Source organism: Staurois parvus, unplaced genomic scaffold, assembly GCF_062004578.1.
Source record: "Staurois parvus isolate SC_StPar_1 unplaced genomic scaffold, SC_StPar_1.0 ptg002501l, whole genome shotgun sequence".
Lineage (NCBI taxonomy): Eukaryota > Metazoa > Chordata > Amphibia > Anura > Ranidae > Staurois > Staurois parvus.
Window position 1 is genome coordinate 1 of NW_028320297.1, and position 102,310 is coordinate 102,310.

General features: G+C 51.8%; 1 protein-coding gene across 2 annotated transcripts; it reads right to left on the bottom strand.

Moving 5' to 3' along the window:
• Positions 1–24,111: 24,111 nt before the first annotated feature.
• LOC149430717 (serine/threonine-protein kinase LMTK1-like) lies at positions 24,112–96,100 on the bottom strand. Of its 2 annotated transcripts, none has more exons than XM_089666062.1 (11): positions 95,981–96,100; positions 89,457–89,575; positions 86,513–86,600; positions 84,663–84,796; positions 75,803–75,887; positions 69,074–69,195; positions 50,160–50,309; positions 42,611–45,470; positions 37,444–37,549; positions 35,452–35,691; positions 24,112–24,479 (listed from the first exon to the last, which is right to left on the bottom strand). In XM_089666062.1, exons 1-11 carry the CDS (start codon positions 96,092–96,094, stop codon positions 24,451–24,453), a joined length of 4,047 nt encoding a protein of 1,348 aa, XP_089522188.1. In that variant the 5' UTR covers positions 96,095–96,100; the 3' UTR covers positions 24,112–24,450. The 2 variants fall into 2 exon arrangements, with proteins under 2 accessions (XP_089522188.1, XP_089522187.1); XM_089666061.1 differs by having other exon boundaries at positions 24,112–24,482.
• Between the last annotated feature and the right edge of the window lie 6,210 nt (positions 96,101–102,310).

A 102,310-nucleotide genomic window follows, 5' to 3' on the forward strand; every position in this document is an offset into this window, starting at 1 on the left:
AACCAGATTCGGAAGGGTTGCCCCCAGCGAGCGGACCTTGTTGCGTGTTCACTCACATGTACTCCAGCATGCTAGATCGCATCCAATCAATGAGCGATCGATCTGCAACCCACAATATATGGATTTCTGAGTCTTCTGGTTTCCTACAATAACTGCCCCTGTGGGAGGATTTCTGAGGTTGCACTGTTGGGGATTTTGTGGTCGAACACATTACAGATGTTCCATCTAGAGCTTCCCCATAGTGATTCTGATTGGTTGATGGTCCTTATGGAAGTCCTGCTGATAGCTGAAGGTCATCTTTCTGCTGAACTAGACTTGTAATCTGAAAGTGGCTGCCATGGGGAACATGCCAAGTCCAGGTAGGTCCGTCCATGGAGCTTCCACCCACCTCACTGGAAGTACATGTGATATAGATCGACCCCATCCTCCCTCCACACTAGGAAGGGCCGCTGCAAAAATATTGTTCTAACCTGTTCAGGTAATCCCTGGAATGCTGCAACTTCTTCTGTGCGTTTATCGCAGGCCGTCCTTTTATACTCTCCTCCATATTTCGCTGCAGACCCAACCTTCCCCCCAGAATGACAGAGGTGGTGGATGGACCAAACCATAGAACTCCTCCGGGGGGTGCTACAACCATCACGTTTATGACCTGGTGTATATGTTTTGAAATGTTGCCTTCTGCACCCCCCCAGTCTTATGGTTTTGTCCCTTTTCCTGTCGCTGACACTTTTATGGTTTGTCCCTTTTCCTGTCGCTGACACTTTTATGGTTTGTCCCCTTTTCCTGTCGCTGACACTTTTGTGGTTTTGTCCCCTTTTCCTGTCGCTGACACTTTTATGGTTTTGTCCCCTTTTCCTGTCGCCGACACTTTTATGGTTTTGTCCCCTTTTCCTGTCGCCGTCACTTTTATGGTTTGTCCCCTTTCCTGTCGCCGTCACTTTTATGGTTTGTCCCTTTTCCTGTCGCTGACACTTTTGTGGTTTTGTCCCTTTCCTGTCGCTGACACTTTTGTGGTTTTGTCCCTTTTCCTGTCGCTGACACTTTGTGGTTTTGTCCCTTTTCCTGTCGCTGGCACTTTATGGTTTTGTCCCCTTTTCCTGTCGCCGTCACTTTTATGGTTTGTCCCCTTTTCCCGTCGCCGTCACTTTTATGGTTTGTCCCCTTTTCCTGTCGCTGTCACTTTTATGGTTTGTCCCCTTTTCCTGTCGCTGTCACTTTTATGGTTTGTCCCCTTTTCCTGTTGCCGTCACTTTTATGGTTTGTCCCCTTTTCCTGTCACCGTCACTTTTATGGTTTGTCCCCTTTTCCCTGTCGCCGTCACTTTTATGGTTTGTCCCCTTTTCCTGTCGCCGTCACTTTATGGTTTGTCTGCTTTTCCTGTTGCCGTCACTTTTATGGTTTGTCCCCTTTTCCTGTCGCCGTCACTTTTATGGTTTGTCCCCTTTTCCTGTCGCCGTCACTTTTATGGTTTGTCTGCTTTTCCCATCGCTGTCACTTTTATGGTTTGTCTCTTTTCCTGTCCGCCGTCACTTTTATGGTTTGTCCCCCTTTCCCATCATCGTCACTTTTATGGTTTGTCCCCCTTTCCCATCGCTGTCACTTTTATGGTTTTGTCCCCCTTTTCCTGTCGCTGACACTTTTGTGGTTTTGTCCCCTTTTCCTGTCGCTGACACTTTTGTGGTTTTGTCCCCTTTTCCTGTCGCTGACACTTTTATGGTTTTGTCCCCCTTTCCCATCATCGTCACTTTTATGGTTTTGTCCCCCTTTCCCATCATCGTCACTTTTATGGTTTGTCCCTTTCCTGTCGCCGTCACTTTATGGTTTGTCCCCTTTTCCTGTCGCTGTCACTTTTTATGGTTTGTCCCCCTTTCCCATCGCTGACACTTTTATGGTTTGTCCCCTTTCCCGTCGCTGACACTTTTGTGGTTTTGTCCCCTTTTCCTGTCGCTGTCACTTTTATGGTTTGTCCCCTTTCCCATCGCTGTCACTTTTATGGTTTGTCCCCCTTTCCCATCATTGTCACTTTTATGGTTTGTCCCCTTTTCCCGTCGCTGACACTTTTGTGGTTTTGTCCCCTTTTCCTGTCGCTGACACTTTTGTGGTTTTGTCCCCTTTTCCCATCGCTGTCACTTTTATGGTTTGTCCCCCTTTCCCATCGCTGTCACTTTTATGGTTTGTCCCCTTTTCCTGTCGCCGTCACTTTTATGGTTTGTCCCTTTCCTGTCGCTGTCACTTTATGGTTTGTCCCCCTTTCCATCGCTGACACTTTTATGGTTTTGTCCCCCTTTCCCATCATTGTCACTTTTATGGTTTGTCCCCCTTTCCCATCGCTGACACTTTTGTGGTTTGTCCCCTTTTCCCATCGCTGTCACTTTTATGGTTTGTCCCCCTTTCTATCGCTGACACTTTTATGGTTTGTCCCCCTTTCCTATCGCTGTCACTTTTATGGTTTGTCCCCCTTTCCTATCGCCGTCACTTTTATGGTTTGTCCCTTTTCCCGCGCTGTCACTTTTATGGTTTGTCCCCTTTCCTTTCGCCGTCACTTTTATGGTTGTGTCCCCCTTTCCTGTCACTTTTATGGTTGTGTCCCCCTTTCCTGTCACTTTTATGGTTTTGTCCCTTTTCCTTTCGCTGTCACTTTTATGGTTGTGTCCCCCTTTCCTGTCACTTTTATGGTTTGTCCCCTTTTCCCGTCGCTGTCACTTTTATGGTTTGTCCCCTTTTCCTGTCGCCGTCACTTTTATGGTTTGTCCCCTTTTCCTTTCGCCGTCACTTTTATGGTTTGTCCCCTTTTCCTGTCGCTGACACTTTTATGGTTTGTCCCCCTTTTCCTATCGCTGTCACTTTTATGGTTTGTCCCCCTTTCCTATCGCTGTCACTTTTATGGTTTGTCCCCTTTTCCCGTCGCTGTCACTTTTATGGTTTGTCCCCTTTTCCTTTCGCCGTCACTTTTATGGTTGTGTCCCCCTTTCCTGTCACTTTTATGGTTTGTCCCCTTTTCCCGTCGCTGTCACTTTTATGGTTTTGTCCCCTTTTCCCATCGCCGTCACTTTTATGGTTTGTCCCCTTTTCCTGTCGCTGTCACTTTTATGGTTGTGTCCCCCTTTCCTGTCACTTTTATGGTTTGTCCCCTTTTCCCATCGCTGTCACTTTTATGGTTTGTCCCCTTTTCCCGTCGCTGTCACTTTTATGGTTTTGTCCCCTTTTCCCATCGCCGTCACTTTTATGGTTTGTCCCCTTTTCCTGTCGCTGTCACTTTTATGGTTGTGTCCCCCTTTCCTGTCACTTTTATGGTTTGTCCCCTTTTCCCATCGCTGTCACTTTTATGGTTTGTCCCCTTTTCCCATCGCCGTCACTTTTATGGTTTGTCTGCTTTTCCTGTCGCCGTCACTTTTATGGTTTGTCCCCTTTTCCTGTCGCTGTCACTTTTATGGTTGTGTCCCCCTTTCCTGTCACTTTTATGGTTTGTCCCCTTTTCCCATCGCTGTCACTTTTATGGTTTTGTCCCCTTTTCCTGTCGCCGTCACTTTTATGGTTTGTCCCCCTTTCCTATCGCCGTCACTTTTATGGTTTGTCCCCCTTTCCTGTCGCTGTCACTTTTATGGTTTTGTCCCCTTTTCCTTTCGCCGTCACTTTTATGGTTTGTCCCCTTTTCCCGTCGCTGTCACTTTTATGGTTGTGTCCCCCTTTCCTGTCACTTTTATGGTTTGTCCCCTTTTCCCGTCGCTGTCACTTTTATGGTTTGTCCCCTTTTCCTGTCGCCGTCACTTTTATGGTTTGTCCCCTTTTCCTTTCGCCGTCACTTTTATGGTTTGTCCCCTTTTCCTGTCGCTGACACTTTTATGGTTTGTCCCCTTTTCCCGTCGCTGTCACTTTTATGGTTTGTCCCCCTTTTCCCATCGCTGTCACTTTTATGGTTTGTCCCCTTTTCCTGTCGCCGTCACTTTTGTGGTTGTGTCCCCCTTTCCTGTCACTTTTGTGGTTTGTCCCCCTTTCCTGTCACTTTTATGGTTGTGTCCCCCTTTCCTGTCACTTTTATGGTTGTGTCCCCCTTTCCTGTCACTTTTATGGTTTGTTCCCCTTTCCCATCGCTGTCACTTTTATGGTTTGTCCCCCTTTCCTGTCACTTTTGTGGTTTGTTCCCCTTTCCCATCGCTGTCACTTTTATGGTTTGTCCCCCTTTCCTGTCACTTTTGTGGTTTGTTCCCCTTTCCCATCGCTGTCACTTTTATGGTTTGTCCCCTTTTCCTTTCGCCGTCACTTTTATGGTTGTGTCCCCCTTTCCTGTCACTTTTATGGTTGTGTCCCCCTTTCCTGTCACTTTTGTGGTTTGTCCCCCTTTCCCATCGCTGTCACTTTTGTTGGACTGCTCGGTCTCCATGACAGACTAATTATAAAGGAATTTGAAGCAAAATGTAGAAGATGGTATGACCCAAATCACGTATACTGTGCTCTGCCCTGCCCAGCCCTCCGTGTGCACCAAATGAGCCGGAGGTCCCAGTACTTGCCCCACCCCCACGAGCATAGCTAGATCACGGGGCAAATAACCAATCTGACCAACTCGGTATTGTAGGACGGCTGGAGAAACGATTACCTTCAGAATTTGCAGCCGAAACATGTTGAGTAATTGTGATCAGTGACACCGGATTCATGTTCTCTGACACCTTTACCAGGACACGGGTATGTATCCAAAGGACTGATGTTAATGAATATTGTTGCCGTGCCTCTAAGCTACGTTTTCTGGCCTCTTTTTCTTTGGTTAAACTACATTAGTTGTGTTAGGACGTGGCACTTGGGAGCCCATTTTACCCCCCCCCCTCCGCCAGTCGTCACTCTATTATGGAAGGAAATAAATCTGTCTTGAGCACCGCCAGTGGCCAGCATAGCGGTCCTTGTCCCCGTGTTCCCATACCCGGCACTTTTCTCTGTTCCGTGGCTTTAGAGCCTCTGTGGCGGTAAGAACGGAATGTATTTGATATGATAGAAGTCGCATCACACCAAGCTGGAGCACCCTTCTTGTGGCTGGTGGAGTGATGGTTGAGTGATGGGGGGGTGATGGTTGAGTGATGGGGGGGTGATGGTTGAGTGATGGGGTGATGGTTGAGTGATGGCGGGGTGATGGTTGAGTGATGGGGGGGTGATGGTTGAGTGATGGGGGGGTGATGGTTGAGTGATGGTTGAGTGATGGGGTGATGGTTGAGTGATGGGGTGATGGTTGAGTGATGGCGGGGTGATGGTTGAGTGATGGAGGGGTGATGGTTGAGTGATGGAGGGGTGATGGTTGAGTGACCTGGTGATGGTTGGGTGATGGTGGGGTGATGGTTGAGTGATCTGGTGATGGTTGAGTGATGGGGTGAGGGCGGGGTGATGGTTGAGTGATGGGGTGATGGTTGAGTGATGGTGGGGTGATGGGATGATGGTTGAGTGATGGGGTGATGGCGGGGTGATGGTTGAGTGATGGCGGGGTGATGGTTGAGTGATGGGGTGATGGCGGGGTGATGGTTGAGTGATGGGGTGATAGTTGAGTGATGGCGGGGTGATGGTTGAGTGATGGCGGGGTGATGGTTGAGTGATGGGGTGATGGCGGGGTGATGGTTGAGTGATGGCGGGGTGATGGTTGAGTGATGGGGTGATGGTTGAGTGATGGGGTGATGGTTGAGTGATGGGGTGATGGTTGAGTGATGGCGGGGTGATGGTTGAGTGATGGGGTGATGGTTGAGTGATGGCTTGATGGTTGAGTGATGGCAGGGTGATGGTTGAGTGATGTGATGGTTAAGTGATGGCGGGGTGATCGTTGAGTGATCTGGTGATGGTTGAGTGATGGCGGGGTGATGGTTGAGTGATGGCGGGGTGATGGTTGAGTGATGGGGTGATGGCGGGGTGATGGTTGAGTGATGGCGGGGTGATGGTTGAGTGATGGCGGGGTGATGGTTGAGTGATGGCTTGATGGTTGAGTGATGGCGGGGTGATGGGGTGATGGCGGGGTGATGGTTGAGTGATGGCGGGGTGATGGTTGAGTGATGGCTTGATGGTTGAGTGATGGCGGGGTGATGGTTGAGTGATGTGATGGTTAAGTGATGGCGGGGTGATGGTTGAGTGATGGCGGGGTAATGGTTGAGTGATCTGGTGATGGTTGAGTGATGGGGTGAGGGCAGGGTGATGGGGTGATGGTTGAGTGATGGCGGGGTGATGGTTGAGTGATGGGATGATGGTTGAGTGATGGGATGATGGTTGAGTGATGGAGTGATGGCGGGGTGATGGTTGAGTGATAGGGTGATGGTTGAGTGATAGGGTGATGGTTGAGTGATGGAGTGATGGCGGGGTTGATGGTTGAGTGATGTCGGGGTGATGGTTGAGTGATGTGATGGTTAAGTGATGGCGGGGTGATGGTTGAGTGATGGCGGGGTGATGGTTGAGTGATGGCGGGGTGATGGTTGAGTGATGGCGGGGTGATGATTGAGTGATGGCGGGGTGATGGTTGAGTGATGGCGGGGTGATGGTTGAGTGATGGGGTGATGTCGGGGTTGATAGTTTAGTGATGGCGGGGTGATGGTTGAGTGATGTGATGGTTGAGTGATGGCGGGGTGATGGTTGAGTGATGTGGTGATGGCGGGGTGATGGTTGAGTGATGGCGGGGTGATGGTTGAGTGATGGCGGGGTGATGGTTGAGTGATGTGGTGATGGCGGGGTGATGGTTGAGTGATGGCGGGGTGATGGTTGAGTGATGTGGTGATGGTTAAGTGATGGCGGGGTGATGGTTGAGTGATGGCGGGGTGATGGTTGAGTGATGTGGTGATGGCGGGGTGATGGTTGAGTGATGTGGTGATGGCGGGGTGATGGTTGAGTGATGGCGGGGTGATGGTTGAGTGATGTGGTGATGGCGGGGTGATGGTTGAGTGATGGCGGGGTGATGGTTGAGTGATGTGGTGATGGTTGAGTGATGGCGGGGTGATGGTTGAGTGATGTGGTGATGGTTGAGTGATGGCGTGGTGATGGTTGAGTGATGGTTGAGTGATGTGGTGATGGTTGAGTGATGGCGGGGTGATGGTTGAGTGATGTGGTGATGGCGGGGTGATGGTTGAGTGATGGCGGGGTGATGGTTGAGCGATGGCGGGGTGATGGTTGAGTGATGTGGTGATGGTTGAGTGATGGCGGGGTGATGGTTGAGTGATCTGGTGATGGTTGAGTGATGGCGGGGTGATGGTTGAGTGATGTGGTGATGGTTGAGTGATGGCGGGGTGATGGTTGTGTGATGGCGGGGTGATGGTTGAGTGATCTGGTGATGGTTGAGTGATGGCGGGGTGATGGTTGAGTGATGGCGGGGTGATGGTTGAGTGATCTGGTGATGGTTGGGTGATGGTGGGGTGATGGTTGAGTGATCTGGTGATGGTGGGGTGATGGTTGAGTGATGGCTTGATGGTTGAGTGATGTGATGGTTAAGTGATGGCGGGGTGATGGTTGAGTGATCTGGTGATGGTTGAGTGATGGCGGGGTGATGGTTGAGTGATGGCGGGGTGATGGTTGAGTGATCTGGTGATGGTTGGGTGATGGTGGGGTGATGGTTGAGTGATCTGGTGATGGTGGGGTGATGGTTGAGTGATGGCGGGGTGATGGTTGAGTGATGGCGGGGTGATGGTTGTGTGATGGGGAGATCCCACTGTTGGGGCTCTAGGGCTGCTAGCAGGGACCACAGCCTGCTGGACTCCAGCTACACGTGAAATGTCACTTTTTGGGTCAGCTGGCCCTTTGGGATGACAAGTTTTTATTGTTTTTATACAATATTGTTGGTAAAAGTACAACTTGCCTCTTATTTCCCCAACAGGAACCCCTTTCTGGAAATCCGATTGAGGCCAACGGTGACAGATGACCGATCGGCTCCCCACATGAACTGACGCTGACTACCCTCCGCAGGAGCCTCCAATCCTTGCCTCTGTGCCCTTGTACGCCGGCGAACGAAGCCGGGAGAGCTGAGAGATGAGTGAACTTTCCCCGTCTCTTCTCCCCACAGCTTATGCAGGCGCTATACAGCCTGTGAATCCACTTGTTTAGCTCTGCGCAGGCAGCTGGGATGGGTTTGAAGAGTGACAACCCAATCTCCTCTTTATGAATTGTATCTACAGATGATCTTCTTGTACCTTCATGCCTTCACATATCAGTTCATCCAATCGATTAGTTTCCTCAGAAATGTCGATCTCTTATTAAGGAACGTAGTGTAGAAATCCCTACAACCAATCAGCAAGTCTTCCCACGGTTACCCTACTGAATGCAGATTGGCTGCTTTTGCGCACCTCATTGTTCCTCGCTGTGTGGGCTTTGTGGCTGGAAGAGCTGTGAAGAGCAGCCAATCATTTCTCTGCCCCGCCCTGGAGGGGAAAAACTGGTTCCTAAACCCACACACAATCTAAAAGGCTTTTATTGATTTCCCCAGCTTGCTTCTGCCCCTCCCCCGGGTACAAATGCTGGAATATTCCAAGATCTGTTGATGGGGTTTTATTATGTATTTTACCTTCAGCTGCTGCCATTTTTATTTTTTGGGTTTTTTTTGCTGGAAAATTGTAAAATCTGCCTGCTGAGAACATAAAATGGCATCATTGGCTTAGTTGTGGCCATCGTGCATTCTGGGCTGGCCAATCCTTCATCGGTAATGGATGACATCACTAATGATGTCACGTGGCCACGCCCTCCAAGTGGATGTACTAGACAGGAGGAACCCCCCTAGTCTGGCAGAACAGGTCCTCCTCCAATCTTCACACTTTTTAATTTATAAGAGAAAATGTTTATTTTCTGATAAATGTGTAAATAAATCTATTTAATGCAAATATTGGCGTGGGGGAGGAATGGGAAGAGCGATCGCATCATGACCCGAGGCGGCTACACATTGCAGCATATTCTGAATGTCTGGTTTTGGGTAAAACCGTTGACCCCTCCCCCTCTTTTCTAGGGGCCGGCCCCTGCGGAATAATAAGGGGGTTGCTTAGTCTCTCATCTTTTGTTGAAGTTTTTTTCATAAATAGAATTGATATTTATCTGGAGGTGTCTGTAGGAAGAGCCGCTATTGGCGCCTGTAGGGGCCCGCCCCTGCCCCGCCTTCCTGGAGCGTATTGGGAGGAGGAATCGAAGACTCTGGACACCTCGGGCTCCATACTTCATCTTCCTTCAGACACTTTTTTTTTTATTAAACAAAAACCCGTTCCGCCAAATGTAATAACCTTGTGAAAGCCGGAGCAGAAACTTTTGTTCAGAAATGATTGCGGGCGGCTCTGGCGTCTTTGAGCGCACGGAGCAGATTGGAGCGAGAACGCGACTTGTGGCTGTATTAAGTATTCGGCGGCCATTCATGATTGGCATGTCGTACGTATCTGCAGATATTGGTTCAGTCCGGACCCAGAACCGCCGGGGAAGTCCTCTGGACGATGTTCACCCGGGTCCAGCAGGGGGGTTACAGCCAAAGTCCATTCAGATCTTCCTTTTATTCAATGGGGGGAGGATTAGAGCCTCATTTCTGCCTGTGGCCCTATTGGTCAGATGTCCCCTCACTTCCTGTCCTGGTGACCACTTGTATCCTATGTGCCCGGAAACTTACCAAGAGTCAAACTTTGGCTCTAGGGCTCTTGCACATGGCGCAAAATACACTTCTTGTTGTGGCCCCCTGGAGCCTCCGCTGTTGTGGCCCCGTGGAGCCTCCGCTGTGTATTTTTGCCCATTGACATTAGTGGTGCACCGAAATGAAAATTCTGGTGCCGAAACCGATACTGAAAATTCTGAATGCATGTGGCCGAAAACCAAAATGTATGTGGGGGGGGGAGCTCACATTTTTATTTTTGTTTTCTACTTTCATGCATATTTTTTTTTTAAACTTCTGATTTTTTTTGCTATCACATAGGCTGCCTCATTGGCTGTCACTTTAAGTCAGCGCCGGTTTTTAAATGCAGTTGCCGGCTTTTTTTTCTCTTCACTATAGCTTACAGAATTAGCTGTCACTTTCCATGGAGCTAAAGGAAACATTGTTTCTTTTAGCGGGGGGGGGGGGGACCTATAGTGACAGCCAATGAGGGAGCCTCTCTGTATGCACTACTCCTCTCCTGCCTTTCTCTGCCCCCTCCCCCCCCCCCCCCCATCTACAGTACACACAGTCCCCTCGGCTAAACCATTCCTATTGCTATTGGCCGATGGGGGTATTTTCGGCCGATGTGTTTTGGTGGCCCCCCCTAACTGACATACATTGTAGAAAAGGCCGGGCCGTGGTCACCGCCAGCGCTCACATTTGCACCCAAGTAGAAGGTAATTCAGAAACTGACCTGCACCCCCCCCCCCCCCCCAAATCATGGTAAGTCTGGGGGTGACATCATCGCTCCGGCTCTGCAGACGTCGTTGGTGATCTCTCCTCTACTCTGAAGCCGGCCGCTGGGGAGATCATGTGACCGGAGCGACTTCAGAAGAGGTAAGTACTTTCCTTGTACAAGGGGAATAGAATTGGGCCTGTGATGGGGGTGGAATTCCCTGTGAATGGATGAGCAGCACATTTCCGGCTTTGTTCTGGGAACTGGATGGGAAGATCCTGTACTGCAGCCGGCAGCCGGGGCCGTATACTGTGCGCAGCCGGGGCCGTGTACCGTGCGCAGCCGGGGCCGTGTACCGTGCGCAGCCGGGGCCGTGTACCGTGCGCAGCCGGGGCCGTGTACCGTGCGCAGCCGGGGCCGTGTACCGTGCGCAGCCGGGGCCGTGTACCGTGCGCAGCCGGGGCCGTGTACCGTGCGCAGCCGGGGCCGTGTACCGTGCGCACCCGGGGCCGCTTACCGTGCGCACCCGGGGCCGTGTACCGTGCGCACCCGGGGCCGTGTACCGTGCGCACCCGGGGCCGCTTACCGTGCGCACCTGGGGCCGTGTACCGTGCGCACCCGGGGCCGCTTACTGTGCGCACCCGGGGCCGTATACAGTACAGACAGCCCCGACTGGACAAATGATTTCTTTTACTATTCAATGCTGCCAAAGTGCTGCTCCACCCTAGCCAATCAGAGGAAGCCTTGTATTCAGTCATAAAACACAAAGCTTCCTGTGAATGGATGAGTAGCTCTCTGACCAAATCTACTTTGAGATCTGGAGCCGGGGCCGTATACTATGCAGAGCCGGGGGCCGTTTGGGTCAGCGTGGTCCAAATAACCGATTTAAAGTGAAATGGACCCGGGGTAAGGCTTTAAAGGCCAAGTCCACCTTTACAGAAATAATAATCGCACGTTTCTTACCTGCAAAGTTCGTTGTATTTATTTTATATGTAAGGTGAACTTGGTGTTTAAGGCCTACCTACCTGCCCATGCTCCTCCCCTCCACCGCTGCAGTGTCCACGCTCCTCCCCTCCACCGCTGCAGTGTCCACGCTCCTCCCCTCCACCGCTGCAGTGTCCACACTCCTCCCCTCCACCGCTGCAGGGTCCATGTTCCTCCCCCGTTGCAGTGTCCACGCTCCTCCCCTCCACCGCTGCAGGGTCCACGCTCCTCCCCCACTGCAGTGTCCATGCTCTTCCCCTCCCCTGCTGCAGGGTCCATGCTCCTCCCCCACTGCAGGGTCCATGCTCCTCCCCCGCTGCAGTGTCCACGCTCCTCCCCTCCATTACTGCAGTGTCCACGCTCCTCCCCTCCCCCACTGTAGGGTCCATGCTCCTCCCCTCCCCCACTGTAGGGTCCACGCTCCTCCCCCGCTGCAGTGTCCACGCTCCTCCCCTCCCCCACTGCAGGGTCCACGCTCCCCTCTATTGCTGGCATTTCCACCTTTTCCCAGTTGCCTTCTGGGCTTGTAGTCTCTGGCCATCTCCATTGTCCGGGAGGACGTGTCTCCTACACATGCACAGGGGAGGTACTTGGACCCGGAGCAGAATGGTGCCGATATTCTGTGAGGTGCATGCGTGGCTCACTGCACTGTTACAGGAAGAACAATGGATGGCGGGCGGGGGAAGAATCATGTGACCATAAAGACACGCAGTCCCTTCTGTCATACAAAGTCCCCCTCTCAGAAGTTTAATTCCTCTTTGCTGGTTTGCCGTCCCTTCCTGTCCCAGAGACCTCGAGGTGTGTTTAGACAAATAGTTGCAGAGCTGCTCGTCCTCTAGGACTGTGTTCATTCATTCTGTGCAAATGGAGCCAAAATCTAATCTTGTTTGGCTATTTCTCCTCCAGGTTGAATGTTCTTCCCTCATACAGCGCAGAGTGCATCAGGAAAATACCACATTATGGCCACTAGATGGAGCTGACAGAGTAAATACTCATGCAGTATATGTCTTAGGATCCTCAGCTCCATCTAGTGGCCATAATGTGGTATTTTCCTGATGCACTCTATTCTGTCTTGAGGAATAACATTTGACTTAAAGAGAGAATGGCCTTATATCTTCTTTCCCCCATGTGTACGGGACAGACTGCTCTGATTTATTTATTTTTTAATATATAAACCTCCAACAATTACGCCGGATACAAATGTCACAAGGACAGGAAATCAGGGAAGTCTCCTGTATGGGGGATGCAGTGTTTAAGGGATCCAACACAATCTCACAATACTAACAATGTGTCCCTGCTGGAGAGAAGGAAGATCGACCCAAAATGGACACCGACCGCAATACAAATGACAGAGCCTCTTCACACGTCATCGCGTTATACAGAATGAAAAGGTTTGGCCTTGGCTTGGCTGTAGGGAACCCCTTTGCTGTATCCCTCTCCCAGCTCTGTCAGGGGGGATAGAACTCCTACCCAGATCTTCCTGAATGTGGCTGCTGGTCTCCTCTGGCCCCCAGAATCCACGCAGGAGCCTCTGGCCCCCAGAATCCATGCAGGAGCCTCTGGCCATGTTGTCGCCATTTATATTCTGATACATTTTCTGTAGAATGTTAGGATTGTTCTGCTGCTTCCAGGTGTCAGCTGTAACTGCCAAATATCTAAACCTGCACACTGCTTGTCTGTAAACTGAAAGCTGTCGGAGCGCCAGATAGGCCCCAACGGGGGGCGGCAGCTCCACCGCTTTCCTGGATTGAATCGGTGAATATTTTATGTATATTGTAAATTATAAATAAATTATCTTAATGTATCAGAAGGTTGTTTGTTTATTTATCACCACAAGAATAAGTATTTCTGGACTTCACTTCCAGGTCTGAAGGCCGGCTCTGGGTAGGTAGTAAATCTCCCTCTGCTGAGATTTCCTGGTGGTAGGTTTTGTCCCTACTCCGCCCCCGTAGGGGCACATTGGAGGTCATCACGCTAACATAGAGCTTTGTATTGGCTGAGGCCGCTGGGGAAAACTAGAATTCCTGGAGATCTCGGCATCGGGCGTCCGAAGAGGTGGAGGAAAATTCCTGGAGATCTCAGCATCGGGCGTCTGAAGAGCTGGAGGAGACTTCCTGGAGATCTCGGCATCGGGTGTCTGAAGAGCTGGAGGAGACTTCCTGGAGATCTCGGCATCGGGTGTCTGAAGAGCTGGAGGAGACTGCCTGGAGATCTCGGCATCGGGTGTCTGAAGAGCTGGAGGAGACTTCCTGGAGATCTCGGCATCGGACGTCCACCAAGCTGGAGGAGACTTCCTGGAGATCTCTGCATCAGGTGTCTGAAGAGCTGGAGGAAAATTCCTGGAGATCTCGGCATCGGGCAACTGAAGAGGTGGAGGAGACTTCCTGGAGATCTCGGCATCGGGCGTCCGAAGAGCTGGAGGAGACTTCCTGGAGATCTTGGCATCGGGCGTCCGAAGAGCTGGAGGAGACTTCCTGGAGATCTCGGCATCGGGCGTCCGAAGAGCTGGAGGAGACTTCCTGGAGATCTCGGCATCGGACGTCCACCAAGCTGGAGGAGACTTCCTGGAGATCTCTGCATCAGGTGTCTGAAGAGCTAGAGGAGACTTCCTGGAGATCTCGGCATCGGGCAACCGAAGAGCTGGAGGAGACTTCCTGGAGATCTCGGCATCGGGCAACCGAAGAGCTGGAGGAGACTTCCTAGAGATCTCGGCATCGGGCGTCCGAAGAGCTGGAGGAGACCCAACAGCTAGTGGAGGTCAGTGTAGTAGTAGTAGTAGCAGCAGCTAGTGGAGGTCAGTGTCTTAGCGGCAGCTTGCGGAGGTTAGCGTCATAGCGGCAGCCGGTGGAGGTCAGTGTAGTAGCTGCAGCAGCAGCTAGTGGAGGTCAGCGTTGTAGCGGCAGCTGGCGGAGGTCAGTGTAGTAGCAGCAGCTGGTGGAGGTCAGCGTCGTAGCGGCAGCTGGTGGAGGTCAGCGTCGTAGCGGCAGCTAGTGGAGGTCAGCGTCGTAGCGGCAGCTGGCAGAGGTCAGCGTCGTCGTAGTAGTAGTAGCAGCAGCAGCTAGTGGAGGTTAGTGTCGTAGTAGCAGCTGGCGGAGATCAGTGTAGTATTAGTAGCAGCAGCAGCTGGCGGAGGTCAGTGTAGTAGTAGTAGCAGCAGCTGGCGGAGGTCAGTGTAGTAGTAGTAGCAGCAGCAGCAGCTGGCGGAGGTCAGTGTAGTAGTAGTAGTAGTAGTAGCAGCAGCTGGCGGAGGTCAGTGTAGTAGTAGTAGTAGTAGCAGCAGCAGCAGCAGCAGCAGCTGGCGGAGGTCAGTGTAGTAGTAGTAGCAGCAGCTGGCGGAGGTCAGTGTAGTAGTAGTAGTAGCAGCAGCAGCAGCAGCTGGCGGAGGTCAGTGTAGTAGTAGTAGTAGTAGTAGTAGTAGCAGCAGCTGGCGGAGGTCAGTGTAGTAGTAGTAGTAGTAGTAGTAGCAGCAGCAGCAGGCGGAGGTCAGTGTAGTAGTAGTAGTAGTAGCAGCAGTAGCAGCAGCAACTACTGTGATTTCCAGCTCCCTGGGTCATTGGCCAGGTATGGGATATACAGAGGGATATCGGACTGTGCGAGTGAACGGTACAAATCTGGAAATTAAATTTCTGCACCTCCGTCACCTGTGGGTGAGATTCTCCCTCTTTTAGATGTTGGGTTTGCTCTTCCAATGATGATCATTATTACTGACAGTTGTCACCGAAACAGGAACTTTCTTTCTAGGAAGGACCCCTGTCCTGGTGACAACGGTCTTCTGTCCCCAGAAAGGGAAATCTTGATGGTCAGAAGAACACTTGACATCTCAAGCTGCATCTTTCTAGTGGTCAGTGCCCTCCTGGATGGAGAAAACGAGGAGGACAACTTTGCCAATGATCTATTACTAGTGCCCTTCACTTGGATCTCATACGGTTCTGTGGTCCACTTGGATCTCATACGGTTCTGTGGTCCACGTGTCTGACACCGGTACAGAAAGTAGGGGAAGCGGTTTTCATGGGGACAACATGGCAAAGACCACAATAAAGTGTGAGGTTTCCTTCCTACTACAGTCGGGAATTTTGGACTCCATTGAGGAACACGTCATGTAGTGCCACGTTGTGCTGCTGCCTGCTGGAGGATTGAACTCTCCCAAATAAAAGCATTTGTAGGCCAGCCCAGGAGAATGGCTTCTTTACCCAGCACGGTGGAGTGGGCCTGTGTCCCTCAAGAGAATTCAAGAAAGCTGGACAGTCTGAACCCACTAAGGGGTGGAACTATAACAAAATCCCATTGGTTCCTCTCTTGCTTGCCATGTTTGTTGTGCTTTTTCCTCCCCAATCTCTGGTAGAATAGGCAGCAAACAAGGGACACATGGGGGATGGTGGTGGCCCAAAAGTTCTTATAAGGTAAGACCAACTGCTCCCATCTGCCTGCTTGAGGGTCAAGAAATGGCTCTAGCTCAGGACATTCACCTGCCAAGGTAAGGAGACTCACCTGGTCAAAACCTTAAATTGACTGAAACCACAACCTGCACCGGGTGTAAGGACTCCTAAATCCAGCAGAGAACCCAAACTTCGATCCCAGGAAGGCTGCAGTCTGAAGCGGTAGGTGCATAAAAACACCTCAATCAGGAGCACAACTTCCGGGAGAAGAACATTAGGACCCAACTATAAACTGGTGAGGTGGGCTACAACCCTGATATAAGTGACACACTCCAGTCATGTAGAAGCCCAGAGAGGAACCTGCTGAGAATGTATCTTACCTAAACTTGAGTTCAAGCGTCACGGGGCTAAGCCAGGATCTGAGAAAGGAGACTTCTGAGGACAGCAAAGCATGTAAGCCTGAGCGAACATAGAACAGGAAACCGTTCCAGAAAGACCTTCACAACTCTAAAGATTGGCCAAGGAAGAAAGGTCTCTGTGGACAGGTTCCACCAAGTCCTTAACACATTCCTGGTTGCAGATGGAGGATACCTGCAGGAGGAGATTAGTTTGTTCCATCTGCAGTCAGCCCAGGGAGGCATGGGGACATGTTGACTGCCTCTCTTGTTCGGCTGGTTACAACAAGCGGTGCAAAAGACAGTCAACATGTTTCAGGGCCGGGAGAAACGGCACAAACGTAAATGGGCTCAAAACGTCTCCTGCCAGCAGAGAATGCTATAACCAAGTCGGTGTTGGAGTTCACAGCAGACGTGGCACCTTTGTTGGTCCTGCTTGTTGGAACCCCGAGACCAATAAAGACTTTGGATGCCTAAGGATTTGTCATTTGGCCTTCTCATAACCTATTATACTTGGATTTCTCCACTTGGATGAATGTCCTCTCGGGGGAGGGGGGGGGGTCCTGTCTTTGTGGTGAGCTACCTGTGAAAATGTGCGCCCAGCACCCTCTACCAATAAGAAGGTCATTGTGGCCCTCAGAGATGAGGTGAACAATGTATAGCGAGTGATGCAAGGACTAGCAATGATATGGAATAAATAATAATGTTCATAAACAAATAGAAAAGTCTTTTTGGAAGTCTCCGCCCAAAGATTGGCGCAAATTAGCGGCAAAGCCAACTCTGTATGCAAGAACAAAAGGAAAGAAACCTGAGGCGCCATCTAAGTGCAGTCATTATATCCATGGTGAACGGTAAAGGATAGAAAACACTCACAAGAGTAATACAAGAGAAAAGCTCATCTGTGTGTGAGAGGGATGAACGTTCCTCACCGTCCTGCAGGCACCACGGGTGGTCTGGAGGATGTATGCTGGGCTGATGTGTGAATCCACAATGGAGGTCCGTCCTGTAGAGTAATGGTGCTGTGAAGCTGATCCAGCGGCATCTGTATTGGCCAATTGAAGGAGCTCAGAGCACATAGCCTGCTTGTCCCATGTTTGTGCCTCCTGATCGGACTGACCCTCCGCCTGTCCCGGTGACGTCACTTTCACCGGTGCGCTCCAAGCTGGTGGTAGGTCTCTTCCTGTACGGACGCGGCTGGATCAGCTTCACAGCACCATTACTCTACAGGACGGACCTCCATTGTGGCTTCACACATCTCCATCAGCCCAGCATACATCCCCCAGGCCACCCGTGGTGCCTGCAGGACGTTGAGGAACGTTCATCCCTCTCACTCACAGATGAGCTTTTTTTTTTTATTACTCTTTTGAGTGTTTTTTATCCTGTGGGAGGGGCCCGGCAAGCTCCACCCATTACAGGCTGCCTGCAGTGGACGGAGACCAGACCAGTCCCCCTGTACAAGGAGAGAGAGCAGACCTGTAGGAGGGACTCGGCAGGCTCCACCCACCACCCAAGACCATTCCCCTGCACAAGGAGAGAGAGCAGACCAGTGGGAGGGGCTCAGCAGGCTCCACCCACCACCCAAGACCAGTTCCCTGTGCAATGAGAGAGAGCAGACCTGTGGGAGGGGCTCGGCAGGCTCCACCCACCACCCAAGACCATTCCCCTGCACAAGGAGAGAGAGCAGACCAGTGGGAGGGGCTCAGCAGGCTCCACCCACCACCCAAGACCAGTTCCCTGTGCAATGAGAGAGAGCAGACCTGTGACAGGGGCCCAGCAGGTTCCACCCACCACCCAAGACCAGCCCCCTGCACAAGGAAAGAGAGCAGACCTGTGGGAGGGGCTCGGCAGGCTCCACCCACCACCCAAGACCATTCCCCTGCACAAGGAGAGAGAGCAGACCTGTAGGAGGGACTCGGCAGGCTCCACCCACCACCTAAGACCATTCCCCTGCACAAGGAGAGAGAGCAGACCAGTGGGAGGGGCTCAGCAGGCTCCACCCACCACCCAAGACCAGTTCCCTGTGCAATGAGAGAGCAGACCTGTGGGAGGGGCTCGGCAGGCTCCACCCACCACCCAAGACCAGTCCCCTGCACAAGGAAAGAGGGCAGCAGTGAGCGGTCTCCCCTGGATGATGGCCCAGCTCTGACAGAAATACGGGAAGAGATTCCAGAAGACCCCGGCCGATGGATTTAGAGAACGTTCGGCCCGGAGTTCAGCTTTAAAGTCGGTTTTCTTCCCATTATTTTACAACTTGGACAGGGATGAGGAAGAAGCATGGAGCTATAAAAGCCTGCCTGCTGCCAGAGGGTCCAACCCTTCCCTGCTCCGCCACTTCCTCTGACTTCCTGTTGTGTCTCTTCCACAGGAAGTGGGGGGAAATCTCCCCAGCGGGGACACAGCCACCCATAAGAACCCGACGGGGGTTCAAACCTCCCCCCACTCAAAAAATGGCCCCAAACTAAAACACGGTTTTCGATGCCCCTCCTCCCCCCATGACCTCAATAGCCCACATTTGTACCAAACAACTTGCACCAATCATATGGCGGTTATCATAAAAAATAAACCATTTATACGCCGGCCCTCAGAATGCCCGCGGGGACAGGACACGGCTATGTACATACACGGGGCCCTCTGCGGGGACAGGACACGGCTACGTACACACACGGGGCCCTCTGCGGGGACAGGACACGGCTACGTACACACACGGGGCCCTCTGCGGGGACAGGACATGGCTATGTACATACAAGGGGCCCTCCGCGGGGACAGGACACGGCTACGTACATACACGGGGCCCTCTGCTGGGACAGGACACGGCTATGTACATACACTGGGCCCTCTGCGGGGACAGGACATGGCTATGTACATACACGGGGCCCTCAGAGTGCCCGTGGGGACAGGACACGGCTATGTACATACACGGGGCCCTCAGAACCCCCGCGGGGACAGGACACGGCTATGTACATACACGGGGCCCTCTGCGGGGACAGGACACGGCTACGTACATACACGGGGCCCTCTGCGGGGACAGGACACGGCTATGTACATACACGGGGCCCTCTGCGGGGACAGGACACGGCTACGTACATACACGGGGCCCTCTGCTGGGACAGGACATGGCTATGTACATACACGGGGCCCTCTGCGGGGACAGGACATGGCTATGTACATACACGGGGCCCTCAGAACGCCCGCGGGGACAGGACACAGCTACGTACATACACGGGGCCCTCCGCTGGGACAGGACACGGCTATGTACATACACAGGGCCCTCTGCGGGGACAGGACATGGCTACTTACATACACGGGGCCCTCAGAACACCCGTGGGGACAGGACACGGCTATGTACATACACGGGGCCCTCAGAGTGCCCGCGGGGACAGGACACGGCTATGTACATACACGGGGCCCTCTGCGGGGACAGGACACGGCTACGTACATACACGGGGCCCTCCGCGGGGACAGGACACGGCTGTGTACATACACGGGGCCCTCTGCGGGGACAGGACACGGCTACGTACATACACGGGGCCCTCCGCGGGGACAGGACACGGCTGTGTACATACACGGGGCCCTCTGCGGGGACAGGACACGGCTGTGTACATACACGGGGCCCTCTGCGGGGACAGGACACGGCTGTGTACATACACGGGGCCCTCTGCTGGGACAGGACACGGCTACGTACATACACGGGGCCCTCCGCGGGGACAGGACACGGCTGTGTACATACACGGGGCCCTCTGCGGGGACAGGACACGGCTACGTACATACACGGGGCCCTCTGCGGGGACAGGACACGGCTACGTACATACACGGGGCCCTCCGCGGGGACAGGACACGGCTGTGTACATACACGGGGTCCTCTGCGGGGACAGGACACGGCTACGTACATACACGGGGCCCTCCGCGGGGACAGGACACGGCTGTGTACATACACGGGGCCCTCCGCGGGGACAGGACACGGCTGTGTACATACACGGGGCCCTCTGCGGGGACAGGACACGGCTATGTACATACACGGGGCCCTCTGCGGGGACAGGACATGGCTATGTACATACACGGGGCCCTCAGAGTGCCCGCGGGGACAGGACACGGCTATGTACATACACGGGGCCCTCTGCTGGGACAGGACACGGCTATGTACATACACGGGGCCCTCTGCGGGGACAGGACACGGCTGTGTACATACACGGGGCCCTCGGCAGTGACCCACCACCAGCTCACACTTGGTAAAGAGTTCATTTATCGATACAAAATATAAATATTTCTCATCCACCTCTATAGACTCTGATAGACACGGCTAGCAATACATCAGCAGGTAATATGGAGAGTAACAATGTCCTCCGAACGTTCGATGATCCAAGATCGGCTCTGCACCAGGCCTGTGTGTATACATCCAGCCCTGTAGAGGGCGACGGCGCTGATGGTTGTCCACAGGTCATGTGACGTCCCATTGTGTCTGCCAACCCCCGAGGGACTTCCTCCGAGGGCAAAGTGGCAGGAGATTGTCCCCAGTCCCACAAATCCGCGTATGGCAGGAGGGTGGTCCGAGGCAAGCGCCATCTACGCCACGGATGCTGGAGGAATCTGTCCATGATGAACGGCCAGGCGGGGGTCACCTCAAATCTTAAGCGCGGGGGGGGGCTGGGCCCTTCAGTGTACAGGAGAGGTGCATCCAGGTCGAGCAGAAGCGGCAGACGGCCCCGAGACGATTAACAGGAGCGGTTTGTCTTCAGTGTAAAAACAAAGAAAGGTTTCGCCAGTGCATCGGTTAAGACCCGCCCCCTCGGAGCTATTTAAAGTGTACCTGTCATGAGTGCAAGCACTGTGTGCCTCCAACTGCCAAGTACATGTGCACAGGTATGAACCCTCGCTCCGCCGCAGGTCTAGGCTAGGGGGAGAGGGGCGTCTTTTCTTTGCTTGCCCTTAACCAATAGGACAAAGGGGTGGGCGTGGGATGGTCCTGGGTTGGGTGTGGGATGGCCCTGGGGTGGGCGTGGGATCACCTTGGGGTGGGCGTGGAATGACCTTGGGGTGGGCGTGGGATGGTCCTGGGTTGGGTGTGGGATGGCCCCGAGTTTGGTGTTCGATGGCCCTGGGGTGGGCGTGGGATGGTCCTGGGTTGGGTGTGGGATGGTCCTGGGTTGGGTGTGGGATGGCCCTGGGGTGGGCGTGGGATCACCTTGGGGTGGGCGTGGAATGACCTTGGGGTGGGCGGGGAATGACCTTGGGGTGGGCGTGGGATGGTCCTGGGTTGGGTGTGGGATGGCCCTGGGGTGGGCGTGGGATCACCTTGGGGTGGGCGTGGGATGGTCCTGGGTTGGGTGTGGGATGGCCCTGGGGTGGGCGTGGGATGGTCCTGGGTTGGGTGTGGGATGGCCTTGGGGTGGGCGTGGAATGGCCCTGGGGTGGGCGTGGGATGGCCTTGGGGTAGGATGGTCCTGGGGTGGGCGTGGGATGACCCTGGGATGGGCGTGGGGTGGGCGTGGGATGACCCTAGGGTGGGTGTGGGATGGCCCTGTGGTGGGCATGGGATGGCATTGGGGTGGGCGTGGGATGACCTTGGGGTGGACGTGGGATGACCCTGGGGTGGGCGTGGGATGGCATTGGGGTGGGCGTGGGATGACCTTGGGGTGGGCGTGGGCTGATATGAGGGGTTTGAGGCCCAAGGCAAGGAAGATAGGTAAAAACCCCACAAATATTCTTTGGCTCTCAGCTCATTTCTACTGGCTGAAGAGGGCTTTGTGAGGGCGGAGCCGTTTTTTGGGAGAGAAAAAAGAAAAAGCTTTGATCAGCCCCATATATATAAATATATATATCTGATACTGAACAGCTTTCTATAGCAGCATCTCCCCTCCCCCGCTCCATCAGTCCGTGTTCAGTGTATGGACTTCACACAGCTCACCAATAGAAGTTACCGAGCTGAGAATTCGGGATCATCATGCCCCTCCTCCCCTGCGGGGAACATTGGGGGCTGTGCCAGGCCAGAACTACTACACAGCTCTGCATCAGCTACAGGGTGGGGGGTCCAGGCCTCACACAGCCCTTGGCCTCCCATCACATGTGGGGGGGTCCAGGCCTCATACAGCCCTTGGCCTCCCATCACATGTGGGGGGTCCAGGCCTCATACAGCCCTTGGCCTCCCATCACATGTGGGGGGGTCCAGGCCTCATACAGCCCTTGGCCTCCCATCACATGTGGGGGGTCCAGGCCTCATACAGCCCTTGGCCTCCTATCACATGTGGGGGGTCCAGGCCTCATACAGCCCTTGGCCTCCCATCACATGTGAGGGGTCCAGCACAGCCCTTGACATACCACTCATTCCTTAAAAAAAAAAGGATGATGGGGGGGAGGTAACAGAGTGCCCAGACATGAAATGTGAGGGATTCCCCGGGGCCACAGTGCGGCTCTGCTGACAGGTACACTTTACTGCCTCTCTAGGAGTAATGCCTTTATAAATGGATATATATATATATAGAGCTATATACAGAGAACACGCATACAGATGTGTCTACATACACACGCACATAGGATGTTCCCACATGCATATTGGACTGCCCCCCGTCAACATACATGCATAGGACCGCCCCCCACCAACATACACACATAGGACCGCCCCCCGCCAACATACACACATAGGACCGCCCCCCACCAACATACACACATAGGACCGACAACATACACACATAGGACCGCCCCCACACCAACATACACACATAGGACCACCCCCCGCCAACATACACGCATAGGACCGCCCCCCACCAACATACGCACATAGGACCGCCCCCCCACCAACATGCGCACATAGGACCGCCCCCCAACCAACATACACACATAGGACCGACAACATACACACATAGGACCGCCCCCACACCAACATACACACATAGGACCACCCCCCGCCAACATACATGCATAGGACCGCCCCCCACCAACATACACACATAGGACCGACAACATACACACATAGGACCGCCCCCACACCAACATACACACATAGGACCGCCCCCCGCCAACATACACGCATAGGACCGCCCCCCACCAACATACGCACATAGGACCGCCCCCCCACCAACATGCGCACATAGGACCGCCCCCCCACCAACATACACACATAGGACCGTCCCCACCAACATACACACATAGGACCGCCCCCACACCAACATACACGCATAGGACCACCCCCCGCCAACATACGCGCATAGGACCGCCCCCCGCCAACATACGCACATAGGACCGCCCCCACACCAACATACGCACATAGGACCGCCCCCCACCAACATGCGCACATAGGACCGCCCCCCCACCAACATGCGTACATAGGACCGCCCCCCCACCAACATGCGCACATAGGACCGCCCCCCCACCAACATGCGCACATAGGACCGCCCCCCGCCAACATACGCACATAGGACCGCCCCCCGCCAACACACGCACATAGGACCGCCCCCCGCCAACACACGCACATAGGACCGCCAACACACGCACATAGGACCGCCCCCCCCACCAACATACGCACATAGGACCGCCCCCACACCAACATATGCACATAGGACCGCCCCCCCACCAACATGTGCACATAGGACCGCCCCCCGCCAACATTTGCACATAGGATCGCCCTCCACCAACACACGCACATAGGATCATCCCCCGCCAACACACGCACATAGGATCATCCCCCGCCAACACACGCACATAGGACCATCCCCCGCCAACACACGCACATAGGACCGCCCCCACCAACACACGCACATAGGACCGTCCCCCGCCAACATACGCACATAGGACATACGCACATAAGACCGCCCCCACCAACACACGCACATAGGACCATCCCCCGCCAACACACGCACATGGGACCGCCCCCACCAACACACGCACATGGGACCGTCCCCCGCCAACACACGCACATAGGACATCCCCCGCCAACACACGCACATAGGACATCCCCCGCCAACACACGCACATAGGACCGCCCCCATCAACATACGCACATAGGACCGCCCCCGCCAACATACGCACATAGGACCGCCCCCGCCAACACACGCACATAGGACCGCCCCCGCCAACACACGCACATAGGACCGCCCCCGCCAACACACGCACATAGGACCGCCCCCGCCAACACACGCACATAGGACCGCCCCCGCCAACACACGCACATAGGAGAACACTCAAACCTGTAGACACGCCAGGTCAAGTCCAAAAATGTCTCAAGTGCAAATCACAAAAGAAAAGAGCCCCCGGGATCGGAGGGGGTCAGTCCTGCCCGGTGCACACGCTTCGCGGTCGGCGCTCATATCAGGAGGGTGTCCGGGCCGCAGCAGAGAAGTAACAGTACAAAGGTTCTCCATGACCTCCAAATCTGCAGCTTCCATCCTCCAGTCCTGAGAAATCCCCCAAATCCTTCCAGAACCTTCAGATCTTCTCTGTGGGCTGCGAGTCGTCTGCTGGAGAAAAACAAAACACGTCAATCAATCAGCCAATCAATGTAATCAATTCACACAACCCCACCCCACCCTGTCCGTCAGATCAGTGGCATCATCCACTCCCTGAGGGGCCGCAGACCCTGCAACGTTCCTCATCAGAGGGGCGCAGACCCTGCAATGTTCCCCATCAGAGGGGCGCAGACCCTGCAATGTTCCCCATCAGAGTGGAGGAGGACCCTGCAACATTCCCCATCAGAGGGGACGCAGACCCTGCAATGTTCCCCATCAGAGGGGACGCAGACCCTGCAACGTTCCCCATCAGAGGGGCGCAGACCCTGCAACGTTCCCCATCAGAGTGGAGGAGGACCCTGCAACATTCCCCATCAGAGGGGACGCAGACCTTGCAATGTTCCCCATCAGAGGGGACGCAGACCCTGCAACGTTCCCCATCAGAGGGGACGCAGACCCTGCAACGTTCCCCATCAGAGTGGAGGCGGACCCTGCAATGTTCCCCATCAGAGGGGACGCAGACCCTGCGACCTTCCCCATCAGAGTGGAGGCGGACCCTGCAACCTTCCCCATCAGAGTGGAGGCGGACCCTGCAATGTTCCCCATCAGAGGGGATGCAGACCCTGCAATGTTCCCCATCAGAGGGGATGCAGACCCTGCAACGTTCCCCATCAGAGTGGAGGCGGACCTTGCAACGTTCCCCATCAGAGCGGAGGCGGACCCTGCAATGTTCCCCATCAGAGGGGACGCAGACCCTGCAATGTTCCCCATCAGAGGGGATGCAGACCCTGCAACGTTCCCCATCAGAGTGGAGGCGGACCCTGCAACGTTCCCCATCAGAGCGGAGGCGGACCCTGCAACGTTCCCCATCAGAGGGGACGCAGACCTTGCAATGTTCCCCATCAGAGGGGACGCAGACCCTGCAATGTTCCCCATCAGAGGGGACGCAGACCTTGCAATGTTCCCCATCAGAGGGGACGCGGACCTTGCAATGTTCCCCACCAGAGTGGAGGCGGACCCTGCAATGTTCCCCATCAGAGGGGACGCAGACCCTGCAATGTTCCCCATCAGAGCGGAGACGGACCCTGCAATGTTCCCCATCAGAGGGGACGCAGACCCTGCAATGTTCCCCATCAGAGTGGAGGCAGACCCTGCAATGTTCCCCATCAGAGCGGAGGCGGACCCTGCAATGTTCCCCATCAGAGTGGAGGCGGATCCTGCAATGTTCCCCATCAGAGGGGACGCAGACCCTGCAATGTTCCCCATCAGAGTGGAGGCAGACCCTGCAATGTTCCCCATCAGAGCGGAGGCGGACCCTGCAATGTTCCCCATCAGAGTGGAGGCGGATCCTGCAATGTTCCCCATCAGAGGGGACACAGACCTTGCAATGTTCCCCATCAGAACCCCGAGAGTGCCCCGGGTGATTATAATGAACTGGCTCCTCCCATTCAGAATCGCACAGCGCAGGACACGGGGAGACAAACAGATATTTCTTCAGAGCAACAAAAGATAGGAAACTGCTAAACGTTTGTTCTAATCCCTGCGATGTGCATTGATCACCCCGGGGGGAGGGACTTTCCTCCACTTCAGGTTTTCATGCCATCACACACTGTACTGGAGACCCGCTCTGTGGCTGTACAGACGGCTGCGTTCTGCTGGGTTTGTAGTGGCACCTCGCTGGACATTCACTTTCCACAATAATTCGGAACATTGGCCCCAAGTGATTTGTTCACACTGCCACGGGGCCCGCACATTTCTCTGCACTGTAACCCCTGCCCCTCCTGGGGATTCCCCCTCCTGAGGATTCTCCCTCACATGACCTAGAAACTATGGGGGAGGGGGAAGGACAACTTCCACATCTGATTGCATAGGCGATCGCAGCATAAGTGGGAGTGGGAACCTGTCAAATTTTGGAAAACCCCCCTCCCCCCCCTCCAGGTGCCACCCCCCCCCCTCCAGGTGCCAATCCTTAACGTGGAGCGGAGGAGCAATCCTTAGAGCAGAACTTCCCCTTTTGGGCGGAGCTCCCCCTTAATACCAATGTCTCCTCTAATGAGTAAATAAACAATGTATCTTCTTCCCTGCAGAGAAGATGAAGCTCGGGGGCGGGTTCTGATTGGCGATCACATGACTGCGGAGCTGCTCCTCCTGACTCTCCATTGTTCATCAGGAGTGGTCGGCCAATGGAATTCTCTCGGAGCAAATGTGGCGTGTATGCAGGATGACTGTATGTGTTTCATCCCCACCAATGGGGAACCAGCACGGCTCTGGGAGGTGGAAGGAGTACCTGGGGGAAATGCTGCCAAGTCCAGTGAGACCATGCAAACTCCATGCACATGGATTCCATGGAACCGAGGACCCCGGTTCTGCAAGGTGGAAGTGCTGCCCACTAATCCACTGGGTGCTGTAAAGTGGAAGTGCTGCCCACTAATCCACCGGGTGCTGCAAGGTGGAACTGCTGCCCCCTAAGCCACCAGGTGCTGCAAGGTGGAAGTGCTGCCCACTAATCCACTGGGTGCTGCAAAGTGGAAGTGCTGCCCACTAAGCCACCGGGTGCTGCAAAGTGGAACTGCTGCCCCCTAAGCCCCTGGGTGCTGCAAGGTGGAAGTGCTGCCCACTAATCCACCGAGTGCTGCAAGGTGGAACTGCTGCCCACTAAGCCACCAGGTGCTGCAAGGTGGAACTGCTGCCCACTAAGCCACCAGGTGCTGCAAGGTGGAACTGCTGCCCACTAAGCCACCGGGTGCTGCAAGGTGGAACTGCTGCCCACTAAGCCACCAGGAACTGAAAAGTACTGAGTGCCAGAAACAATGTCATCCCCTTTTGTTACATTTCTTGGATACACAGAATATAACTGGATATAACATTTATAGGGAAAGGTGATCCAGGGAATATCCGATTATTGATCCCGGGAATATCCGATTATTGATCCCGGGAATATCCGATTATTGATCCCGGGAATATCCGATTATTGATCCCGGGAATATCCGATTATTGATCCAGGGAAGATCCGATTATTGATCCCGGGAATATCCGATTATTGGTCCCGGGAATATCCGATTATTGATCCAGGGAATATCCGATTATTGATCCAGGGAAGATCCGATTATTGATCCAGGGAAGATCCGATTATTGGTCCCGGGAATATCCGATTATTGATCCAGGGAAGATCCGATTATTGATCCAGGGAATATCCGATTATTGGTCCCGGGAATATCCGATTATTGATCCAGGGAATATCCGATTATTGATCCAGGGAAGATCCGATTATTGATCCAGGGAATATCCGATTATTGATCCCGGGAATATCCGATTATTGATCCCAGGAATATCCGATTATTGATCCCTGGAATATCCGATTATTGATCCGGGGAATATCCGTTTATTGATCCTGGGAATATCCAATTATTGATCCGGGGAATATCCGTTTATTGATCCCGGGAATATCCAATTATTGATCCCGGGAATATCCGATTATTGATCCCGGGAATATCCGATTATTGATCCCGGGAATATCCGATTATTGATCCCGGGAATATCCGATTATTGATCCCGGGAATATCCGATTATTGATCCAGGGAAGATCCGATTATTGATCCCGGGAATATCCGATTATTGGTCCCGGGAATATCCGATTATTGATCCAGGGAATATCCGATTATTGATCCAGGGAAGATCCGATTATTGATCCAGGGAAGATCCGATTATTGGTCCCGGGAATATCCGATTATTGATCCAGGGAAGATCCGATTATTGATCCAGGGAATATCCGATTATTGGTCCCGGGAATATCCGATTATTGATCCAGGGAATATCCGATTATTGATCCAGGGAAGATCCGATTATTGATCCAGGGAATATCCGATTATTGATCCCGGGAATATCCGATTATTGATCCCAGGAATATCCGATTATTGATCCCTGGAATATCCGATTATTGATCCGGGGAATATCCGTTTATTGATCCTGGGAATATCCAATTATTGATCCGGGGAATATCCGTTTATTGATCCCGGGAATATCCAATTATTGATCCCGGGAATATTCGATTATTGATCCCGGGAATATCCGATTATTGGTCCAGGGAATATCCGATTATTGGTCCAGGGAATATCTGATTATTGATCCCAGGAATATCCGATTGCCTCTCGGGGGATCAGGAAGGAATTGTTTTTCCTGCAGGAGCAGATTGGATCGTGCTTTGCTGGGATTTTTTGCCTTCCTCTGGATCATCTGTGGGTGTCGGATTATAAGTTTTTTTTTTTAATGGTTGAACTGGATGGACGTTTGTCTTTTTTCAGACAGACTAACTATGTAACTGTGGAACTATGGATATCTCACACTGATGAGCTCCTGCAGCCCCTTTGCAGCCACTTCCTGTCTACATGCACACAACGAAGGCTGCCTGGCATTTCTCTGGGTGCCGATTTATTGAGTGCCAGTGCTTTAGTCTTCACTGGATGCCCCTGTGACAGGGTGACAACACAGGGGCACAATCGGCAGACCAGGACAGATTTGTAACCATGTAACAGGAAGTGCCTGGACAAGGGGGGGTTATGGCGGGATCTCCGGGGGGTTAATGATTGAAATGTACTTTTGAGAAGACCTGGAGATATGAAAGTTCCTGGATTTGTTTGGGAAGTGTGGCTGCCGTCATACTTGTGACAGAATGATAATCCAATTCAGGCATTATAGAAGAAAGGCAGAGTTTGCAGCGGCTCCTCCGCGGCACTAGGGGGCCCCATTCTGATGAATCCAGGCCGGCTCCAATGCTGCAGATAACAATAATAAGGCCGCCATGCCATGAAATGTGTCTTTTCCAGTTTCACACGATATGAATGTTTGTAGGGCCCCCATGTGATGCGTCGGCGAGGAGCCGCTCCCCCTCCCGCAGTGATGCAGTCGCTCCGCGTGAGCTGCTGGCGAGTCTGTTTTCTGCAAACGTAAAAACCACAAAACGCAGCCGCGCCCAGTCTGAGTCTCCTCTCACTTCCTCACAGCAAACAAACAGATTCTGACCGACTTCAGCCGCAGGACTCGCCGATCATTCCTTCTCTGACATGGAGGGTGAGAGGGAACACAGGCGAGTCTTAAAGGGTGACTCCACCTAAAACTGTCCTTTCAACTGGAAATCAGAATACAGTCAGGTCCATAAATATTGGGACATCTACACAATTCTAACATTTTTGGCTCTATACACCACAATGGATCTGAAATGAAACGAACAAGATGTGCTTTAACTGCAGACTGTCATCTTTAATTTGAGGGTATTTACATCCAAATCAGGTGAACGGTGTAGGAATTACAACAGTTTGCATATGTGCCTTCCACTTGTTAATGGACCAAAAGTAATGGGACAATTGGCTTCTCAGCTGTTCCATGGCCAGGTGTGTGTTATTCCCTCATTATCCCAATTACAATGAGCAGATAAAAGGTCCAGAGTTCATGTCAAGTGTGCTATTTGCATTTGGAATCTGTTGCTGTCAACTCTCAAGATGAGACCCAAAGAGCTGTCACTATCAGTGAAGCCATCATTAGGCTGAAAAAACAAAACAAACCCATCAGAGAGATAGCAAAAACATTAGGCGTGGCCAAAACAACTGTTTGGAACATTCTTAAAAAGAAGGAACGCACCGGTGAGCTCAGCAACACCAAAAGACCCGGAAGACCACGGAAAACAACTGTGGTGGATGAGCGAAGAATTCTTTCCCTGGTGAAGAAAACACCCTTCACAACAGTTGGCCGGATCAAGAACACCCTCCAGGAGGTAGGTGTATGTGTGTCAAAGTCACCAATCAAGAGAAGACTTCACCAGAGTGAATACAGAGGGTTCACCACAAGATGGAAACCATTGGTGAGCCTCAAACACAGGAAGGCCAGATTAGAGTTTGCCAAACGACATGTAAAAAAGCCTTCACAGTTCTGGAACAACATCCTATGGACAGATGAGACCGACATCAACTTGTACCAGAGTGATGGGAAGAGAAGAGGATGGAGAAGGAACTGCTCATGGTCCTCAGCATACCACCTCATCTGTGATCATGGTGGTGGTAGTGTCATGGCGTGGGCATGTATGGCTGCCAATGGAACTGCTTCTCCTGTATTTATTGATGATGTGACGGCTGACAGAAGCAGCCGGATGAATTGTGAAGTGTTTCGGGAATATTATCGGCTCATATTCAGCCAAATGCTTCACAACTCATTGGACGCTTCACAGTGCAGATGGACAATGACCCAAAGCAGACTGCAAAAGACACCAAAGAAGTGGAATGTTCTGCAATGGCCAATCACCTGACCTGAATCCGATGGAGCATTTCACTTGCTGAAGACAAAACTGAAGGGAAAATGCCCCAAGAACAAGCAGGAACTGAAGACAGTTGCAGTAGAGGCCTGGCAGAGCATCACCAGGGATGACACCCAGCGTCTGCTGATGTCTATGCGTTCCACACTTCAGGCTGTAATTGACTGCAAAGGATTTGAAACCAAGTATTAAAAAGTGAAAGTTTGATTTATGATTGTTACTCTGTCCCATTACTTTTGGTCCCTTAACAAGTGGGAGGCACATAGGCAAACTGTTGTCATTCCTACACCGTTCACCTGATTTGGATGTAAATACCCTCAAATTAAAGCTGACAGTCTGCAGCTAAAGCACATCTTGTTCCTTTCATTTCAAATCCATTGTGGTGTATAGAGCCAAAAATGTTAGAATTGTGTCGACGTCCCAATATTTATGGACCTGACTGTATATCGCAGCTTACCGATCATTAGATGCAGCGGCTGCATTCCTTTTCTTTTCCCCTCTGTTTTCACCTGGTGATCCGGCCAGTAACACACCTCCTGTATTAGAGCGCCCCCACTCTGGAGGAAGGAGCACAGGGGGGCACCTTTGGACAGCAGCATTATCAGTCTTGAGGGGAGGGGAGTGTTAGATGGACTAGCAGATTTAGATATACTAACACATTGAAGCCAAAAGAAAGAAAACCTAAAAAGGAAAAGGAATGCCTAAGAATTGGTAAGCTGCAATATAGAAATGTTTGATTTTAGGTTTAATGCGTTCATCAAAGATAAAAGATGCCCCCGTCTGTACCCCAACGAGTGCGGACCATCTCTATACACTATACGGCCTAAAGTACATGGACCCCCCCAATGATGGAGCTCAGGGGTCCCCAGTGACGGGTCCTGGTAATCCTCCATCATACAAAGACATTGGAGACAATTGTGCTCCTCCAGCCTTGTGGTAACAGTGTGGTGAAGACCCTTTTCTGTCCCCCATGACTGTCCCCTGTGTACAAAGCCAGCTCCATAAAGACATGGATGACCAGTTTGGTGTGGAGGAACTCCAGTGTCCTGTACAGAGCCCTGACCTCAACCCTACTGAACACGTAACCTAGAAAGTTCTCAGAGATACACTCCACAAACAAGTGGAAATCCCTCGTAGAAGAGTGGAGGAATCGGGAATTCTGACCTCAACCTACTACACACCTTTGGGATGAGTTAGAACACCGATGGTGAGCCAGGTCTTCTCATCCAACATCATTACCTGACCTCATAAATGCTCTGCTGAATGACAGGGGTTCTAGCCTTCCTGCACTTACAGCCTCATGGCAACATAGTTACATAGTTAGTCTGGCTGAAAGAAGACAAACATCCATCCAGTCTTGGAAAGGTTCTTTTCATGTCCAACAGGACTGTGATCAAAGCCAGCTCCATAGAAACATGGATGACCAGTTTGGTGTGGAGGAACTCCAGTGTCCTGTACAGAACCCTGACCTCATCCTACTGAACACGTGATCTATAAAATTCTCTTAGATACACTCCACAAACAAATGGAAATCCCTCGTAGAAGAGTGGAGGAATCAAGAATTGTGACCTCAACCTACTACACACCTTTGGGATGAATTGGAATTCTGATGGTGAGCCAGGTCTTCTCATCCAACATCAGTACCTGACCTCATAAATGCTCTTTTGAATGACGGGTTCTAGCCTTCCTGCACTTACAGCCTCATGGCAACAGTCTTGGAAAGGTTCTTTTCAGTTCCAGCATGAGTGTGATCAAAGCCAGCTCCATAAAGACATGGATGACCAGTTTGGTGTGGAGGAACTCAAGTGTCCTGTACAGAGCCCCGACCTCAACCCTACTGAACACGTGACCTTGAAAATTCTCATAGATACACTCCACAATCTTGTGGAAATCCCTCGTAGAAGAGTGGAGGAATCGGGAATTCTGACCTCAACCTACTACAAACCTTTGGGATGAATTGGAATTCTGATGGTGAGGCAGGTCTTCTCATCCAACATCAGTACCTGACCTCACAAGTGGACACAAAGTCCCACAGACACCCTCCAAAATCTTGTGGAGAGTTTTTCCAGAAGGGTGGAGGAGGGTATAACCCCAAAGGAAGTCCAACCCCATATTAATGGCCATGGTTTTGCAATGGGACGTCCAACAAGCTCATACAGGTCTGATGGGTGTTGGAACTCCAGTGTCCTTCACTGACCTTGACCCTACTGAACACCTTTGAGATGGATTAAAGTCCCAATGGTGAGCCAAACCTTCTCATCCTATATGACATCCTTCAAAGCCTTCCCAAAGGAGTGAAGGCTGATATAGCCGTAAAAGGGGGCAACTCCGTATTATTGCCCAAGGGTTTTATAACTGGATGTTCAACATATTCATAGAGATGTGACGGTCAGGTATCCACAACTGCTGAGCTATGCAGTGTAGAGCAGCCTCTCCGACACCCTCAGCTCTCTCATGGTCCATCATTCTCCACCATGGTCAGGCAGAGAACATCTTGACATGTCAAGTCCGCATGCCGGCAATGATGGAAACCAGGAGAGCCGTTATGGAGTCATTACAACTGCCTCCTGTCTACACAACAGCAGCATGGAGTCCCAGGGCCCACCCAACCCACATCTAGAATGAATGGGCCCCTACACCCAGATCCACCGATGTCTCTAATATCATACCCTCCTGCTAACAAGAAAAATACACAATGACTTAGAAAGGGGATCCTCTAGCAGGCACAATAGGTGTTCCTAAACTTCTATACCAGAGGTCTCCAAACTTTCAAAACAAAGGGCCAGTTGTTTTTTAGGGGGGCCGGACTGTGGCCAGTGAGAGTGGAAATTTTCCTGGTATCAGTTGGAGTAAACATCACATTTGGTATTATGTGGAGGAACAGTGCCCCATCATTGGTGTCAGTGGGAAGAATAGTGCCCCATCGTTGGTGTCAGTGGGAGGAATAGTGCCCCATCATTGGTGTCAGTGGGAAGAATAGTGCCCCATCATTGGTGTCAGTGGGAGGAATAGTGCCCCATCGTTGGTGTCAGTGGGAAGAATAGTGCCCCATCGTTGGTGTCAGTGGGAAGAATAGTGCCCCATCATTGGTGTCAGTGGGAGGAATAGTGCCCCATCATTGGTGTCAGTGGGGGGAATAGTGCCCCATCATTGGTATCAGTGTGAGGAATAGTGCCCCATCATTGGTGTCAGTGGGAGGAATAGCGCCCCATCATTGGTGTCAGTGGGAGGAATAGCAACCCATCATTGGTGTCAGTGGGAGGAATAGCGCCCCATCATTGGTGTCAGTGGGAGGAATAGCAACCCATCATTGGTGTCAGTGGGAGGAATAGCAACCCATCATTGGTGTCAGTGGGAGGAATAGCAACCCATCATTGGTGTCAGTGAGAGGAATAGTGCCCCATCATTGGTGTCAGTGGGAGGAATAGCAACCCATCATTGGTGTCAGTGGGAGGAATAGCAACCCATCATTGGTGTCAGTGGGGGGAATAGTGCCCCATCGTTGGTGTCAGTGGGAGGAATGGTGCTCCACCATTGGTGTCAGTGGGAGGAATAGTGCCCCATCATTGGTGTCAGTGGGAGGAATAGTGTCTCATCATTGGTATCAGTGGGAGGAATAGTGCCCCATCATTGGTGTCAGTGGGAGGAATAGTGTCCCATCATTGGTATCAGTGTGAGGAATAGTGTCCCATCATTGGTGTCAGTGGGAGGAATAGTGCCCCATCATTGGTGTCAGTGGGAGGAATAGTGTCCCATCATTGGTGTCAGTGGGAAGAATAGTGCCCCATCGTTGGTATCAGTGGGAGGAATAGTGCCCCATCGTTGGTATCAGTGGGAGGAATAGTGTCCCATCATTGGTGTCAGTGGGAAGAATAGTGCCCCATCATTGATGTCAGTGGTAGGAATAGTGTCCATCATTGGTGTCAGTGGGAGGAATAGTGCCCCATCATTGGTGTCAGTGGGAGGAATAGTGCCCCATCATTGGTGTCAGTGGGAGGAATAGTGTCCATCATTGGTGTCAGTGGGAGGAATAGTGCCCCATCATTGGTGTCAGTGGGAGGAATAGTGCCCCATCATTGGTGTCAGTGGGGGGAATAGTGCCCCATCATTGGTGTCAGTGGGAGGAATAGCGCCCCATCATTGGTGTCAGTGAGAGGAATAGCGCCCCATCATTGGTATCAGTGGGAGGAATAGCGCCCCATCATTGGTGTCAGTGGGAGGAATAGCGCCCCATCATTGGTGTCAGTGGGAGGAATAGCGCCCCATCATTGGTGTCAGTGAGAGGAATAGTGCCTCATCATTGGTATCAGTGGGAGGAATAGCAACCCATCATTGGTGTCAGTGGGAGGAATAGTGCCCCATCATTGGTGTCAGTGGGAGGAATAGTGCCCCATCATTGGTGTCAGTGGGAGGAATAGTGCCCCATCGTTGGTGTCAGTGGGAGGAATGGTGCCCCATCATTGGTGTCAGTGGGAGGAATGGTGTCCCATCGTTGGTGTCAGTGGGGGATTAGTGCCCCATCATTGGTGTCAGTGGGGAGAACACTTCCTCGTATCATTGGGGGGAATATTGCCCCAAGGGCCGGATAAAGGCAGCCAAAGAGCGGCACCCAGCCCACAGGTCACAGTTTGGAGACCCCCGTTCTATAAGAACCCCAGAACATGTAGAGTTGTCTCTCACCTTCCAGCGGTCCCGCGGCATTGTCCGCCACCTGCGTTATGGAGAACCGGGACACGGCAGTTGGAGACACGCTGAACCTGGAGAGTTGAACGGGCAGCGCCGGCTTCTGGACGGGCAGCGGTACGGGCTCCGGGGTACTGGTGGTCACTTCCGTGTTCAGCATCGCTGGTGAGAGTGAGGTGACGAAGGAGCTTTTCACAGGTTTCACAGGCATCTCGCCGTCCCATTCAAAGCTGCCATCTGTCAAGAAGGAAAAATGTCGTGAGCTGGAGATCACAGAACAGGCGAAGATTCGTCCGCGGGTGTCACATGACGAAGAACGATCGACCAGAACCCCTCATCTAGTACTCACATTGTGGTCAGACTAGGCAAGGATGAAGGTGCCGGGCGGATGAAGACTGCAGGCGTACCTCCCCTCCTCCACACCAGGCAGAGACAGCACAGTGTAGGCTTCCACTGTGCAGGATCCACCATGAAGTGCAGAGCTAGTGCTAGGCTTTCATCACTCACATTGTGTTCATATAGGTAAGGATGAGGGTGCCGGGCGGATGAAACCTGCAGGAGCGCCTCCACCCCTCCTTACCGGGCAGAGACAGCACAGCGTAGGCTTCCACTGTGTGGATCCGCCATGAAGTGCAGAACTAGTGCTAGGCTTTCCAATCTCCGCACTTCGTTCATTACTAACATTGTGTTCATATAGGCAAGGATGAGGGTGCCGGGCGGATGAAGACTGCAGGAGCCCCTCCACCCCTCCTTACCGGGCAGAGACAGCACAGCGTAGGCTTCCACTGTGTGGATCCGCCATGAAGTGCAGAACTAGTGCTAGGCTTTCCAATCTCCGCACTTCGTTCATTACTAACATTGTGTTCATATAGGCAAGGATGAGGGTGCCGGGCGGATGAAGACTGCAGGCGTACCTCCCCTCCTCTTCACCGGGCAGAGACAGCACAGTGTAGGCTTCCACTGTGCGGATCCGCCATGAAGTGCAGAGCTAGTGCTAGGCTTTCATCACTCACATTGTGTTCATATAGGTAAGGATGAGGGCGACAGGCATCAGGTGGAAAGTTTTGCAGATCCTTTATTTCTATCTTCAAAGGGAATGAAGAGTGACTTTCTATAGATCACCCCAGCAGATGTATTATATAAATATGAAATATTACACATCAAGATTTCCTGTTTTGCGGCCAGCATGCGGCAAGTGTGAGTCTGGCAATCCAAGGTTTAAGAGAGCCATGTTACTGCCGTGAAGATCAGATTACACACACGGCTGAATACCTTGGAAGGGACCAGGTGGGGGGAGTGCAGACTTGTACTATGCTGGACCTGCCACAGATGCAGAACTAGTGCTAGGCTTTCTAGGCCAGCATGCACCCCACACACTGAAGGGGGAAGAATCCTCCATCAAGTGTTTATTTATACAGCCTATACCATGGACTGAGCCGTGGACTGAGCCGCGGACTGAGCCGTGGACTGACCCGTGGACTGACCCGTGGACTGAGCCGTGGACTGAGCCGTGGACTAGACCCCCCACACACACATATCACTGTCTAGAAGAGTTTAACCGTCCAGGAAAAAATATTGACATTTAAAGCTGAACTCCAGGCAGATATGAAGACACATTGACACGGCTCTATCATCATTTATAGAATGTTCTATGAAGGGGGGCAGCATAAGGAGTCAATTAGTTGTGCTGCAGTGCTCGTGTGATAACACTGAGCATGCTGATAGGAGGAGAGAGCGGAGTGACAGGGATGAGCTCACCAGCTTCTCCTTTCACTGTCCAGTCATAGGCTGGGGGAGGGACAAGACCTGTAAGTGCTACTGCCTGCAGCACAGGAAAAGCAGGTCTCCTCCCTAGTTAGATGGGGCTGTACTGTGTGACAGAGCTGTGTAAATCTCAGGACTGGATGGACATGAATATGCGTTTTTGTCTGGGTATGTAGCGGTTTGCCTGGAGTTCAGGTTAAATGGCCGGCATTGCCCATGCTTTACCTAAGAGGTGGTTGGAGGACTCCTTATAGGTTATCTGCTGGACCTCCTGCAGCACAGATGGCAGTTCTGGGAACTCCTGATCTGCCACATCCAGTGTTGGACTTTCCTAAAACCCACAAAAAGACAAGTCTGAAAACATAATACATTGAAAGAGATATCACCACTTAAAGGGACTTTCCACCCCCTGCACTGCTGGTCCAAACCTGAATGATCGGGGCCACCCCCTGCACTGCTGGTCCAAACCTGAATGATCGGGGCCACCCCCTGCACTGCTGGTCCAAACCTGAATGACCGGGGCCACCCCCTGCACTGCTGGTCCAAACCTGAATGATCGGGGCCACCCCCTGCACTGATGGTCCAAACCTGAATGATCGGGGCCACCCCCTGCACTGCTGGTCCAAACCTGAATGACCGGGGCCACCCCCTGCACTGCTGGTCCAAACCTGAATGATCGGGGCCACCCCCTGCACTGCTGGTCCAAACCTGAATGATCGGGGCCACCCCCTGCACTGCTGGTCCAAACCTGAATGATCGGGGCCACCCCCTGCACTGCTGGTCCAAACCTGAATGACCGGGGCCACCCCCTGCACTGATGGTCCAAACCTGAATGATCGGGGCCACCCCCTGCACTGCTGGTCCAAACCTGAATGATCGGGGCCACCCCCTGCACTGCTGGTCCAAACCTGAATGACCGGGGCCACCCCACACTATGGCCCACCAGTCAGCTCCTTTGTGGGGCCTGGAGATAATCATCTGCACCACCCATTAGGCCGAGCTCCTGCACTGCAGGTTCAGAGGTTCCTTCATACAGCTGCAGAGCAGCTCACCCCCCGGGGGGTCCAAAAAGGGACACGAGACAACAGTGGAAGATTTTCCTGAACCCCTTGCTGAACGTAGAAAACCCCTTTCATGTTGACCTCATCACCGCATCCATTTTGGATCAGAGTAATACGGTTCTGGAGGTTCTGGATACTGGGACAAGAAATCCTAAACTTCTGTAAGGAAATGCAACCACCATGAAGCGTTGAAAGCTCAATACTTAGAAAAAAGATGCATGAGCTGCTTTGTGACGTAATGACGTCATTGTGCAAATTATGACGTAATGACGTCATTGTGCAAATTGTGACGTAATGACGTCATTGTGCAAATGGGGCCATTGTATATAAAGACTGTGGTTCCTTCTTTGTGGTGTCACACGGTGGTTGTGATTTACTGCTCTTTCCCACAGTTCTATGATGTGACCCCCTCACTAAAAACAATGCCCTCCCCGTGTGGCTGATCTCTTATCTCACCATTAGTTAAGGGGGGCAGACTGAATGCAAACGGAATGTTGCTGCCTCTAGTGGCCAATAAATAAATCTACACGTAATTAGAGGCTAATAGATTTAGCCACATAAACAAATTACTTAAAGTGGTTGTAAACCCTCCATATCTCCAGTGCAGGGGCCGGCCTCAGGTGATACACGGAGATGAAACAAATCCTCCTACATAAGTTGTACCTGTTTATCTGCCACTCTCTTATCACTACATCCATTCAAAGTCCAGAATTTATACAGCTTGTCTGAGCTGTCAGAAAAAAGGGGGTGGGGAGCTGAAGTTAGACTCTACAGAGTTTAGTGAAGAAGGCTCTGAGAGCTGATTGGAGGGAAGAGAAAAACCCCCCTCCACACAGCTCGCAGAAACAGAACTGGGGCTGTCAATCACAGGCTGTGTGCTGGAACTCCCTTCCTTGTCACCATTTATCTCTTGGTGTCAGAAGTGACTCATGCTGATAACAGAGGAAGGAAGCAGCAGACAAAAATGACACTCAGTGCTCTGGACTGAGACAAGTACACACTACAGAGGGATGTGCTTTGTTCATATTTCATGTCTGAGGGTTACACCCACTTTAAGGGTAAGTCTTATTAAGGGCCCCCCCATATCGGTTCATCCATATTCATCACAAATGACAGAAAAGTGAATTTTAGATGGCTCCCTGTTGACTCATTACACACCACCCGGTATTATATCACCTCAGCCAAGAGAACGGGAAAAACCCTAAAATTCTGGTCTGTGAGGTCCGGCGGGGTCTCGATTTATGGAATAAAGACCTCGCTAGTCTGCTGCAGCCTCACAGCGGAATGTACTCAGTTCATTCTATTTCATGCAGAATCGGCATCACAAGGGAAGGTCTATACATCTCTCACCAATCAAAGAGCCAATATAATGAATGGACCCGTGCCAGGCGGGACCCAGGACAGAAGGCGGGACCCAGGACAGAAGGCGGGACCCAGGACAGAAGGCGGGACCCAGGACAGAAGGCGGGACCCAGGACAGAAGGCGGGACCCAGGACAGAAGGCGGGACCCATGCCAGGCAGGACCGTGCCAGGAGGAACCGTTCCAGGCGGGACCCAGGACAGAAGGCGGGACCCATGCCAGGCAGGACCGTGCCAGGAGGAACCGTTCCAGGCGGGACCCATGCCAGGCAGGACCGTGCCAGGAGGAACCGTTCCAGGCGGGACCCAGGACAGAAGGCGGGACCCATGCCAGGCAAGACCGTGCCAGGAGGAACCGTGCCAGGCGGCACCCAGGACAGAAGGCGGGACCCAGGACAAAAGGCGGGACCCATGCCAGGCGGGACCGTGCCAGGAGGAACCGTTCCAGGCGGGACCCAGGACAGAAGGCGGGACCCATGCCAGGAGGAACCGTGCCAGGAGGAACCGTGCCAGGAGGACCCGTGCCAGGCGACACCCAGGACAGAATTCAGGACCCGTGCCAGGAGGGACCCTGGATAGAAGGCGGGACCCGTGCCAAGCGGCACCCAGGACAGAATTTGGGACCCATGCCAGGCAGGACCGTGCCAGGAGGACCCGTGCCAGGCGGGACCCAGGACAGAATTCAGGACCCGTGCCAAGCGGCACCCAGGACAGAATTCAGGACCCGTGCCAAGCGGCACCCAGGACAGGTCACAATCGCCTGTTCTTGGGACAAAGTCTTTTGTTCACCGAGATGAACCTGCAGGTTTGCGGGTAATGACCCCACCGGGCTTCATAGACATCAGGCTGCAGGGCTGGGCCGGGCTCTACCCCAACGGACTGCCTATGGATGGGAATTGAGGCCTCTGGTCACATTGTAGCGCTTTCACTTTTGTTCTCCTGGGAGATATATTTGGAAAATGGCCGAACATTTGTTACTTATTGTTTCTTATTTCATCTTTGGATCTCATGGAAGGTTTGTACATCCGGATTTTGATAAAATATTGGAAAAGAAGCCAGACTACAGGCGAGCACCTATGGGGGAGGTCTAGACTTGTTGGGTAGCAGGGAAATGGGGACACCCAACTGGGCTAACCTGGACACAAAGCATAACAATGGATGGAGGGGGAAGGGCGAGACCCCCTGTCAGTGCTGGATGGAGGGGAAGGGTGAGACCCCCTGTCAGTGCTGGATGGAGGGGGAGACCCCCTGTCAGTGTTGGATGGAGGGGGAGGGGTGAGACCCCCTGTCAGTGTTGGATGGAGGGGGAGGGGTGAGACCCCCTGTCGATGTTGGATGGAGGGGGAGGGGTGAGACCTCCTGTCAGTGTTGGATGGAGGGGGAGGGGTGAGACCCCCTATCAGTGTTGGATGGAGGGGGAGAGATGAGACCCCCTGTCAGTGTTGGATGGAGGGGTGAGACCCCCTGTCAGTGTTGGATGGAGGGGGAGGATGAGACCCCCTGTCAGTGCTGGATGGAGGGGGAGGGGGAGACCCCCTGTCAGTGTTGGATGGAGGGGGAGGGGTGAGACCCCCTGTCAGTGTTGGATGGAGGGGGAGGGGTGAGACCCCCTGTCGGTGTTGGATGGAGGGGGAGGGGTGAGACCTCCTGTCAGTGTTGGATGGAGGGGGAGGATGAGACCCCCTATCAGTGTTGGATGGAGGGGGAGAGATGAGACCCCCTGTCAGTGTTGGATGGAGGGGTGAGACCCCCTGTCAGTGTTGGATGGAGGGGTGAGACCCCCTGTCAGTGTTGGATGGAGGGGGGAGACCCCCTGTCAGTGTTGGATGGAGGGGGAGGATGAGACCCCCTGTCAGTGTTGGATGGAGGGGGAGGGGTGAGACCCCGTCAGTGTTGGATGGAGTTGGGAGGGATGAGACCCCCTGTCAGTGTTGGATGGAGTTGGGAGGGACGAGACCCCCTGTCAGTGTTGGATGGAGGGGGAGGAGTGAGACCCCCTGTCAGTGTTGGATGGAGGGGGAGGGGTGAGACCCCCTGTCGGTGTTGGATGGAGGGGGAGGGGTGAGACCCCCTGTCAGTGTTGGATGGAGGGGGAGGATGAGACCCCCTATCAGTGTTGGATGGAGGGGGAGAGATGAGACCCCCTGTCAGTGTTGGATGGAGGGGTGAGACCCCCTGTCAGTGTTGGATGGAGGGGGAGGATGAGACCCCCTGTCAGTGTTGGATGGAGGGGGAGGGGTGAGACCCCATCAGTGTTGGATGGAGTGGAGAGGGATGAGACCCCCTGTCAGTGTTGGATGGAGTTGGGAGGGACGAGACCCCCTGTCAGTGTTGGATGGAGGGGGAGACCCCCTGTCAGTGTTGGATGGAGTTGGGAGGGACGAGACCCCCTGTCAGTGTTGGATGGAGTTGGGAGGGATGAGACCCCCTGTCAGTGTTGGATGGAGTTGGGAGGGACGAGACCCCCTGTCAGTGTTGGATGGAGGGGGAGACCCCCTGTCAGTGTTGGATGGAGTTGGGAGGGACGAGACCCCCTGTCAGTGTTGGATGGAGTTGGGAGGGACGAGACCCCCTGTCAGTGTTGGATGGAGTTGGGAGGGATGAGACCCCCTGTCAGCTTTTTATTGCTGTCTGTGTCCCCGTTAGGGCGATTCCCCCTCTCTATTTGTCCTCATCAACATTATCATTGAAAGTTAAAAGAAAATCCCAAATTTTGGATTGTCCCCAATAAAGTAATAGATGGGAAAACTAGGGGGCACTATTTCTGGTGACTTGGGGGTCCCCATGAAATTCCCAGGGATTTCCTCTCACTTCCTGTTAGGTTATGGGACAGGATGTGAAGGGAAATCTCCACCATGAGACACAGATGGTGAAACAATAATGTGACGGGTTATAATCCTCCCTTCCTCTATTCAATCATTGTCTAAAGGAAGCCCCTCACAAGGTAGGTGGCACTTCCACACCAACATACCTGATCAAATAAATAGACAGTAACATCATCGTAGAAAGATACGGCCTTCTTCTTCCTATCACAGTCCTCTGAGGCAGTCTGGGGCAAGAAGTTAGGCGTCTTTAGAAGACTTCGCAAGTGACCAGCGCTGGCGTTATCAGTGATCACAATGGGGACAGTGGAATGTTCCTCTTCGCTCTCTTCACTGTGCTCCTGGATGTTGTAGCAGCGGAGTTCCTCGTCAGATTCATCGCTGTCCTCACTTTCTTCATCCTCTTCATCATCATCTGTGGAATCGCCCACTCTGCCCTCCTTTCGGATAAGAGGAGGTGAGAGGCATTTGGGCAGGTGGCATGCTCCCATTGATTCCCTGTTGGAAGTCGGTTTCTCTTCTGGCTGAAGTCCAGTGGTCAAAGTGATGCTTCCCGCTGAGCCCTGCTTTACAGTGCATGCTTTGGTGAGACAAAGCTGGACAGGGGACAGGGTGAAGGTTCTGTGCGAGGCGGACTTTATGGTGGAACTGGTGTTGGGTTGCTTATCAAGAGAAGAGTCTTTAGAACATTCTAAGCCCAAGCCTTCATCTACTGACTCTTCTCTTATGATGAGAGGGAGCTGAAGCAGTGAGTCTTCTGATGGAGGACATGAAGGCAGGGGTGAAGGAGGTTTAGCAGTCTCTACAGTGGCTGTGCATTGTCCTTGGTCATCATTTAAGCTCTCAGTGCTTTCTACCAAGTTAGGTGCTGAGGGTTCCAAGTTTAGATCTACACAGTGAGAAGTCTTTGTGGCTCCTTCCTGTTCCCTTTCGTCACCTCGGTCTCCTTCCTCCTCTTCCTCTCGATTGAAAGAGTCATAGTCTGAGAAATATGCAGAGTCTCTGTAGGGGTTCTTGGCATCCAGACCTTGTAAGTCACTGCTGACCGAGCGGGACATTGGCATATCTCCAGGTTCCAGGCTCTGTTCTTGGGGTTGACTCAGCTGGTAATAACCCTCAGTCTCCCTGCTCTCTTGTGGTTCTTTTAACACAAACTCTGGAGACTCATAATTTTCTGTGTCATAACCACTGTCCAGTGCTTTATGCTGTGCAGAAGGTGCATAGGTTCCAAGGCTGAAGGCATCGCAAGAGCTAGCGGTCGATGGCATGTCCAGGGAGTCTAATGAATCTGGGGTCCCTACCTGTTTCTGTAGGGATCTGAAAGGTGGGGCTGTGTCTCCTCTCTCACTAGACAGGTCTGTGAAGACCCCTGAAGTCAGCTCCATGGTGTCTTCATCATCACTGTCACTGGGAGTTTGGTAAAAGTCTTTGGAATACACTTTCTCGGGGCTGTCTTTGCTGAGAGAGAGATTACAGTGTTCATCTGATAGGCTTTGTAGGGAAGCCCCCTGAGATCCAGCTATAGATATGTCCTCCTCTGTTATGTGAAGGTCGTGTGTGGGTTCCGAGTGTGTAGGAGGTTCAGAATGTACTATAAAACAAACACCGAGAGGATCCATTTCTTGTTCAGGGGTTACTTCTTCACTGTCTGGGGATGCTAGAGGATGGATGATTTCATTTGGCTGCAAAGTTGAGGATTTAACATCAGATGCTTCTGACACTGGAGAAGAGAACTGGAGGTGTGAGTTGCCGGAAACCGTTTCCACCGTGACCGAAGGCTCAAGCGTTGCAAACTCCTCAGCATCGTAAAACTGATCCTCTACTGTTGTTGAAGAGGTGACATTATCCCCCTCCCCAGACTCTGCAATCTGCCATGATTCAGGGCCATATGGTTCAGCCTCACCATCCTGCGAGTCCTCCGAGCGTGGATTTAACCAAATGCCAGGCTGCTCTTGTGGTTCACTAGAGACATTATTGTTTGAGGAGATGTTGGATGCCCAGTGTGGAGAGAATGCAACAGGACAAGAGGTCTTTGATAGCAGATCCACCTCTACATCCTCACCTTCACATTTCACTGCAGCCAGATCGATAGGGTCTCTAGAGGTGTTACTACAGTCCTCATTTTTAGGTGTAGCCATCGTTTCTGCTTCATCTGGGCCATGATGGTTTTGGCCAAGCTGATTAAAAGATGGAGAGGATCCAAGGGGGTCCTCAAATACACTTGAGTCGTTACTGTCCTCTTTTGAACAGTCAAGCGTGTTCTCTTTTGCCTCGCCTCCATAGGAGGGGCTAGAGCATTGGTTTTTGGCCTGGTTGACTGGGCTATCATCCCTGGCAGAACAGACAACTTCCAGCAGAGCCTCCATGGACAGGCTTATGGAAGGACTATCTCCACATGGTTGGTCCTCTGTCGAAAGTTCTTGCTTTTGTTTTACACTGTGCTCTTCATGCTGTGGGCTGTAGTCCTGCTCGACGTTGCTCCCCAAAGGCTCTTCAATACGAATATAGTAGTCTCCTGCCACTGAAGGGCTACGAGCACTCAGAACAGGTACCAGCTCGAGCGGGCGGGAGTTTGGGTTGCATTCCTTGTCATCGTAGCCAGATGGTGACACGCCAAGACTGAGTCTGTCACTGGCACTGGTTGTATAGTACATATCTTGGTAAGGCTGGCACCCGGGGCTCAGTGGATATTGCTCATGTCGCCCACGTTCCCATTTGTATTCAAAGTTAAGCCCTTGGCTGGTCTGAGTCACTGTTAGCACATCATCTCCATCTGAGTGGAACCCATCCGAAGAAAAGTGCTCTAGTAGAGGGTAAGAAGACAGCTCAGGCTCATGGTGAGGCCCACCATCTGTTCCACCATTGGGTTTCATAGAGTTCCAACGCTTCTCAAACTCTTCCTCCAGCTCGCCAGATCCCTTCACACTCAGGTAGGAAAGAAGTAGATGGACCTCTTCCACTGTTGGTCTCTGCTCAGGCTGCAGCCAGCAAAACTGCATCACCTCGTACCTAAGAGAAAACACAAAAAACATGAGCATGACATTGATCAGGAATTTAATGAAGCATTTTTTTCCCTGTTGTACCCAAAAGTAAACCTGTACAAAAGTTTAAAGGTCAGAATCCTTTTCTGGGCACCTCTATGAGTTTCACTTTGTTATAGGGACCCAACAATCGAGATGGTTAATGACTGTGTTCCACCAACTACCATCTCCCTGTCACATGAGAGTGAATTTATTAGTTACCAAGGAAGTCCCAATGGACAGGACAGTTGATAGGGTTTAGCCATGAAGTCAAGCCCCATGAACAAAGTGAAATGAAATCAGAGAGTGGCACAGAAGAAGCTTTTTCGGCAAATAAAAGCAATAGGAGACATCTTGTGGTACCTGCACATTGACAAGACTTTTATTTAAAGACTTTGAATATGGAGTGCGGGTTCAATCAAAGCGTTGGTAATGCTAGTGAAATGTTGCCTTCAGGGCTAGATAGGCTGGGTGGGTACAATAATGAGCAGGGTCTCCTCCTACATAATCCTAATCCTATAATGGTCCTCCTTTTACTGTGGCTTCCAGCAGCAAAGTAACAGACTGCTAACCCCGCCCTGCAGACGGTGGGGCAATATCCTCTACGCTGAACAGCAAAGCACCACTACGGATTGGCCAATATTCGGAATACTTGGCCATTGATGGCTACTCACATAAATTTTGCACAATTTTTAAATCCGCAGCTTTCAGTAAAATCATTCCCATCAATCCAGCCAATTCCTGTTATAAGGTGACAAGTGCCTCCCAACTGTACTGTCGCCCTGTCTTACGGGCTGCCAATGGGGGCTACAAGTGGTCTTTTCAACACATAATAGACAGACAAGGACCACGGTTGTACCCATCAGAAAACCAGCCTCAAGAAGTGCCATGTAGACTTTGCTGGAGTCCATGTAGACAAAGTGGCCGCAAAAAGGACACAGGAGATTAGCATGGCTGACATGTCAGAACCAATGAAAAAAGATGTTCAATAAAAATGGCAACTGTTTAAGCAAAGTAAATGTCATTTAGGTTCCCATCGACCAGTTTATATAGACAATATGACCCGAGTCTGGATAGCATAGTATATGGCGGATCACCAGAGGCTAGGCAAGGTACTACTGACTTTTGGAAAAGGGGTTGTTCAGTTTATGACAAAACGGCCAATTAGAGCTGAATACTGTACATGAGACCATGCTAATTGGACAGCCAGGGACAAGCAATATACTCTACGCTGGCTCATCAGGGTCTGTGCGTTGTACTTTATATCCAAGTGGGGCTACAATGTCTCTGTGGGAAACTGAACCGACTAATGGTTTCTTAAGTCGTCAATCAACCTCCACGCTGAGATGTGTCATGGCCATTAGAATGATCCTGTCTGTGCTGAAGACCACGCTGGACTGCCTGGATCCATCACTGGTCATGGGTGGGCCATTGTGTGGCTAAGTGGAGAGATGTCCCTCCAGTAGGTTGTACCCAATGATGAATACTGACGATCAGCCCTCTTAGGACTTGGATTTCTGCCTTTCTGGTACTACCTTAAGGTCGTCTCCACATGTAGAACGAGCGGCCCAGTATCCAAAAGAATGCAAGTTTGAAGGTATATTAAGAGGCGTTTATTGAGAGTAGCGACAAGTACATCAAGTCAATGCGTTTCGGGACAACGGACTCTCCCTTCTTCAGGGCTGTTGCTGAACGTTATTAATTGGGAATGATTGTCATGCCGATTATATATTTGTGAGATTCCAGACAAAGGACTGACAATGTGACACCTGAGGTTGCAGGGACAGCTATGAGTGGAACTTCCCAAATGTATAACTGGCGTGAGATATCAATAACGTGCAGCACCAGCCCTGAAGAAGGGAAAGCCTTCTCTCTTGAACCGCGTCGGCTTGATGTACTTGTCACTACTCTCAGTAAATGCCTTCCAATCTACCATCAAACTTGTGGACATCGGGCGCTCCTTCTTTCCAATTATTCCATGGCCATTAGAATGGGACTCCTCTCCTCCTGGACCATTATGGAGAGGGCGGCAGAAGACATGTCAATGGTCCATTGGGGGCAGAAGGCCCAGATTGTCTCAGGGAGCAGAAAGAGATCAAAGAACTCCATCTCTGTCACCATTGGATTCCCCCTCAGCTGTTGGGTGGCCAAGCCCAGAAATCCCCATCCCATTTGGGTGGACCGATCCTTTGGGAGATCTCTGAACATTTGGAGTACATCTGTTATTTATCAGAATCGGAGACTCCGCATCATTCTTGGACGTGGATCTGGAAGAACGTTGACTGAGGTCTGCCAGTTTCTATAGTGCCTAATAGGATAGGTCCGTCCTCTAGTGACACATCCATGCCTACCGCATGCTGCTAATTTCCCTGGTGACTACAAGTTTCCATGATGATATGCTCACTGCGTGTTCGTGTTTTCCCTGTTGGGTGCATACCGTGTTTCTCAGCCTTTGAAACTGACCTTACCATCCCAGAAGAACACTTTCCTGTACACCATGTTCATACATATCATCTAATGATGTCATAGTAGTCTAATGGCCTCTCTATAATGCAATGGTGGGATTTCCCTGAGGCAGATCTGCTCCCCTCCCCCAGTGTTGGTGTCACTCACACAGATAGGTCTCCCCCATTATGCAACCTACAACTTAGAGATTCCACTGGGTGAGGGTGACACCATCATTTGGCTAACTACGGCAGTTGGGTAGAGCTGGGAATTCTGTAGGGGTGACATCATCAATGGATTCCCCAAAGACGCCAGCAACAATGCAATACTGGGGAAGTATGTACACACCCTTTAATAGGGTCTGTACGCCAGGGGCGGGAAGGATCGGGGTCAAGTGATGACTGTGATTGGCTGTCACAGTGGTCACATGATCAGAAGCCGGTCCCAGTGGCTAATGATAGTCAGTGGGGACTGAGACCTGTCTATGACAGCTCAGTTTCTGTTCCAGGCGCATGCAGTGGGCGCTCTCAGCACAGAAACATCAGCCGCCCAGTGCCGCGTATATGTGATATGTGGCCACTAAAGCCCATCCACGTATGAGTTATGAGGGCGGAAAAAGGTTAAATACTGTTGGGCACATGCACAGAAATCCCATAGGCCCGTGGCCCCCAGTGATTACGTAAAGGTTCCCGGGCCCCATCAGTTCAGCAGCAGGGGCCAGGGACACAGAGGGGACTTTTTACTCATTTTCAGGTGCTAATGGAATAATTCCCCGTCTTCGGCTCCAGACAATGAAAAGAAAGCTCAGCCTCTTCTATGTAAATCTGATGGGGCGGGCTGTACGGGGGGACCCGCCAAGCATACTGTACGGGGGGACCCGCCAGGCATACTGTATGGGGGACCCCGCCAGGCATACTGTATGGGGGACCCCGCCAGGCATACTGTATGGGGGACCCCGCCAGGCATACTGTACGGGGGGACCCGCCAGGCATACTGTATGGGGGACCCCGCCAGGCAAACTGTACGGAGGGACCCGCCAGGCATACTGTATGGGGGACCCCGCCAGGCAAACTGTACGGGGGGACCCCGCCAGGCATACTGTATGGGGGACCCCGCCAGGCATACTGTATGGGGGACCCCGCCAGGCAAACTGTACGGGGGGACCCGCCAGGCATACTGTATGGGGGACCCCGCCAGGCAAACTGTACGGGGGGACCCCACCAGGCATACTGTATGGGGGACCCCACCAGGCAAACTGTACGGGGGGACCCCGCCAGGCATACTGTATGGGGGACCCCACCAGGCAAACTGTACGGGGGGACCCGCCAAGCATACGGTATGGAGGGGATTCCACCAGGCATATGGTATGTGGGGAACCGACCAGGAATACTGTATGGGGGGACCCTGCCAAGCATATTGTATAGGATGGGACCCCACCAGGCACACTGTAGGGGGGATCCTGCCAGGCATACGGTCTGGGGGGACCCGGCCAAGCACAATGTATGGAGGGACCCAGCCAGGCATTCTGTATGGGGGACCCAGCCAGGCATTCTGTATGGGGGACCCCGCCAGGCATACTGTATGGGGGACCCCGCCAGGCAAACTGTACGGAGGGACCCGCCAGGCATACTGTATGGGGGACCCCGCCAGGCAAACTGTACGGGGGGACCCCGCCAGGCATGCTGTATGGGGGACCCCGCCAGGCATACTGTATGGGGGACCCCGCCAGGCAAACTGTACGGGGGGACCCGCCAGGCATACTGTATGGGGGACCCCGCCAGGCAAACTGTACGGGGGGACCCCACCAGGCATACTGTATGGGGGACCCCACCAGGCAAACTGTACGGGGGGACCCCGCCAGGCATACTGTATGGGGGACCCCACCAGGCAAACTGTACGGGGGGACCCGCCAAGCATACGGTATGGAGGGGATTCCACCAGGCATATGGTATGTGGGGAACCGACCAGGAATACTGTATGGGGGGACCCTGCCAAGCATATTGTATAGGATGGGACCCCACCAGGCACACTGTAGGGGGGATCCTGCCAGGCATACGGTCTGGGGGGACCCGGCCAAGCACAATGTATGGAGGGACCCAGCCAGGCATTCTGTATGGGGGACCCAGCCAGGCATTCTGTATGGGGGACCCCGCCAGGCATACTGTATGGGGGACCCCACCAGGCATACTGTATGGGGGACCCCACAATTTCACCATCATTGTGCGTCTCTTACCAGCGATCCGACTGCAGTTGCTTGAGCTGTGGCTTCGGTAGTTTGAGTTGCTGTTCCTTGATGACATAGCTGAGGACCTGGCGGTCGGAATACGTGTCGTAGGGCTGGCGGCCCAACTCGAAGAGCTCCCACAGTGCCACTCCCAGGGACCTTTATGGAGGAAACAAGACACGGAGTCAGCGGCTGAAGGGGGAGATGACGGGTTAAGGGGTCCGACAAACAACAGAACATCGATAAAGTGCTATTTGGAATTGCGAGTCACACGATATATGGAGGTTTTTAGTAATACATTTGCCTTCCTTGGCTACCGTTCATCAATATAAAGACTTTACTACATACAACCTGTATGCCTTGTTTTAGCCCCATTGACATCATCACTGGGCCTCTGTGCTTCTCTATGCAATGTGGACAGATCCTGGCTGGTGGGAGGTCCCACTCCTACCTGCATCAGAAGTCTCCCTTCACTTACTACATTAGAGGTTTCACTCCTGAGGTGCCTGATTCAGCAACGGAAAAGAAACCTCTCAAGCAATCATGTAACTTCTATAGTTGGGAAGATACTGGAGAGTTTAATAAAAGACCACAGAGAGGAGTTCTTGCTGGAAACAAATATTGTAAACAACAGAACGTAGTGTACTTGGACAGAGGGGTGGCGGTGGACGTGGTATACTTGGACAGAGGGGTGGACGTGGTATACTTGGACAGAGGGGTGGCGCTGGACGTGGTATACTTGGACAGAGGGGTGGCGGGGGACGTGGTATACTTGGACAGAGGGGTGGACGTGGTATACTTGGACAGAGGGGTGGCGCTGGACGTGGTATACTTGGACAGAGGGGTGGCGGGGGACATGGTATACTTGGACAGAGGGGTGGACGTGGTATACTTGGACAGAGGGGTGGCGGGGGACGTGGTATACTTGGGCAGAGGGGTGGATGTGGTATACTTGGACAGAGGGGGTTGGTGGACGTGGTAAACTTGGACAGAGGGGTGGCGGTGGATGTGGTATACTCGGACGGAGAGGTTGCGGTGGACGTGGCATACTTGGACAGAGGGGTGTCTGTGGACGTGGTATACTTGGACAGAGGGGTGGTGGAGGACGTGGTATACTTGGACAGAGGGGTGGCGGTGGACGTGGTATACTTGGACAGAGGGGTGGCGGTGGACGTGGTATACTTGGACAGAGGGGTGGTGGAGGACGTGGTATACTTGGACAGAGGGGTGGCGGTGGACGTGGTATACTTGGACAGAGGGGTGACACAGTTCCCCACACATGGCTAATGTGTAAGGTGAAGTCGATGGGCTGGAAAAATCTGAATGTAAATGGAGAGAAAACTGGCTAAAAGATGGTATTCAGAGAGTAGTGGTTAATGATTCATACTCTGAATGGTCTGGGGGTGTCAGTGGTGTACCCCAAGGTTCAGTGTTATTAGTGGGGGACCCCAGGGTTCAGTGTTATTAGTGGGGTACCCCAAGGTTCAGTGTTGGGACCCGTACTCTGTAATCTAAATATACAATATGGGGTCGGGGATCTCAGTCTTTGCAGATGACACCAAGCTGTGCCGTGGTTACTCAGTTCCATAATTAGTCTGACTGAAAAAAAGACAAAAGTCTATTCAGTTAAACCATAAAAAAACATAAAAGTTATAATCCGACACCCACAGATGATCCAGAGGAAGGTAAAAAAAAAATCCCAGCAAAGCACGATCCGATCTCCTCCTGCAGGGAAAACATTCCTTCCTGATCCCCCGAGAGGCAATCGGATATTCCCTGGATCACCTTTCCCTATAAATGTTCTATCCGGTTATATTCTGTGTATCCAAGAAAGGATCCAGGACTTATCTACAGCAACCCCCCCTTATGTATTATACATGGAGATCATATCCCCCCTTATGTATTATACATGGAGATCATATCCCCCCTTATGTATTATACATGGAGATCATATCCCCCCCTTATGTGTTATACATGGAGATCATATCCCCCCCTTATGTATTATACATGGAGATCATATCCCACCTTATGTATTATACATGGAGATCATGTCCCCCCCTTATGTATTATACATGGAGATCATATCCCCCCCTTATGTATTATACATGGAGATCATATCCCCCCCTTATGTATTATACATGGAGATCATGTCCCCCCTTATGTATTATACATGGAGATCATATCCCCCCCTTATGTATTATACATGGAGATCATATCACCCCTTATGTATTATACATGGAGATCATATCCCCCCTTATGTATTATGCATGGAGATCATATCCTCCCTTATGTATTATACATGGAGATCATATCCCCCCTTATGTATTATACATGGAGATCATATCCCCCCCTTATGTATTATACATGGAGATCATATCCCCCCCTTATGTATTATACATGGAGATCATATCCCCCCTTATGTATTATACATGGAGATCATATCCCCCCTTATGTGTTATACATGGAGATCATATACCCCCTTATGTGTTATACATGGAGATCATATCCCCCCTTATGTAATATACATGGAGATCATATCCCCCCTTATGTATTATACATGGAGATCATGTCCCCCCCTTATGTATTATACATGGAGATCATATCCCCCCCTTATGTATTATACATGGAGATCATATCCCCCCTTTATGTATTATACATGGAGATCATATCCCCCCCTTATGTATTATACATGGAGATCATATCCCCCCCTTATGTATTATACATGGAGATCATATCCCCCCCTTATGTATTATACATGGAGATCATATCCCCCCTTATGTATTATACATGGAGATCATATCCCCCCTTATGTATTATACATGGAGATCATATCCCCCCTTATGTATTATGCATGGAGATCATATCCCCCCTTATGTATTATGCATGGAGATCATATCCCCCCCTTATGTATTATGCATGGAGATCATATCCCCCCTTATGTATTATGCATGGAGATCATATCCCCCCCTTATGTATTATGCATGGAGATCATATCCCCCCTTATGTATTATACATGGAGATCATATCCCCCCTTATGTATTATACATGGAGATCATATCCCCCCTTATGTATTATACATGGAGATCATATCTCCCCTTTATGTATTATACATGGAGATCATAGCCCCCCTTATGTATTATACATGGAGATCATATCCCCCCTTATGTATTATACATGGAGATCATATCCCACCTTATGTATTATACATGGAGATCATATCCCCCCCTTATGTATTATGCATGGAGATCATATCCCCCCTTATGTATTATACATGGAGATCATATCCCCCCCTTATGTATTATACATGGAGATCATATCTCCCCTTATGTATTATACATGGAGATCATATCCCCCTTATGTATTATACATGGAGATCATATCCCCTCTTATGTATTATACATGGAGATCATATCCCCCCCCCCTTATGTATTATACATGGAGATCATATCCCCCTCTTATGTATTATACATGGAGATCATATCCCCCCCCTTATGTATTATACATGGAGATCATATCCCCCCCCCTTATGTATTAGACATGGAGATCATATCCCCCCCTCATGTATTATACATGCAGATCATATCCCCCCCTTATGTATTATACATGGAGATCATATCCCCCCTTATGTATTATACATGGAGATCATATCCCCCCTTATGTATTATACAAGGAGATCATATCCCCCCCTTATGTATTATACATGGTGATCATATCCCCCCTTATGTATTATACATGGAGATCATATCCCCCCTTATGTATTATACATGGAGATCATATCCCCCCTTATGTATTATACATGGAGATCATATCCCCCCTTATGTATTATACATGGTGATCATATCACCCCCTTATGTATTATACATGGAGATCATATCCCCCCTTATGTATTATACATGGTGATCATATCCCCCCTTATGTATTATACATGGAGATCATATCCCCCCTTATGTATTATACATGGAGATCATATCCCCCTTATGTATTATACATGGAGATCATATCCCCCCCTTATGTATTATACATGGAGATCATATCCCCCCTTATGTATTATACATGGTGATCATATCCCCCCCTTACGTATTATACATGGAGATCATATCCCCCCCTTACGTATTATACATGGAGATCATATCCCCCCTTACGTATTGTACATGGAGATCATATCCCCCCTTACGTATTATACATGGAGATCATATCCCCCCTTATGTATTATACATGGAGATCATATCCCCCCCTTATGTATTATACATGGAGATCATACCCCCCCTTATGTATTATACATGGGGATCATATCCCCCCCTTATGTATTATACATGGAGATCATATCCCCCTTATGTATTATACATGGAGATCATATCCCCCCTTATGTATTATACATGGAGATCATATCCCCTTTATGTATTATACATGGTGATCATATCCCCCCCCCCCTTATGTATTATACATGGAGATCATATCCCCCCTTATGTATTATACATGGTGATCATATCCCCCCCCTTATGTATTATACATGGAGATCATATCCCCCCTTATGTATTATACATGGAGATCATATCCCCCTTATGTATTATACATGGAGATCATATCCCCCCTTATGTATTATACATGGAGATCATATCCCCCTTATGTATTGTACATGGAGATCATATCCCCCCTTATGTATTATACATGGAGATCATATCCCCCCCTTATGTATTATACATGGAGATCATACCCGCCCCCTTATGTATTATACATGGTGATCATATCCCCCCTTATGTATTATACATGGAGATCATACCCGCCCCCCTTATGTATTATACATGGAGATCATATCCCCCCTTATGTATTGTACATGGAGATCATATCCCCCCTTATGTATTGTACATGGAGATCATATCCCCCCTTATGTATTGTACATGGAGATCATATCCCCCCTTATGTATTATACATGGAGATCATATCCCCCCTTATGTATTATACATGGAGATCATATCCCCCCTTATGTATTATACATGGAGATCATACCCGCCCCCTTATGTATTATACATGGAGATCATATCCCCCCCTTATGTATTATACATGGAGATCATACCCGCCCCCTTATGTATTATACATGGTGATCATATCCCCCCTTATGTATTATACATGGAGATCATACCCGCCCCCCTTATGTATTATACATGGAGATCATATCCCCCCTTATGTATTGTACATGGAGATCATATCCCCCCTTATGTATTGTACATGGAGATCATATCCCCCTTATGTATTGTACATGGAGATCATATCCCCCCTTATGTATTATACATGGAGATCATATCCCCCCTTATGTATTATACATGGAGATCATATCCCCCCTTATGTATTATACATGGAGATCATATCCCCCCTTATGTATTATACATGGAGATCATATCCCCCCTTATGTATTATACATGGAGATCATATCCCCCCCTTATGTATTATACATGGAGATCATATCCCCCCTTATGTATTATACATGGAGATCACATCCCCCCTTATGTATTATACATGGAGATCACATCCCCCCTTATGTATTATACATGGAGATCACATCCCCCCTTATGTATTATACATGGTGATCATATCCCCCCTTATGTATTATACATGGAGATCATTTCCCCCCTTATGTATTATACATGGTGATCATATCCCCCCTTATGTATTATACATGGTGATCATATCCCCCCTTATGTATTATACATGGAGATCATATCCCCCCCTTATGTATTATACATGGAGATCATATCCCCCCTTATGTATTATACATGGAGATCACATCCCCCCTTATGTATTATACATGGAGATCACATCCCCCCTTATGTATTATACATGGAGATCACATCCCCCCTTATGTATTATACATGGTGATCATATCCCCCCTTATGTATTATACATGGAGATCATTTCCCCCCTTATGTATTATACATGGTGATCATATCCCCCCTTATGTATTATACACGGAGATCATATCCCCCCTTATGTATTATACACGGAGATCATATCCCCCTTATGTATTATACATGGTGATCATATCCCCCTTATGTATTATACATGGAGATCATATCCCCCCTTATGTATTATACATCGAGATCATATCCCCCCCTTATGTATTATACATGGAGATCATATCCCCCCCTTATGTATTATACATGAAGATCATATCCCCCTCTATGTATTATACATGGAGATCATATCCCCCCTTATGTATTATACATGGAGATCATATCCCCCCCTTATGTATTATACATGGAGATCATACCCGCCCCCTTATGTATTATACATGGTGATCATATCCCCCCTTATGTATTATACATGGAGATCATACCCGCCCCCCTTATGTATTATACATGGAGATCATATCCCCCCTTATGTATTGTACATGGAGATCATATCCCCCCTTATGTATTGTACATGGAGATCATATCCCCCCTTATGTATTATACATGGAGATCATATCCCCCCTTATGTATTATACATGGAGATCATATCCCCCCTTATGTATTATACATGGAGATCATATCCCCCCTTATGTATTATACATGGAGATCATATCCCCCCTTATGTATTATACATGGAGATCATATCCCCCCCTTATGTATTATACATGGAGATCATATCCCCCCTTATGTATTATACATGGAGATCATATCCCCCCTTATGTATTATACATGGAGATCATACCCCCCCTTATGTATTATACATGGAGATCACATCCCCCCTTATGTATTATACATGGAGATCATATCCCCCCCTTATGTATTATACATGGAGAACATATCCCCCCCTTATGTATTATACATGGAGATCATATCCCCCCTTATGTATTATACATGGAGATCACATCCCCCCTTATGTATTATACATGGAGATCACATCCCCCCTTATGTATTATACATGGAGATCACATCCCCCCTTATGTATTATACATGGAGATCATATCCCCCCTTATGTATTATACATGGTGATCATATCCCCCCTTATGTATTATACATGGAGATCATATCCCCCCTTATGTATTATACATGGAGATCATATCCCCCCTTATGTATTATACATGGAGATCATATCCCCCCTTATGTATTATACATGGAGATCATATCCCCCCTTATGTATTATACATGGTGATCATATCCCCCCCTTATGTATTATACATGGAGATCATTTCCCCCTTATGTATTATACATGGTGATCATATCCCCCCTTATGTATTATACATGGAGATCATATCCCCCCTTATGTATTATACACGGAGATCATATCCCCCCTTATGTATTATACACGGAGATCATATCCCCCTTATGTATTATACATGGTGATCATATCCCCCTTATGTATTGTACATGGAGATCATATCCCCCCTTATGTATTATACATGGAGATCATATCCCCCCCTTATGTATTATACATGGAGATCATATCCCCCCCTTATGTATTATACATGGAGATCATATCCCCCCCTTATGTATTATACATGGAGATCATATCCCCCCCTTATGTATTATACATGGAGATCATATTCCCCCCCTTATGTATTATACATGGAGATCATATCCCCCCCCTAATGTATTATACATGGAGATCATATCCCCCCCCCTTATGTATTAATGGTTGCACTGGATAGACTTTTGACTCTTTTTTCAGCCAGACTAACTTTGTAACTATTCATGTGCAGCAAGGGAAGGGAGACCACTGATGCAGTGGGATCTGGTGATCTATCTCAACTGCATCTAGTTTCACCCCTTCATTGGATGTCCCCCCCCCCCCCTGTTGCATTGAAAATTACTGATTGGTGGCCGGTACAATGCACGCAGATGACCCAAGGACCAGAACAAGACCAATGCTTCTAGTCCCATGGCCCCCCCAGCACGGCCCCCCCTGGCCCCCCCCAGCCCGGCACACTGAGCTCCTTTGTCTGGACTCTCCGTCTCCTATAGAACTTGTAATTACCAGAAGACACTGCCGGTGCCAGGATCCGCACCCAGCGCCCGCTCCACGTGCCACTCCCACAACACAACGCCGTCCATTGTCCCCCTCCACCCAACCGATACGGAGTGCAGGAGACAGGAACTGGACAACAGAGCGTATACCCACAGAGGACACTCCTCTCCACTCCATATATAGACCAGAAAGAGGGTGTGACAGTGATCGGTATGTACAGGAGAGGAGTGTGGGGGGTGTGACAGTGATCGGTATGTACAGGAGAGGAGTGTGGGAGGTGTGACAGTGATCGGTATGTACAGGAGAGGAGTGTGGAGGTATGACAGTGATCAGTTTGTACAGGAGAGGAGTGTGGAGGTATGACAGTGATCGGTATGTACAGGAGAGGAGTGTGGAGGTATGACAGTGATCGGTATGTACAGGAGAGGAGTGTGGGGGGTATGACAGTGATCGGTATGTACAGGAGAGGAGTGTGGAGGTATGACAGTGATCGGTATGTACAGGAGAGGAGTGTGGAGGTATGACAGTGATCGGTATGTACAGGAGAGCAGTGTGGGGGGTATGACAGTGATCGGTATGTACAGGAGAGGAGTGTGGGGGGTGTGACAGTGATCGGTATGTACAGAAGAGGAGTGTGGAGGTGTGACAGTGATCGGTATGTACAGGAGAGGAGTGTGGGGGGTATGACAGTGATCGGTATGTACAGGAGAGGAGTGTGGGAGGTATGACAGTGATCGGTATGTACAGGAGAGGAGTGTGGGGGGTGTGACAGTGATCGGTATGTACAGAAGAGGAGTGTGGAGGTGTGACAGTGATCGGTATGTACAGGAGAGGAGTGTGGGGGGTATGACAGTGATCGGTATGTACAGGAGAGGAGTGTGGGGTGTGTGACAGTGATCGGTATGTACAGGAGAGGAGTGTGGAGGTGTGACAGTGATCGGTATGTACAGGAGAGGAGAGTGGGGGGTATGACAGTGATCGGTATGTACAGAAGAGGAGTGTGGAGGTGTGACAGTGATCGGTATGTACAGGAGAGGAGAGTGGGGGGTATGACAGTGATCGGTATGTACAGGAGAGGAGTGTGGAGGTATGACAGTGATCGGTATGTACAGGAGAGGAGTGTGGGGGGTATGACAGTGATCGGTATGTACAGGAGAGGAGTGTGGGGGGTATGACAGTGATCGGTATGTACAGGAGAGGAGTACGGAGGTATGACAGTGATCGGTATGTACAGGAGAGGAGTGTGGAGGTATGACAGTGATCGGTATGTACAGGAGAGGAGTGTGGGGGGTATGACAGTGATCGGTATGTACAGGAGAGGAGTGTGGGGGGTATGACAGTGATCGGTATGTACAGGAGAGGAGAGTGGGGGGTATGACAGTGATCGGTATGTACAGGAGAGGAATGTGGGGGGTATGACAGTGATCGGTATGTACAGGAGAGGATTGTGGAGGTGTGACAGTGATCGGTATGTACAGGAGAGGAGTGTGGGGGGTGTGACAGTGATCGGTATGTACAGGAGAGAAGTGAGGAGGGTATGACAGTGATCGGTATGTACAGAAGAGGAGTGTGGGGGGTATGACAGTGATCGGTATGTACAGGAGAGGAGTGTGGAGGTATGACAGTGATCGGTATGTACAGGAGAGGAGTGTGGGGGGTATGACAGTGATCGGTATGTACAGGAGAGGAGTGTGGAGGTGTGACAGTGATCGGTATGTACAGGAGAGGAGTGTGGAGGTGTGACAGTGATCGGTATGTACAGGAGAGGAGTGTGGGGTGTGTGACAGTGATCGGTATGTACAGGAGAGGAGTGTGGAGGTATGACAGTGATCGGTATGTACAGGAGAGGAGTGTGGGGGGTATGACAGTGATCGGTATGTACAGGAGAGGAATTGGGGGGGGTATGACAGTGATCGGTATGTACAGGAGAGGAGTGTGGGGGGTATGACAGTGATCGGTATGTACAGGAGAGGAGTGTGGGGTGTGTGACAGTGATCGGTATGTACAGGAGAGGAGTGTGGGGTGTGTGACAGTGATCGGTATGTACAGGAGAGGAGTGTGGGGTGTGTGACAGTGATCGGTATGTACAGGAGAGGAGTGTGGAGGTATGACAGTGATCGGTATGTACAGGAGAGGAGTGTGGAGGTATGACAGTGATCGGTATGTACAGGAGAGGAGTGTGAAGGTATAACAGTGATCGGTATGTACAGGAGAGGAGTGTGGGGGGTATGATAGTGATCGGTATGTACAGGAGAGGAGTGTGGGGGGTGTGACAGTGATCGGTGTGTACAGGAGAGGAGTGTGGAGGTATGACAGTGATCGGTATGTACAGGAGAGGAGTGTGGAGGTATGACAGTGATCGGTATGTACAGGAGAGGAGTGTGGAGGTATGACAGTGATCGGTATGTACAGGAGAGGAGTGTGGAGGGTGTGACAGTGATCGGTATGTACAGGAGAGGGGTGTGGGGGGTGTGACAGTGATCGGTATGTACAGGAGAGGAGTGTGGGGGGTATGACAGTGATCGGTGTGTACAGGAGAGGAGTGGGGGGGGTATGACAGTGATCGGTGTGTACAGGAGAGGAGTGTGGAGGTGTGACAGTGATCGGTATGTATAGGAGAGGAGTGTGGAGGTATGACAGTGATCGGTATGTACAGGAGAGGAGTGTGGGGGGTGTGACAGAGATCGGTATGTACAGGAGAGGAGTGTGGGGGGTGTGACAGTGATCGGTATGTACAGGAGAGGAGTATGGGGGGTATGACAGTGATCGGTATGTACAGGAGAGGAGTATGGGGGGTATGACAGTGATCGGTATGTACAGGAGAGGAGTGTGGAGGTATGACAGTGATCGGTATGTACAGGAGAGGAGTGTGGGGGGTATGACAGTGATCGGTATGTACAGGAGAGGAGTGTGGGGGGTATGACAGTGATCGGTATGTACAGGAGAGGAGTGTGGGAGGTATGACAGTGATCGGTATGTACAGGAGAGGAGTGTGGGGGGTGTGACAGTGATCGGTATGTACAGAAGAGGAGTGTGGAGGTGTGACAGTGATCGGTATGTACAGGAGAGGATTGTGGGGGGTATGACAGTGATCGGTATGTACAGGAGAGGAGTGTGGGGTGTGTGACAGTGATCGGTATGTACAGGAGAGGAGTGTGGAGGTGTGACAGTGATCGGTATGTACAGGAGAGGAGAGTGGGGGGTATGACAGTGATCGGTATGTACAGAAGAGGAGTGTGGAGGTGTGACAGTGATTGGTATGTACAGGAGAGGAGAGTGGGGGGTATGACAGTGATCGGTATGTACAGGAGAGGAGTGTGGAGGTATAACAGTGATCGGTATGTACAGGAGAGGAGTGTGGGGGGTATGACAGTGATCGGTATGTACAGGAGAGGAGTGTGGAGGGTATGACAGTGATCGGTGTGTACAGGAGAGGAGTGTGGAGGTGTGACAGTGATCGGTATGTACAGGAGAGGAGTACGGAGGTATGACAGTGATCGGTATGTACAGGAGAGGAGTGTGGAGGTATGACAGTGATCGGTATGTACAGAAGAGGAGTGTGGGGGGTATGACAGTGATCGGTATGTACAGGAGAGGAGTGTGGGGGGTATGACAGTGATCGGTATGTACAGGAGAGGAGAGTGGGGGGTATGACAGTGATCGGTATGTACAGGAGAGGAATGTGGGGGGTATGACAGTGATCGGTATGTACAGGAGAGGATTGTGGAGGTGTGACAGTGATCGGTATGTACAGGAGAGGAGTGTTGGGGTATGAGAGTGATCGGTATGTACAGGAGAGGAGTGTGGGGGGTGTGACAGTGATCGGTATGTACAGGAGAGAAGTGAGGAGGGTATGACAGTGATCGGTATGTACAGAAGAGGAGTGTGGGGGGTATGACAGTGATCGGTATGTACTGGAGAGGAATGTGGGGGTGTGGCAGTGATCGGTATGTACAGGAGAGGAGTGTGGAGGGTATGACAGTGATCGGTATGTACAGGAGAGGAGAGGGGGGGGGTGTGACAGTGATCGGTATGTACTGGAGAGGAATGTGGGGGGTGTGACAGTGATCGGTATGTACAGGAGAGGAGTGTGGGGGGTGTGACAGTGATCGGTATGTACAGGAGAGGAGTGTGGAGGTATGACAGTGATCGGTATGTACAGGAGAGGAGTGTGGAGGGTATGACAGTGATCGGTATGTACAGGAGAGGAGTGTGGGGGGTATGACAGTGATCGGTATGTACAGGAGAGGAGTGTGGGGGGTGTGACAGTGATCGGTATGTACAGGAGAGGAGTGTGGAGGTGTGACAGTGATCGGTATGTACAGGAGAGGAGTGTGGGGGGTGTGACAGTGATCGGTATGTACAGGAGAGGAGTGTGGAGGTGTGACAGTGATCGGTATGTACAGGAGAGGAGTGTGGGGGTATGACAGTGATCGGTATGTACAGGAGAGGAGTGTGGAGGTATGACAGTGATCGGTATGTACAGGAGAGGAGTGTGGAGGGTATGACAGTGATCGGTATGTACAGGAGAGGAGTTGGGGGGGTGTGACAGTGATCGGTATATACTGGAGAGGAATGTGGGGGGTGTGTCAGTGATCGGTATGTACAGGAGAGGAGTGTGGGGGGTGTGACAGTGATCGGTATGTACAGGAGAGGAGTGTGGAGGTATGACAGTGATCGGTATGTACAGGAGAGGAGTGTGGGGGTATGACAGTGATCGGTATGTACAGGAGAGGAGTGTGGGGGTATGACAGTGATCGGTATGTACAGGAGAGGAGTGTGGAGGTATGATAGTGATCGGTATGTACAGGAGAGGAGTGTGGAGGTGTGACAGTGATCGGTATGTACAGGAGAGGAGTGTGGGGGGTGTGACAGTGATCGGTATGTACAGGAGAGGAGTGTGGGGGGTATGACAGTGATCGGTATGTACAGGAGAGGAGTGTGGGGGGTATGACAGTGATCGGTATGTACAGGAGAGGAGTGTGGGGGGTGTGACAGTGATCGGTATGTACAGGAGAGGAGTGTGGGGGGTGTGACAGTGATCGGTATGTACAGGAGAGGAGTGTGGGGGGTATGACAGTGATCGGTATGTACAGGAGAGGAGTGTGGGGGGTGTGACAGTGATCGGTATGTACAAGAGAGGAGTGTGGGGGGTATGACAGTGATCGGTATGTACAAGAGAGGAGTGTGGGGGGTGTGACAGTGATCGGTATGTACAAGAGAGGAGTGTGGGGGGTGACAGTGATCGGTATGTACAGGAGAGGAGTGTGGGGGGTATGACAGTGATCGGTATGTACAGGAGAGGAGTGTGGGGGGTATGACAGTGATCGGTATGTACAGGAGAGGAGTGTGGGGGGTATGACAGTGATCGGTATGTACAGGAGAGGAGTGTGGGGGGTGTGACAGTGATCGGTATGTACAAGAGAGGAGTGTGGGGGGTATGACAGTGATCGGTATGTACAGGAGAGGAGTGTGGGGGGTGTGACAGTGATCGGTATGTACAGGAGAGGAGAGTGGGGGGTATGACAGTGATCGGTATGTACAGGAGAGGAGTGTGGGGGGTATGACAGTGATCGGTATGTACAGGAGAGGAGTGTGGGGGGTATGACAGTGATCGGTATGTATAGCAGAGGACCTGCAGCTTTGGTGTCTCTTTTCAGCAGTTATGTGTTTCTGGAAACTGTTTGCATACTACACCAAGAGAGAAACATTGACAGCGTATCCAATCCCGGGTGCGTCCAGTTCTGAAACGCATCGCAACAGAAATGTAAATTTGGTGGCGAGCCGCGTTCATCGGAGAGCGAGCAGCTTTGGTGCCTCTTAGCAGCAGCCATGTGTCTCTGGAAACCGTTTTATAATGCTGCAACACTGGAAGTGAAGACGGTGGATCTCATCCCGGGTTCTCTCTGATGAGGTGCAGAATTGGCAGTGGTTTCTGTGCGAATTCCGCACCACATCATAATCGCACCCCGTTCATGCGAACCGCTGCGGGTGTGTATGTTAAGTTAGCAACACCCCGAAAGCGGTCTGGAAAAGGGGGTGCGATGTGCAGAATCCGGTCACATAGATGTGAGTACCCGGATCACATAGGTGTGAGTACCCGGATCACATAGGTGTGAGTACCCGGATCACAAAGGTGTGAGTACCCGGATCACAAAGGTGTGAGTACCCGGATCACAAAGGTGTGAGTACCCGGATTTCATAGGTGTGAGTACCCGGATCGCATAGGTGTGAGTACCCGGATCACAAAGGTGTGAGTACCCGGATCACAAAGGTGTGAGTACCCGGATCACATAGGTGTGAGTACCCGGATGTCATAGGTGTGAGTATCCGGATCGCATAGGTGTGAGTACCCGGATCGCATAGGTGCGAGTACCCGGATCGCATAGGTGCGAGTACCCGGATCGCATAGGTGCGAGTACCCGGATCACATAGGTGCGAGTACCCGGATCACAAAGGTGTGAGTACCCGGATCGCATAGGTGTGAGTACCCGGATGTCATAGGTGTGAGTACCCGGATCGCATAGGTGTGAGTACCCGGATCACATAGGTGTGAGTACCCGGATCGCATAGGTGTGAGTACCCGGATCGCATAGGTGTGAGTACCCGGATCGCATAGGTGTGAGTACCCGGATCACATAGGTGTGAGTACCCGGATCACATAGGTGTGAGTACCCGGATCACAAAGGTGTGAGTACCCGGATCACATAGGTGTGAGTACCCGGATCACAAAGGTGCGAGTACCCGGATCACAAAGGTGCGAGTACCCGGATCGCATAGGTGTGAGTACCCGGATCGCATAGGTGTGAGTACCCGGATCGCATAGGTGTGAGTACCCGGATCGCATAGGTGTGAGTACCCGGATCACATAGGTGTGAGTACCCGGATCACAAAGGTGTGAGTACCCGGATCGCATAGGTGTGAGTACCCGGATCGCATAGGTGTGAGTACCCGGATCGCATAGGTGTGAGTACCCGGATCGCATAGGTGTGAGTACCCGGATCGCATAGGTGTGAGTACCCGGATCTCATAGGTGTGAGTACCCGGATCTCAAAGGTGTGAGTACCCGGATCGCATAGGTGTGAGTACCCGGATCGCATAGGTGTGAGTACCCGGATCACAAAGGTGTGAGTACCCGGATCGCATAGGTGTGAGTACCCGGATCTCATAGGTGTGAGTACCCGGATCTCAAAGGTGTGAGTACCCGGATCGCATAGGTGTGAGTACCCGGATCGCATAGGTGTGAGTACCCGGATCACATAGGTGTGAGTACCCGGATCACAAAGGTGTGAGTACCCGGATCACAAAGGTGTGAGTACCCGGATTTCATAGGTGCGAGTACCCCGATCACAAAGGTGTGAGTACCCGGATCACAAAGATGTGAGTACCCGGATTTCATAGGTGTGAGTACCCGGATCGCATAGGTGTGAGTACCCGGATCACAAAGGTGTGAGTACCCGGATCACAAAGGTGTGAGTACCCGGATCACATAGGTGTGAGTACCCGGATGTCATAGGTGCGAGTACCCGGATCACAAAGGTGTGAGTACCCGGATCGCATAGGTGTGAGTACCCGGATCGCATAGGTGTGAGTACCCGGATCGCATAGGTGTGAGTACCCGGATCACAAAGGTGTGAGTACCCGGATCACAAAGGTGTGAGTACCCGGATCACATAGGTGTGAGTACCCGGATCACAAAGGTGTGAGTACCCGGATCGCATAGGTGTGAGTACCCGGATCGCATAGGTGTGAGTACCCGGATCGCATAGGTGTGAGTACCCGGATCGCATAGGTGTGAGTACCCGGATCGCATAGGTGTGAGTACCCGGATCTCATAGGTGTGAGTACCCGGATCTCAAAGGTGTGAGTACCCGGATCACATAGGTGTGAGTACCCGGATCGCATAGGTGTGAGTACCCGGATCACATAGGTGTGAGTACCCGGATCACAAAGGTGTGAGTACCCGGATCACAAAGATGTGAGTACCCGGATTTCATAGGTGCGAGTACCCCGATCACATAGGTGTGAGTACCCGGATCTCATAGGTGTGAGTACCCGGATCTCATAGGTGTGAGTACCCGGATCACATAGGTGTGAGTACCCGGATCACATAGGTGTGAGTACCCGGATCACAAAGGTGTGAGTACCCGGATCTCATAGGTGTGAGTACCCGTGCGATCCGATTCTAGTGTGATTAGGGCCATACAAAATGTACGACTCCCATTGCACCGCACACAAGTCGCATGTGATGCAGGGAATGCAGTGCAGTTCTTTTTTGAATCACATGGGATTTACCGCACCGCATGTATGTGAACACGGGCTGAAAGCGCTTTGCCCCTTTAAACCTGGAATCACACCAATGTGGTGCCGAATTTGCAGCGGTTTCTGTGTGATTTCCGCACCGCATGATAATCGCACCCCGTTCATGCGAACCGCAACGGCTTTGTGTTTTAAGTTAACGGCTCCCCGAAATCCCGGCGCAATGTGCCGAGTCGGATCACATGTTCACCACATACATGTGAACCCGGGCTGAACCCGGTTGTGTTCCGCTCTACTAGAAAAGGAATCACAACAAAATATTCTTGTAATCGATTTTGTAAAATACGGCGCGATGGTGGCGAGTCGCGGTCGCCGGAGACTCCGCTGCTTCGGTGCCTCAATTCCGCAGCAATTTGTCCCTGGAAACAGTTTTAGCATGTTGCCAACTACAGCAGACAGATACTTAGAACTCAACACTGTAGCTGAACGCCGCGAACCTAAACTGTCAGATCTCAGCAATACATGGCGGCAAATTCACCAAAACGGATTCCGAAACCCTTTTTATTCTACCGCGGGGGGGCTCTGACACCCCCGAGCTCACCGGAGGCCACTGAAACATCGGCTGCTCCTTTACCACAGGCAACATTTGTTTTGTTTTGGCAAACAAACAAACAAACAAACAAACAAACAAACAAACAATACAAAAAGTAACATTTAAAAGTAGAAACAAAATAACAAAGTAGGTGATTATAGCCGCATTAGTGTGATAGAAATGATGGCGTCCAGTCCGGGGTACTTGTTTTGTTTTCTTGGACCCTGAAAAGGGGGACAGACCCTGAAGAAGGGGACAGACCCTGAAGAGGGGGACAGACCCTGAAGAGGGGGACAGACCCTGAAGAAGGGGACAGACCCTGAAGAGGGGGACAGACCCTGAAGAAGGGGACAGACCCTGAAGAAGGGGACAGACCCTGAAGAGGGGGACAGACCCTGAAGAGGGGGACAGACCCTGAAGAAGGGGACAGACCCTGAAGAGGGGGACAGACCCTGAAGAGGGGGACAGACCCTGAAGAGGGGGACAGATTCTGAAGAGGGGGACAGACCCTGAAGAAGGGGACAGACCCTGAAGAAGGGGACAGACCCTGAAGAGGGGGACAGACCCTGAAGAAGGGGACAGACCCTGAAGAGGGGGACAGACCCTGAAGAGGGGGACAGACCCTGAAGAGGGGGACAGATTCTGAAGAGGGGGACAGACCCTGAAGAAGGGGACAGACCCTGAAGAGGGGGACAGACCCTGAAGAAGGGGACAGACCCTGAAGAGGGGGACAGACCCTGAAGAAGGGAACAGACCCTGAAGAGGGGGACAGACCCTGAAGAAGGGAACAGACCCTGAAGAGGGGGACAGACCCTGAAGAGGGGGACAGACCCTGAAGAAGGGGACAGACCCTGAAGAGGGGGACAGACCCTGAAGAAGGGGACAGACCCTGAAGAGGGGGACAGACCCTGAAGAAGGGAACAGACCCTGAAGAGGGAGACAGACCCTGAAGAGGGAGACAGACCCTGAAGAAGGGAACAGACCCTGAAGAGGGGGACAGACCCTGAAGAGGGAGACAGACCCTGAAGAAGGGGACAGACCCTGAAGAGGGAGACAGACCCTAAAGAAGGGGACAGACCTGAAGAGGGAGACAGACCCTGAAGAAGGGGACAGACCCTGAAGAGGGAGACAGACCCTGAAGAGGGGGACAGACCCTGAAGAAGGGGACAGACCCTGAAGAGGGGGACAGACCCTGAAGAGGGGGACAGACCCTGAAGAGGGGGACAGACCCTGAAGAGGGGGACAGACCCTGAAGAAGGGGACAGACCCTGAAGAGGGAGACAGACCCTGAAGAAGGGGACAGACCCTGAAAGATGGTCCTGGAAATTGTATGAAGAAGTATCCCGGACAGAACGCCATTGTTTCTAAAAGAAAGCTACAGAAACAATTGAGTACTGATGTGATACTTTTTTTTGCTGTGTCTTATCCAGGGGCAGACTGACAACTCATGGGGCCCCCGGGCAATAGGGGATCATGGGGCCCCTGTGTCCTTGCCCAAACTCAAAAAAGTCTATGAAAAAGGTACCAGGGGCATCTCACGGGGCCCCCTACTGACCCCGGGCAGCGCCCGAGTTTCCATATGGCCAGTCCGCCCCTGGCCTCTAGTCCAACTCTAGTTTTATGGCCATTGTTGTGCACATTTGTGTGTTTCTTTCTGTTTTGTTTTTTTTCTGTTTTTTTTCTCCCCTAACATAAAACTTTGTGAAGAAGTCCTGCTGGGACCCTGAAGAAGGGGAACCCGAAAGCTTGTCCTCAAAATTGCATGTTAGTGCAAATATAAAAAGTATCCCGTCAGAACTGAATTGTTTCCGTCCCAAGCGCACCAATACGGCTACAATCACCTCAAGTAAACCAAAGCTACAAATGCGTGGATTCCGGCCAATCGCAGAAGGCCGCCATGAGCAGATCCCTCTACTTTCCTAACATTGGTTGGGATTGGGATTTATCAAGCGTGAAATGAACATTTCAGGGACGTATCCTTGAAATTCCCCGGATACCGGAGGCAGAAGGGGCGGAAAGCCAGGCGAGCCGGCGGCGCCCGCGGACAGAAAAGCACGCTTGTCTCCGGGCTCCACCCAGCTCATGGATGGGGAGAACCCGCGACAAACAAGGCAGCCGGCCGTCCTACCAGATGTTGCTGGTCTTGGTCTGGTCCACCACCAAGAGGTTCCCATGTACTTCATCAATCAGCTCCGGCGCGATCCAGCGCAGAGGGACCCACAGTTGGTCGGACGTCACCAGGTAGTCCTCCTGCAAGGAACAAACACAGGGACTCAGACAAGAGCGACAATCCTTCCTGTGCTGCTTCCGACTCAGCAGTCCCCCCCCAACCAACCTCCTCCTCCCCCCCCCCCCACCAACCAACCAACCTCCTCCTCCTGGAGGATCAGCCGACGTCTGACTCACCCTGACAGAGGTTACAGCAGAGTCCCCTCCTCCCCTTTGGGGCAGAGACGTGCTCTGTGATGGAACATCCCCTCCCCTCCCTTCATCTGGCCAGCTTGGTGCCTCAGCCGCCACAAGCCGGGGACAAGCTGGCGCAGCTCTGGGGTGTTTGGTTACGGAAAACACGACGAGAGGCGTGCGGCATGGAAACAGGAACGTCTGACGACGGGGTGGGGCGCGTGCGGCTGTCTGCGGGAGGACGGCGAGGGGCCTAACCGCACTCTGAGGCTGCAAATCGCTAAGGCTACTTCCACACTCATCCGCTGCAAAGACAATGCAGAGACGCCACAAGACGCCGTAAGGACGCCACAAGACGCCGTAAAGACGCTGCAGAGACGCCACAAGACGCCGTAAGGACGCCACAAGACGCCGTAAAGACGCTGCAGAGACGCCACAAGACGCCGTAAGGACGCCACAAGACGCCGTAAAGACGCTGCAGAGACGCCACAAGACGCCGTAAGGACGCCACAAGACGCCGTAAAGACGCTGCAGAGACGCCACAAGACGCCGTAAGGACGCCACAAGACGCCGTAAAGACGCTGCAGAGACGCCACAAGACGCCGTAAGGACGCCACAAAGCCGCCGTAAAGACGCCGCAGAGACGCCGTAAAGACGCCGCAGAGACGCCACAAAGACGCCGTAAAGACGCCGCAGAGACGCCACAAAGACGCCGTAAAGACGCACAGCCCTTTTTACTGCATTTTACTGCGTTTGTTAAAGGACATGTGACTTAAAATTGCAACATAACTGCTTCTCAGACGCTTCTCATTGATTTCAATAGGAAGAGGGATTTTCTTGACTCCCCAAACATGTTCCAAAGATGCTGCAAGACAGAGATTTTACACCGCAAGCGCAACGCCTCCGTGTGACAACATACAGAGATATACATTCACATACACGGATGTACATTCACATACACGGATATACATTCACATACACAGATATACATTCACATACACGGATATACATTCACATACACGGATTTACATTCACATACACAGATGTACATTCACATACACGGATACACATTCACATACACGGATGTACATTCACATACACGGATGCACATTCACATACACGGATGTACATTCACATACACGGATGTACATTCACATACACGGATGTACATTCACATACACGGATGTACATTCACATACACGGATACACATTCACATACACGGATCTACATTCACATACACGGATGTACATTCACATACATGGATCTACATTCACATACACGGATGTACATTCACATACACGGATACACATTCACATACACGGATGTACATTCACATACACGGATACACATTCACATACACGGATGCACATTCACATACACGGATACACATTCACATACACAGATGTACATTCACATACACGGATGTACATTCACATACACGGATATACATTCACATACACTGATCTACAGTCACATACACTGATCTACATTCACATACACGGATGTACATTCACATACACGGATCTACATTCACATACACGGATGTACATTCACATACACGGATGTACATTCACATACACGGATGTACATTCACATACAGGGATACACATTCACATACACGGATATACATTCACATACACGGATATACATTCACATACACGGATATACATTCACATACACGGATATACATTCACATACAGGGATACACATACACGGATGTACATTCACATACACGGATGCACATTCACATACACGGATGTACATTCACATACACGGATGTACATTCACATACACGGATACACATTCACATACACGGATGCACATTCACATACACGGATGTACATTCACATACACGGATACACATTCACATACACGGATGTACATTCACATACACGGATGTACATTCACATACACGGATCTACATTCACATACACGGATCTACATTCACATACACAGATGTACATTCACATACACGGATACACATTCACATACACGGATGTACATTCACATACATGGATACACATTCACATACACGGATGTACATTCACATACACGGATGTACATTCACATACACGGATGTACATTCACATACACGGATGTACATTCACATACACGGATGTACATTCACATACACGGATGTACATTCACATACACGGATGTACATTCACATACACGGATGTACATTCACATACACGGATGTACATTCACATACACAGATGTACATTCACATACACAGGGAATTGTTTGTCTCCTCGGTGTGAAGCCGCCTTACACTTGTTTTTTATGCGTTTTCTGGGGGCACTTCGCGGTCAATTCACTAAAGGTCACCACATGCGCTAACACGTTCACATGACTCATTTGCAGAAATTCTCGCCCGCGCTAACAAAATGTCCGCTTCACGAAAATAAATAAATAAATGATTCCGCGATACTTAATGCAAGATTAAAAATGTCAAAAATCCCTGAAAACCGCGCCGTGCCACGAGGTCCAATCCACACAAAACCATGCGATGTTTATCACTCGATCATACCGATCCCCAGTCACACCGATCCCCGATCACACCGATCCCCAATCACACCGATCCCCGGTCACACCGATCCCCAATCACATCGATCCCCAATCACATCGATCCCCAGTCATACCGATCCCCAATCACACCGATCCCCAATCACACCGATCCCCAGTCATACCGATCCCCAATCACACCGATCCCCAATCACACCGATCCCCAATCACAGCGATCCCGATCACACCGATCCCCAGTCACACCGATCCCCAATCACATCGATCCCCGATCACACCGATCCCCAATCACACCAATCCCCAATCACACCGATCCCCAATCACACCGATCCCCAGTCACACCGATCCCCAATCACACCGATCCCGATCACACCGATCCCCAATCACACCGATCCCCAATCACACCGATCCCCAATCACACCGATCCCCAATCACACCGATCCCCAATCACATCGATCCCCGATCACACCGATCCCCAATCACATCGATCCCCGATCACATCGATCCCCGGTCACACCGATCCCCGATCACATCGATCCCCGATCACACCGATCCCCGATCACACCGATCCCCAGTCATACCGATCCCCAATCACACCAATCCCCAATCACACCGATCCCCGATCACACCGATCCCCAATCACATCGATCCCCGGTCACACCGATCCCCGATCACATCGATCCCCAATCACACCGATCCCCGATCACACCGATCCCCAGTCATACCGATCCCCGATCACACCGATCCCCGATCACACCGATCCCCAATCACACCGATCCCCGATCACACCGATCCCCAATCACACCGATCCCCAATCACATCGATCCCCAATCACATCGATCCCCAGTCACACCGATCCCCGATCACACCGATCCCCAATCACATCGATCCCCAATCACATCGATCCCCAGTCACACCGATCCCCGATCACACCGATCCCCAGTCACACCGATCCCCGATCACACCAATCCCCAATCACACCGATCCCCAGTCATACCGATCCCCAGTCATACCGATCCCCAATCACACCGATCCCCGATCACAGCGATCCCCAATCACATCGATCCCCAATCACACCGATCCCCGATCACACCAATCCCCAATCACGCCGACCCCCAATCACGCCGACCCCGATCACAGCGATCACCAATCACACCGATCCCCAGTCACACCGATCCCGATCACACCGATCCCCGATCACACCAATCCCCAATCACACCGATCCCCGATCACACCGATCCCCGATCACAGCGATCCCCAATCACAGCGATCCCCAATCACATCGATCCCCAATCACACCGATCCCCAGTCACACCGATCCCCGATCACACCAATCCCCAATCACACCGATCCCCGATCACACCGATCCCCAGTCACACCGATCCCCGATCACAGCGATCCCCAATCACAGCGATCCCCAATCACATCGATCCCCAATCACACCGATCCCCAGTCACACCGATCCCCGATCACAGCGATCCCCAATCACACCGATCCCCGGTCACACCGATCCCCGATCACAGCGATCCCCAATCACAGCGATCCCCAATCACATCGATCCCCAATCACACCGATCCCCAGTCACACCGATCCCCGATCACAGCGATCCCCAATCACACCGATCCCCGATCACAGCGATCCCCAATCACAGCGATCCCCAATCACATCGATCCCCAATCACACCGATCCCCAATCACACCGATCCCCGGTCACACCGATCCCCGATCACATCGATCCCCAATCACGCCGACCCCGATCACAGCGATCACCAATCACACCGATCCCCAGTCACATCGATCACCGGTCACATCGATCCCCGGTCACACTGATCCCCAATCATATCGATCCCCGGTCACACCGATCCCCAATCACATCGATCCCCGGTCACAGCGATCCCCAATCACGCCGACCCCGATCACAGCGATCCCCAATCACATCGATCCCCGGTCACACCGATCCCCGGTCACACCAATCCCCAATCACACCGATCCCCAATCACACCGATCCCCAATCACGCCGATCCCCAATCACGCCGACCCCCGATCACAGCGATCACCAATCACACCGATCCCCGGTCACACCGATCCCCAATCACACCGATCCCCGGTCACAGCGATCCCCAATCACGCCGACCCCGATCACAGCGATCCCCAATCACATCGATCACCGGTCACACCGATCCCCGGTCACACCGATCCCCAATCACACCGATCCCCAATCACATCGATCCCCAATCACACCGATCCCCAATCACACCGATCCCCGGTCACATCGATCCCCAATCACACCGATCCCCAGTCACATCGATCCCCGGTCACAGCGATCCCCGGTCACATCGATCTCCGGTCACAGCGATCCCCAATCACACCGATCCCCGGTCACAGCGATCCCCGGTCACATCAATCCCCGGTCACACCAATCCCCGGTCACATCGATCCCCGGTCACATCGATCCCCAATCACACCGATCCCCGGTCACACCGATCCCCGGTCACATCGATCCCCGGTCACAGCGATCCCCGGTCATATCGATCCCCGGTCATATCGATCCCCAATCACACCGATCCCCGGTCACAGCGATCCCCGGTCACATCGATCCCCGGTCACATCGATCCCCGGTCACAGCGATCCCCGGTCACAGCGATCCCCAGTCATATCGATCCCCGGTCACATCGATCCCCAATCACATCGATCCCCGGTCACACCGATCCCCGGTCACACCGATCCCCGGTCACAGCGATCCCCAATCACACCGATCCCCGGTCACAGCGATCCCCGGTCACATCGATCCCCGGTCACACCGATCCCCGGTCACATCGATCCCCGGTCACATCGATCCCCAATCACACCGATCCCCGGTCACACCGATCCCCGGTCACATCGATCCCCGGTCACAGCGATCCCCGGTCATATCGATCCCCAATCACACCGATCCCCGGTCACAGCGATCCCCGGTCACATCGATCCCCGGTCACACCGATCCCCGGTCACACCGATCCCCGGTCATATCGATCCCCGGTCACATCGATCCCCAATCACACCGATCCCCGGTCACAGCGATCCCCGGTCACATCGATCCCCGGTCACAGCGATCCCCGGTCATATCGATCCCCAATCACACCGATCCCCGGTCACACCGATCCCCGGTCATATCGATCCCCGGTCACATCGATCCCCAATCACATCGATCCCCAATCACACCGATCCCCAATCACACCGATCCCCGGTCACAGCGATCCCCGGTCACATCGATCCCCGGTCACATCGATCCCCGGTCACAGCGATCCCCGGTCATATCGATCCCCAATCACACCGATCCCCGGTCACAGCGATCCCCGGTCACATCGATCCCCGGTCACATCGATCCCCGGTCACAGCGATCCCCGGTCACAGCGATCCCCAGTCATATCGATCCCCGGTCACATCGATCCCCAATCACATCGATCCCCGGTCACACCGATCCCCAGTCACACCGATCCCCAGTCACATCGATCCCCGGTCACAGCGATCCCCGGTCACATCGATCCCCGGTCACACCGATCCCCAATCACATCGATCCCCAATCACATCGATCCCCGGTCACATCGATCCTGACATTACAGTGAAGTCGGAGGAGATTCTGATTTCAGGGGAGATTTGCAAGACGTCTGACACAGAGATCTGTGCAAATCGCACCGAAGATCGTTCCATGCGCTGCTTTAGAAATCGGTGCGGCTCCAACCGAGTCAGAATCGCATCGATACGACCGCTGTAATTGCAGACAACAGGGTGCGTGTCTCAAGTCGCATGGCATGCAAATCGCATGCCAAGTCGTGACCGGGGTCTAAGGCAGCGAGGCAAGGCGCACTACCCAGAGCAGCCACCATCCTTTAGCTCCGGTGCAGCCGCATTGGACTTGCCTCTGGCTTGGTGACCGCTGGCTGCTGCTTACCCGATATTTGGAATGGGCCACCCCGTAGTCACCGATCTTCACCGTCATGTCGGCAGTCAGCAGGCAGTTCCGCAGAGCGAGGTCACTGAGTATTGGAAGGAAGAAAAGACAATGAGAAGTTGATACCGAGCTGCACCGCATGCCCCGCCACACAGGAGACCCTCAGGCAGTGCAGGCAACCAGGTGAACGCAATTCACGGAAATCCACTGAAATCGCAGAGAAGAATTTATACAGAAAAATCTACAAAGCGATTTGGCCAGAGAAAGTCTCGTTCCCTCATTCTGTCTGCGTGAAAAACAAACGCTCTTCTGCTATTCCCTGCGCTGGTCGAATGTTTTTCAATGATTTAAAATGTCGGCGGCCAATAGATGGCGCTAAGTATCTGAATTATTTATGATACGCATCGCCATCTAGTGACAAAGTTCTGTATTTTCCATTTTAGATCACTGAGAAGCATTACATAGATACGTGAAGTCCATTCCATCTATTTGTAGTCTGAGCACTTCAGCAGGCTTTACATGGTGCCTCCCAGGGGGCGGAGCTTCCATCACATCACTGTGCAACCTCACTCTAGGACACTGGTCTCCAAACTGCGGCCCTTTACTTGCCTTTATCCAGCCCTTGAGGTATTATTCCTGCCACTGACACCAACGATGGGGCACTATTCCTGCCACTGACACCAATGATGGGGTACTATTCCTCCCACTGACACCAATGATGGGGCACTATTCCTCCCACTGACACCAATGATGGGACACTATTCCCCCCACTGACACCAATGATGGGGCACTATTCCTCCACTGACACCAACGATGGGGCACTATTCCTGCCACTGACACCAATGATGGGGTACTATTCCTCCCACTGACACCAACGATGGGGCACTATTCCTGCCACTGACACCAATGATGGGGCACTATTCCTCCCACTGACACCAATGATGGGACACTATTCCTCCCACTGATACCAATGATGGGGCACTATTCCTCCCACTGACACCAATGATGGGGCACTATTCCTCCTACTGACACCAATGATGGGGCAGTATTCCTCCTACTGACACCAATGATGGGGCACTATTCCTCCCACTGACACCAATGATGGGGCACTATTCCTCCCACTGACACCAATGATGGGGCACTATTACTCCTACTGACACCAACGATGGGGCACTATTCCTGCCACTGACACCAATGATGGGGCACTATTCCTGCCACTGACACCAATGATGGGGCACTATTCCTCCCACTGACACCAATGATGGGGCGCTATTCCTCCCACTGACACCAATGATGGGGCACTATTCCTCCCACTGACACCAATGATGGGGCACTAGTCCTCCCACTGACACCAATGATGGGGCGCTATTCCTCCCACTGACACCAATGATGGGGCACTATTCCTCCCACTGACACCAATGATGGGGCACTATTCCTCCCACTGATACCAATGATGGGGCACTATTCCTCTCACTGACACCAATGATGGGGCACTATTCCTCCAACTGACACCAAGGATGGGGCACTATTCCTGCCACTGACACCAATGATGGGGCACTATTCCTCCCACTGATACCAATGATGGGACACTATTCCTCCCACTGACACCAATGATGGGACACTATTCCTCCCACTGATACCAATGATGGGACACTATTCCTCCCACTGACACCAAGGATGGGGCACTATTCCTCCCACTGACACCAATGATGGGACACTATTCCTCCCACTAAAACCAACTATTTCTCGCCGTAATACCAAAGATCAGGCATTGTTTACTCCCACTGGGCACAGTACAGCCCCCCTAAAGTCTGAAGGACAGTAAACTTGCCCCTTGTTTAGAAAGTTTGGAGACCCCGGCTCTAGGAGAATTACAAAGGGCGGGGCTTGGAAGGCTGGGACTGTGCTTTCAGATACTGGACCATCAGAGGGTCTAGGGTGCAAGGATGTACAGGTACAGTTCCCCCTGGGATGTATCTCTGTCAGTGGCTCCAGGACCATGCACGCTGGGCTGGGCCGTGTCTCCATGTTTAGGCTATGGAGAGGTAAAGAGGAAACCAATATCTGCTGGTGGCTTGTCTTAGGAGGAAAGAATGAACACAATTTCCTGCCCAAGATCAGTTGGCATCAGGTGCCCGCATGAGGTCCTCAAATGCTGGATGAGGTAACCATCATATTGTTGGGTGCTTTATGGGCAATGGAGACTTTGTTGATGTAGCATGAGGATGGCTCGGTGCACGAGATAAAGCCAGCGAACCCCAATTCCCCAAATACACAATATGGCCAAAATTTGGTCAACACCTGAACATCACACAAACTGTACATTCAAAAGTATGTGAACCACCCCCCCACCACCACCACCAAATGATGGAGGTCAGGTGTCTCCAGAGAAGGGTCCTGGTAATCCTCCATCATGCACAGACATTGGAGACAATTGTGCTCTTCCAGCCTTGATGTAACAGTTTGGTGAAGACCCTTCTCTGTCCCCCCATGACTGTCCTCTGTGTACAAAGCCAGCTCCATAAAGACATGGATGACCAGTTTGGTGAAGACCCTTTTCTGTCCCCCCATGACTGTCCTCTGTGTACAAAGCCAGCTCCATAAAGACATGGATGACCAGTTTGGTGAAGACCCTTTTCTGTCCCCCCATGACTGTCCTCTGTGTACAAAGCCAGCTCCATAAAGACATGGATGACCAGTTTGGTGAAGACCCTTCTCTGTCCCCCCATGACTGTCCTCTGTGTACAAAGCCAGCTCTATAAAGACATGGATGACCAGTTTGGTGAAGACCCTTTTCTGTCCCCCCATGACTGTCCTCTGTGTACAAAGCCAGCTCCATAAAGACATGGATGACCAGTTTGGTGAAGACCCTTTTCTGTTCCCCCATGACTGTCCTCTGTGTACAAAGCCAGCTCCATAAAGACATGGATGACCAGTTTGGTGAAGACCCTTTTCTGTTCCCCCATGACTGTCCCCCGTGTACAAAGCCAGCTCCATAAAGACATGGAGGACCAGTTTGGTGTTGAGGAACCCAAGTGTCCTGTACGGAACCCTGGCCGTGACATAGACCTGCACTGAATTCAAGGGAATGGGCATATCAACGTTGCTGTGCCTATAGTCAGAAAACACAATATGCTACGGCTCCCTCAGATACCACCTGATGAGAAGGTATGGAAGACCTTAGATAGAGGTTTGTGGACAGCTGACCATCACACCTATATGGGTTTGCTGACCATCCCATTCCTAAACCATGGGCTTGTACCACTTTCTAGCTATTTGAGGAAATACGTCCAGCGAAGCTATAATACAGCCATTGAACTCTGCAAATTGGCCCATGTTCTACATATCCATCCAGAAGGTTCTTTGTAATCACAGTCCATATTGGAATTCCAGTAACCAAACCCAAGTTCTGGTGAAGGGGGATTCTGTAGCCCCTGAAATGCATTGGCTATTGATTTTCCAGTGGTTGGGACTTTATTGCCAAGAATAAAGGATATATGGACTTCTGAACTGATTGTTTGGCTCCTGATTTCTTCTGCCCATGTCCGCTTTGTGGTTAGAACGCCCTCCACTCTTCTCGGTACGATCTCCAGAAGATTTTGGAGGGTGTTGGTGGAAATTTGTGCTCATTCCGCCAAAGTGGCTAAAAGAATATACTCTATAAGACCAAAAGTAGGTGGATACTTGGGCATCACACGTATCTCGGCTTGTTGGCATCTTATTCCAAAGACAGGGCCTGTAATATAGAGTTGCCCTGCTCTCTCTGTGGCCATTAATATGGATTTGGACCCCCATGGCCACTAATATGGACTTGACCCCCTCCCCCCCGTGGTCATTAATATGGACCTGGCCCACCATGGTCATTAACAAGGACCTTGCCCACCATGGTCATTAACATGGACCTGGCCCACCATGGTCTTTAACATGAACCTGGCCCACTATGGCCTTTAACATGGACTTGGCCCACCATGGCCATTAACATGGACTTGGCCCACCATGGCCATTAACATGGACCTGGTCCTCCATTGCCATTAACATGGACCTGTCCCACCATGGCCATTAACATGGACCTGTCCCACCATGGCCATTAACATGGACCTGTCCCACCATGGTCTTTAACATGAACCTGGCCCACTATGGCCTTTAACATGGACTTGGCCCACCATGGCCATTAACATGGACTTGGCCCACCATGGTCTTTAACATGAACCTGGCCCACTATGGCCTTTAACATGGACCTGGTCCTCCATTGCCATTAACATGGACCTGGCCCACCATGGCCATTAACATGGACCTGGCCCACCATGGCCATTAACATGGACCTGGCCCACTATAGCCATTAATATGGACTTGGTCCACCATGGCCATTAATATGGACTTGTGCACTTGTGGCCATTAATTCGGAGTTGAGCATCCATGGCCATTAATACAGAGTTAGCCCCCATGGTCATTTAATATGGACTTGAACTCCTGTGTGGCTATAAATATGAAGCTCCACCCCCCCCCCCCTTTGCTTCCAACATCCTCCACCCTTCTAAGAAGGCTTTTTTGCAAGATATTGGAGGGTGTCTGTGGGCAATTGTGCTCATTTGAGAGGTCAGGTAGTGAAGACCTGGCTCACCATCGGTGTTCCTTCCCAAAAATGTTCAGTAGGGTTGAGGTCAGGGTTCTGCACAGGACACTGGAGTTCCTCCACACCAAACTGGTCATCCATGTCTTTATGGAGCTGGCTTTCTACACAGGGGACAGTCATGGGGGAACAGAAAAGGGTCTTCACCAAACTGGTCATCCATGTCTTTATGGAGCCGGCTTTGTACACAGAGGACAGTCATGGGGGGGAACAGAAAAGGGTCTTCACCAAACTGGTCCTCCATGTCTTTATAGAGCTGGCTTTGTACACAGGGGACAGTCATGGGGGGGACAGAAAAGGGTCTTCACCAAACTGGTCATCCATGTCTTTATGGAGCTGGCTTTGTACACAGGGGACAGTCATGGGGGGGACAGAAAAGGGTCTTCACCAAACTGGTCATCCATGTCTTTATGGAGCTGGCTTTGTACACAGGGGACAGTCATGGGGGGGGACAGAAAAGGGTCTTCACCAAACTGTTACCACAAGGCTGGAAGAGCTCAATTGTCTCCAATGTCATTGGGTGATGGAGGATTACCAGGACCCTTCTCTGGAGACCTCTGACCTCCATCACATTGGTTGCCATATAGAATAACTTTTCCCATCTTCTCTCCTTTGAGGAGGAAATGACGAGAGTTGATGAGTTATTTCATCAATAGAAAATATCTCCTCCTACTCCATGAAAGTGCGGCTCTTCTGTCCGTGTGGAAGAGGTATTAGGGCTTCGGGGGCTAATAAGCCGATTACAACTCTGATGTCACTCGGTAATAATAGAGACCAGGAGAAAGAGTCACATCGGGGTCCGGGCGGCCAGGAGAAAGAGTCACATCGGGGTCCGGGCGGCCAAGAGAAAGAGTCACATCGGGGTCCGGGTGGCCAGGAGAAAGTCACATCAGGGTCCAGGCGGCCAGGAGAAAGAGTCACATCAGGGTCCAGGCGGCCAGGAGAAAGAGTCACATCGGGGTCCAGGCGGCCAGGAGAAAGAGTCACATCGGGGTCCGGGCGGCCAGGAGAAAGAGTCACATTGGGGTCCAGGCGGCCAGGAGAAAGAGTCACATTGGGTCCAGGCGGCCAGGAGAAAGAGTCTCATCGGGGTCCGGGCAGCCAGGAGAAAGAGTCACATTGGGGTCCAGGCGGCCAGGAGAAAGAGTCACATTGGGTCCAGGCGGCCAGGAGAAAGAGTCACATCGGGGTCCGGGCGGCCAGGAGTGCCGCCTGCAACAAATCACTGATGCTGGAGCCTGCATGTCCTACTCAGTCAGCATCAGGATATTGTTCCAGGGGACAAACCGAGAGAGGCGTCCAGAGATGTGCCGGGGAACGCCGGCTGTCCTGGGAGCGTGCCTGATACCACGAAGAAATATACGAGGGAACGAGGGGGAAAAGGAAAAGAGAGGAAAACAAATCCCAATGCAACCCAACAATACCAGAGATCTATGGTAGCGGCGGGGAAGGGGTCAGGGGTGTTGGGTTTCGGAAGAGAAAATAAAGTTTGGGATCTTTTATAAATTGCATGAACATTAAAAAAAAAATTATAAAAAAAAAAAAAAAAAAAGATAAAAGGGAAAAAAAAATTTAAACATTGTAATGCAAAAGAAGTTATGTAAAAGAAAAAAAATGCAATTTTAAAAAATGTTATGTAAAAGCAAAAGAATCTTTAAAAAAAAATCATGAGTCATGAAAAAGTTAAAAAAAGGAAAAAGAAGAAGGGAGAATTAAAAAGGATGGAGAAAGAAGAGAATAAACGAAGGAAAAAAGGAGTATGAAAAAAAAGCTATTTCTTTGTACTAACAAGCAAAAAACTAAAGCAAATAATAATAATTGTATTCAAAAAGTTATAAAATAATAATCATAGTATCTGTGTATACTAATAAGTAAAAAAAGAAAAAATATGTATGTATGTGTATATATATATAATTATAAATATAAACATATTAAAATATATACAAATACTTTATATAATAGTAAGCATATATTATTATATAAATTATATATAAATGATAAAAACAACAATAGTATTTGTTTATACTTATAAGAAAAATTTTTTTTTATTTATATATACAGTGGGGATGGAAAGTTTGGGCCCCCCAGCTAAAAATGTGTATTAATGTGCATAAAGAAGCCAAGGAAAGATGGAAAAATCTCCAAAAGGCATCAAATTACAGATTAGACATTCTTATAATATGTCAACAAAAGTTAGATTTTATTTCCATCATTTACACTTTCAAAATAACAGAAAACAAAATAATGGCGTCTGCAAAAGTTTGGGCACCCTGCAGAGTTAATATCTTGTACTGCCCCCTTTGCCAAGCTGAGACCTGCCAGTGTCATGGATTGTTCTCAATCATCGTCTGGGAAGACCAGGTGATGTCAATCTCAAAGGTTTTAAATGCCCCGACTCCTCTGACCTTGCCCCAACAATCAGCACCATGGGTTCTTCTAAGCAGTTGTCTAGAAAACTGAAACTGAAAATAGTTGACGCTCACAAAGCTGGAGAAGGCTATAAGAAGATAGCAAAGCGTTTTCAGATGTCAATATCCTCTGTTCGGAATGTCATTAAGAAATGGCAGTCATCAGGAACAGTGGAAGTTAAAGCAAGATCTGGAAGACCAAGAAAAATATCAGACAGAACAGCTCGCAGGATTGTGAGAAAAACAATTCCAAACCCACGTTTGACGGCACGATCCCTCCAGAAAGATCTGGCAGACACTGGAGTTGTGGTCACTATTCCACTATAAAGAGATACTTGTACAAATATGGTCTTCATGGAAGAGTCATCAGAAGAAAACCTCTTCTACGTCCTCACCACAAAAATCATCGTTTGAACTTTGCAAATGAACATATAGACAAGCCTGATGCATTTTGGAAACAAGTTCTGTGGACCGATGAGGTTAAAATGGAACTTTTTGGCCGGAATGAGCAAAGGTACGTTTGGAGAAGAAGGGGCACAGAATTGAATGAAAAGAACCTCTGTCCAACTGTGAAGCATGGGGTTGGATCAATCATGCTTTGGGGTTGTGTTGCAGCCAGTGGCACAGGGAACATCTCACGAGTAGAAGGAAAAATGGATTCAATAAAATTTCAGCAAATTTTGGATGGTAACTTGATGCCATCTGTGAAAAAGCTGAAGTTAAAGAGAGGATGGCTTCTACAAATGGATAATGATCCTAAACACACCTCGAAATCCACGGGGGATTACATCAAGAGGCGTAAACTGAAGGTTTTGCCATGGCCTTCACAATCTCCTGACCTCAACATCATTGAAAATCTATGGATAGACCTTAAAAGAGCCGTGCGTGACAGACAGCCCAGAAATCTCAAAGAACTGGAAGACTTTTGTAAGGAAGAATGGGCAAAGATACCTCAAACAAGAATTGAAAGACTCTTGGCTGGCTACAAAAAGTGTTTACAAGCTGTGATACTTGCCAAAGGGGGCAGTACAAGATATTAACTCTGCAGGGGGCCCAAACTTTTGCAGACGCCATTTTTTGGTTTTCTGTTATTTTGAAAGTGTAAATGATGGAAATAAAATCTAACTTTTGTTGACATATTATAAGAATGTCTAATCTGTAATTTGATGCCTTTTGGAGATTTTTCCATCTTTCCTCGGCTTCTTTATGCACATTAATACACATTTTTAGCTGGGGGGCCCAAACTTTCCATCCCCACTGTATATATATATATTATACAATATTTAAAAAATATAATATATAAAATAATAAATAAAAATACAGAGAATCCTCCCTATGTATATAAAACAATAAATAAGAAATAAGTAAATAAATAAATAAATGAGAAAGGGGAAAATATAATGAATTATTATGAATTAGTGTAAAAGTATGAAAGGCATAAAAAAAAACATACATGAGGAAACAGAAGGGATAATTGAAAAAGTGCAGTGGTAGGAAAAAAAAAAGCAAAAAAAGGAGAAGAAAAAAATACCAAGTAATAATAAATGCATAAACTAATAATCATTATGTGAAAATTATTTACAAAAAAAAATTAACAGTAAAAAAAAACACTTAAAAGTGGGAAAGGGCAAAAGAAAAGGAAGATGCAAAAATTGAGAAGAAAACACAGGAAATAAAAAATAAAAGGTGTAATAAAAAGGCATCAATATCAAATCCCGTGGGGTGGAGGTAACCATGAACATCATTTTTAATATAAAAATACAATTTTCTTCCTGCCCCGGCCCAAGCCTCGCATCGCCTCGCATCGCATCACCTCTCTGACCTGTGTGTGTAGTTATTCTTGTGGAGGTGCAGCAGCCCGCAGCACACCTCGCAGCCTATCCTCTGCAGGGTCAGGGGGTCCGGCACTGTGGACTCGGAGGACGCGCAGCTCTGCAGATATCCCTTCAGGTCCCCCTGGAAATAAGAACAGTGCTATCAGTCTATGGAGGGTGTGGCAGGTGATCAGAGAGCTGCAGGGTCCGGCACGGCGGGGGCAGGCGATCACAGAGCTGCAGGGCCCGGCACGGCGGGGGCAGGGGATCAGAGAGCCGCAGGGTCCGGCACGGCGGGGGCAGGAGATCAGAGAGCTGCAGGGTCCGGCACAGCGGGGGCAGGCGATCAGAGAGCTGCAGGGTCCGGCACGGTGGGGGCAGGGGATCGGAGAGCAGCAGGGTCTGGCATGGCGGGGGCAGGTGATCAGAGAGCCGCAGGGTCTGGCATGGCGGGGGCAGGTGATCAGAGAGCTGCAGGGTCTGGCATGGCGGGGGCAGGGGATAAGAAAGCTGCAGTGTCCAGCAAGGCAGGGGCAGGGGATCGGAAAGCTGCAGGGTTCAGCACGGTGGGGGCAGGGGATCGGAAAGCTGCAGGGTTCAGCACGGTGGGGGCAGGGGATCAGAGAGCTGCAGGGTCCGGCATGGCAGGGGCAGGCGATCAGAGAGCTGCAAGGTCTGGCACGGCGGGGGCAGGCAATCAGAGAGCTGCAGGGTCCAGCAGGGGATCGGAGAGCTGCAGGGTCTGGCATGACGGGGGGCAAGCAAATAGAGAACTGCAGGGTCTGGCATGGTGGGGGCAGGGGATCGGAGAGCTGCAGGGTCCGGCACGGCAGGGGCAGGTGATCAGAGAGCTGCAGGGTCCGGCATAGTGGGGGCAGGTGATCAGAGAGCTGCAGGGTCCGGCACGGCGGGGGCAGGCGATCAGAGAGCTACAGGGTCCGGCACAGCGGGGGCAGGAGATCAGAGAGCTGCAGGGTCTGGCATGACAGGGGCAGGCAATTGGAGAGCTGCAGGGTCCGGCATGGTGGGGGCAGGGGATCGGAGAGCTGCAGGGTCCGGCATAGTGGGGGCAGGGGATCGGAGAGGTGCAGGGTCCGGCACGGCGGGGGCAGGGGATCAGAGAGCTCCAGGGTCCGGCATGGCGGGGGCAGGGGATCGGAAAGCTGCAGGGTCAGGCATGGCGGGGGCAGGGGATCGGAAAGCTGCAGGGTCCGGCACGGCGGGGGCAAGGGATCAGAGAGTTCCAGGGTCCGGCATGGCGGGGGCAGGGGATCGGAAAGCTGCAGGGTCCGGCACGGCGGGGGCAAGGGATCAGAGAGCTCCAGGGTCCGGCATGGCGGGGGCAGGGGATCGGAAAGCTGCAGGGTCCGGCACGGCGGGGGCAAGGGATCAGAGAGCTCCAGGGTCCGGCATGGCGGGGGCAGGGGATCGGAAAGCTGCAGGGTCCGGTACGGCGGGGGCAAGGGATCAGAGAGCTCCAGGGTCCAGCATATCGGGGGCAGGGGATCAGAAAGCTGCAGGGTCCGGCACGGCGGGGGCAAGGGATCAGAGAGCTCCCGGGTCCAGCATGGCGGGGGCAGGGGATCGGAAAGCTGCAGGGTCAGGCATGGCGGGGGTCCGGATCTCAGAAGCTCAGTCCACTTTCTGAGCAGAAAATAAAAAATGGTGCCAAATCATCATCAATGGCCACAACCTGACAACTATTGGGTTACTGTCCCTTTAAGGCACAGCACTGGCGGGTCTAACCCTAGGAGCACTGCGATCAATATATGAGACGAGTGGGCGGAGCTCGGGTTCAGGGGAAGGCGTGAATGTATTGGCGCCTGTGTCTCTTCACCAATGGGTGCTCGCCACTTACCAGGGGGCAGAACTCCATGACCAGGAGGTAGGGGGTGATCTCCGTACACTGCGCCAGGCACTGAAGAAGGTTGGGGTGCTGGAGGACTCTGGGGGCGGAGAAAAGATACAATGTATGTCATGTGACCAATAATTGGGGCTCATTCACATCACCAAACGCCACTCCCACTCTGTGCAACGGAGCGCTGAGCACGCCACGCCAAATCACGCCAACGGCGCCCATCTATTCACCACTTGTAATGTGAATGGCTGCAAAACGCACCGATATGTGGGAACCGCTTCCCCTACAGGGAATTAAAGGAGAACTCCCCCCAAAAGTGACATCTTATAGATGGAGCCGCACAGCCTCCAACAGCAAGATCTCCCAACTGCAACATCTGACTCTACCTGGAGTCCCGGGAACTCAGCACAGGGATGGTGGGAACCCCTCATAATGGGCACAGGGATGGTGGGAACCCCTCATAATGGACACACCAGGCGTACAGACCCAGGAACTCTGCACAGGGATGGTGGGAACCCCTCATAATGGGCACAGGGATGGTGGGAACCCCTTATAATGGGCACAGCAGGTGTACAGACCCGGGAACTCAGCACAGGGATGATGGGAACCCCTCATAATGGGCACAGCGGGTGTACAGACCCGGGAACTCAGCACAGGGATGGTGGGAACCCCTCATAATGGGCACAGGGATGGTGGGAACCCCTTATAATGGGCACAGCAGGTGTACAGACCCGGGAACTCAGCACAGGGGTGATGGGAACCCCTCATAATGGGCACAGCGGGTGTACAGACCCAAGAACTCAGCACAGGGATGGTGGGAACCCCTCATAATGGGCACAGCAGGCGTACAGACCCGGGAACTCAGCACAGGGATGATGGGAACCCCTCATGGGCACAGCGGGCGTACAGACCCAGGAACTCAGCACAGGGATGATGGGAACCCCTCATAATGGGCACAGCGGGGGTACAGACTCGGGAACTCAGCACAGGGATGGTGGGAACCCCTCATAATGGGCACAGCGGGTGTACAGTCCCGGGAACTCAGCACAGGGATGGTGGGAACCCCTCATAATGGGCACAGCGGGGGTACAGACTCGGGAACTCTGCACAGGGATGGTGGGAACCCCTCATAATGGGCACAGTGGGTGTACAGACTCGGGAACTCTGCACAGGGATGGTGGGAACCCCTCATAATGGGCACAGTGGGTGTACAGACCCGGGAACTCTGCACAGGGATGGTGGGAACCCCTCATAATGAGTAGGTAGGTGGGTTGTGCTTGCTGCCTGTTGCTCTGCCAGTTGTTGTTTCCAGTCAGTGACACATCAGAGAAGGGAATCCCCACCTTTACCTGTCTCTGATTTCTGTAACCTGCAGCCTTATAAGCACGTGGCGGCGCGGCGGAGGGAGGTGACGCGACGCGCTGTCTGGTATGCGGCTTTTCTTCTAAACTATGTGGAGTGTCAGGAACCTGCCCTCAGTGTTGTCACCAGCCTCACTCTGCCCTCGGTGTTGTCACCAGCCTCACTCTGTCCTCTGTGTTGTCACCAGCCTCACTCTGCCCTCAGTGTTGTCACCAGCCTCACTCTGCCCTCAGTGTTGTCACCAGCCTCACTCTGCCCTCAGTGTTGTCACCAGCCTCACTCTGCCCTCAGTGTTGTCACCAGCCTCACTCTGCCCTCAGTGTTGTCACCAGCTTCTTCTCCATATCTTCACCATGTATTTGCCAGGATGCCCCTGTGGCCTGCGATCACAAGACGTCTACAGCCGACTTTTCTATGAGTAGAGTGGGGGGGGCCCGCAGTGTAGGGGGGGGCCCGCAGTGTAGGGGGGGGGCCCACAGTGTAGGGGGGGGGCCCGCAGTGTAGGGGGGGGCCCGCAGTGTAGGGGGGGCTGCACTTCACAGAGACATGTGACCTGGAGACGCCTTGCAGCCCCAAAGTCCCAAATGTGGGCAACAGAGACCGCGATTTTTATTACAATGTTACAAGCGGATTTTAATTGGCCGTTCACAGCAGGGCGGAGCCCCGGGCAATTTTTATCAAAATAGGAAAGCAGTAGGACGGGGTTCTGATGCTGCTGAGAGGAGTCGGGTGACTCTCTGCAGCTCAAATGCCAGTGAAGCATTTCCTTTCTCTAGAGGCTCCTCCTGATGAATGGCGCGGCCCGGCGGTATGGCGTGTTGGACGGCGTGACAATCGCAATTTTCACGCTCGTTACCACACAAGACGGCTGTGAAAAGAGACGATTGGCTCCAGTTACAGACCTCTCCTTGAAGCTCCGCCCATCAAAGGCAGCCAAGGTCTGTAAATGGAGCCAACGGCGCATTTCTATAGGACGTCCATTCCTGACACAGAACTCCTGCTGCCCCCTACAGGTCCTGCAAAGGAATACATGGAGAGGTGACAACAATAGCTCATCTGAAAAGCCCATCTGGCCAGAGCAGTCCATATGGAGGAGAGGACTCCACCCAACACCCCCAAATGACTTCTGGGAGGACTTCTGGGAGTAAAAGGAGGCAGGACAGCGACCCCGACCCCCGCCCCAGCCCCGACACCAGCTCCGACCCAGACACCAGCCCCGATTCCGACACCGACTCCGACACCAGCCCCGACCCCGGCCCCAGCCCCGACACCAGCCCCGATCCCGACACCGACTCCGACACCAGCCCCGACCCCAGCCCCGACACCAGCCCCGATCCCGACACCGACTCCGACACCAGCCCCGACCCCAGCCCCGACACCAGCCCCGATCCCGACACCGACTCCGACACCAGCCCCGACCCCAGCCCCGACCGCCTCCTCAATCATCACAATCGGCTTTACGAGATTACAGCGAGTTACAGAAGACAGGTCAGGCCAAACGCAGCTACAGGCCGCCGTCAGAGGATGCCAAAAAAAAGGAGGCCGCAGGGGATTATGGGGAAAAAAACTACAGCGCACTCACCGGTAGGGCTGAGTCTCCTCTAAGAACAGCATCTGCTCCTGGACGCTGGCGCTGACCTTCAGCTCCTTCACCACCACCTGCGTGCTGGCGAGCCCCGAATTCACCTCCCCCAGCAGGACCTGCGCAGCGGGAAGACACAGAAGGGGTTCAACAGAAAGATTTACAAAGAAAGAGAAGTCATCCAAAGGGCCCCCTACCCACAACCCTGGCCTGGTGCTTGTGGGGGTCTGTGGGCGGGGCTTATCGGAACCTCTTCTCTCAACCTAAAAAGGTTAGGGGTGCACCTGTACAATGTACTCCCAGAAACAAGGGGGGGGGGGGACACCTGTACAATGTACTCCCAGAAACAAGGGGGGGGGGCACCTGTACAATGTACTCCCAGAAACAAGGGGGGGGGGCACCTGTACAATGTACTCCCAGAAACAAGGGGGGGGGGGCACCTGTACAATGTACTCCCAGAAACAAGGGGGGGGGGCACCTGTACAATGTACTCCCAGTGGCTTCCACTTTGTTATAATCCCACTAACAGTTGAGCGTGGAATATTTAGTAGCCAGGAAATGTCACGGATGGACTTATTGCCCAGGTGGCCACCTATCACGGGACCACGCTTGGAGTCACTGAGCTCCTGAGAGCGACCCATTCTTTCACCAATGTTTGTAGAAGCCGTCTGCATGCCTAGGGGCTTGATTGTATACACCTGTGTCCATGGAGGTGATTGGAACACCTGAATCACATGATATGGAGGGGATTGGAACACCTGAATCACATGATTGGGAGGGGATTGGAACACCTGAATCACATGATATGGAGGGGATTGGAATACCTGAATCACATGATTGGGAGGGGATTGGAACACCTGAATCACATGATTGGGAGGGGATTGGAACACCTGAATCACATGATATGGAGGGGATTGGAACACCTGAAACACATGATTGGGAGGGGATTGGAACACCTGAATCACATGATATGGTGGGGATTGGAACACCTGAATCACATGATTGGGAGGGGATTGGAACATCTGAATCACATGATTGGGAGGGGATTGGAACACCTGAATCACATGATATGGAGGGGATTGGAACACCTGAATCACATGATTGGGAGGGGATTGGAACACCTGAATCACATGATTGGGAGGGGATTGGAACACCTGAATCACATGATATGGAGGGGATTGGAACACCTGAAACACATGATTGGGAGGGGATTGGAACACCTGAATCACATGATATGGTGGGGATTGGAACACCTGAATCACATGATTGGGAGGGGATTGGAACACCTGAATCACATGATTGGGAGGGGATTGGAACACCTGAATCACATGATATGGAGGGGATTGGAACACCTGAATCACCTGATATGGAGGGGATTGGAACACCTGAATCACATGATATGGCGGGGATTGGAACACCTGAATCACATGATTGGGAGGGGATTGGAGCACCTGAATCACATGATATGGAGGGAATTGGAACACTGGAATCACATGATTGGGAGGGGATTGGAACACCTGAATCACATGATATGGAGGGGATTGGAACACCTGAATCACATGATATGGAGGGGATTGGAACACCTGAATCACATGATATGGAGGGGATTGGAACACCTGAATCACATGATATGGAGGGGATTGGAACACCTGAATCACATGATATGGAGGGCAGGGGCAATACTTGGGGTAATATAGTGTATATATAGACAAGAACTCTTAGTCCTCATGCACATGGGACATTTTTACAGCCAGTAACCCCCCCCCCCGGCACGTTCTCCTCGGTGTCCATGCGCACATGAGCTTTAATCAGCGTTTTCTGGCTGGAAAATCCTGGAACTAGCGAGTTTCAAGAGGAGTTTTTTAGCTGTAAAAATGCTCTAATGTTGATAAACGCAAAAAAACGCAGCTCTCCGGAGTTCATGAGCTTTTTGAGCCGGAAGATTTTGTGGGAGTATAACTTCACTAATAAATGCAAATGCTGAAAAACACAAAAAAATGTTGAAAAAGGTTAATGAAAAAACACTAAAAAAACATTTTTATTGCCGCATTCTACAACTAACGCTACTGGCGACTTATAACGTCCGGCGTCCACGAGGTCCTATAAGGAGATCTCACCGAATTCCAAAAAAAAGAAAAAAACTATAAAAAGTGACTCTGCCCCTCCCTCCTGAGATTCCACCTATAACCGAATCGCCAGTATTGGTGGAGCCGCCCCTTTAATTGGATGAAATTACTTCTTCTGGGCAGGTAAAAGTCACAGCAAATACTAATGTGAGGGTACAACAGCGGCGGATGTGCTTTCTCCTCGGCGCGGGGGAGCGCCGGCCCACAAAACAGACCGGATCTGTAATCCGGAGGAGAAAAGTCATTAGAGGCGGACCTCGGGGTACCAACGCCTCTATAAACGTCATTACAGGCGGACCTCGGGGTACCAACGCCTCTATAAACGTCATTACAGGCGGACCTCGGGGTACCAACGCCTCTATAAACGTCATTACAGGCGGACCTCGGGGTACCAACGCCTCTATAAACGTCATTACAGGCGGACCTCGGGGTACCAACGCCTCTATAAACGTCATTAGAGGTGGACCTCGGGGTACCAACGCCTCTATAAACGTCATTAAAGGCGGACCTCGGGGTACCAACGCCTCTATAAACGTCATTACAGGCGGACCTCGGGGTACCAACGCCTCTATAAACGTCATTAGAGGCGGACCTCGGGGTACCAACGCCTCTATAAACGTCATTACAGGCGGACCTCGGGGTACCAACGCCTCTATAAACGTCATTACAGGCGGACCTCGGGGTACAAACGCCTCTATAAACGTCATTACAGGCGGACCTCGGGGTACCAACGCCTCTATAAACGTCATTACAGGCGGACCTCGGGGTACCAACGCCGTGGTGAAACGTCATTACAGGCGGACCTCGGGGTACCAACGCCTCTATAAACGTCATTACAGGCGGACCTCGGGGTACCAACGCCGCGGTGAAACGTCATTACAGGCGGACCTCGGGGTACCAACGCCTCTATAAACGTCATTACAGGCGGCCCTCGGGGTACCAACGCCTCTATAAACGTCATTACAGGCGGACCTCGGGGTACCAACGCCTCTATAAACGTCATTACAGGCGGACCTCGGGGTACCAACGCCTCTATAAACGTCATTACAGGCGGACCTCGGGGTACCAACGCCTCTATAAACGTCATTACAGGCGGACCTCGGGGTACCAACGCCTCTATAAACGTCATTACAGGCGGACCTCGGGGTACCAACGCCTCTATAAACGTCATTACAGGCGGACCTCGGGGTACCAACGCCTCTATAAACGTCATTACAGGCGGACCTCGGGGTACCAACGCCTCTATAAACGTCATTAAAGGCGGACCTCGGGGTACCAACGCCTCTATAAACGTCATTACAGGCGGACCTCGGGGTACCAACGCCTCTATAAACGTCATTACAGGCAGACCTCGGGGTACCAACGCCTCTATAAACGTCATTACAGGCGGACCTCGGGGTACCAACGCCTCTATAAACCTCATTACAGGCGGACCTCGGGGTACCAACGCCTCTATAAACCTCATTACAGGCGGACCTCGGGGTACCAACGCCTCTATAAACGTCATTACAGGCGACCTCGGGGTACCAACGCCTCTATAAACGTCATTACAGGCAGACCTCGGGGTACCAACGCCTCTATAAACGTCATTACAGGCGGACCTCGGGTACCAACGCCTCTATAAACGTCATTAGAGGCGGACCTCGGGGTACCAACGCCTCTATAAACGTCATTACAGGCGGACCTCGGGGTACAAACGCCTCTATAAACGTCATTACAGGCGGACCTCGGGGTACCAACGCCTCTATAAACGTCATTACAGGCGGACCTCGGGGTACCAACGCCGTGGTGAAACGTCATTACAGGCGGACCTCGGGGTACCAACGCCTCTATAAACGTCATTACAGGCGGACCTCGGGGTACCAACGCCGCGGTGAAACGTCATTACAGGCGGACCTCGGGGTACCAACGCCGCGGTGAAACGTCATTACAGGCGGACCTCGGGGTACCAACGCCTCTCTAAACGTCATTACAGGCGGACCTCGGGGTACCAACGCCTCTATAAACGTCATTACAGGCGGACCTCGGGGTACCAACGCCTCTATAAACGTCATTAGAGGCGGACCTCGGGGTACCAACGCCTCTATAAACGTCATTACAGGCAGACCTCGGGGTACCAACGCCTCTATAAACGTCATTAGAGGCGGACCTCGGGGTACCAACGCCTCTATAAACGTCATTACAGGCGGACCTCGGGGTACCAACGCCTCTATAAACGTCATTACAGGCGGACCTCGGGGTACCAACGCCTCTATAAACGTCATTACAGGCGGACCTCGGGGTACCAACGCCTCTATAAACGTCATTACAGGCAGACCTCGGGGTACCAACGCCTCTATAAACGTCATTACAGGCGGACCTCGGGGTACCAACGCCGCAGTGAAACGTCATTACCCTGAGGTCCGCCTGTAATGTTTATAGAGGCGTTGGTACCCCGAGGTCTGCCTGTAATGACGTTTCACCGCGGCATTGGTACCCCGAGGTCTGCCTGTAATGACGTTTATAGAGGCGTTGGTACCCCGAGGTCCGCCTGTAATGACGTTTATAGAGGCGTTGGTACCCCGAGGTCCGCCTGTAATGACGTTTATAGAGGCGTTGGTACCCCGAGGTCCGCCTGTAATGACGTTTATAGAGGCGTTGGTACCCCGAGGGCCGCCTGTAATGACGTTTATAGAGGCGTTGGTACCCCGAGGTCCGCCTGTAATGACGTTTATAGAGGCGTTGGTACCCCGAGGTCTGCCTGTAATGACGTTTATAGAGGCGTTGGTACCCCGAGGTCCGCCTGTAATGACGTTTATTGAGGCGTTGGTACCCCGAGGTCCGCCTGTAATGACGTTTATAGAGGCGTTGGTACCCCGAGGTCCGCCTGTAATGACGTTTATAGAGGCGTTGGTACCCCGAGGTCCGCCTGTAATGACGTTTATAGAGGCGTTGGTACCCCGAGGTCCGCCTGTAATGACGTTTATAGAGGCGTTGGTACCCCGAGGTCCGCCTGTAATGACGTTTATAGAGGCGTTGGTACCCCGAGGTCCGCCTGTAATGAGGTTTATAGAGGCGTTGGTACCCCGAGGTCCGCCTGTAATGACGTTTATAGAGGCGTTGGTACCCCGAGGTCCGCCTGTAATGACGTTTCACCGCGGCGTTGGTACCCCGAGGTCCGCCTGTAATGACGTTTATAGAGGCGTTGGTACCCCGAGGTCCGCCTGTAATGACGTTTCACCGCGGCGTTGGTACCCCGAGGTCCGCCTGTAATGACGTTTATAGAGGCGTTGGTACCCCGAGGTCCGCCTGTAATGACGTTTATAGAGGCGTTGGTACCCCGAGGGCCGCCTGTAATGACGTTTATAGAGGCGTTGGTACCCCGAGGTCCGCTTGTAATGACGTTTCACTGCGGTGTTGGTACCCCGAGGTCCGCCTGTAATGACGTTTCACCGCGGTGTTGGTACCCCGAGGTCCACCTGTAATGACGTTTCACCGCGGTGTTGGTACCCCGAGGTCCGCCTGTAATGACGTTTATAGAGGCGTTGGTACCCCGAGGTCCGCCTGTAATGACGTTTATAGAGGCGTTGGTACCCCGAGGTCCGCCTGTAATGTTTATAGAGGCGTTGGTACCCCGAGGTCCGCCTGTAATGACGTTTATAGAGGCGTTGGTACCCCGAGGTCCGCCTGTAATGACGTTTATAGAGGCGTTGGTACCCCGAGGTCCGCCTGTAATGACGTTTATAGAGGCGTTGGTACCCCGAGGTCCGCCTGTAATGACGTTTATAGAGGTGTTGGTACCCCGAGGTCCGCCTGTAATGACGTTTATAGAGGCGTTGGTACCCCGAGGTCCGCCTGTAATGACGTTTCACCGCGGCGTTGGTACCCCGAGGTCCGCCTGTAATGACGTTTATAGAGGCGTTGGTACCCCGAGGTCTGCCTGTAATGACGTTTCACCGCGGTGTTGGTACCCCGAGGTCCACCTGTAATGACGTTTCACCACGGTGTTGGTACCCCGAGGTCCACCTGTAATGACGTTTCACCGCGGTGTTGGTACCCCGAGGTCCACCTGTAATGACGTTTCACCACGGTGTTGGTACCCCGAGGTCCACCTGTAATGACGTTTCACCGCGGTGTTGGTACCCCGAGGTCCGCCTGTATCTTTTACAACAATATAAACGCACATATAAAATAATGATTGTATTTCTGTGTATTACAGTTTAGATTCGTTTTAGCCGGACGCTTCATGAAAAGGGACAATCGCAGGAAAGTGTCATTGGACCATACAACATACAACATACATGACACATATGAGGCGGAAGCTTACTTTTCCTCTTGTTACAACACAGAGAATAGTATCGGTCTTATCAGAACTGCCTGCAATACTGTGAATCACCAGCAGGGAGGCGCCGCACTCACCTTGCCAAACCAGCCCCGGCCAATCTCCTTCAGGTACAGCAGGCTCTGTCTTCCCAGGTCGGTGGATTTAAGAAGTTGCACTGCGGGAAAAGAAAAGTACAAAGGATGATACATTGTTGCCTCCGCCTCCTTCTCACACTCCGCCAGTCCCTCCCCCCCAGACTGTCTCCGCCCCCCAGACTGTCTCTGCCCCCCATCTCCTTATCCCCCCTCTATACACCTTACTACACTCCCACCATTCAGGACTTCTCCTGTGCTGACCCCCTTCTCTGGACTTCCCTTCTCCATGCCATGGGAACTCTCCAACCCTTTCCCTGCCGCAGATATTTTTGCATTTTAAAAAAAAATCATTTTAGGCATGAAAATTAGTCCCCCCCGCCCCATGATCCGTCCCCCCCACCCCATGATCTGTACCCCCCACATGATCTGTATCCCCCCACCCCATGATCCGTCCCCCCCACCCCATGATCTGTACCCCCCACATGATCTGTATCCCCCCACCCCATGATCCGTCCCCCTCACCCCATGATCTGTACCCCCCACATGATCTGTATCCCCCCACCCCATGATCCGTCCCCCCCACCCCATGATCTGTACCCCCCCACATGATCTGTATCCCCCCACCCCATGATCTGTCCCCCCCACATGATCTGTCCCTCCTGCCCCACAATCTGCCCCACCCCATGATCTGTCCCCCCCACCCCATGATCTGCCCCCCCCACATGATCTGTTCATCCTGCCCCATGATCTGTCCCCCCCCCCCCACATGATCTGTACCCCCCCCCCACATGATCTGTATCCCCCCACCCCATGATCCGTCCCCCCCACCCCATGATCTGTACCCCCCCACATGATCTGTATCCCCCCACCCCATGATCTGTCCCCCCCACATGATCTGTCCCTCCTGCCCCATAATCTGTCCCCCCACCCCATGATCTGTCCCCCCCACATGATCTGTCCCCCCCACATGATCTGTCCCCCCCACATGATCTGTCCCCCCCACCCCATGATCTGTCCCCCCCACATGATCTGTCCCTCCTGCCCCATAATCTGTCCCCCCCCCACCCCATGATCTGTCCCCCCCACATGATCTGTCCCTCCTGCCCCATAATCTGTCCCCCCCACATGATCTGTCCCTCCTGCCCCATAATCTGTCCCCCCCCCACCCCATGATCTGTCCCTCCTGCCCCATAATCTGTCCCCCCCCACCCCATGATCTGTCCCCCCTGTCCCATGATCTGTCCCCCCCCACATGATCTGTCTCCCCCCCCCCACATGATCTGTCTCCCCCCAGCCCATGATCTGTTCCCCCCCCCCACATGATCTGTCCCCCCCCATCCCATGATCTTTATACCCCCACCCCATGATCTGTTCCCCCCCACATGATCTGTCCCTCCTGCCCCACAATCTGCCCCACCCCATGATCTGTCCCCCACCCCCACATGATCTGTCCCTCCTGCCCCATGATCTGTCCCCCCCCCATGATCTGCCCCCAACCACATGATCTGTCCCTCCTGCCCCATGATCTGTCCCCCCCCCCACATGATATGTCCCCCCCTCACATGATCTGTCCCCCCCCACATGATATGTCCCCCCCTCACATGATCTGTCCCCCCCCACATGATATGTCCCCCCCTCACATGATCTGTCCCCCCCCCCCTCACATGATCTGTGTTCTGCAAGCCGAGACCCTGGAGAATAAAATGGCGGCAATTCTACATTTGTATTGTCACAGATATTAGAGCAGAAGTTTGCTGAGCGCAGATTTTCTGTAACAAAACATTCAGCCCGTGTTCACATACATGCAGTGCGGTATATCACGTGTGATCAGGAACCGCACCGCATTCCCTGCAGATCACGTGATTCACACAGAAACCGCACCACATTCCCTGCCAATCACACGTGACCAGGAACCGCACCGCATTCCCTGCCAATCACACGTGACCAGGAACCACACCGCATTCCCTGCACATCACACGTGATCAGGAACCGCACCACATTCCCTGCCAATCACACGTGACCAGGAACCGCACCGCATTCCCTGCCAATCACACGTGACCAGGAACCGCACCGCATTCCCTGCACATCCCATGTGATTCACACAGGAACCGCCCCGCATTCCCTGCCAATCACACGTGACCAGGAACCGCACCGCATTCCCTGCACATCCCATGTGATTCACACAGGAACCGCCCCGCATTCCCTGCCAATCACACGTGATCAGGAACCGCACCGCATTCCCTGCCAATCACACGTGACCAGGAACCGCCCCGCATTCCCTGCCAATCACACGTGACCAGGAACCGCACCGCATTCCCTGCCAATCACACGTGACCAGGAACCACACCGCATTCCCTGCACATCACACGTGATCAGGAACCGCACCACATTCCCTGCCAATCACACGTGACCAGGAACCGCACCGCATTCCCTGCACATCACACGTGATCAGGAACCGCATTCCCTGCCAATCAAAGGTGACCAGGAACTGCACCGCATTCCCTGCCAATCACATGTGATTAGGAACCGCACCGCATTCCCTGCCAATCACGTGATCAGGAACCGCACTGCATTTTCTACCAATCACATGTGATCAGGAACCGCACCACATTCCCTGCAGATCACATGTGATTCACACAGGAACCGCACCGCATTCCCTGCCAATCACATATGATCAGGAACCGCACCGCATTCCCTACCAATCACATGTGATCAGGAACCGCACTGCATTCCGTGCAGATCACATGTGATCAGGAACCGCATTCCCTACCGATCACATGTGATCAGGAACCGCACCGCATTCCCTACGAATCACATGTGATCAGGAACCGCACCGCATTCCCTACCAATCACATGTGATCAGGAACCGCACCGCATTCCCTACCAATCACGTGATCAGGAACCGCACCGCATTCCCTGCAGATCACATGTGATCAGGAACTGCACCGCATTCCCTACCAATCACGTGATCAGGAACCGCACCGCATTCCCTGCAGATCACATGTGATCAGGAACTGCACCGCATTCCCTACCAATCACGTGATCAGGAACAGCACCGCATTCCCTGCACATCACATGTGATCAGGAACCGCACCGCATTCCCTACCAATCACATGTGATCAGGAACAGCACCGCATTCCCTGCACATCACACGTGATCAGGAACCGCACCGCATTCCCTACCAATCACGTGATCAGGAACCGCACCGCATTCCCTGCAGATCACATGTGATCAGGAACTGCACCGCATTCCCTACCAATCACATGTGATCAGGAACCGCACCGCATTCCCTGCAGATCACATGTGATCAGGAACTGCACCGCATTCCCTACCAATCACATGTGATCAGGAACCGCACCGCATTCCCTGCACATCACATGTGATCAGGAACCGCACCGCATTCCCTACCAATCACATGTGATCAGGAACAGCACCGCATTCCCTGCACATCACACGTGATCAGGAACCGCACCACATTCCCTGCCAATCACACGTGACCAGGAACCGCACCGCATTCCCTGCACATCACACGTGATCAGGAACCGCACCGCATTCCCTACCAATCACGTGATCAGGAACCGCACCGCATTCCCTGCAGATCACATGTGATCAGGAACCGCACCGCATTCCCTACCAATCACGTGATCAGGAACCGCACCGCATTCCCTGCAGATCACGTGATCAGGAACCGCACCACATTCCCTGCAGATCACGTGATCAGGAACCGCACCGCATTCCCTGCAGATCATGTGATCAGGAACCGCACCACATTCCCTGCAGATCACGTGATCAGGAACCGCACCGCATTCCCTACCAATCACGTGATCAGGAACCGCACCGCATTCCCTGCAGATCATGTGATCAGGAACCGCACCGCATTCCCTGCACATCGCATGTGATTCACACAGGAACCGCCCCGCATTCCCTGCACATCCCATGTGATTCACACAGGAACCGCCCCGCATTCCCTGCACATCCCATGTGATTCACACAGGAACCGCCCCGCATTCCTTGCACATCCCATGTGATTCACACAGGAACCGCCCCGCATTCCCTGCACATCCCATGTGATTCACACAGGAACCGCCCCGCATTCCCTGCACATCCCATGTGATTTGTGTGCGGTGCGATCGGAGTCGTACATTATATATGGCTCTAACCGCACCCAGAACACGCAGGACCCTTCTTTTTGGGTCGGCACTAGAATCAGATTGCACGGGTATTCCCACCTTCTCCACATGGCACCCCGTTTTGCAGACCGATTTTTGGGGTGTTGGTAACATACACACCCCGCAGCGGTTCACATGACCAGGGGGCGATTCTGATGCGGTGCATAAAACATGCTGCAAATTCCGCACGGCATCAGTGTGAACCCGGGCTAAGGCGGGCTAAAACCCCAAACCAGAAATGTCCCATAATCCATCTCACCGGTCATCAGAGGTGGCGGCCGCATTCGTTTTCTTTTTTTAGGCTTTTTCCCTTCTCTTTGTACCTGGTGATCTGGCCTCCTCCTGTATTAGAGCCTCCCTGACTCTGGAGGAAGGAGCACAGGGGGCGCAGCATTCTCAGTCTCGGGGGGGAGGGGAGTGTTAGACGGACTAGCAGATTTAGATACACTATTATAATGATTATTATACAGTACTTATAAAGTGCCGACAGTTGGCTCAGCGCTGTACATTACAGAGGGGGACAGAACATGTGACAGAGCAATACAATGCGATACACGAGGGGTGCGAGGGCCCTGATCCTGGGAGCTTACAATCTAGGAGACACGAACACATTAAAGCCAAACTCCGCCCCCCGCGTTATAATCCGTTACAGTCGCCGTTTCTGTTCTTTTTGAGATATATCAAGAAATAAGAGCTGATCATTGTAAACCCCCCGGTCAGTGGGGAATGGTTGGTCTCATCCCTCTAACTGATACATCTGCAGGACAGCTTGTTCTTTTGAAAAAAACAAAACAAAAAACCCAACAGACTTACTGGCTGGATCACCGGGTGAGAATAAAAGAAAGAAAGCCTAAAAAGAAAACGAATGCAGCCGCCACATTGAGGAGCCGGTATGAGATCCTAATATAAGAAATGTTTGCTTTTGGCCAGGGGCGGACTGACCATTTGGAAACTGAGGGCCCGGGGTCAGTAGGGGGCCCCATGAGATGCCCCTGGTACCTTTTTCATAGGCTTTTTTGAGTTTGGGCAAGGACACAGGGGCCCCATGATCTCCTATTGCCCGGGGGCCCCATGAGTTGTCAGTCCACCCCTGCTTTTGGCTTTATCACCAATAGGAAGAGAGAGGAAACCTCATGCCCCTCCCTTTGGAGAGAGCTCCTCCCACATTCCAGGCAAAGGGGAGGGAAATGGGAAAGGGATCCCCCTCTTCCCATCCAATGACACATTTTCTCTTTAGATTCCCCATGATTTTTTGGGGGGACACGGCTCCTTTAGGGGTTCAGGAACATCCTGCGACCTCAAGCTACCAATGAGAATCCATTGCGATGCCCCTGAATGCAGGGCGGGGCTAGAATCTGATTGGTCGGTGAAGTATATTTTCAGGCGCTCGCTGTTGCTTGGGAGCGATGCAGATAATCGCGGTAAAACGTTTCATAAAGCGAGGAGCAGTGACTCCGCCCTTCCAGGGAGAGCAATCATTGGCTGCAAAGGGCGACACAGACTGAGACTTTTTTTTGGGGACATTCAGTACTTTCCTTCCACATGTGACACGACGCAACATTCCAGGTGCCCACCACAACGCATTTTATGACGTCGCGGCGCCCACCCCCTTCGCGTGACATTTTCGCGCCCCTCCAAGCTCCCATGCCCGCCGGCCCACCAGGCTGCCCTTAGATTCCAGAGGTGAATACCAACCCCGGCCACCAACAAAGGGCGCCATTGTCCGGTGCCTGGCACAGGCCGGCACGCCTTCGACACTGGGGCCGCTCTGTAGCGCCAGTCCGGGGCCCCATGACAAGGCTCCATTGTCCGCGGGAAGGCCTCGTACTTGTTGAAGAGTCGCCTCTCCCCCGAACTCCGAGACTTCTCATCCAAATCTGAATTCCAAGGAAGATTCCAGTCCTACATGGAGGATGAATCGCCGCAAACAGCCATCGTCCTGCCGATCGACTGACGCGCGGGACACGAGCAACGTCTACAGCCACCGACATCGCCGTGACCACCCGAGAAACTGGTGTCCTGATCACCTGAACCCATAAAATGAGCCAATGACTTAAAGGGTAACTCCACTTTACTGAGAATAAGCCCCGCCCCCTCCGGGTGATCTATGCACATCGCAGGGATGGGAACACTTTGTAGCAGATTCTGAGATTTTGTTGTT

What these genes read in the sequence shown, in the direction of transcription:
- LOC149430717 (XM_089666061.1), bottom strand. Translation starts at nt 96,094, where the DNA reads ATGTATCATCCTTTGTACTTTTCTTTTCCCGCAGTGCAACTTCTTAAA. An exon ending in CAACTGCAGTCGGATCGCTG is followed by an intron (nt 45,471 to 50,159) that starts GTAAGAGACGCA and finishes GTTTTCTCTTAG; the next exon opens with GTACGAGGTGATGCAGTTTT. An exon ending in TGCCGCGGGACCGCTGGAAG is followed by an intron (nt 24,483 to 35,451) that starts GTGAGAGACAAC and finishes GTTTTTCTCCAG; the next exon opens with CAGACGACTCGCAGCCCACA.